Source organism: Pituophis catenifer, unplaced genomic scaffold (assembly GCF_029215685.1).
Source record: "Pituophis catenifer annectens isolate HBS135680 unplaced genomic scaffold, rPitCat1.0.hap2 SCAF_3, whole genome shotgun sequence".
In the NCBI taxonomy this organism is placed as follows: Eukaryota; Metazoa; Chordata; class Lepidosauria; order Squamata; family Colubridae; genus Pituophis; species Pituophis catenifer.
The window spans coordinates 174154796-174298974 of NW_027256883.1; positions in this window are offsets into that span (position 1 = coordinate 174154796).

The following is a 144179-nucleotide window of genomic DNA, read 5'->3' on the forward strand; positions in this document are numbered from 1 at the left end:
GCAGAGAATGTATCAGCAGAAGGCAGAAGTAAAATTAACGGAATGGAAAGGATTTGGACAAATAAAGACAGATTTTCAGTTCAACTTTTAGGGCATCCTGAAATCTTCCTGAGATGGAAGATCTGGAACAAGGACCCTGCTACTAACAGGCTTTATGACCTTCATTACCTTTACTGCTGTCAATGAACCTTGGCTACTTTCTGCAGAGTGAGGTAAGTATGCTTTGCAGAAAACAGTCTTTAAGACAGAGGTCTTCAAACTTGGCAGCTTTAAGCATAGCTGGCTGGAGAATTCTGGGAGCTGAAGTCCACAAATCTTAAAGCTGCCAAGTTTGAAGACCTCTGCTTTAAGATATGTCAGTCCTGAGTCATTTTAGGACTATATTTTTATTACACAATATCTAGAAATAAACCAGAAGTCAGTGCAGTTGCTTTAAAACTGGACATACATATATTGTCCATCCCCAGTCAAATGGCTAATTGCTATGCATTTGAAAGGCATATTGTGATTAGTTCTTATCAGTTTACAATTCATTGGATGGAATTCACAAGCGGATAATGATAGCCAGGGTATTCAAGGACTTTTTCCCCTGTTATATATTTAAATAGATAGCAGTGGTGGTTTGCTACTGGTTTGCCCCAGATCGGGTGAAATGGTAGCGGCAGCGGCAGGAGGCTCCGCCCACCCTCCCGGACATCTCTGCACATTCACAGGAGTGTCACGAGTACGCGCACACCTGCAAGTGAACCAGTAGCAAATGAAATTGAAACCCACTACTGCTAAATAGCTGACACTGATTATCTGAATTGGATGACGTCTGGTGGCATGAAATTTGAATTGAAATAATCTACTGTTTCTAATCCTAGTTTCCCTAGCAATGAAAAAACATCCTCTCTGTGGCATCATTTTATATATTTGAACACTGATATGTCTCACCTCAATCTATTTCTTTCCAGTCTGAAAGTTCCAAGTTCCTTCAGCTTGTTCTTGAACAAACTCTTGAGTCTCTTCTTTATGTTTGTCACCATCCTCTGAACCTGTTTTAACCTGTCAATATCTTTCTAGAATTGTGATGCCCAGAATCATACACATTCTTCTCATCAGTGCATGGTAGAGGAGAATAAGGAATACATCTGTTTTTGATACAATGCTTCTACAGATGCAATCCAGACTGATATTAGCCTTTCTAGCTAATATCCCCATCTGGCCTCAAGATAGATTCCCATGGGATCCCACTGGTAACTGCTTTCCAATTTGAGGTATAAGCATCAATACTGAGTGTGGTTATGTAGTCGGATATGGATTTCCCTTACTTTAGTGCTAATCAAAACATGCTTTAGCAATTGTCAGTGAGATATCTGGTGAAAGACTTTGTTGAAACAGCATTAGCCCATCTGCAAAGTAATCATCTTCTCAGAGGAGATGAGATTTGAATTAATTTTGATAAAGCCATGCTGACTCTTAGCCATTATATGCCAGTGTTGTCTTCAATGTGTTTACAAATAGTCTGTCTTATTATCTCCTCCAATATCTTTTCAGCTATGAATGTTAGACTTACTAGCCAATAATTACTGGGATCCTCTCCTCAGCCCCCCATGAAGAGTGAGGTCATATTTGCCATTCCTTGATCCTCTAGAATATTCCCAATTCTCTAGGGCTCCTCAGAGAAAATTGGTAGAGGTCCAAATAATTTGTCACACTCCAATCTCTTGACATCAAGTTTTAAATTTCCTACTAATTTTCAATAGCTTCACTGAAGACAAAGTAGAATCCTGCCACATGGTATGCATGAAGCAGAGCTGCTATATATAATTAGAACCACAGAATTATTCAGTGATCCAAGTTCTACCATGGACAATCTGGAAGGATGATATTACTTATTGTAAGGTCAAATTAATCTGCTTATTTCCAAGGATTTACAGATCCATTTAAGTCAGAATCATTTATGGATTAAAACATAAATATTTTTCTGATAAGGTTTGCACTCTGACATTTTGAAACCAAATTAGATTCCTCGATTGTGTGTGGGTTTATACACACATACATATACATACACATACGCACATTCTTTCATTCCTTTTTCATTTTTATTTCCTCTAGACATCAACATTTCATTAATTCATTAACCATGAGATTTATAGTTTTCACAATATAACTTAACACTAAAGCCTAATAATTACTATAATGTTATTTGCCACTAAAACCATGCATTAGAAACAACTTAGAACAAGTTATACAAAGATTAATATGTGAGAAATCAACAAAAATAATATAATGTAATAAGAATTTCATGTTATATCCAGCAGAGAACACTGTTTTAGGGATTTGGATATTGGATATTGTAAATGAATATTTTGCTGCTGGCAATCCAATACACAAAGGTTTAATTTGTGCTACAAAAGAGTGATGGGGAAATTATGTGAACAAAAGATTATACCATTTATAACTAAAATAGATGTCTTGTCTGATTAAGTAGTATTTAGGGACAGTAACAAAAAAAAACTTTTATAAATATCTACAGAACTACCTTGAGTGTTTGTGCCCTCAATTATCCCATTGAACATAACAAGTTTTTGCTAGCAGACAACTTCAACATAGTGATCAAAATAATGTGTCAAACCTGACAATGAAAAAGTACAACCGCTCAAAATCTTATTACTGCTTTGCAAATAATCCTTTGCTTCCTTAACAAAATTCTATGGGTTTTTTTCTTTACAATTTTTAAATTTTTAAGAAAAGAAACTAAAAATAACAGTTTGGGAATTGTTTGGTTATACTTAAAATGAAGAACGGGAGATGTTAAATATAATTTCAAGAAATCATAAAGCAAGCCCACAGGTTTTTGCCTGAAATGTAGTCATGTTGTTATTGTTGTTGTTATTTCAATTTGTAAAAAGCAAATATATGCTTGTACCTGAGTGCCAGCCTGGAGAGTAGTTAGAAGCTAGAAACTGGGTTAATTCTAGTCATGTCTTGGGCATGAAACTAAGCAGGTGAACTTGGGTCAGACATTTTCTCTTATCAATGGAAGGAGGCAATTGCAGCTACTTCTGAAAAACCTTTCTGAGGCAATTAAAGGGATTTGTCCAGGTAGTCACAAAGAATCAGACACAACTGAACAGACACAAAGAGACACATGTACCATACACATGGTGCTATGTCATTATCCTTCTAGTCCTCTGACTCCTTGGAATAATTTGATACAATATTTATTTAATTAAACTCAGTTTTACAAATATTGAAATGAGTTTGAGTTTTGTTGTGAATATAAGTTACATGGCAATGTGAAGAATATATATATATATATATATATATATATATATATATATATGTATGTATGTATGTATGTATGTATGTATGTATATGTATATGTATATGTATCCTTCTAGTCCTCTGACTCCTTGGAATAATTTGATACAATATTTATTTAATTAAACTCAGTTTTACAAATATTGAAATGAGTTTGAGTTTTGTTGTGAATATAAGTTACATGGCAATGTGAAGAATATATATATATATATATATATATATATAAATTTTCTTACTTCTTCATAGGGTCTATGTGTGTTTTTCTTCTAGCCAGGTTTTCCCTACGTAGCCAAGGTTTTTTTTTTTTTTTTGTAGCTCCAGCTCAGTACTGAGCTGGAGCTACAAAAAAACCTTGGCTACGTAGGGAAAACCTGGCTAGAAGAAAAAAAAACACACACACACACACACACACACACACACACACACACACACACACATATATATATATATATATATATATATATATATATATATATATATATATATATATATTCTTTTTTCTTTTTCGTAGGCTTTTATGTGCATATTCTTTCTAGCCAGGTTTTACCTATGTAAGCTAAGATGTTCTTCAGCCCTAGTTCTGTGAAATCTCATTCACAAGTTTCTGGGCTTTTTGTATCTTGCTGAAAAGCAACAACTCTGTGCTTCAATTTGGGAGACTCAAATAGCTATTTCTGCCTTGTAAGGCGTCATCAGTGAGCCACACCCTCTTCTCAAGTATCCTCCCTGTAAAGGTACAATGTTTCTTTTTTCTTTTTGGGAGGATACTTGAGAAATATATATATTTCCTGGCATCAATTATATGACCATCCTCAAATAACCTAGGCTAAGGAGTTTCAGGACTCAATATAGTTGTACACAGGTCTTCCCAGTCTTATCCCAATACAACACTTTCATTGTTACATCGCTGTTGAACACTTCAGATCAAGGGTATTTTAAAAGCTAGGAAAGGTTGTGCTCTTTGTATCGTGCAGTTCACAAACTATTTCTATCAACACTTAAATAGACTCTTTGGTAACTATCAATTATGTATTACAAAATTTTCCATAATTGCTTTGAATCTGTGCTTAACAAGAGCTGTTGTGCTCAGTAATTCATGAAGTTAGAAACCTAATGTACTTCTTTCAATTTAAATACACTGCTTTGTGTACACTGAGGGATTTTCACCTCTGCTTTTTATGTGTCATCTAGTGGATTCGGCCTCCATTTTCTCTTCTGTTTTTTCCATTTCCAAATTATGTGGTTACCTGTGTTTCTGTCCTTATGTTAAGGTTAACCTAATCCTCATATGCAGAGATATGATGAAAACAAATGCTTCTTTTGTTGGTGTTTGTGTAGCCCAGTTAATTTAACAGCCAGTTTAGTAATTGCATTGGCCAGGCATTTCCAAAGATCGGTAATCTAATTTATCTCTGAGAGTTAATGATTTTAATGATTTGTTGTGATCTCAAAACAAGTGTTAGAAGATAAATCTACATCATTAAATCTATTATAGTGTTTTGCTTCATTTAGCAAATTTTTGTTGCTCTTGTTCAGAAGATACCCACATCTTAAAGTAGCAAAGATATTAGTTGTTTTTCCTAGGGGAAAAGAACCAAACAAACTGAAAAAGAACACATCTCAACCCAAATGTTCTTTACAGGTTTATAAATGAAATTATTTACTTTTGAGATGACATCAAATAGAATTTCTGTAAGTACCAAAAGAAGAAGGGCCTAGTGAAAACAAATCATTCCATTGAAGATAAAGATCTTATGATTTACAAACTCCAAACTAAATGATGTTTCCAAGCCTGAGTCATTTATTTTAGAGCTGGGTAGAAATACCTGGTGTCATACCAGAATAAATAGGTTCTGAAGGATCTGCTATCCCTAAGTCCAGTAAGGCAAAATAGAGCATGTCCACATTAAAATGCAAACTGAGTTAACTTCTCCCTCATTCCCAATGATTCTGAGGCAGAATTAAACTTGGACTTCTTCAAATCAGTTAGATATTCAAAGTTATCAGCATCTGAACTCAGCACTTCCTCGGTAGATGATACCAGCTCCTGGTCTGGTTCTTTCATCCTCATCTAGGTTACATGATAGAGTGATCTTTTTTAGTAGTGCTTACAATGAAGCATTATTTTATACAATAATCTGATGTATGCATATGTTAAATCCATTTAATTTTAAGCAATACTGTTTCTCCCTTCATTGTTCAGTGATTCAAGGGTTTATGATATAACCACTATAAATCATGTTATACATTTCGTGAAGTATCTTCATGCGTATGGAAGTTCTTTGCTGTGATAAAATAGTTATCCTTTAAGGATGCTTCATTTTCCTTATTTCTGTAGACAAATACAGATATACTCCTTTTAGAAGAATAGATGTTAGTCTATTGCTGTATTTGTTCATTCCAAGAACTTTCATTTAGAGAAAGATGACTTGGAATGATAAATACCTTCAGACTCACAACAATAGTTTCTCAAGTTAGACAAATCATGTATTTTGCAGCTGCAGTGTTTTCCTCTCTCTTTTTTTTTCTCAGTGCAGCATACTAGAGCCAACCCTTCCTAATTTATTTCTATGAAATAAATAGTATGTCTGAATCTAGAAATATGTATAAATTCACTGAGTTAAATGGCCTGTTATATCCTTCATATAATTCCATGTGATCAATGGAGAGATATATTTAGAAGAACAATTAAAAAGCAAAGTTAAATAGTTTATAAGTAATTTCTAGGATTTATCTAATGTATATAGTGCTTTGGTATTGCTCTAAGTAGTTTTGATAGTATATAAAGTGCTTTTATCTGTGGCATATCTATTCATGAATAGCATTGTATATGAAAATATACATAGGTCATAATTCTGATATACTGACATAATTCAGAGATGGAGAACATATTTCGTCTCAAAGATTAGATATTGAGCTACCATCAACAAGTGATATTCTTTTCTGAATATTGTGGATCAGAATTTATTTCAGATTTTAATACCAAATTTACCTATGCTGAGTGAATGAATAAACCAGAAGAGAAATAACTTGATTTTCATACTTCTTTGAATTTCAGGGTATCCAAGAAAAAAATGTTTATTTCTAAATAAGACCAAATGCTCAGTTTAGTCCAGCATTTTTCTTCCATCAGCACTGCTATTCCCTGTTGCTTTTTCAGAGTTTATGAGATATACTGAGTTATTTTGAAGTCTCTGGATTATTTTTGCATGTGTTGAATCTCATACTATACATACGTACAAATATGCAGCTGCTATTTTGGGCACAAGTGAACTTCTGATTATAAAATATATAAAATATGCAGCTGCCATTTTTGGCACCAGTAAACTTCTGACTATATATTGTATATGTTATATAAACTATATAGAATAACAACTGCTATTATTTTATCCCTTGACATAAAATCCCATACATTTATCAATAGAATGTCTATCTTCAAAGACAGTAAACCCTGACTTACAGTACATAAATCAACAACTAGAAGATCTTCTGGTGATAGATACATTGAGAGGTGTTGAAGATAAATTCAGTCTGCATGTTGAAAATCAGTATCCTATTTTCAGTTGAAGATATGAATTGGAATACATTCTATGGACCACACACTTCTTCAAATTGCCATTGTTTGCTTAGAGGTTATATGTATTTTTGTATTTGTGTAAGTGGCTGTGAAAATGCATACAGAATTTGTATTTGTCTGCCATCTGACTTTTTACATCTCCAAACAGGCCCTGATGAACTGTCAAAGTCTTAACAGTCTGATAATTCCTAGAATGTTCAAGACTGGCTCCTAACCATGTGCTGCAATATCTGGTAACAACATAGACATTTGGACTGAAATACTTTTCAGAGTCTTGTAACTTTCTTCATTATCTGTAGACCATGTCTTGTGTCTGTAGAATTGATCCTGTTCTCCATGATATGCTCAATGATACTGGCTACTATAGCCAGTACTCATCTGTTTCAGGTTGCTTCTTTTCAAATATTTTACAATACCTTAGAAAATCTAACTTGACTAGAAAACGCAGAAGATGTGCTGTGATTTTAAAGATCATTGTAAAGAATCCTTGGTTACAGTTCTCCATCAAAAACTAAACTAAGGAAGGATGAGAAGAATAGAATGGAAATTCTAATTCCCTCTTCATATCTGTTATCCTTTGCAGACTAAAACCTAATTGACACAAAACCCTACTTCATTAGCTTCTCTTCATTTTCTTTTTTCCACTTAGCATGAGAAGCAAAATAATGGCAGCAAAATGTTTGTACCCATTTATAGTAGTTTGTCCCTGTTACAATTTGTACCTGTGATACTCATTGGCTACTCTTCCCATGACTGATTCAACAAGAGAAGAACTGGAGTAACTGAATTATAAGCAATATGGATATAGTTCCTTGGAAAACAATGGATATTTGATGAGTCAACTTTGAGTGTATCTATCAAATGTTATTTGTTTACCACATCAACTTTAGCCACTATATCTGAGCATACTGAGATCAGGCATTTGACAGTTGAAGAAAATCCATTTTGCCTTTCTGTGCTGGACATCAGTCCAACAAGAAATACAGTATGCTTGTTTTTAATGAGAGCTTAACAGTCAAATATTAGTATTCAAGAACAGCAGTACCAAACACAACCAAGCTGTGTTCAACATTTGGGTGAAGGTTCAAGGCAAGCACCAGCTTGTGCAAGCCAATTTCTCATTTTCAAAGTATTTTTCACATATCACTATACACAATTCCAGACAAAACACAGCTGGCACTATGGAGTGAGTCCACAGACTAATCAGTACAAAGGCATTAGAAGCAAACAGTGATTGCTTGAGGACTCTAAATACAGTGAATTCATGGACTGTAGAAAACTAGCTGTGTATACTTGCCCACCATCTGCAAATACATGAGTTATACTCATTTATTCTTAATTTTAGGATGGGCCAAATTGCTGCATTTCTTTGTTTTTGGCAAAAATTGATTACATTTTTTAATATTTTCTAAAGGAAATAAATAAATAAATCTCCCATAATAATTAATAAAAGACTTTCAGGCTTGAAAGTCTAGAATACTATCTGCTGAATTCAACAGTTACCAATTCTTACTTTATCCTGAGCAGAGTTAGAAAATATGTTGACTTTCTGGTGTTGTTTAATTATATATCCCAGCATTCCTCACTAATGGCGATACCAACAGGATTTGGTGGGAGGAAATATATGTCATAATTGGGCTATGCAACCATTGAGAAATACTTGTGCTTCAGAGCACGTGGAAACATAAACAAACACTGCATTTTTTCCTAGGATCAAGCAGCAGCTGCAGGTTACAATTGCTGCATGATGCTAAGAAAAGAGATGTGACTTCTTTAAAAAATTGTAAATAGGTGCTACATTTATGCCTTACAAAGTTCAAAGCATCTTCTTTAAAGAAAATCAAAGCCAAAATATTATACTGCTTTACTTTGTAAAAAAAAATGTGACAGAGAAAATCAAACTTTAGCTTCTTTAATTTCTGGACTGAAAAGGAAGATGCTTCTTCTTCTTTTTTACACTTCCACCTGCTCAGGGGATTTTAATTTTTTCTTAAAATTTAGTGTGATTTGAGTTTACATTATTACTGCAAAATAGCATAGGTGGTGGCTTTGAGATTTTTCTATACAAATTTGGTCATCACTATGCAGCCTTGCTGGTTTCTCATCTGAGAGGAGAGGAAAGAAATATAACAGAACAGAATAATAGAAATGGAAGGGACCCTTGGAGGTCTTCTAGTCCAACCCCCTGCTTAGGCAGGAAACCCTACACCACTTCGGACAAATGGTTATCCAATATCTTCTTAAAAACTTCCAGCGTTGGAGCTTCTAGAGGCAAGTTGTTCCACTGATTAATTGTTCTAACTGTCAGGAAATTTCTCCTTAGTTCTAAGTTGCTTCTCTCCTTGATTAGTTTCCACCCATTGTTTCTTGTCCTACCCTCAGGTGCTTTGGAGCAATAGCTTGACTCCCTCTTCTTTGTCGCAGCCCCTGAGATATTGGAATGCTGCTATCATGTCTCCCCTAGTCCTTCTTTTCATTAAACTAGACATACCCAGTTCCTGCAGTCATTCTTCATATGTTTTAGCCTCCAGTCCCCTAATCATCTTTGTTGCTCTTCTCTGCACTCTTTCTAGAATCTCAACGTCTTTTTTATATTGTGGCGACCAAAACTGGATGCAGTATTCCAAGTGTGGCCTTACCAAGGCATTATAAAGTGGTATTAACACTTCATGTGATCTTGATTCTATCCCTCTGTTTATGCAGCCTAGAACTGTGTTGGCTTTTTTTAGTAGGAAAAGTTCTTTCGTGATGCATTCCTCTGGATTTAATTTAAGAGTGGGAAGCCAAACAAGCTGGAGACAAAAATATAATAGTGAAAAATAAAATGTTCAAACAGACTGACTATATTCTAACCACGGTAAATGCAAGTATCCAGAATTTTTCCAACACTCTCCTTTTGAGAAAAAAATGGCTCAAGTGCTTTGTTTTCTATGAGAATGAGAGAATGAGTTTTAAAACTGCAGATGACATTTTCAGCATAGCACTAGCTGCAATACTCAGCAGGGTCACTATTTGAAACTCATTAAATGCATGCAAATTTATTCTTTAGCTTATATATTTTTATACTGCCTTCTGTGCAGTCGTCTCTCAAAATGGATCTCAACAAAAATAACTGTGTGGTTAAAATACAATCATATAAAGCAAACACTTATGAAATATATTCATTTTAAAAGGGTAGAAGGAAAACAAAAAGGGAAAACAAAATAATATCAATTAATCTATAAAGCCTGCAAGGGGGCAGGGAATGTCAAATCGGAGCTTGCAGTGTATATAGTGTTAATGTGGTGAGATGGGCTACAGGAAATGGTAATTAACTTTGATTTTATTTATTTCATCATATTATGATCCCTATTTCAGTTTGAAAATATAACTAAGGTCTTCTCCCTCACTTTAACCTCATAACAGATCTATGGTATATATTTGTGTGCAAGATAGTTATTAACCCACAATCAGTGAACACCATGTTGGAGTAGTTCAGCCTCATCCAACAGTCTACAATTTGTCTAGACTGTTTTTTTTTTTTGACAGTGTGATATCTATTGCACAATAGATAATATCTGCTGTAATTTAATTAAAATTGGAACCCCTCTGAATGCAGATTTTGCCTACCCATCTTGAGACAATGTTCCACTGTTTCACAGTCACAATTTTACTCTCAGCACCCTCATATTTTAACACTCGAAATAGGGATAAAATTAAAAAATATTTTTTTCCTGACCATTTCGTACAGTTAATTTGCCATATAAGTTTAAAAAGGGAGGTTTGAAGTACACTCAGATCTGATAGGCACTCAATCATATAACACAGTGACATATACTGCACACTCTCTGGGAAATACAAGATAGAATAATGAGTATTTTATCTAACTAATAAAGTGGGTTTAATTGTAAACTTGAATCCAAAAGATTCTACTATATAGAGTCTCAGGAAAAGGCATGTTCATCTTAGAAAGCAATGCACATATGATGGAGGCCTACTTTCTTTCTTGAAGCTTTCTATATCCTGGAACTAAGACAACAATAAGGCTGATTTTCATTATTTAGCAACTCAAAACGTTTAATTCTGGACTCTTAAATATATACAGTAGTTGATAAGTATACTTCTGCCTCAGTAGCCTTTGCTACTGCAATAAAAAGTTTGATGGAAGGGAATACACTATTTCCTCCCATTCCAGTTCACAATGATACCTCTATCCTAAAATTAGATTCCATGTCTTCCAGTAGAAAAGCTTGGGATTTTTCCTTTTAACAAACTTTTGTTTTCTGAAATGCAAAGCTTTCTTTTTCTGTACTTCTGTGTATAGGAGCTTGCAAGGAGCTTGCTTACTGCTGTGAATTCAGCTCCATTGCACACAGAACTATGTTTTGGAGCACTGCAGAGACATTATTAATCTATGGATTTTGACATTTACTGTGAGCTGCAGCTCTAGGTGTTCCTTATTTGACAATTACATATGGGCTTTCTTAAGAAGTGGGAAAACATATAATAAAGGACCATTTTCTAAAGCTGCTTTTCAAAATGACATTTGATTAATTTCAATGATGGATTTCTAGTTATGTTAAGAGTTCTAAATGTTCTCTCATTTTATAACAAAAAGAGTGGAGGAGGGAACAACCCCCACCCCATTTTTTTGGGGGGGTCCATTTTACCCTTTCTTTTCTTAACTCTGAAATCTTGCAGAATGCAAATGAAGGAACTGAAAATGGAGTCATTCCAGGTTGTAAGCGTTTTGCATAATTCTGAGCCACTGTTCAAAGCTGATGTCTAGACATGTCCATTTGGTTAGCCTTTTGACTTGATTACACGTCTCTATACAACCTTCTATGAAAGAAAAATAATTCAATCTCCACTGATTCTATTTGATATCCTAAAGGAAAAAGGCATAACCATAAAATAAAATAAATTATTCCAAATATAAACCTGCTTTAAAAATTGGTTTTAAATAAATTGAAATACATCACTATACTTTATTTATTTATTCATTTAGCAAAGCAGCAATTGGACTTGAAGTTCATGTACTTGAAAATCAAAACACACTGTGATGTACTGTAACCTGATGCTAACAGAAAAAAATGTAACACTAGAAGAGACTCAATTTATCTGCAGGAGAATGGGGATAATTCTTTTCAAAAAAAATTCCTGACCATTTTATACAGTTAATTTTCCATACAAGTTAAGAAGTAGATGGAGAAGTTAATAGCCACTGCTATAAATGATACATGTGGCTAATATTCAATTTTACCACTTGCCGACACAGGCAGACAAATTATGCATATACAGTAGCTGCAGATAATTCCAGATTTGGACCATCCCACAGAAGAATGGATCCCTACAATAATTATATATCCTCAATATTATATTGACAAATTCTTGTCCCAAACTTCATTGAGTGCAGCTGAACATAATTCATGTCAGAGGGATCAGATGGAATTGCTGCTTGTGCAGCAGCGTTTCCTGCACAGCTGCTTTCCTATCTCAACTGCTTAATTCTGTGGCTAAATTAGTAACGGAATTATCCTGGTTTATAATTCTGGAGGACTTCAGTCTGCCTTTATCAGGCACAAAGTCAACAACTACACAGGTCTACATTGCTCTCATGCCAATCCTTGATTTTTTCCAAGTTATTGACTTCTTGACATCATTTAGCAAACCAATAATTGGACTAACTGGACTAAAACCATTAGATTTGGTTTCTATCTTAGGCCACTGGCAGTCTGATCTGAAGTTGGGGATGTCATCAATCCCCTGCCTTTCAATCAGCTTGCCCATGAATCTGATAGACCTGGTCAAGTTCCAGAAGGTAAATAATCCAAGCAGTGCTAGGGCTGTTACTTGGAATGAACAATGATGGCTTTGGATCAGATCACACCTGTAAAGAATCTTTATGTCCATGGATTACAGAAAATTCCTTGGTTATCAGAGGAACTCTAAGAGATAAAATGAAGTAAGAGATGCCTAATCATTGCTGGAGAAAGAGTGAATCTGACTGAGCATAGGAAAGAGCCAATATTAAGGGTTACCTTGTGGTGATAAAGGTAGCAGATACACTTTAGACATCCTTATTTGGATAACGTTTCTGCAGTTTGTGCCTGGCAATCTCGTTTCAGCTGACTCAGTACTTCTTCAATAAGGAAGGGCCAAGGGAGCCCTTAATAGATTCTTATAAGAAGTTAAAAATGTAGAAGAATTGTATGCATCTATAAAAAAAAAAAGTACTGTCAGTTCTCTCTTGATTATGCATATTCTTCTACTTAACTCAATGAAAATATTTATTTATTTATTTAAAAATTTTTAACAATCATTACAACATTACAACAATTTTCCCAAAATTCTCTCTTAAATTTTGGGCTTGTGTGAACTTCACATTTCTAACCCATATTTTTTCCCATGTTTCCATCATTATTGGTTCTTCAATATTTTGTGCCCACTTTATCATACAGTCCGTAACTAACTCCGTTTCTGAATCTATTTCTACCAACGCATTATACAACCTTTTTATGTGCATTTGACTTTGATCTCTAATCTGTTTTACCAGATTCTCCTCATTTTGCAGAAAACCAATTTTCTGATCTTCTCTCCATCTAGCTTGCAACTGTACATATTGAAACCATGTTCGAATTGTCCTTTCTTCTCTTAGTTGATTCAAATATTTTAATTGTAGTATAACTCTTTCCTTGTTAAGAAGCTCTTTATATGTAATCACATCCTGCCTTTGCTTTACACTTATATTCTCTATTGTATGTCTGGGTATTGCCAACAATGGTAACTTCTCGTTTAGTTTATACTTATACTTTTTCCAGACACGCAATAGAGCATTCCTTAATGTATGACTTTTAAAAGTCTTGTCCACTTTCTTATCATATAATAAATAAGCATGCCACCCATAAACCAAATCATATCCCTCAATATTCAATATTCTTTCTTCTGTTAAATTCATCCAATCACTCATTGCTGATAGGACAGCTGCCTCATAATATAGTCTTAAGTTAGGCATTTTGAGACCTCCTCTTTCATGTATATTCTGCATTATTTTTTGTTTTATTCTCTTCCCTGCCCAAACAAAATTATTAATACCCTTCTGCCATATCTTCAAATTCTCATCTTTTTTAAGTATTGGTATCATTTGAAAAAGAAACAAAAACTTAGGCAAAACATTCATTTTTACTGCTGCTATTCTTCCTAACAAGGATAATTGTAATTTTTTCCAGTTTTCCATCTCTCTCTGTATTTTTTGCCACAACGGATCATAATTATACTTAAATAATTTCGCATTTGATGTCATAATATAGACCCCTAAATACTTAACTTTTTTTACAATTTCAAATCCCGTTAGTCTTTCTAATTCTTCTTTTTGATTTATAGTCATATTTTTAGTTATTATCTTCGTTTTCCCTGCATTTATTTTAAATCCAGATACTTATCCATATTGATTAATTATATCCATTAGTCCTACAACCGACTGTAATGGTTGGGTTAAAGTAACAACCAAGTCGTCTGCGAATGCTCGTAATCTATAGTCATACTGCCTAATCTTAATTCCACTTATTTTGTCTGACCCATGTATCTTACTTAACAAAAATTCCAAAGTCAAGATAAACAATAATGGAGACAAGGGGCATCTTTGTCTTGTTCCTTTTTCTATATTAAAAGTATCTGTTAAACTACCATTAATTATTATTTGCGCTGTTTGTTTCTGATATATTGCCTTAATAGATTTTGTAAAATGTTGTCCAAACTGCATCTTTTCTATTATTTTCAATAAAAATTGCCAATTTAATCAATCAAATGTTTTCTCCGCATCAAGAAATATCAGCACCGCAGGGATTTGGTTGTTCTTCCCCAAATACTCCAATAGGTTAACAACTTGCCTTACATTACTCTTCATTTGTCTACCATTTATAAAACCAGTTTGATCATTATGAATCATTTGTTGCATGACTGACATTAACCTATTTGCTAATATTTTAGCAAAAATCTTATAATCTGTATTTAAGAGTGATATGGGCCTATAATTTTTTGGCTGGGTGTGGTCTTGCTCCTCCTTTGGAATCAGAGAAACATAAACTGTCCTCCAAAATGGGGGTACATCTCCTCCAGATTGTATATTAGTAAATAATACTTTGAGTGGTCCCACCATTTCTAACTGCAAATGTTTATAATAAGCAGCTGTCAAGCCATCCGTCCCAGGAGCTATACCCACTTTCAACTGCTTAATTGCAAACATAATCTCCTCAGTGGTTATTGGTTGATTTAAACCCTCCCTTTGCTCTTTTGTAATTGTAGGAATATTCTCTTTCTGTAAATATCTATCTATATCTGTACCTTGAATTTTATCACTAGCATACAACCTCGTATAAAATTCTAAAAATGCTTTTTTAATCATATTTTGCTGGTAAACCTCTTAACCTTTATATTCTATTTTCTCTAAAGTCTGTGACTTTTGTTTTTTCCTTAACAAATATGCTAACCACCTCCCTGGTTTATTAGCATTACAAAAAATATTATGTTTAGCATATTGCAAATTAGTTGCGACCTGATCTGCCATTAACATATTAAATTGCCCTCGCAATAAATTAATTGCCTCTTTTATTTTCTTATCTGCTGGATTCAATATCAAAGCTTGTTCTTTTTTTCTAATTTCTTCTTCTAAATCCTTCCTTTTTTTTTCCTGTTTGTGTCTATATTTATTATTCAAATATATCAAAATGCCTCACATATATGCTTTACTTGCATCCCAAACCATTTCCATAGATGTACCCTTATGCATATTTATGATAAAGAATTCTTTCATAAATTTTTTACATTCTTTTACATTTTCCTCATATGTAAACAGATTTTCATTTAACCTCCAAGACCTCTTAGATCTCCTTCCATACTCTAATTCCATCCAAACTGGACTATGATCCGTTAAAACGTCTTCTTCACCCTGGAAAAGAGATCATTTGTAATTAATATAAAATCAAATCTGGAGAAAGATTGATGTCTATCAGAGAAAAAGGTAAAGTCTTTTTCTTCGGGGTTTCTCTCTCGCCAGATATCTCTCAACTCCATATCCTCCATCATTTCAAAAAACGATTTTGGCAATCTGGCATGCGTTGAAATGTTCTGCAAGAGCCCCTTCTTATCTTTTTTAGTGTCCAAAACTCCATTCCAATCACCCAATAAAATACATGATTTATAATCCCATTGTAGTAACTTGGAATGTAAAAGCTTATACAATTTTTCTTGTTGTTGGTTCAGTGCGTGGACTCCAATTAAAAGTATTTTTTCTCCTTTTATTAAAAGTTCAATTGCTATAAATCTTCCTTGATCATCTGCTTCAATCAATGAAAATATTTATATGACTAGATTGAGTCTAGGCTTGGTTGTGGCCCAGCTCAGAAGTAGATAATTATTGCTCATTTTTAAGTCTTCTATTCTTGTAAAATGTTCTTCTGTTTCCCTTGCTGTGGTGCATAACTAAAGATGAGAGAAGAGGAGATTAGATAACCAAGTCAGAGGTTAGGGAGAGAAAAAAATGGCTTCCTTATTGGGTGATGTGGTGCTCTATATTCAATGTCAGTGGAGGGCCTCCCTCAATTTTTAGCACCCATAATTCACATTTATTCAGCCAGCAGGGTATTTGAACATGAGATGATGTGTTCAATGTATCTGGTGGCCATTATCCTAGTTTTCATATACAGCAGATTAAGATGGTAGAATCATTCCAAGAATTGATAGGATCTCAGTATTCCTCTGCATAATAAAGTACTTGTAAACTGGAGGCAAATTGGAGCAGCCTAGCAGATATCACATTTTTACTGAGTAAAAACCTTTCACCTTTCACCTATAATTGCCTGGTCAACCAGGTTTCTTTTGCAGACATTGGCTTTGTACACTAAAGAACTACAGTGGAGGACTGATGATATCATTTCTTTGGAGAACTGATTTATCATAAACAAAATCAGTTATATAATACCCTGGAGTGGGTATTTTCTCACAGACCAGAACAAAGAAAAAAATAGACAAGAAAACTGACAAAAGAAACGTCAGGTATGAGGTATGCCTGTTTCTGAGGGGCAATTGAAACAAATCCCAATTCAAGACCAACAAAGAGAAACTAATTGGCATTCCAGAAGTTTGTGTAGCATCCAATTGCAAGGATAATTAAATTACTTTCTATTTTTGTCTGTTTAACAAAAGAAGGTGTGTCAGAGAAAGGTCTTTTTTTACAAACTCTTTGTGTTAAGGACATCCTGCTTTACTGCATTTTCTCTGAGAAAACTGCTTCAGTGTTTTTCTCTGATTTTCCCAATGGATTGTTTACTTATTGGAATTGAAGTGGCTTGCTTTTCAAGGAAGCCCTGGGTTTCTAATAAATATGTAAATAATACATTTCTCAGCTGTTGCCTACAGCAGCACTCTACTTGTGCATTCCCCTCTGCAACTGTTAGTCTGCTGTGAACACACACTCGTTTTAGTTGAAAGAAGTGTACATGGTCCCAGCAGAGCCGTAGGACGAAATCATCATACTTAACTGGGTTTATGGCTGCTTTTCACCAACAGCTGTATTTAAAGCAGCTTTCTTGAACTTGGTTGACTAGTTGAGAAAAAGAGGAAGAAAAAGGCACATAGAGTTTTTTCAGCACTAAGAGAATGACATATTATGGTCTAATTACTATATATTGCATGCTTATCAGCGTGTTCAAAGCAAAGAAGATACCAGAAATGCCATAAGTTTCATAGCTTCTTACCACCATGAAGAATGAAGTATTTATTTTATTTTATTTATTTATTAATTTTTTATGCCACCTATCCACAGGTGAAATGCTATGATTCGGGCCAGTTCTCCCAATCTGATAGTAAAAAATGCTACCGGTTCACCAAACCAGTAGTAAAAAATGCTTTAAAAAGTAAAAAAAAAAAAAAGTTCCGATGATTGCACGTCGCTCAGGTGATCTTTGGAAGTTTGTTTGTTTTTTTACTTTTTAAGCATTTTTTTTACTACTGGTTCTCCGGAACCAATAGCTAAAAATCCTTTAAAAAGCAAAAAAAAAAAGAAAAAAAAAAGCAGGAAATCCAAAAGCACGTGTTTGGTGTATGCTGTGCACGCACATGCATGCAGCGTGCATCTAGCATGCACTACACATGTGCGCATGCAGCGCACATCAGATGCGCACCGCACATGCGTGGGCAGCGAACTGGTGGCGACCAGCGGAGGATTTCACCACTGCACCCATCTCACTGTTGAAGTAACTCTGGCTGGACTTAGAATGTTGACCAACTAACAGTGGACAGTAACAATGGATTTGTTGCAGTGTAATCTTTGTTGCTCATTATTCTAACTGATTCAAATATCAGCTGACTGATAAAAGGAACAATAATATGATATATCATGGGTGTCAAACTTGCGGCATCATGTTGCTGTCATGTGACATATCGTGACGTTTTCCCCCTTCACGGAGCTGAGGCAGGTGTGGCCTACCGGCCTGTGGTCCACCAGTTTGATGCCCCTGTGCCAGATGAAGCATCATCTTCATACATAGCTGCCAGAAAAAAGCAGTGCCAACAAACCTAAAGCATTTATATTTCAAATATTTAAGTTTTAGTATCAGATACAAAATGAGAAGTTGAATGTTTCACATTTTTACATGTTGAATATTATAATTTAGTTCCTTTTATTCCAAAATAAATATTTTATTTTAATCTGCATTCAACCAAGCTGGAAATAGAAACACTAAAAGTTGAGTGCAAACACAAATTACAAATGATTTCTCATACTAGGAATATACAAAGCTAGAATTAAATTGTACTCTCACCCTAGCTCTCTCTCTTTTATATAATTTAATTTTAGATTTGTCTGGGGCCACGTTAAATAAAACAGGTAGTAGGCAAGCATTTTTGTTTGTTTAATCATCAGAAATAATAGCACTGTTATTTTGCCTTATAAAATGCAATGGTTTCATTGTTTCTCGGAAAATTAACCAAATCTGCTCAAACAAGCACACACACGAGTGGGAAAATATTCTGTACTTGTGGTGCTTTATCAAAAAAATAGCCTGCTAAGTTTTTTGGCCTTTGGTGATTATTTTCTCCAAGAAGCTGTCAGAAGAGGCTGATTAATTACTCTAATAATCATAATTTCTCCTAATAATAAAATCCTTTTTCTCATTTGTTATGTACATTGCAGGTAGGTGACAATGGCAATTACTCTCTGGAAATACTTCTGTATTATCTTTCCTAATCCAGTCTGGGTTGACATTTTTGAGAGAGAGAAAAGAAGAAGAAAGATTTTGTGTTTCTTTTATGAGAATGATGACATTTAAATATGCAAAGAGTGTCAAAGGATACTCTCTGGATGCTTTCCTGCACCATGATTTATGAGCTGTGGCTATTGTGCTTGCCATCAAAGAATGAGAAAGGTCATTAGACAAAGAGGCTTCCATTGCAGGGGTCCTCTTGCAGCTTTCATGTTATGATATTTTAATTTTTGTTGGAATGTGAAAACAGTGGTTTGCATGATCAAGCATATTCTGTTGCCATTTTTTCCTCCTCTCTCTGAGTGCTTAGAATTACACAGTTAATGTGGTAAGTCTGATTACATATTCATTCTAACTAAGAGTTAAATAGCCAGAAGACCTATTCACAAAGCTACATTTTAATGGGAAATGGCATATCTGAGTGTTTTCCTGAACCAGGCTGAACACGGCTATAATATAAGCAGAATAAGTATCCACAGAACAAAGAATCATGTGCCAGTGCTACAGATGTTCTTTGGACAAATATTTCAGTGTTCAATAAGCATAGATATTTTTCATGAATACACTGAAAACCAAGGGTGTATGAGTCATACGTACTGCATATAATGTGGAAGCACATCTGTTAAAAACCTTAAATGTGCTGAATTTGGATCCTGAGTCCCCTAATAGAAATGGGCTGATTTGAATAAATCGACTTCTCTGAAATAAAACAAGTGTTCTCCAATTTATTTTCACCTAAACTGGGATATTTTTGAAATATAGGAACATTTTTTTCACTGTATTTTATAACAGTGTAGCTGTGTCAGCAGAGATAGCAGCCCTCCATACTCCATAGCAAGCAAGAAATGGAATATTATGGTAAAGGCTTCTGCTTGTTGAATGAGTAGCTACTCTGAGATTCCTACCCCACAAAACTATATGGAATTCCATCAGTCCTTCTAATGTGAGGTGGGCTTTCTTGATTGATGGGATAGATAGGGGGGAATATCTTATTTTGGCAAATCCACTGCTTTCTGCAAATTGTTGTTTGTTTGTTTGTTGATTGTTTGTTTGTTTTATTAAATTTTGTTGGAAATCTAAATATTAGTTCCACCTTAAACCAAGGTATGTTGATGGGTAGGAGAAGAAAAAAAAATGGCTTGCTAAGACTTTTTTCTTTTGTTTAATGCAAAGCCTTATCAACAAGGCAAGAGCATGCATGGGAGATGAGTCAACTTGGTGCCTCACAGATATTTTCACTCAATTTCCATCCAACACATTCATAGCCAAACTAGTGATCAAGGACTAAGAGAATAATAATTCACAATATCTGAATAGCTTGTAGAAAATTGTGCATGAAAATATCATCACACCAATGCTGCAATTAATAAACTTGCAGTAGATGTCAGGATGCAGCTGTGTAAGGCCAGCATTTATATGATGTTATTAAAGAGATATCAATATTGTGTTATTATTGTAGCTAACTACGATGTTACTGGTTTTACATTCCCTACACCAGTATGGAGGTATTACTATAGAAAAATCCTCACATCATATGGTCCCAAGCATGTCTGACCTCAGTCAGTCAGTTCCTGATTTTGGCACAGTGAGCATCAAAAACTGAAAAGGCACACTCTGATTTGTTCATACATTATATTCCATCAAGTTGATTGAAGATGTAGTAGCATCACTTTACATAAGATACTAAATTTGGTTAATGTTAACTTTGGTTCAATTTCTAGTGATTTATTTGTGAAAATGTAGATCAGTTGCTTGACTTCTTGTATAAAATATGAATCCAATACATTGTTTCAAACTAGTTTAGCATGTTGTGTGAGCATAGCCATTGTGATTCTGTTTCTGGTATGAATAATCTGTGATCATAGAGGAGACAGGTTTGCTTTCCAGAATTTTTTTCCCAATTTTACCACCTATTGAGACCAGCATTTATTATGTAGCATCCTACAAGTTCAGCATGTAAAATTTGAAAAAATGCAGGGAGCAATGCAGGCAAAGCAGGCAAGGCTTTTCACATGAAAGGGTTAAAATGATCCCAGCAAAAAATGAAGCTAGGATCATTGTTTTCCTTCTGGAAAAATTTGTAAATAATTTCAGCCAAATATAACTTAAATATCTCCTAAGACCTTCATGCTTAATATGTGTAGCTCTCATGTGTACTATGCATTGCCCAATGCACGTTTAATCTTCTTATATATAAACTAAATTCCTTCCTTGATTCTTAGTTTCCAGTGATGCAGCCACATTTGCTTATAGTTGATTCTCATTAGATATATTTGTTGTGTATATTAACATACTTGATCAGGCTCCTTCTTGCAAGCGTTTAGGAAAGCTTGAAAATGTATTCTTGTTTTTGTTTGTTTGTTGTTTATAATTTCTGAAAGTTAAATGTATGGTACTTAGTGGAATTCCTTACTGAAATAATAACATCATGAACAAATGATCATCCTACAGATAAAAACAGATAAATAGAGGGCATATACTTGTATTAATGGCATTTGGTTGTCCTTATACTTCATTAGGACAGTTTTCAGAATGGCAATTTTTTAAAAAAGAGAGAGAAGTCTATAATCATGCTCAAAAAGACTTTCCTTAAGCCTTAAGACTTCTATGGATCAGCAAATACAACACGATTATACATATAAATAAAGAGAATAGAACTAGAAGAAGGAACATGATTTAAACATAATTTTAAAAGACAGTTCTTTTGTTAGAGGTTACTGATCCACTGGAAAGAAAAAAAGATTTCATTAGTCGGGAGAAAAGATGTTTCAGAGTGTTTACAACTTGGTTGATCATCTTTTATGCAATGTGATCATGTCAGCTTCTGCCAGTCCATTGTTTTAAAGCATTATGCTTTGTATTCAAATCATTTCGGCTCAGTCACATGTGCACTGAAGAGATTGTGATAATGGATCAATAGATGATTCCTCTCTGAAATTAATTGTAGATTAGAAAATGGAATGGGTGAGAGGAATACCAATTTTGTCTGAAGTTGGATAAAGAATGTATTTATCTAAACCCCAAATCAAATCAGACCATTTTAAAGAAATACTGTGACTCTTGAAGGTCAGGTACAATTCTTTCCAAATCTGTTTGACTAATTTGGCATTTTGTAGGGCTGAACAAAAAGGATCCTGTATTTGCAAATATTGCACATTTTCTATCCCTCACTCCATATTTGAACAATGCCAGAGTGAGAAGATGTTTAAAGGAGAAAAACTGATAAATCTGCCTTTTTTATAATCTATAATTCGTTGTTAGATCTTACCCTCTTTATAAGTGTCAACTACAAAGCACAACATTTGCACATTTTATTATTGAATTAATTGCCAGGCCTTGGGTTGGACATAGCTATAATTCTGAATTCTCCAGATATTTAACATCTTATTCAGAAATCTCTCTTACATATAGATTAGCTATTTTACTTCTGAAGTCACATATATGAAGTCATATATATGCCAACTGCAGAATATAGAATTTATACACAAAACCCTAGTCACATTGATTAATTCATTCCAAGATTTAAATTTTAGGCCTTTTTAGACCTTTAGCAACTTGGGCATTTTCTTCATGCCCTTCTGATTGACAGGCACCTTCTGAGGACTGGCATTATGGTTCTATCTGGCTTGAGAAAACCTGGTTCATCTCTTACCAACATCACTTCTGGCATTAATTAGTTTAATACATTTGCTGACAAATCTATAATTCTGGATCACCATGTTAATTGACTGAGATATTAGAAAATGGCAAATCTGTTCTTATCAATGCAAATACTCACCTGTAGTCCAATGTTATTTCAAGTCTCAGAACATGAAAAATTCCATGGGGTAAAATATCACCATATAATCAAGAAGTTATAGTTTGGTAATCGTACTTGTGTGAGAGTGTTCATCCATGCAGTCTAAGCTAAAAAACCAATCCCTTTCATTGTATTGGAGTGGTTGGATTGGAAAAAAAAATAAAAATCACAAAATAAATGTCTAATTTCTGCCTTCAAAACACCTAGAGCCGAGATGGCGCAGTGGTTAGGGTGCAGTACTGCAGCTACTTCAGCTGACTGCTAGTTCAGCAGATCAGCGGATCAAATCTCACCACCTCAGGGTCGACTCGGCCTTCCATCTTTCCGAGGTGGGTAAAATGAGGACCCAAATTGTTGGGGGCAATATGCTATTTAGTATACTGTCTTTGGTGTAAGCTGCCCAGAGTCCTCAGAGAGTGGGTGGCATAGAAATATGAATAATAAAATAAAATAAATAAAATAGAACACTCAAAGCAGTGCAACTCTAAATGGTCAAGTGTTTGTACTGAGTACAAGATATGCAAGTTTAATTTGTAATTTGGAATGTGTCCCCAGCCTACACCAATATATTTGCAGCCTTAGATAGCAGAAGGCAACTGATGAGCAATTAAGATTAGTGGGTCACAATCTTCTATTATACCTTACAATCAGGTTTGAGTAAGTTTGGATGCCTCTCTCTTCCAGTGCTCTTTTCATTCTGAAATCTCTGCAACTTCTTGGGAGTAAGTTTCCTTTGTGCTGACTATGCGATTCAACTTTTGCAACACCCCTGAGGGACCAACAGTGATACTTTTGCAAGAGAACTCTCTTTCCTAAGAATCTCCCAGGAGCAAAAGCTCATGAACATGAGTCTAGTAAGGAACAAACTATATGGTCTGTGAAATGCTTTCTGTACTGCAGGCTTTCTAATTATATTTTGAGCTAAATATAAGCATCTAGTGGACTGATCCAAATAAGGGCCTGATGCATGGACAGGAGTGATTTAATCCTTCTTCTCAGGTTTATTCTTCTTCCAAAGGCATGGCTTTTTTTAAAAAAAAATATTGCATTGCTGATAAGAGATCTGTTTTTAAACGTTTATATCCATTTACGTGTCTTGATGGTAGTGGGATTTTTAATTTAAAAAATATAAAAGGCTCCTTCTATGTGGTTTACAATGTATAACAATATCTCCATCATGGATAATATGGGAAGAATCCATATCATACAGATGAAGATGAAGATGAAGATGAAGATGAAGATGAAGAAGAAGAAGAAGAAGAAGAAGAAGAAGAAGAAGAAGAAGAAGAAGAAGAAGAAGAAGAAGAAGAAGAAGAAGAAGAAGAAGAAGAAGAAAAAGAAGTATAGCTCAGCATTCTGTCCAGAAGCCACAAGAATATATTTGCACAGATAATAGAGGGGGATTGTGTTTTAAAAGATTCATAATTTATTAACAAAAATCACAAAATATGAGTAACTAAAACTTTTTCTCCATAGCAATCTTTGTTCCAAATAAGAAAAAAAATGAATTATAAATAAGGTACATTCAAGCAAATTTCATTTTACAATTTATTTCTATGGAGCATCTTTTGGATTTTTGATGGAAGAATATTAAAAGAAGAGGGAGCAGCTGAAATTGTTATATATGTGCTTCACAGCAATATTGCATCACATTATTTGGATTTGCAAATTTGGCATATTACTTGATCTATCAGTGAGATATATTCTAGAATCCATCAATGTTAGTGCTTTTTTCTGTGTAAACTGCTCACAGCCCAAATTTAATTTCTGGTAAATTTCAGTGTGACTCATGAGCAGCTGCAGAAAAAATTAAGAAAATGCAAAGATGGAAAAAAATGTAAGTGAAGAATAGGATTGAGGCAGACAGTCAACAGAAATTCATCTCAAAAAATCCTTAAATTCTTTCTTTCTTTCTTTCTTTCTTTCTTTCTTTCTTTCTTTCTCTCTCTCTGTCTCTCTCTCTCTCTCTCTCTCTCTCTCCCTCCCTCCCTCCCTCCCCCTCTCTCTCTTTTCCTGTAGGTTGATCTGGTATGTCTGCAAATTGTAGAACCAAAATGAAATGGTGTTAACATAAGATTCCAGAATTTATTTGAGGAAATTGTTGTAAATATATTGTCTGTTAAGGTTTGAAATCCTTAAACCACATTTGCTCACCATTCAAGAGTGATGATTTAACAGATCAGAACACATCCTCTCCAACAGCCAAAACCCAGATAAGCATGGTTTAACATCAGACAAAAAATAAAGCAGGAAACAATATCCTAACCAAGGAACTCTCAAGGAGAAAATTGCATCTCCAACACTAGAAGGGCAAGCTACTGTATATAAAAAGGGAAGCAAACCCAAACACACTAGCACTGATCATATTATTTAGTTGACTAATAAAATGTCTGCAGACAAACAACCAAGTTCAGAAAGCTTCAAGGACTCCACAATTCAATTCAACCACAAGCTCTATATATTCCCTTTATATATTGGTTATATATCCATATAGCACAATTAACCTGTTTAATTTCTAGTAGCTGCATGAATATAATTGCTTAGTTTTAACGAGTATATTGTTTGATTTTGTTGGTGTTGCTTACGGTGGCGATGTAAAATGATGAATCTGTTTGGAATTTAATTTATTGTGTAAATTAACCAAAATTAGTTAATTTTAGTTAATTAATTAATTAATTAATTAAGAGTTAATTAGTTAAGAAACTGGGAGTAAAACAGTCACTCTATATGTCCCTAAACACAATCCTCTTGTGTCATTCAAATCTTTTGTTGGACTTTACAGAGAAAGGTAATGGAAATGGACACCATCTGAAATACATATTTTAGATAGTACCTCTCAGTAAAGATAGGCGATCAGTCCACAAGATGCACTACTGCTGGTTTGTAATGTCATGAAAGCTTTTATACCCAATGCTAACAGCCTCAAGCCCTTTGTGTTAATGCTGGACATGAAAGTTCTCCCGCATCTTTTTTTCACTATTTCTCAATTAATTTGATGAAAGAGGACTTCAGAAGAATTCTCATGAATGGGAAGTAACCTTCTGGCACATAATTAGTTTGTGGTGATCATATCATGTGTGTACATATCCTGATTTTCACTTTCCAGAGGCCTGGGTCCAGCAATCTACTCTGTTGTCCCATGCAAGATCCCATGGGAATAAATAAGCATAAGTTCCAGGAAATTTTATCCTGCCCTACTGTGTCAATGTGCTGGAAGAAAAAATTTAGGTAGCCAATAATAGACTAGAATATTCCGAGTATAGGAATAAAATTTTCCCAGTATGGGCTGCTTTTGAGTATGCAAAATGGAGTGGACAATATGTAATCAGTGAGAAGAAGGCATGAATGGTAGCTCATTTAAATGCAATTGTGTCTATCAATAGGAAAACTCTGGTGTATCAGCCAGAAATCTGTCACCAGAATATGTTAATCAGTCAGTATTTTTTGGTCTCAAAATCAGATCTCTAAATTGTCTGTCTTCTTGAGATCCATGCTGGGCAGTTGTTTCCTTCTTACAATCTCCATCAGCACAAGTAATTTCTTTGTGCCTGGTATATTTGCCACATGATGCTTCCCGCAACAGGCAAACTATTAAACTGGCACATTTGTTGGCAGCAGCCCTGGGAATAATCTTTTCGGGCATTTTCAAAACCACATGGTGCATATTGTACTGGAAGGGGTATTTCTTTTTACTCTAAAGTTCAAGAAAAATGATAGCAGAAAAGTAAATGAGCCAGCAAATTGTTATCTCAACAAGGGTGCTGCAAGGTGACATTTCACAAAAGCCCCATTTTGAATCAAATGTGACCTTTTAATGTTGCAGTGACCCAATACAAATTATTAAGGCACACTTACAACTAGCAAACATTCTACCCAGAGTCGCATCTTACTGGCCAGACCAATCTAATTTATAGATTTCTGGGAGACTTCCCATCAAGCAACGTCATCATCTGAAAATGCCTGGCTCACAAAAACCTTAAAAGAGAAAAAGGATTAGCATTGATTTTCAGCATTCAGGCATTTTCCAAAAGCCAAGTCCCATCAGCAACATTTATATTTTTAAAAGATCTTATTTATTGGAGCAAATCAGAATCAGCAATTCATCAGATAAATGATGCATAAGAATAACTAATAAATTAATAGCTGGTTCATTGGGAATACAGTCGACTGACACAACCTATTTAGCAATAGAATGCTTTAAAACAAACTGCATTTGAATTACCTCACTGGTATAGGAAGGACTTTATGGGCACATCTCATTGAGCTTAAAACAGTCAAAACACACAGTAAAAAGAAAAAAGAAAAGAAAACCAGATACTCATATGTGCTCTGCACAAGCCACTGTATGTGCATGAAAAACAGGAAATGTATACTTGATGCTTGCGTTATAATACATTACAGGAGGCAGGGAGATAGATCGTAACAGTCAAATCTTTTTTCATGCTCAAACCACATGATGTTCCCAGTAACATCTGGATGAATAAAATAAATTATCATGCATTTCTTTCATATGTCAGAATCCATTCTTGCACATTTCTCAATTTCCTCTTCTCTCTAATCTCTCCTGTAAAACAAACACCTCATTGCATAAATACTTGGTCTCAAAACATACTGCAGCCTTTTTAGAAATGACAGGATCTAGCAAGATATCTATTTCCCTCACCACACAACATAAGGATAAAGTGAAAATTATTAAAGCAACGATTTTGGACATGCTGTCAGGCCTATGGACAAAGTAACTGGGTGGTGAAATCAATCAAATGCAACATCAACCTAAATATGCTTTGTTATTTTGCAGTTTGTGTACAGCAATATCTTGTACAAGTTGTGATTTACCCAGCAGGAAAATAAAGTAGCGGATGACAAATTAGCTGCTGCTGCTTTACTGCCCATCTCTGCCAACAAATAATTTAACTATGATTCACTCAGTCTTCTACAAAATAAAGACTCAAATAATTTCTCTCTGTCATCTTTCAAGAAAACACTTCCTTATGAAGTTGATCTCCTGTCAGAATTTATCTTTAGATGGTGCAAACAAAACTGTTTAAGTTACAGCCTGAAAAAAAAAACACTTTATAAAAATATATTATCCACTTGTTCAATGGTTTCAAAAAATGACTTCAAAAATTAGTGATCTAAGTCAGAACAATACAAAGAATTTTTTTTTAGGAGGGTGGAGAGGCATTAATAAAACATTCTGAAAGTGTATAAGTTTACAAACTCACTTCTTTCCCACCCGGCCTTTTAGCATTGATAAAACTAAAGAAAGGGAACTACAAGCTAGATATGCTAGCAAATGTACTCTTGACATACACTGATAAACTTTTAAGTAGTGACTTATTAGAGGGCCAGTCAGAAACTCCGTTTAATTATATAAATGTGAATGATAGACTATTAAGATTTGTTCTCTGATCAAGCCTCTTAAAATAAAGGAGGGTTAAAAATTGTCGTAAACCTTTGGTGTTTATAATCTGGAGTCAGTTCAATAGCTTGATTTGTTTAATATGCTCAGTGTTTACATATATCTGAATTCTTTCAATATTTCATAAATAAGGAGATAATAAAAAGAATGAGATTTATTGATTCTGCAAAGTGCAAATAAAATAGATTCTTCCTTAAGGGGAAGTTTTATGTGGGAAATTTGTTATCTTTCCTTAGTAAATTTTGAGGTATCAATTTCATATTGGGAGGATTTGAATTTGGTGAATTTAAGTTACTGAGGCAGTATGTACTAGTATGAATCAGTGATATTAGTTTCAGAAGAAAAGTTATCCTTATTCTCTTTGTGGCAATATGTGCCTTTTCAATGAGCAAATAATGTATTTTCACTTTGTTTTGTATAGCTAGCTCACTATTTGGAGCTAAGCAGAGCCAAGCAACCTGCTGGAAGAGATAGCAGGTAATTTTCCAACAAGGCCAGAATTTGAGGACGTAGATTGCTAAACAAGGTTCAGAGTTCAGCTCCACAGAGAGACCACCGAATGACCTTCTTTAGGGCCCCATGCCTTTCCCAGTGCGGTTTTGTTTATGAGACTGGGTTTGTGTCATAAACAAGTGTGATTTGGACTCTCTGTTCTACAACTAGATGTCATCAGTTTTCTGCCCTTTCTTCAATTGCCCAGAGGATCAATGGTTGTCTCTTCCCTCTTTGGAAGAGCTTTATAGCTCCCGCTGCCTTAAGAAAGTTCAAAATATTCTTAAAGATTCATCTCATCCTAGGCACCCTCTTTTTGAACTTTTACCATCTGGCAGATGGTACAGGATAATAAAAAACAAGGACAAATAGGCAGAGAAACAGCTTCTATCCCAGAGCAGTAACTATATTGAATTCTACGGTATAGTGCAATACTAATGCAATATCGGGTTTTCAATTCAGTTGTATAGAATATGAAGGATGTGTGTTTGTGTTTTATTTTTATAGTTATAATGTACATTGAAGATTTAATTTTGTTGTACGAGTTGCAATGACAATAAAGTAAAGTAAACTTAACTTAACTTAACTCAGGATGCAGTGGCTCAGTTGGCTAAGATGCTGAACTTGTCAATCAAAAGGTAGGCAGTTCAGCGGTTCGAATCCCTAGTACCGCGTAACGGTGTTACTTGTCCCAGCTTCTGCCAACCTAGCAGTTTGAAAGCATGTAAAAAATGCAAGTAGACAAATAGGGACCACCTTTGGTGGGAAGGTAACAGCGCTCCGTGCGCCTTTGGCATTGAGTCATGCCGGCCACATGACCACAGAGATGTCTTCGGACAGCGCTGGCTCTTTGGGTTTGAAACGGAGATGAGCCCCACACCCTAGAGTCGGGAACGACTAGCACATATGTGCGAGAGGAACCTTTACTTTTACCTTTACCTTAACTTCAAGCACAGAGTGGCAAGGATAGGAATTTCATATTTTCAGGCTTGTAACCTTAAATATGATTATTGTTGTAAATGCAAAGAGTGCCCGATTGATTTCTTTCTTCCAATCAAAGAGTCTTTATCCTACTTTGGGAGGTAACAAGTGTCACTTTTAACAATTGAAATTTGTATTTTCAAATTCATGATTTCAATCATGATTTAAAATTCTGCCAATCTCTAAGAACATAACATGGACCAATGAGGTCTACATCTCAACCATATTGATTTCCACCTCCTTTCTTAAAAATTATAAAAAGTTATTTTTCTTACACCACTGACAAGATTCTGAATCTAGACCTCAATGCCACTGCTAAGCCATAGTAAAGAGAATCATAATAGAATGGAGAAGTGCAACTTCTGAGTAGAATTATAATATTGAATTGTGGATATTTAATACTGAGGACAAATAATAAGATGATCATCACTTACAGTTTCTCATTGTGGCATTTGAGAACATAAGGTACAGGTATTAGAAAACTTAAACCACAAGCACATTGGCCTTACTGTGATCAACAAAGCACCACATTTGTTGTCATACACAGGAAAGAATGTTTGTTTATAAACAAAATGTTTATTTTTGTCTAATACTAAAATCAATCATGCATGTTTTGATAACATATATTCTGAGTACATTTGTTCATGTATGATGCACTTTGTAGGATGTTAACATGATGAATAACTATTTTGGCTTTAACAAGCATGGTATCAAGATCAACATCACAATAATTTTAACTGGCTATATGTTTTTGCTAGCAATATCATCTGTTAGATGCTTTCATTTACAAAGCAATTGTAACAGGTATCACAAGACTTTTACACATAACTTTACGAATTAGATTTGGATAACATTCCTTGTACAATAATACATATAGAATTTCAGTAACTATAAAATATTTCTCTTGTGTTCAGCAGTAGATGAAATGTAAAGATTTATTTGGGAATTGGAGATGTAAGCACAATCAAACTTCCTTGCATAAAATTGTCATTTTCTGTCACAGCTTAGAAAACGGGTAGAAATATTCGGTGAGTTATAAAATATTTTGCCTCAGACCCATGGAAAAGAAGTTTGGGTTATGCTAATACAGTTCATTTGGTGTGGTGGGAAGTTTCTATCCATATTATTAAAGCATAATTTATTGATTTTGATATTTTGACCAAGAAAAATCATAATGTCTCGCCAGCCTTTATTAAATATACATTTGAGAATAGTGTCTGTGTATTTTTGCAATATAAAATAAGGATTTAATATATATGCAGTACAATGAGTTCTAATAATATTTCTTTGAGCAAAATCAGTGATTATAGTGTGTGTGTTTATGTGTATAACACACATAGCAGATGCTCTGCAAGTTAATGCAAATAATAAAATGTTAGGACAAAACCAGTCATAATATAAAAGTTTCATAAATAAAATAAGATCAGGATATTGAATGTTCAAGAATTTACCTGATCTTCCCAACAAGTGAAAGAGTTCTTCAAGCCAAACTGGACAAGCATAAATACAACTGCTTTATTCTATTCATGAAAGCAATTTCTACATGAGCCAGAAAGAAACAATACTACTGTTTTACAAGGTTGGTCATTGAAGCTTCCTTAAAACAGTAGCAGCTTTTGTGCAAGATTTTGCAAAGGTACCTCTGTGTGATAATGGCATGAAGTCCAAAACATTGCTTCTGAATCTCTTTTGGAAGCTGAAATAGCCCTAATATCAGTTCAGGGACTGTGAGGGAATAGAAAATTCTGTATTATAATTGGCTAATGCTTTCTTCAGGAATTCACTAATAATATTTTCTGGTTTACTTTCCACAAACAACATTAAAAACTGAAGTCTGGCTGCAGTACTTGCATTTCTATGAAGCATAAGAACTTTAAATGAGAGGAACATCAATAAAATGATGGAATTTAGAATATGATCAAGTGGCAACAAGGTTCAGTTAGAAGTTGCATAAACTCTGATGACTTACAGAAACATTAAATTAATTGTCAGTTGTTGGCTTCCTTTGCATTCTAGGAAACAAATATGGGAACATCAGACATACAAACATCAGAGAATTCAACAATCCCAACAGCAGGTAACCTAGAATCCATGTCAACAGAAGTGACTCAGGTATGTTTTGCTGAGGTGAACTTAGTGAACCAGCACATCACTCGGTTTAGCATATTTTTACATACTGTCCCTCAGAGAGAAAATATGACAACATCTGCAGTATATAACTCATTATGATGAAGGTAAAGGTAAAGATTCCCCTCGCACATATGTGCTAGTCATTCCTGACTCTAGGGGGCGGTGCTCATCTCCATTTCAAAGCCGAAGAGCCAGCACTGTCCGAAGACGTCTTCATGGTCATGTGGCCGGCATGGCTAAATGCCAAAGGCACACGGAATGCTGTTACCTTCCCACCAAACGTGGTCCCTGTTTTTCTACTTGCATTTTTTACATGCTTTCAAACTGCTAGGTTGGCAGAAGCTGGGACAAGTAACAGAGCTCACCCCATTATGCAGCACTAGAGATTCAAACTGCTGAACTGCCGACCTTTCGATTGACAAACTCAGTATCTTAGCCACTGAGCCACCGTGTCCCTCCATATGATAAAGGTACCTAAGAGCAAATAACTTCTAGGAATTCCTGCACACAAGGATTCCAATTTGTTTATATTTTAACAGGCATAGACTACTAATAAATGTTTACTTGTTTATGGGATTAAACACATTGATGGAAGGATAGACACAAACAACATAGCAAAACCATCTTAATAAACTTCGTTAGAAAGAAGCTTATATAATGAAATGTGATCCCTCTGATGTGGAAAGCTCCATGCTCTCTCTTTTGAGTTCTCTTTTGATAATTTCTGGATCTCTTCCACGTGCTCTACTTATCTCCTGCCTTGTGCCAAATCCACAGATTTCCCTTCTTCTGGCAAATGACAAGGCCCTGTTACAATCTGCTCCCAAATTCTCCATTATCCATGAATGTACTAAGGGATGGCTTTGCCATTCTCCTTGCATATACCCTTCGGTGGATGCAATACTTTGGTGATGCAATATCATTCCCATTAGGCCATTTTTCAAGAAGAATATTAACACACTGCTGTTCTTCACTGTAGCTTCACCACTTCTTAAATCAGCATTATAGCTTATTTCAATGGTACAAAGGAAGATAGTCTGCAGCTGCTCACTGCTTTGTATTTATCCTGGTAGGTCTCCCTGGAAAAATGCCAGACATTGCTGCCAATCTGTCAAGACTACAAAGGATCAGGGATGATTTTTCATTACCTGCTTAAAATTGCTGAAAACAATTTGCTGAAAACAAACTGGCTAAATGCTTTTGCCCATTGTCTACTATAATGGTAGTACTTCTGATGCCGGCATAATTTCAGGAGATGGTAGATCATAAGATTTTCTATAAACCTTACAGTTCTCCAGGTAGTGTCATTTGACTGTAGCTGCACAGTCTGAAAATTACTGAAAATATTAATAACTGAAAATATTAATAATACTATATTCAGATTTCTCACAGATTGAAACATTGCTCCAAAGATAATGTCCTTTATCAGTTCCCGAGGGATACAGCTTCTTATACTAATGTATAAAGTATTTAGTTCTACTGCTTTCTGTATATGGAAATGTACATACTTTCAAATCTAGTGACAGATATCTGGCACAAGAACCAGCCATTTGTTAAGATCACAGCACCAGGGACTGCTTTTTTATTTAGTATATTTTGTTTACTAGCCTTGTCTCACTGCTGCTTTTAGATTATTATGCCTGTTGGCAGAAATGTCTCTAAGCCCTTTGGGGGTCTTGAAGAAGACTGTCTGTTTTTTACCTCTCCATTTGTGTGGCACAATATATGCTTCCTCTTTTTCCAATTCAAAACTGAATGCCATATTTCTATTGACCACCCTTGGAATCTCATAGATGTAGCATGTTCAATCTCCTGGGAAGAAATTGATTTGAATTAACTGTCAAAGAAGCAGAAAAAGATCAAATGACTTGGGAACAAATAGGGACCTGAACAGCTTCAGGAATCTTATGACAGAAAGGAAAAATAATGACTGTGTCTGTGCAATGAGTGTAGGAAGAGATGAAGAGATAAATATAAATTTAAAAGGGGAAACAGATCCCCACTCACCCATCCCACTCTATCCCCAGCCACTTCCTTCCTCTAACTCTAGTGTTATTTTCAGGCTCATTACTGGAAACACTGTTCTGCTTTGGTGGTTTCCATAGAGGATTTTAGATGTTGATTTGTGTGAGTGATGCACAAGAAACAGAGCCTTAAAACAACTTTATGTGTCATAGCTATGCCATATTGTGGGAACCTAAGCATGAGTTCTACATTACATTGCCAACTGCAACCCAATCACTACAGACATCAGCATTATATAAGCCTTGCTACTTGCCAATATATTTACAATAAAATGCATTGTAGTCACAGGGATATCAGCAAATGAGAAATTCTCTGGCATTCAAGTATGTGACCTTAATTCAGCAATATGCCAGAAACGATCTTAGCTTAACTTAATTCAAAACGAAATGGGAACTCTCACCAAACTCCAGGGAAATCACCCTTTGAAGACAGATATTAATATTACACAACAAATGGACTTTTTAATTGACTCTGGACTGTTCTGCTTTACTGAGCTGGTGTGGCAGTAGATTTGCTTCATCAAAGTCCAAAGGTCATCTGTTGTGCTAAAAGAACACAGCCATAAAACAAAAAAGATACACCTAAATGTTACAATGACTAGGAAAGGCCAAATTCCTTATGTTTAGTTCCCAAATCAGTTTTGAAAGTGATAAAAAGAAGAATAAATCGATAGAGAGATACTCTTAGAAATTAAACAAAAAGAAGAAGGAGAGGGCTATTGAAAGGAGGTTCATATTGATATTGTTTTCAGATCCAACTGCTTGTCAAAATTTTGAGTTTGTAAAAAAAAATCAGTTGAGTTTTTGGCATTGGCTTTTAGGAACATTTTAAGCATTTCAGCATACTGAGACAGACAAAAAGCCTCTCAGGTTATGGTATTCTCATCTTGGAAAACAAAAAAGTAAAGAGAGGTGGGAAATGGCAACAGGCATCATACATTTTGTCTTCAAGTTGGGAATTACCTAGGTAGGTATATTTGCAGAACATGACCAAAAAAGTTAAGACAGCAACACAATGGTATAATCAAAGGTCTGTCTGCTTTTTGTCTGTGTTATATGGGGAAAGAAATAGCAAACTTGGGAGAATTTATGCTGGCCAATCCTGTGCTGAAAATGGCCTTGGTCTGAACAATAAGCATTTTGTCAAATGCATTTGTTGAAATACTGCAAATGACTGCAGCTCTTATCAGACTCATTATTACTGAGAGCAAAGCTTCAGCAGAAGTCAGAAAGAAGCTAAGTAGCAGTCATTGATAATGCTGAATTAAATCCAAAAGCAACTACTGAGATTTGACAATAGTGATAGGCCATTGGCCCAGATCTCTGCATGTAAGAAAGTGAAATACTTATTTTAATCTACGACTAAGGCAACCTAATGATATGCTATACAATCAAAAGTCAAAGGATGTGGCTACCTGAGAAAATTTGCTGCAGGGCTGGAATTGCAATGCAACATTTTTATCTTATCCCACCACTGAAGACTGGAGAATAAAAACCAGAAAGAAAAAAGAATTCCCTAAAGTGGAAAGCATAGTATAAGCTAGTGACGTTTGGAATAGCAACTGCAGTCTTACCATTTAAACAGACTAAAATCCTTCCAATTTCTCTGTAATTGTTCTGCAGCATGCTACTGTATTTCAAGCTGTCAGGATAAATGTAGATGGTTTTCCATCTCATCAGGGGAGGGGGGAGCTAAGTGCACACCTGGTCAAGCACAATAGGACAACAAAGTAATGTTTTCCTGTTGTTTTGTTTGGCTAACACCCTGTCCTGTTCTTTTGGTGCAAAAATAAATATGGTTCAGCAAATTTTAAGGCACACTCAGTGTGTTTTGTAACATTAATCAAACCCTATTGACTCCACAGAATCAAATGTATTTCTTAAAAACTAACAGCTTCACCCAAAGCAAACTTATTTATAAATAAGTCCCACTGGATTTAGCAGGATTTACCTCCGACCACAAAACAAGCAACTGCAATCTAATAGAAGAATATACTGTATAGCTGTAGCACATTCAGAATTATGTAAATGATTATATGTATGTGAAACTGGAACCTTTATTCAAAATATGGCAGACCTAATTTGAATCTGTATCAATTCCCTGAAGAATGGAATTGAAATTACACTTCCATTCCACTGCACCCTTTTCTGCCCTATCCATTCTCCTTCCATCAGAAGGATACCCAATGGGACATACCATAATTCCAGTTCAGCACCACAATTCCTAGTAGGTAAAAATGCCCTGCACATTATTGGCAGCCAAAAAGGAGAATCATAACTGCTGTATATGATGCACAAAGTATAATTTCTCATAGGAATTGGTCTTTGGGTAAAGTGTCATTACCTCATAATTTCATACTATGAAGAAGAAATGATTTTGATTTACAAGTTTTATGAAGAATGGCATCAAACAGTCTAATTAAATATAAATTGAATTGATGTCTTCAATGGAAATGAATTTCAATATTTATTTCCACTTCCATATCATACATGTATAGTTAAAAGAGCTGTGGGGTAAAATTGGAGAATATGTGTGCCCCAGCAAAGTGTGCAAAGTGCTAAATGATAAGGTAAGATCATGGTGCTGTTAATGAGTGACTTTAGTGAAAAAGCTGGAAAATTTGGAATTATAGAACCATTTGGATTGGGAAAATGAAATAATGAAGGAGACAGATTAATCAATGTTTACAAACAGAATTCTTCATTCGTTTTCACCACCTGCTTCAAGCAATATACTCTACACACAGACATTAACAGATGGATAATATCAGAATCAAATCCACTACACAATAGGAACTGGAAATTGGAGAAATGCAAACCATTTGCCCAGTTCATTTTCAGGTGAAAGTTGTTGAGCAGACTATGCACTACTGATATCAAATACTTGGGTTAAACATAGACCATTAAAGTAACTAGGTGTGTCAACAAGAATTGACCTGGATGATATATAGGAAGAGTATAAGTGAAAAAAGACAGATACAATGTGTGTGTTTTTAAAAATTGCCATTGATAACAAAAAAAGTAAAGTTGGTAAAAAGTTTTCTATTATTTGGCTCTAGGCTAGATAAAAATGGAAATTCTGCTAGAGAAGTGAAGAAAAGATTAATCCTATGGAGGAAGGTAACAAGAAACTTAGATTAAAAAGATGAAGATAAGGATATTTGTATTAAACCTATGTGAACCCAGTCTGTTTCACTTTGATGAAGTGGTTTGGGCCACTGGAGACAATCTAATTCACTTTACCAAAGACACTACCCAATTCATCTGAACAAAGTGATTCAGTTTACTTCAAACTGATTAAGGTTATAGAAGAATGGTTCTTTCACAGCAAGCTTCTGTCACTCTGTCATTACAGAATTACAGGATTACCTCTAGAAAAAAGAATTGGAATATCCCATTTTTAATCTAGTTATATGGAAATATAAAATAAATTTCTTATAATGTATAATTTCTTGTAATTTTCTTCAGTATATAATCAGTCCTGACATTTTCTTCTTATTCCATATGTACCAGGTTTTTGTCTTAAATTTTAATTTCATCCTTTAAAAGGAAAAAACAATAACCAGAGAGTTGCTTGAAGCATGCACCATATATGGGTATCTTGAAATATGTTTGGCATATACAAGTGATATTTATGCTAACCAGCTTTGTTCTGTCTGCTACAGGCAATTCAAAGCAGTCAAAGCAGTCATTTAAATAATTCTTTCTAGAATAAAATCAGCAAATGGGTGCAAGTGGTTGCAAACAGAATGGGAAATGTGGGGGGGGGGACTTACCAACTGGCCACCTTCTCTGTGTCTGCTGGCTAGCATTCTTACCCAGTAAACCTGGGTGATGAAGTGACTTGGCCCATCATTTCTCTACAGCACTAAATGGCCAAAAGTCTTAGTCAACAAATTGCGAGTGAGGAAAACAGCAGAAGGATACTGTGGCCAGGAATTTATGGACAGCTAGTACCACAGAGAAATGTGACCTATCTAGTCTATATTCTCCTAGATCTGCTAGCCAAGGTTCTGGGAACTGTGAAAGGGGCCTTCTGGATGGTCAATTTCAGAATACACTATGGAATACTGCCCAGCACATACTGAAGGCATCAAGCCTAGGGGATCCCTCAGCCAGGACTGCAGAAAGCTTTCTCAGGTTTTCATACTCTTTATGGGAGAAGCTAAAGGAGGCTGTAAAAGAGCAAAGACAAACAAAATATATGATTTCATTTTAATTTTGTCTCAAAGAAATTTCAATTTGATGTTTTGTCATAATGAATCATTCCTTTAAAATTTCACATGGTCTTTCGATAACAAAGGTCAGAACAGTTACAATAAGCATTTTTTCAATGCTAATATGTGCTTGAAAAAAACTGGATACTGAAAAAGAGCAAGAGTAACAAGACAAATGCTATAGAGCCAAGTCCTAAAACTACATAGACTATATGAAAAATCAGCCAATCAATCCTGGATCAAAGACCAACTGTAAGTATCAGAAAATGATCTATGATGGGCAGATAATACAAGCAGAAGAAAGATTAGAAAAGACAATTATGTTTGGCTTAATTAGACAACAAATTAATAGGGTAGATAAATTACAGGACTGTCCCTATACAAGCAAGAGATTATTCTTAGACCCAGGATTAGACGGGGAGCATTTGCCCATGTAGACATTTAAGTCAAACCCAACTTGATCACAACTAATTCACATAGGGGAAGGACAAAATTAAAAAGGGAGAAAAACAAATTTGAAGGGTAAACAGGAGGTGTCCATAACTACACTTAATCATTGTATGAACTGTAGCTGCAAAAAGGATGATATTACCCAGGGAAAGGGAAAAACAATTATTTAAGGGGAAGAAACTAAGACAGAATGTAGTCATTCTTGAATATAAAAATGTAGGACAAGTTCTCTCCCAAAATGCAAGGGAGAAGATTAGATACAGAATTAATATTTATGTTTTACTTATATTGACTGAAAAGTTACTAAATATGCATCCTGAAATGTGCTAGCATTATTTCATATCACCAGTGGGATATGTGAGAATTAGTGATGATGAATTCTTTAAGTCAAAATGCAGCCTGAGATTATTGGATCTAGGTTTCCAATTTGTCTGCCTGCATAGGAATAATCATCACTTTTTTATTTATTTTTCACCTTTCAATTCTGTTCAAGTAATACTTCTTGATTTTTTTTATTTCCTACTAGCCAAAAAAGAAAAGAAGAATCCAAATATTCTAGTAACAATACATATGTGTGTGTGTGTATATATATATATATATATATATATGTAGGTCTTTGGTTATTCGGGTCTTCTCCCACGTAAAATTGGAAGTGTCTCGGCGACGTTTCGATGAAGTCTCATTCGTCATCTTCAGGCTGGTGTTCTCGGCTTCGTGCTTCCAGGAGCAATGTGAGATCGCAGCTGTCTCTTCCTTTTAACTGCTAGTGGAAGAGGAAGAGACAGCTGCGATCTCACATTGCTCCTGGAAGCACGAAGCCGAGAACACCAGCCTGAAGATGACGAATGAGACTTCGTCGAAACGTCGCCGAGACACTTCCAATTTTACGTGGGAGAAGACCCGAATAACCAAAGACCTACATACAAACACCCGCGAAAACCTGAGAAAACAAATATATATATATATATATATATATATATATATATATATATATATATATATATATATATATAACCATTGCTGTATTATAAAACCAGGAAAACCAGGGCCTAGAACTGTTACTGGGTACTAACCATCACTAACACCAAGCCTTATGGATGACAGCCAAAGATATGGGGAGCCATATATTTTAAAACCAAACTTCTATTAAACTGTAAAAAGTCATAATAATTAATAATTTAAGACATCCAAATTTAAATATTTAAATTTAATCCATAAAGCCCATTTGATAATATTAGAACATATACCACAAGAAACCATAGATTCATTATTGTGGGATTCTCACGCTTGGACATTGTATCATTTCAAAACGATGGCAGAACCCAATGCAATATGGACTGGTTATTTCACAGATTTGAGTTTGGAGGGTTCTATCTCTGATTTTAATTCCATGCATCTCTCAAATATATTTTACAGAAGATCAATAAATTAGATAAAGGAACAATGGTGTGCACCAAATAGGGGCTCAAATAATGTTTTGGTAGGGAGGCAAAATAGAACTAACTGAAACAGAGGACTTCAATTCTATCTCTTGAATGAGTGAAAGATTATGGGGAAAAGGGAAAATAAGTAAAAATAAAAATAAAATAATGTTTGGTACACTCTAACCATTGCACTGTAATAACATCTCACTGATATTTAGTCAGTTGTTGTATGCATTATAATTTCTTCAAATGATCACATTGGTTTTATTATGGTATATGATTTGTTGCATAGTCAGGCAGATGTTCAGGCTGGATTTGGCATTTTTATCCATATATTGAGTCCTTCCCAAGGACCTGGAATAGGCAGATGTTGATCTTTGATAGCTTTAAAGGTAATAAACAACAACAACAATAATAAATTCATCATAATTCTAATTCAATGGTTCACTCACTCTTACTAAATCTTCTGTTATTCAATTTTCCTTTCCTTTCCTATTGCTTTCTCCCTTTATTTTATAACATATTCTTCTCCCTCTCTCACTCTTAAGTACTTTAATTCTATTTTGCCATTTAAACATTTTTGCAAACATTTGTATATGATTATATTTATCTACCTTATATATTCATGAAAATAATATCTACTTTCTTATATTATCCATATTAATGTGCATATGTACTACAATATAGGAAAAACATTGACAGCCTAGAGAGGAGTTAAATTGATAAAGGGCCTGGAAAAGAAAAAAAAATAGGAAAAACAGTTAGAAGTATTGAAAGAAGAAAAGAAAAGTTAAAGAAAAGAAATCTGAAAGGAGACATGAAATTGTGTCCATGAATCTGAAGAGCTGACACAGAAGATGTGGCAGAATTGTTCAAAACTGTTCCAGAAGACAGAACAAGAAACAATGGATTTAAAATTAAATATAATTCAGTGGAACTTCAAGCAAAAGCCATTCAGTAATTCAACAGACTATCTTGGAAGGTTGTGGATACTTTGTTGACTCTGCTTAAACTGAGGCTGGATGGCCAATGTTTCAGAATGCTGTAGTAGTGAATTCTTGCATTAGACTGGGAATCAGATTAGATTACCTATTTGTTGCAGTGATTGTTAAGCAAATATTACAGATTAGGCAAATATTGGGGTGGTTTTAAGCACATGCAGAGTCATTAAATGAGTACTGTGGTCGTTATGCAAATGCCATGACTGTTAAATTAATCCATTTTATCCAATGGGTGTTTTTTGACAGAAACTGAATACAAATACTGGAATCCAGCAAAAAACACTTAAAATCATTGTCATGTGACCTTGGGGTGCTGCAAATGATTCTCATTGCCAAGCATCCAAAATGTGTGACTGTCGGGGTCATTGGAACCCCCATTGGTACCAAGTAATAGATACCTTTTTAAAGTAGATACCTAATTTTGAATAGATATCTAATTTGAAGTAATACCATCATAACTTCAAATGGTCACTAAGCAGCTGTTCACAAGCAAGGACTATTTGTATTAAACAGTGATATCCATCACCCAAATCACCTGGCTCTATCTGAAATCCTGTAAGGGATTTTTTAAATATTAATGGCAGAGTTCCATCATTTTTATTGGATCTGGAATGAGTTGGGGTGACTTATTGCTAGACATCCACAAAGCACTTTGAGCCCTTATCTGCTCTGTGTGATCCAGCCTTGAAATAGGCTTGTAGAACCTGAATTGAAATGATGATGGCTTACATCATCAGTAAAGCATTTGACAAGTAGACCACAACCTACTTCTTAGTAAGGTAGAAAAATACAGTTAGACAGCATCACCACCAGATGGATTCAGAGGCGGGTTTCAGCAGGTTCTGACCAATTCTGGAGAACCTATAGCGGAAATTTTGAGTAGTTCGAAGAACCAGTAGTAAAAATTCTGACTGGACCCATCCCCATCTATTCTCTGCCTCCCAAGTTGCAGGTAATAGGGAGGAAATGGGGATTTTGCAGTAACCTTCCCCTGGAGTGGGGTGGGAATGGAGATTTTACAGTATCCTTCCCCTGCCACTCCCACCAAGCCACACCCACCAAGCCACACCCACAAAACCGGTAGTAAAAGTTTTTGAAATCCACCATTGGATGGATTCATAACTAGTTGACAAACGACACTCAATGTATAATCCTTAATGGAACTGCATCTACATGAAGTATGCAGTGGGGTACCCAAAGGATCTGTCTTAGGCCCAGTACTCTTCAATATCTTCATCAATGATTTAGACAAGGGTATATAAGGGGAACTCATCAAATTTGTCAATGATACCAAACGGAAATTGAATAGTGAGAAAAGTAATGTTCTACATTTAGGAAAGAAAAACCAAATGCTCTCAAATGTATAAAATAGGTGGGTCAGTAGTAGTAGCTGTAAGAGTATCTTGGAGTTCTAGAATAACTAAATATGATCTAGCAGTGTTCTCCAGCTGCCAAAAAAGCCAACACAGTCTTAGGCTGCATTAACAGTGGGGTAGAATCAAGATCACGTGATCAAGATAAGTTTATTATTTTATAAAGCCATGATAAAACCACACTTGGAATATTTCATCCAGTTTTGGTTGCCATGGTATAAAAAAGATTTTTATAAAAGGGTTTCATGCCATGATCATAAGTGTGAAAAATGGTCATAAGTCACTTTTTTCATTGCTGTTGTAACTTTGAATGGCTTTGAAGTGAACTGTAGTAAGTGGAGGACTACCTATACTATTCTTTTTTCCTCTCTTTGTAGGACTTCTTTGTTCGGAAAGTTATAGAAACTGTTATAATATTTAAAATTCTAGCCATGAACTTTTTGGACAGACACTCTCTGGCACTCATCATTTCAGTGAATTCAAGGGAAAAACAGTTATAGGGCAGATCCCATTATTGCTCTGAGTCCTAACTTATTTAATGTATAATGACATTTTGTGTCACTATAGAGATTAACTTTTGAGAAAGGAAGCTCTAACATTCTGGGAAGTGCATTAACTGGATTAGGAAAGCCACTTAAATGCTTTTCTAAACCATGCTACAACTGAAACAAGAAAATAAGATAAGTGAAAAAAATAATGAAAAAGTCAGAGAATTTACAGGCAAGTGAACTGAAGAGATATGGTCAATGCACCAAATAGTGTGTCAACATGTTTCAGACAAGGAGATATTTCTTCCACTGATTCTATTTATGACTATCATGATCAAATTTTTGCCAGGTGCCAAATATATATTTAAACATACACACACTCACAAACTGCTGTGACTTTGAACATAACAAATGCTTATTACTGTGGTTCAGAAGAGATGTACCCTGCATTTAGCTAATGCTTTTTGTGTCCAAGATAATCCTTGGCCTGGCAGAACTGCCAGGGCTATTTTTCTTCAGGGACATTGTTCTGAGGATCAAACTATACAAGTGACATTCTTTGAATAATGGTTTGCCCTTGAGCATGATTTTTTTTTTCTTTGACAAACAGTCACAGGTGCAGGGAAGGGGAGAATGGGAGGGAACACTAGATTAGGAAATGGATGTCTGTAGAAAAGTTGTAACTGCTTTTTTTTTTTTTTTGGGGTGGGCAAAAATTGGACAAAATCAGACTTCTGATCTCTGAAAATAAGAGATGTAGGAGCCTTGGTAGTACAGTGGTCTGAGGCACCCTGTTATTAAGCTGGTTATTAAGACCAGCTGCCTGCAATTACTGCAGGTTCGAATCTCGCCAAGGCTCAAGGTTGACTCAGCCTTCCATTCTTTCTAAGGTAGGTAAATCGAGGACCCAGTTGTGGGGGCAATAAGCTGACTTTGTACAAATATACAAAAGAATGAAGGCTATTGCTTAGCGCATTGTAAGCCACCCTGAGTCTCCGGAGAAGGGCGGCATATAAATCAAATTAAAAAAAAAAAAGATGTGAAGAGAAGAAGAGTAGCCACCAGGACCATGGCTGGAGACAGAGATTAAAGCATTTTTCTCTGTCCCTTCTCTTTATGATGGGACTGTTTTAGGCCATTCCTTTGCCCTGATTTTGGAGAAAAAAACAACATTACATCTTGTTTGTCACTGATGAAAAATTTCATAGCAGGGTTGTTATTCACAAACAGTTTTAAAACATCGAATAAAGGAATAAATAAAGAACCTGAGGAAGTTGACACGGTCCTTGGGACTGTGATCTCAGCTATCTGATCTTTAGTTCCATGGCCTTCCTAGCTTATTAAAGCAGCCCCAGGGAGGTTGGGTGAATGGAATCCATGGTCATTATTTCAGATCATCTCTGGCAAGGACAAGATGACACTTGGACATTCTTCCTCTCCCTGCAGTTTTTGATACCATCAACAATGATATCCTTCTTGATTGGCTCAGAGGATTGGCATTAGGATGGCACAGTGTTTTGCTGTTTCACTTCTTTTGTTAAGGTGTTAATTCCACAAGATGGTGATTGGGAGAAGATATTCTGCCTTGGCCCCTATTATATGGGATGCCACAGGATGTGGTGCTATATCCTTTTCAATTTAATATCTACATGAGAACACTGGGTGAGTTCAACTGTCACTGTGGGGTGAGGTATCATCAGTATGATGATGATAGTCAATTATACATCTCCACTTCTGGCAAATTAACCGGTGTCTTGGACATCTTATCCTGGAACCAGTATTGTATTGTTGGTATTGTTTTCTGCCTTATTTTTTGTCGGGTGCTGATCTCTGCTTGTCTGTATGTTGGCTGCTCTAAGGGATGCATTCTATGCTTTTTGTTTCCTTCTTCATTTTTTATTGTCCCTTTTGAATGGTGTAGAAATATGGTTTATTTCTATGTGTCAATTAATGGCTGATTTATCTGAATGCCAAGTTTCTAGGAATTCTCTGCATTTCTGGATTTGGGCCAAAGAATAAAAATACTCTAATCAAGGAACTACCAAGGAGGAAACTACACCTTCCCCAAAACTGGCAGAGCAACTTATGACATATAAAGAGACAGAAAGCCCCATACTCACTTGCACTGATGTTTCTAGTTGGTTAATTACTGTAATATCTGCAAGCATACAACCTTAACTTACGTAGTTTGCTTAATGATTGTATTGAACACTATTTTAGCTTATGGTAATGTTCACTGTGAAAATAACACCAGGATAGGTCATGAAGGAGGGACAAATCAGGGAGAAGGAGTTACAGTTGTCTGTACATCTTGTCCATTCAATTTTCAAAATTTTTATACATTCTGTTAGCAACTTGGGCCAGACTGAGGTTCTGCCAGTTTAATGCCCACCTTGATGCCAATAATCTGCCAACATGAGTTGACAGGGATAGTCTCAAATTTATTTTGAGGACTCTTAAAATATTAATTCGAAGAGACTTCAACATTTATCATGAGACTTTCTTGATTGGGATTGATCAGGATATTTATGGTTGCATTACTGATTCATATGACAGATCACATTTAGATTTGGGGGTTTTTTTTCTGAAAAAGCAAATAATATGACATTTGGGGAATTTTATTTATTCTCTCATCCTAAACAGACCATATATTTAGATGTATTTGAGGGACTTCTCAACTACGATGGGTAGCACTTTTGTCAAAGAATTGGATGCTCTGTAGAATATAGAAATGGCCAAGGCAAGTGATACAATCAATCCTGACCATCTTTTCTCATTATGCAGCTTCCTGGTTTACATCTCAGATGAGAACAGGGAAGCAAGTCAGATATTTCCAAAAATGGAAATAAAAGAAAACTTAAATTTGACCAGACAATGTGCAACCTCATTACTCTATGTATTTTGTGGCAATAGTGGAAGTAGAAAAACATTATGCCACCTGAGTGCTAACTAGCAAAAGGTTTCTAAGTGGTTTTGGGATGTGGTCCAACTACAAACTGGTCAACAAATCACAGTGAACAACTGAAACTTCTATATAATTCTAAGTTGGCCAGATCCTTTGAGGTCAAATGTGAATAAGTTTGTCATGATTTCAAATCTACAGTTCAGCAGTTCTGTCTGTAGAATTGCCAAGGGCCATGTCTAAAATATATTAAATCCAATCAATTCTTAATATTAACATATTTTTAAAAATCATAAATGTCTTTCCTAGGTCAGAGATATATCTGTTGCTTGAAATGTCAGTTAATTAAGGAGGAAATGAATATCTTTTGGAATAATAAGGCAATGCTCCCAATTTATATTTACACATATTACAAAGCCTGTGGGTTTGAAGGCTTCAACACATTTCTTTTAAATCATAAATTGAAGATCTATTAAATCACATCTATTTGAGATTTGGTATTGAAATTGAACAGAGAGAAACTGGCTAGTCTTGGAAGCTTGATTCAGAGCTTTGGAAACAGACAAATCTATAGTTTGGGAAATCTCCTGATCTGATCTGATCTAGAGTCCAAGTCTATCTGAAGTCCAGACTGAGAGTTAGATTAAAAATAATATATTTTGTTCTTATAACATGAGAAAAACATAAATCACTGTAACATTTGTGGGAAAGAACTCTTTGAAGGTTCAATGATACTAAAGAAATCGGTCCTGGGATTTTCAAAGTATGTTTTTTTCTAAAATATAGTATATCTTGAAGAAGAAATCCCCCCCCCCCATAATTTTGTTTTTTTGAGGACTAGGATATTTGTGTGAGTATAGGCCAACAGAAAAATTTGAACCAAATTAAACAGGTAAAGAACAGGATAAAAAGGATATTAATAGGAAATAATAGTGTCTTTCTTTGAATGAATGAAGTGTGGTATGAAGAATTGATTTGCCCGTCTTTACATTAAATAAATTGGTTTATTGGCCACGTTATCTCAATAATGAAACTCAGGAAAAAACTGTTACATAACAACTGAGGATGAGATGCTAAGAATTGGCAAGATCTCATGTCACAAAACAATGGCATCTGTAGTGTGCATGTGTGTCTGTGTGTCAACATTGGCAAGATGATTGGTCTGTCGCAACTCAGGCCCTACACTTTTTGAATGTGTGTGCAAAGTCAACCTGTTTTCAAAAAGGGAAGATGATTGCATCATGATGCACCATCTGCTATCTTGCAAATGTTGTCACCCTCCTACAGATGCAACTGTTTGGAACAAATTGTAATACTGAGTATCTGTTGATTCCTGCATCCACTACTGGTCTATAACTTTCCCCAAAGGCTGTACATTGGGTGACTATAACATTGGATTGGGGTGGGGCAGTGAGGAATGGGTTCAGCTTGGAGATCAGAACTGGAACTGTTTCATCAGAAAAAAAAGGAAATCATATCCTCAAGGCTGTTGTGTACTAAATCATTGCTGGGGAAGTAGTGAAAACTGAGTTACAATTCGAGGATTAACCTTTCTCTTTTTTTCCCCTTGGAAGGGTTGTTAGAGACATGATTACTTAATAATGAAAGGCTCAGAACTAGCCTTCAAAAATACAAATGTGCATTTTTATTATATATGTTGAGGCCTCTTTTTAAATGTACCATTGCTATGCATCCATGCCTCTCTCTATGAATTTATAAAATGAACTGAAAAATACAATAAAAACTGTTCAGCTTTCTTTCTTCAATTTCAAATTCCATTTTTAAAGGCTGGAGATGGGGATTAATGCTTGCTTGCCATTTTTCTATTTGTAATCTTTGTGCTGTGGTATCTGGCTAGACTATTTTTGTTTGCATGCAATCGCTGGGCCATTCTAACAGATGGAGAAGATCATCAATAAATAAGCCCACATGTATATGCATTAATTATGTTAAAGGTTTGATTCCCAGATGAACCTATTAAAGCAACCATCTGAGCTGAGTTTTACTAGTCCATAACAAAGGGGATTTATTACTAGTAGCACTATTTTGGAATAGATTAGTGTTGAACAAAAAACAAATAAAAACTTCATAGTTGGCAATAGGGGAAATCAAACAAATTAAATTAACATTAGTGCAATAAATCCTTTTGGTCTTTCTGATTTCTTGATACCATTGATTCACTTCTAATTCCTTGAAAAAAGTAATCCATAGCAACCGTATTCTTATTGGTCTTTATTCATGAGAAATCAATGAAATGAAAAGATACATTCAGTGCATCATAGATACATCTTACCTGTGGCAGCCTCAAAAATATATCCAATGTTTATATCCAACATCCAAGACTACACCTACCGAATATAGGATATGTTGTTAGGCAGAACAGAACAGTTCAGTACAAAGCAGTTAGGTTTTATTGAAACAATTTTCGCCACATGTAAGATTTGCCTCGGAAAGCTATAGTATTATTTCCTTTGTCAACATAGGACAGTACTCCCACAGGAAGATCAGGAAGAATATCTCATTTGCTTCATTTTGGAACTTTATCTCGCATTTCAACAATGTTTCCGTGCTCCCAAATGATTAAGCCTCTTCCAGCACTTACAGAGAAATATTGTATGTACGTGAAATGTAATTATAAGGCTTTGGAATGACACAAAGGAAAAGTAAAAAAGAAGTGTTGCTCTACCTTGGGAAACAGAAGACATGTTGTTTTGCAAATCAACTTTGAAGAGATTTTTCCTATAAATCTACATTAAAATGAAGCCCCTTTAAAGTGCTGCAGTCTTGCAGCAACAAATTTTTCTGCAGCTTTGTGTCTTCTGCCATGTACTTATGCAACATCTGTTTTTGATACTCAATATTCAGCAGATCATTTTTACTTACTGAGTTGCTTTTTGAGGTGCCCCCCCCAATATGAAAATGGATCATGGGTATCATGCTTCTCAACATTCTTTTTAAGCAAAAATATATATAAAAAATAAAATGAGATGAAATTGATTAGCAGAGAGATTTCAGAAACTTCTTGACAAGTGCAAATAATAGGTTTGCAATAGGTTCTTACAATAGGTTATTGTAAGAAGAAAAATGAATTTAGACTTAACAAATAGATGTCAGGTCTAATGGCTTTGTGATCACAAAACAAGGGGAAAAGACACAAAAAGGGAGATGCCAATTCAGAAGGATTTTATCTAATTTTATTTTAATTAGATCCTTCTTCGAACTGAGTTTCTAATTTTTCAATTAGCAATTAGCAGCTGCAACTCATTCAGAGCATCGTAAGGTGCCAAAGACACTAATTACACTACAGGAGTAGGAGTTGAAGAACAAGAAATAAAATTATCCATGAATGCTATTAGAGAAAAGGAATGATTGCATTCTGTAATAATATGCTGATGTGAATCTAATTAGATTGAAAGATTTGGGAACATCAGATGAGTTTTAAAATGGATTACATCCTGGAGGTCATTATTTTATCATAAATATTGCTTTTTGAAGATATGACTCCAAAATATGAAAACATTTTATAAACGATAGTTGAATGTCAAATTATTCCTTAAATGGGCAAGATAGTACTGCAATGCAATTTCATAAGTAGAAGAATGGACTTGAATTTTAGATATTTGGACAAGTTCCTAACCTATAACTTGGCTTTTTAGTGCCACACATATTTTTATAGACTTAAGAGAGAAATACTTTGTATATGCAAGTACATTAGCTATGCAGGTTAATAATGCATGAATGTAATGAGTAAATAAATCCAAATAATGCTCTGAATTTTAAAACTGAAATCCAAATAAAGTAATTTATACTAACACAATATACCCTGCTACAGCCATTTCTATCCATAGTGGAACTGGACTTTGCAGTTGTCCCAGATTGAGATGATTGAGGACTTAAATATATATGTATATGTGGTGGTTCTTGGCTTAGTGGCAAATTGTGTGTAAAGAATCTTAGAATTGTTATCAAACATGAATTTAAGACAAAAATATGTTGCTACAAAAAAAGAAAAATAATTTTAGGATATATCAATAGACAAGACTAAGAAATATGATAGCACTTTTCAGGTAATTGAAGAAGCAATATACTGAAAAGGGTCACAAACTGTTCCAGAGTACAGATTAGATAAGAACATAGATTTTGTTTTTAAATTACTGGAAAGGGATTCAGGTTGAATTACAGAAAGGGCCTCTTAACTGTAGGAGCAATTTGACAACTGACCTAGGTACAGCTCCCTTTTGCCTAATCCTTTAATTTTTATCCCTGCAAGAAATAAGGAGTTGGGATCAATGGTACATCCTTCTAATGTTAAGACACTATTGGCATTACCACAACACACAGTTAAATATTTATTTAACAAATTTTCTGTATTGCATTCGCAAAATGACTCTGGATGATGTACATTGTAAAAACATCAACATAACAATCCAACTTCAAAACAATTGAACTCTTCAAATTCCCTACACACAAACTAATATTAAAAAAATGAAAAACCCAGGATGATTGGCTCCCAAACTTGGCTATCTATGGTATCGAATTTGTTATATAATTAGTTGTCTAGAATTATGTATTGAAGATGGGTGGCCATTTAAATTGAACGAACAAATGCATTGAAGTTAAATCAGCATTTGGTTATTATGAAGTCAGAAGACTTCAGGAACTAAAGGAATATGTATAGGAAAATGGCAAATCACTGAAGAAAAATTAGTCATAGTTCTTATCAAGCTTTGCAGCACAGTGGCCAACAGAGTGGAAGAGATCAGTTTAAAATCAATACCAAAAAAGGAGATGTAACATAATGTGGAAATTATATTGTAATATTGTTTATTTCACATGTTAGCAAAATAATGCTTAAGATTATCTAGGTCCTAAAAAAATTGAGGAATGTATATTGAGGAAACTGAATTGGAAGAAGATGAGCACAGTTTTAAAATTGGATGGAGAAACATCAATAACCTGTGCTATGCTGATAACACCACTCTGACAACCAAAATTGCAAATAAACTGTACCCACAAATGATGAAAAGTCAAGGGCTATAGTGAAAAAAAAATGGGACTATAAAAAGACTGACTAAAGATAATAGGTACAGCAACCTAGCCTTAGAACTGACTATGAATATTTTGAAGTAGTAGATATTGTTTTCACCCTGTCAAAAGTAAAGGAACCAGAAGTAAATATATATGCCACACTACCATTTGGTATACTAGCCATGAAGGCCTTGGAAAAGGTGCTCAAATGCCAGCGTGTGTCTATACAAAGATTGGGATGTATGCAATGGTTTTCCCTGTGATTGTCCCTGGACAGGAAGTTGGACTTTCAAAGCAGAATAGAAAAACTATTAATGCTTTTGAAATTTGGGATTAGAGAAGACTCCTGGTTAGCCAAGGTTGGGAACCGATCAATCTGGTGAAAATTTGTGTTCTCTAAGAGTAACAATGACTTCATGGCAGATAATCAATCAATAAAAGGGCTAAGCACTTATTAGGAAACAACATGAAAAAGTGTGTATTAACATATTACTCAAAATTATATAAAATATGAATTATATTCATATATTTCAGAGATCTCAAGAGGATTAAAGCACTTCTTTCAATAACAACTTTGATTGGATTTAATTGATTCACAATCCCAACTGTTAAGTACATTTGGTGAATATCTAGAATGATCAGATTGTAAGGTAAAGGTAAAGGTTCCCCCACACATGCATGTTAGTCATTTCCTGCTCTAGGGGTGGTGCTCATCTGTGTTTCTAAGCCGAAGAGCCAGTGCTGTTCCGAAGACGTCTCCGTGGTCATGTGGCTGGTATGTCTCAACGCCAAAGGTGCACAGAATGCTGTTACCTTCCCACCAAAGTGGTCCCTATTTTTCTACTTGCATTTTTATGTGCTAGGTTGGCAGAAACTGGGACAAATTTATTTATTTAGCATATGGCTGGTCACACACAATATTAAAACACTTCATTTTTACAGGTTAAAACAGTTAAAACAATTTTTTAAAAAAGCAGTAAGAAACCTAAGAGGAAAACAGAAATAACATTTCAGAGTTTAATGTCGAGTTTGGAGATCCAGTCAGAAGCTGTCGTTGTTACACAGAGGAAGTCCCTAAAATCTCCTGAATACCTTCTGTTAGAGCATTCCCTCACTATATGTTGGATAGTCTGTCGGGAGGGCCCGCAATCACATTGTGCTGAAGGTGTCTTTCCCCATTTATACAAGGAGTCGGCACACACCCCATGAGTCGTTCTAATTTTATTGTATGTCAATACAATACAATACTGGGACAAGTAACGGGAGCTCACTCCATTATGCGGCGGTAGGGATTCAAACTGCTGAACTGCCGACCTTCTGATTGACAATTCAGCATTTTAGCCACTGAGCCACCATGTCCCTATGATCAGATTCTACTGCTGCCCTATTTGTAATATAATCCAATACTGTCCCTTTTGTGCTTAAAGAAATAAAAGGTGACTATTTTGCTTCAATGAATCTTCAATTTCTACTGATTTTTATTTCTATTTTACAATTTGTATAGCTGATTGTGTTTACACTTGCTTTAATTCTAAATTATGTTCCACTTTAAGGATCACTTTAAACTAAAGTGGCTACATATTTTGAACACCCTGAATTTGGATATATAAGTAACCTCAGGGGAGAGAGATAAAGGGACAAGTGACATTATGCACTTCAGGACATAATTGTGATTTCTACTGGACATCTATACTTAGAAACAGTTCTTCATCTGAAGTTACTTTTCCCCTTCAAATTCCACATTAGCTTTCATAGCTTCCTGTTTTCAGATTCAAGAAATTCACACCTTGATCTTATAAAGCTTTCTATCATTGCTCCAACCAAAACTGAGATTTGTTCCACTTTTGTCTAGATGAAACCTAGCTTCTAAGATTCATTATCATTGTTGTACTGAACCACCAGCAGCCGTGGTAGCTGCTGGTGGTTCACCAGCAGCCGTTGTCAGTAAATTTAGGCCAATTAAATCCAACCATGTCAGATATATACAAACCAAAGTCAATTGGGAATCCATCTAAAAGGTCAGAACTAGCAAGCACTAAACAACAACAACATTACATCCAGATGTAATGTCAACCTGCTTACAAGTCTTCTTTTATCAAAATATCCAGAGTGGAAGGGGCACAGAAACTAAAATAGGCATATCTATTCCTAACAATTTATCTTTTCAATGTTTTTTATCTCTGGCACAGCACCGAAGGGTGAACCAACATGCATAAAGCAATATAGCCCTAACTAGAAAAGTCAATGAATGATAGGATTATAATCCAGCATGTGCCAGGTATTAAGCATGTGTATGTGACAATCTCAAATGCTTGTTTAGGCCACACATTCAGAAATATATTGATAGTTTAATAGATTACACTTTTCAAAAAAAACTGGGAAATAACAATCTGCATTGCTCTGGAACAGAAACTAAATAAATACACTATCAATAACAATATAATGGAGTTGGAATAGATCTTCAAGGTCATCTAGTCTAATTCTCTACACAAGCAGGAAATCCTATACCATTCTGGACAATTTCTTCTTTAAAACTTCCAGTGATGCAGCATTGTTCTCACTGTCAATTTCACTTCTAAGTCAATCCTCCATCTGGAAAATAGGCAGTGAGCAAAGAAAGCCAGCTGCTGTACAAAAGCTCATGGAACCCAATTGTCTTTTTGTTTTCTTTTTGTTTCCCAGAAGGTGCCTTGCCAAAAATTATAAGCATTGCAAAGAATGGGGCTAGGGATAGTGTTTCAGTGAGATATCTATGAAAAGCTCAGTTCATTTTTTCCAATTTTAAAGCCTGCTGATTTTTCTTTGTGAATCAATAACCCCCTTTTTTTTTCAGCATAGCAAGCAATCTCTTTCCCAGTTCTGCATATACTATATATCTTTGATAATCACTTTGAGAGACCCCAGTTAGTAAATTACTACATCCAAATATATAGTTCTTAGTGAAACGCATGAGTTCCTATTCATCCCTTGCCCCTATTTGTCTTTATATATCTCACAGCATTTGCCAGTAATTATATCCCTCTTTATAATGTGCGCTCCCCAGTTAAGGCAGGTAATTGATAGCTCCTGGAAAAAAAATCATTAATCCCCAAGTGGGTCCCACATGTTTTCCCACACTGAGCTATTTTATTGTATGCATAGAATGTACGTATGTCTCTTTGTGTGCATAGTTAGTTTTTTCTCCTTCGTAATTTGAGTGTTCATATTATTGTACATCTTATGGTTCACAAGAGAATTACCTGCAGAATGAAGGACATAAATTTAAACGGAATCGATCAACTCCAATCTGTTGTTACTAGAGGACATACAGTTCCTACTATAGAGATGGCAGTTACTTAAAAGTGGCCCATTATAATTAAAATTTTGATTTTGATTGTCCTTGCTAAATTGTAATAATGGGTTTTTGCTATGTTAGAAAATTAAAGGGAATCATGGAATCATGTAAGTCAGATTCTGCCATTTTTTTTAAAAAAAGTTATTTTCTTATTGTCATAGACATAATAGTACAGATGCAGTTAACAACAAATAGAGCTTCTCAGCAATAGATTATCATAATGATGGAGTAACAACCAAGTGGAGAAACAGAGGACTAAATTTTTAAAAAAGGTAAGAATAGAGGCTATTAATAATATTTGGGGAAGCAAAGATCATCAGAACACTGAGTTTTGTTCCAGTGGCATAAGGTACACTTAAAACAGCTGAGCTTTGAGCTGTCACAATATTGTTAACTCAAAGTTTTGGAAAGAAATTTCAAGCTGGGGCAGTGTGTTCCAAGAATACCCTTAGAAGCCATCAAAGTTCCCCTTCCTATATTCTCCCAAACCTGAGCCTTGAATTGGTGCAGATGAAAACAGAAACTGGAGAGCTCAACAATATTTTTAAGTCAGAGGTTAACATTTAAATTCTTTTAATCAGTCTGTGATTTCTTAACTTTCGGGCCAAAATTTATATATATTTTTAAATGTTTTTTAATATTTGTACTCTATGATTTTTATCTTGGCTGTACACCGCCCTGAGTCCTCAGGGAGAAGGGCGGTATATAAATTGGAAATTAAATTAAATTAAATTAAATCTACTTTAAACATTCTTTACCAGTATCACCTGCATTTGCATTTCTATTCCTATGATATATGATTTATTTAAATAATCCCCAACCTTGCATAGAGTGGCCCTGTTGGCTAAGGGTTAGAGTTATTCCTTTGTAAGAAGGTGGACAGATATACTTTCATTGGCTCCAGCAGAAATAGCTAATCTAAAATGATTCGCACAAGGAACTTGCCTAACCTAAGCCCAAGTTAGCATAGGCCTAACTCTATTATTATTATTGATCATCACATTATCATCATTATCATCATCATCATCATTATGATTATTGCTTGTCCATCTGAATTGGGTACAAAGAGGGCAAATTATATCCTGTTGAAATGGAATGTAAGTTGAACTTTGCATTAGGATCAAATATGAAGTGGTATTTGCACAATGACGTCATCCTGATTGTTGTCATTTTGACATAATTGCTGTACATTTTTTTTCAATGCACTGTCCAATGACAAGGTCATGTTCAAAACATCCAGAACTGCTTGGAACATAGTCATTCAAAGTGGAAATAATGTCTTCCAAGTTCAGAACAAAACACTATGCACCGTGTCCATTCTAGAAATAAGCTCTCAAGATATTGCTAATTTATTTCAAGAAAAGAATGTTTGAAGCATTTGTATTCAAACCTTTGGCACTGGAGGTTAGCCTGAGAAATTTTAAAAGTTTCCTAGAAGGCAATGGAAAACCATTTCCATATTGTTGCCAAGAAAACTCCAGAGATGTCAACTATATCTATATTATGTCATCTATATCTATATTGTCTATATCTATATCACCTATAACTATATCTAAGTCTATATCTATATCATTTATATCTATATCTATATAATTCACATTAAGAAAAAGTGAAAATAAGTAAGTAACAATAAGTAAAATAATGTGCAATATGGAATGGAATTAGGAAATGTTAGGGAATTTGATTGATATAATTAGGAAAGTCCATGAATATATGCATACACTTTAACTTTTTAACATTTTTACTAGCCTTGCCAATTCCAGTGAGCTGACAATGTGGCCAATTTTATGATAGATCCTAGTTACTATCATTTTTAAATATTCAAATATGGCTTCCGAATGGTTGCCCATCCCTAATATTAATTCTATTGCTTTCCAAACTACAACATTAAATAGTAATCAATTTTATATGCTCCTCAGAGTGGTATTCTTACTCTGGAATGTTCAGAAACTTATCTGGTGCTACTGTGTTTTATTAACTGTTTATATCAAACAAAGATTAATTTATTTCCCTAAAATATATTCTGAGCTGACTATTTCTGCTAGTACCTTTCTTTAGTAGTTTGCTTTATTTTTGCTTTAATTTTGCTGATGCGCTTTTTCAGGCACTCTAAAAAGAGGTGAGAGAAGCAAGAAGTGAATCAAATAACTCTAACTTTTTGTAATGTTCTTTCAGCACAAGTGAGAAATGGCTTGCTTTTTCTTCATGGTTTCCATAGTGACAGCAGTAGACTTTTTCTTTGCTGCTGAAGCCAGAAGGATTCTGGGATAGGTCATCCTTTCAGGGCACCAAGAGGGAGAACTCAAAAATCAAATGACAAATATGTGTCTCCTTGGAAATAGCTTTTGTTACATAAATGAGCTTATGACTTTTCATTAAAAGATTTTATTCCCATGTAAATGTATAAAAAGCTGCCCCCAAATGCTTCTGTACATTGCATCTATATTTATGAAGTCAGTTAAAAAATGGGAATGGCATCAATACTGTATATCCATATGGTGGATATATCCTTACCCACAAACTATTCTAGAATATATTTTAGAAAGAAATCTCTCCATGATAAGAAACTAGATTAATCAAATTTAAGATTGGAACAATTATAATCCTGGATGCTGAAACAGACCAATTTGTCCATCTCTACTTTTATCCTGACTCATGAAGATGGGAAGATGCTTATAAAAGGAGAAATTGAAACTTGTATGTACAGTATTTGAAATTCAAATTGGGTTGGGCAGGGAATATAATACATCATACCAAGAATAATTGGCATTTCTCTCTTCCTCTTTAGGGAAAAGATTTCTAAAAAAGTATATTTTCTATAGATATTGGGGACGTTAGAGAGCAATAATTTTATACATAGAAATTCAAGAAGGCTGATGTCAGTACCAATATGAATTATTTACTTGGTACTTAACATTCAAATATCATTGATATTCAATCAAGGTTGATGAAATCTTTGGAAAAATTATTCTCACTGGGTAGAGAAAAAATACAACAAATAATGCATTTTGAAAGGCATAAATGCGGTTTGAACATTAGGAAGAACAGAACTATAAGAAGAGATGAGTAACATTAGGAAATGAGCTGAACCATAGAATTATAGCTGATCTCCGTATTTGAAAAATGTATGCAGTGTAGTCTTTTGTAACACTTTACAGTTAAGGTACAGAATCTTTTATATGAATGTCTTCCCAGCATTGAATTAATCAATACATTCCCGGTAATGCATTCAAACAAAGTTTACTATTACATATTTGCATTCTGGACCCATATCATCCCAGTAGAATTGTATGATAGTCTCTGTATATCATATTCATCTTTAAACAAAAGATAAGTAAACTAACATTATGCTGAAATTACTTCTCCATTTCAAAAAGTTTTCTTCCTGTCTGACAAAGGCTTGTATTTTGTTCATTTCAGGAATGTCTTTAGTCTTTCTTCAGCTTTTTTTTTTTTTTTTTTGGTCTATTGCAAGATGGTAAAAGTGAGCTGTTACTATTTGAAGGAAAGGATTTTTTATTTATTTTTGGTTTTAAAAAATAGTTACTTTCTCTCCAACTTCTCTTATTTCTGAACTGGGAAAATGCTCTAGGAGAAGTCACCTCTGTGTCATCCACTGGGATTTAATTAAAACATGGAGAATCAAGGCATTTGCAAACCAGTGGAAAAGTGATTGTATGATGGAAGGCAGGAGATATGAACACTATATTCCAGCTCCAAGAATTTCACTGCCATGTCCTACTTTGTAGGGGCTAATGGAAGGGGGAAAAAATCATCAAATGGAAAGCTAATGGCGGAAGGAAAACAGGGCTATTCTTACAATGAGTTTCTTCAGGGCAAATCTTTCCAAATGATTAAGCAATGTACATATTTGTTGTATGCAGGGCTTGGTGTAACTGTCCAAAACCTAAAAGTTAGTGTGAGTCATAGATAAACCTTATGAAATCTAAGATTACTTGGTCATCAAAATGGGATTCCACTTATATTACATTCAAATCTAAGTAATTAAACTTTATTTTTTGTCTTGCTCCCCCAAACATGGACAATTTTAAATGTTCCCTTAACTTGAGACAAAAATGTGCATTATTTGTTTTGAATGATCATTCTCTACATTAGGCCCTGAAAACATGTTATTGTTTTATTAATTTTTTATTTATTTTGTCAAGAATGTATAGCAGATATAATATGATTATGAATACATGAAATGGATACAAATAAATGGGGACAGTAGGACAGGGACGATAGGCATATTGGTGCGCTTATGCATGCCCCTTACAGACCTTGTAGGAATGAGGTGAGGTTATCAGTAGACAATCTAAGGTTAAAGATATGGAGGTTTGGGGATGAAACCACAGAGTCATGTAGTGCATTCCAGGCATTGACCACTCTGTTGCTGAAGTCCTATTTTCTGCAACGGTTTGGAACGGTTTACCTTAAGTTTGTATCTATTGTGTGCTCATGTATTGTTGCAGTTGAAGCTGAAGTAGTCTTTGACAGATAGGACATTGTAGCAGATAATTTTGTGTACTACACTTAGGTCAGACCGAAGGCAGCATAGTTCTAAATTGTCTAAGCCCAAAAATTCAAGCCTGGTGGCATAAGGTGTTATGTTGCGAGCAGAGGAGTGGAGAACTCTTTTTGTGAAATATCTCTGAACTCGCTCAATTGTATCAATGTCCAATATGCAGTGCTGGTTCCAGACAGATGAGCTGTATTCAAGAATTGGTCTAGCAAAAATGGTCTACTATAATTCTTATCAACTCCATTCAATATGACATAGTTTCAACACCTGATGAATCCTCATCTGGTTGATCATACTATATGATCTAAAACAGTGGTTCTCACCTGTGGGTCGGGACCCCTTTGGGGGTCGAATAACCCTTTCACAGGGGTCGCCTAAGACTATCGGAAAACACATATTTTCAATGGTTTTAGGAATAATTCTATGGTTGGGGATCACCACAACATGAGGAACTGTATTAAAGGGTCGCGGCATTAGGAAGGTTGAGACCCACTGATCTAAAATATTTTCATTCATAAAGTATTCCCTATTTGTTTTCTAGGAAAAGTATGAGATACTTCCCTTGTTGCTCATTTTAGAATAAATAACGCTTCCAGCTAGTTTAAGTATAGATTTTCCCATTTAAGTTATAGTTGCTTGGACATGAACATCACTGTTGAGCAAAACTAAAATTAAAACAACCCTGGAAGAGACAATATTTTGAAGAACAAATATTGTAACACAATTTGGATGCAAACCATGCCAGTTTGCATTATATTCCCCCCATGGTAGTAGCTAGTCCCAAAGGATAAAATGACATCTGGAAGCATAGAAGCATGAAAAAGTTTCATTCACGCAGCATTAGCTCTGAACATTTTAAAAGAAAAATAGATGTTTGGTATGAATCAAATAATGTCCTGATATTTAAGAAGTCATAGCTGCAATGCTGCAATAATGTGAAGGCGAACATATGTTTCCCCTCAATAACATTGTTTAAAAACACAATAGTTTACCTTCAAACTGTGTAACACTCTGAATTTAAATGGAATCTAATTAGTCAACAGCAGTGATGCCTCCTTGTCAAGTAAATAAGCAAACAACTTTTCTCTCCTTGCCCCATCCTTCCCTTTTCTCTTTCCCGCTCGATTTTATAAAAATGGCAGGAGCTTGGCAGTTTTCCAATTATCTCTCACTAATCTCTATCAGCAAATCCTGGGTGCATATCTGTTTTCTTTACAGCAAAAATCATGAGCCTTAAACAAATTTTTCCCCCGTCTCACTTGACACTGAACAAGGAGGAGAAATATAGCCCATCATGACAAATATCAGGATAATATTCCAATTTTCTACTCTTTGACAGCAATCAAGTAGAGACTAATGGCTTTCCTCTGTGACTAAATCTTTTAGAGACCAAGGTATTCTGTCTTCCTCTCATTAGAAAAAAAAATCCCAATAATCTCATTATCCCAGTGTGAATACCAGTAAAATGCAGCAAGACTAATGTATCTTTCAGGTTTTTCAGTTACTGATATCAGTGTTTTATGGATTCTTCTGAAGTAATGGGAACTGTCATGCTATCCAACATATGCAGACACACACACATCTGGGAACAGTGTTGTTTTCACTGTACTTTATGCTCATTATGTATGTTAAGGTCTTTCTTCTATTTTTAACCAGCTACAATAGATAGAATGTCATGGAATGTTAAACTTTATAGAATTTTTTTTGGAGAATATCACAATTTCACAGTGCATTACTCTAGTACAACTGGGTAAATGAACAATTAATTCTTAAGAAATAACCATTTCCACATTTTGTTGTCTATAGCAGTCAACACAATTGTGTTTCTATCCTGCACTTATGTAACATTCAAAACAATCTCAACGCTGCTTTATAGCACTATAGCACTTATCCAGAATGGTCTTTTTATGATTTCTAATTTACAAGTTTGCTTCATTTCTCAATTTTCCTTATGGTTATCATCAGATTGAATACAATATTTCTCCATAATAATGTCAATTCAAGCTATACTTTTTTTATATACACAGGCTAGGAATAACCTTCAGTATGACTTTTTTCTAAATGATTTTTCATGTGTGTATATGTGGGGAGGGAGATCTAACAGAAAGAAACATTCCTGCAGTGAAACCTGCACCTGATTTACTGTATAAATCAGGTGTAAAGTCTTGCCTCTCCAATCTTCCCAAGAAATCCTCCCACCCCCTCTTACTCCCACCAAAATGCCAGCATCCCTGTAGAAATATCTGGAACCTGATGTCAGGTAGCCTTTGTCCCACTCCCATCCCAATTCTTCCATTGCAAGTATATGTTTAAGAAATGCATATATAAGAGCCTTAATTTAAATTCTCATAACAGGCAGGATTAGAAATGATAGTCAAGATATGGGGATATTGTTCTGAATATTTGAAATCTTATGTGCATGATCCAACCATTTTGCCTCAGCTTTTTATCTACATCAAGAATAAAAATTTGGCTTCTAGTTCCTTAAAAAGAAAGCTCTGCCGATGATAATGAACATTTTTTTTAAGGAAGGGGTGCAAAAACTATAACTTACTCTGCCTATTAATAAATTGGTAGCTTTTATTGCAGGGGTGGGAGTGGGACAGTAGGAAATTTCAACTAACAAAATAGATATCTTGCACAAAGTTTCAGGCATTTGTTGTATTACTTAAAGTTCCCTGAAATCCTCTGGAGTGTGGCTGTCAATGACAATGACAATGGCAACTTGGGTGTGCTCCTGGATTCTCGGCTGTCCTTGGATGACCATCTGACGGCTGTAACCAGGGGGGCCTTCACACAGGTGCGTCTTGTGCGCCAGTTGCGCCCTTTTCTAGACCAGGATGCCCTCGCCACAGTCACTCATTTATTTTATTTATTTATTTTATTAATCAAATTTCTATACTGCCCTACTCCCGAAGGACTCAGGGCGGTGAACAGCCAAGATAAAATACAGATAATATAAATATTAAAAATCCCTTAAAATTATTAAATATTTTGGCCGAAACACAAATTAAAACACCCAGTTTATAAAATCACGAATTAAAAATTTAAAAGAGGAGAGTTAGGCCAGGCCAGCCTGCTGAAATAGAAAAGTTTTGAGAGCACGGCGAAACGTGCGCAGGTCCGGGATCCTCCGTATCTCTGGGGGGAGCTCGTTCCAGATGGTAGGTGCCCCCACAGAGAAGGCTCTCCCCCTGGGGACCGCCAGTCGACACTGTTTGGCCGACGGCACTCTGAGGAGCCCCCCTCTATAGGAGCGTACTGGTCGGTGAGAGGCTATTGGTAGCAGAAGGCGGTCTCGTAAATACCCCCGTCCGATGCCATGGAGCCTTGAAGCACACCCGGAAGACCACCGGGAGCCAGTGCAGCTCGCGCAGGAGGGGGGTCACATGGGAGCGCCACGTCGCTCCCATAACCACCCGCACGGCCGCATTCTGGACCAGCAGGAGCCTCTGGGTGCTCCTCAAGGGGAGCCCCATGTAGAGAGCATTGCAGTAGTCCAGACGGGAAGTAAAGAGAGCATGAGTGACCGTATTTAATGAGTCCCGGTCCAGAAAGGGACGCAACTGGCGAATCAGGCGGACCTGATAAAAAGTCCCCCTGGCCACGGCCGTCATGTGCTCTTCTAAAGACAGCCGTGAGTCCAGGAGGACACCCAAGTTGCGAACCCTCTCCATGGGGGCCAATGACTCGCCCCCAATAGTCAGTGATGGCACCAACTGACTATATCGGGATGTCGGAAACCACAGCCACTCAGTCTTGGATGGGTTGAGCCTGAGTCTGTTTCTCCCCATCCAGATCCGCACAGTCTCCAGGCACTGGGACATCACTTCAAGGGCATCATTGGGGTGGTCCGGGGTTGAGATGTACAGCTGAGTATCATCAGCGTACTGATGGTACTTCACCCCGAAACCACGGATGATCTCACCCAGTGGCTTCACATAAATGTTGAACAGAAGGGGTGAGAGGACCGACCCTTGTGGCACCCCACATACAAGGGGCCTTGGGGTCGACCTCTGTCCCCCTGTCAACATGGACTGCGACCAGTCAGAGAGAAAGGAGGAGAACCACCATAGGACGGTGCCCCCCACCCCTAACTCCTCTAGCCGGTGCAGCATGATACCATGGTCGATGGTATCAAAAGCCGCTAAGAGGTCTAATAGGACCAGGACAGAGGAACAACCCCTGTCCCGAGCCCTCCAGAGATAATCAACCAATGCGACCAATGCCGTTTCCATGCTGTACCCAGGCCTGAAGCCCATCTGGAACGGATCCAGATACAACGATTCATCCAGGTACTGGGGGAGTTGTCACACTACCACACTCTCAACAACCTTTGCAACGAAGTGAAGGTTGGCGACTGGACGATAATTTGCCAATACTGCCGGGTCCAGGGAAGGCTTCTTGAGGAGAGGCCTCACCACCACCATTCATGCCCTTGTTACCTCTAGGTTGGACTACTGTAACACCCTCTACATGGGGCTGCCCTTGGGATGCGTCTGGAGGCTCCAGCTAGTCCAGAATGCAGCTGCGCGGGTAATTACGGGGGCTTCTCGATACTCCCATGTAACATCTCTTCGGCGTGAGCTGCACTGGCTGCCGGTGGTGTGCCGGATTTGTTTCAAGCTGCTGGTGCTTACCTATAAAACCCTTCATAGCTTAGGCCCGGGGTACTTGCAGGACCATCTCCTGCCACTCTCCCATCCTGTGCACTCTCACAGAGTGGGCCTCCTCAGGGTGCCGTCAGCCAAACAATATCGGCTGACAGCCCCCAGGGGGAGAGCATTCTCTGTGGGAGCCCCGACCCTCTGGAATGGATTGCCCACCGAGCTCAGGACAGCCCCTGACCTCCTTTCCTTCCATTGCGAGCTGAAGACGTGGCTCTTCCGTCAACTCAACTGATCTGTTTGGGTGTCCACTGTTATAATTTTAAACTGTTTTAATTGGGGTGTTGATTTTTATTTTATTTTATTGTGATTTGTATTGGAAATTGTCATTTTGTAAGCTGCCTTGAGTCCTTCGGGAGAAAGGCGACATATAAATCGCAATAATAAAATAAATAAAATAAAATAAATAAATAAAGAGAAAGAACTTTCATGAACATATTTTTTAAATGTACAAGGATCTAATAGAGAAACGGTGGGGCAGAGGAAGTCTTGAAGAACAGAAAATCATTATGGTGTTTTAAAGAGAGGAAGCAATTAGATATACATGGGAAAAACCAATCATGACCTCTTGCCAGTCTCCAATCATAAAATTGGGAATCATTTCCTCTAAGGCAGCAATACACAGGTCTTCGGAACCGAGACTTAAACCTAATCTTTGAATAGTGTATTTTAGACAGGACAAAATCAGGACAAAAAAGAAAATTAGATGTCATTTTTTAATATTTTATATCTTCAATAATGACTTTAAAATCCCCCCTTCCATTACATTAGAAACAATGATTTGTAACCACTTTTGGATATTTCTAGAATTCATATTCAAGGCTTGCAGCTCCCAAATCTCTAAGTATGCATTTCAAACTATGGCAGATTTAGGCTGCCTTCTTTATATTCCATATATTCTAGTTCTAATGTTTTTGTAAAGGTAAAAGAGTCCGTGCAGATTTTACTCTGCTAGTCATTGCCAACTATACGGGAGGTGCTCATCTCTGTTTCAAAGCTATTGAGCAAGTGCTATCCGAAGACATTTCTATGGTCATGTGGCCAACATGACATCAGAGTGCTGTTACCTTCCCACTGAAGTGATACCTACTTATCTACTCACATTTACATATTATTGAACTGCTAGGTTGCAAAAACTGGGACAAGAAAAATGAGTTCACTCCATCACACTTGGATCTCAAACCTGAGCTGCTGGCTTTCCAGCTGAGAAGCCAGTGGTGAAATCCTACCGGTTCGCACTGGTTCGGGGGAACAGGTAGTGATAAAAGCTACCGGTTCAGGTGAACTAGTAGTTAAAAAAAAGCTATCGGTTCGTCCGAACTGGTACTTCCAATTATCAGCTGTGCCGTGCGATTTATATTCACTAGAAATCAGGAAATACTGCTTTCTAGTGAATCTAGATCGTGCGGCACAGCTGTTCCCCCTTCACTGTTCTACTTACCTTGTTAAGCGTCCTTTTACTAAGCAAAGCACACGTTTGGCATGCATCACACATGCACATACAGCGTGTGTTTGGCACACACTGCGCATGCGCGGGCAATGAACCAGTGGCAAACCACACAGGATTTCACCACTGTGACAAGCCCAGGTTTTTTACCACTGAGCCACTTCACTGGTCCTCAATATTCTTGTGTTCTGCTTTTATTTAAACAGTGCTAATTGCTGAATGCTATTACAAAGCATTGCATTGCTTTCAGCTCTCAGAGACAAGAGAGGTAAGACATCTTCATAGCATTAGAAAGGGAAGACCTGACAGCAGAAGGTCCATTATAGTTATATGCATTTTAGCTGGGATTTATAAATGTTGAATAAAACTGTCCTATTCATACATTTTAAAAAAAAATAATAAGCCCAATACATGCCCACCCTTGAGAGATTTGGAGAAGATTTATGTGGATTAAAAAATAAGAAAACTCCAAATTCAAATAACAGAATGAAATGGTATTTAAACATCTGCATGTGTCTATTTCTGTGTGATTACACCAACTGCATTTTTCTTAAAATTCATCTGGAGAATATCAAATTGGAGAAGAATATGTGAAACTAAGAAAAGAGTTAGGGAAAATTATAAGTGGGAATGTATGATTCGTGTAAATGTGAATGTTTTTGGGGCATAATATAGAAAAGGCTAATTTTCAATGTTTCCTAGACTATTGTGAAAATAAATTATATGCATAGCTATCTATTAGGTGTAGTGACACTTATATTTGGAATAATAAGTTTTATTTTATACTGTAGTCGTGAACTAAAGAAGTTTGTGGCTAAAATCAATCAACATACAAAGGTTGACTTTCAGTTCTCCAAGCCAGACATACCTGCATTGCAGAATTATACCTATAGGGACAAACCAAATATTGCATTACATCAAACAAGGTTCAGGCAATTAAAGTTCTAAAATCTCAGTCAATTTTATTTTTTTAAAAAAACCCTTAGGAAATGAAAGCTAATTGCTCTGTGCATCTCAAAATGAATTAATTTGCATCTTGCCAACTGTATAACTTTAATCCCTAACATAAAAGCAGCAACTTCCTTATATGAATGTGGTACATTGTTTTATGTAATTGAACAGATGCATAAAATCAATATTCTCCTTTTTACAAACCACAGTGCCACCCCTGGGAAAAGTTATATAAGGTGACTGAACATTACCATTATCTAGAAATCATGAAAACTATAATGGCTCCATCTGAAATTTACATTTAATTATGCCCATGTATATTTAAGGAGATGGAATTTAAAGATTATTGTCACTTTGTACCATTTCATTGCAATCAGGACTCTTACGGACATCTGTATAATTAATAATGCATTGCTACAAACATCGAGATTATAGCTGACCTTTTCAGCAAAAATATAACACTCATATCATTGCCAACTAAATCAATGTGCACAGAATTATATAAACACTTCAGAATTCAGACAAGAATATCATTAATGTTTTCCTATTTGGACAAATTCAATAATGTACCTAATCAGTTTCTGAATGTTCAACTAAAGCAAACTTTATATCCATTTCCTTGCTACAAAGTATTGTGTACTTTTGTTTTTCACTGTTAAATGGGTGGAAATTAGCTATATTTTTATATAAATAATAAGAAAACTCTTTATTATGAATTAATAATATTTGTGCCATATTTTAAGACTGACCTAAAGTGAAATAGTTGAAATTATTATTATATATTACAATAATTATAATTTATTTTCTCTGCTGAAAGGCAAATGATTGATTTCTTTTAATAATTGTTTTGATTCTATTTCAAATTATTTTAATAAAACATGCTGATCAATATTATCAATACACTAACATTATCTGCTGTGTCTATATGTGTGTACATTCATTCATTTTCTGGAGTAATCTCCTGCAGAAAAATAAAACTCCTCCAATGGTGTTTGGATTTAAGCTGATAAACAAGACATATACTCACAAATAAACATGGGTACTCTGAACAAGCAAATATCCCAGAGAACTGAGGAAGGAGTAGCAAAATTAGGGAGGGGTGGCAAATTGTGGCCCTTTTACAACCTGTGGACTTCAACTCCCAGAATTTCTGAGACAGCCAAGCTGTCTCAGGAATTCTGGGAGTTGAAGTCCACAGGTTGCAAAAGGGCCACAATTAACCACTCCTGCATTAATAAGTAACATTTTGATACGGTACAATTTCTTTCCATTATACAACTACTGTATGTCCTTAAAATGATATATGCATACAATTCTTGGGTTCATTGGTCCTCTATTTTTTTACTTAAAATGTTTTTTTTTTCCCCTGCCCTAAACTACTTACGATTCTGTCATTTTAGTCTGCTGAAATTCACTGGCTTTTACTTAATTCCAGTGATAAGATCATTTGTAGTTATGAATAAGACTTATCCTGATTACAAGTGAGGTCTGAGTCTTTTGTGTGTCCTATAACTAACAGTCACTAGATCTTTCTTTTTAAAGCTTATAATAACTGAAACACTTGAATAATCATCAGCCAACAATGGAACTAATCTTCAAATAATTCTGTTTTGTGTTATAGTATCTCTTCTGGGGAAAGTATTTCCCTTATAACATGACTTTCTTAGCGGTTTGTTTCCAGCCTGAAGTCATTTCCACTTCCACATCTTAGAAGTGAAGACTTAATGAGGAGAGAAATTAAAGAGTGAAATTGGTTGACAGATTCTTCCCCAGCTGAGCATAGTTATAGGATAATTTGGGCTTTCACAAGTAAATGTTAAGTACAATTCATTTTTTTTCATCTCCAAATGTTCCATAATAAAGCCACTGCTTATGACCTGTTCTATTTTGCCTCTTTATAGTTATAATTTTTAAATTATTATACATTCCTCAAAAGAAATGAACAAGCCACAGTTCTGATGCATATTCAAATGGATAAAACCAACGTTGATTAATTCTGCCATAATTACACACCAGATTTGCATGGTAGAGAATGTGTTTATTTGTGTATGATTTCTTCTATGACCATTCCACTTTAGTTCCCCATATTGTCCCTTAATCACATACACTTTATGACACTGTTCTATACTATACAGTTATAACTAATCCCCAAACCTTTTGGAGTTTGTGAGATTTAGGGATTGATGCATGCATAGTGGATATGCAAAAGTTGCTGTTGGTTAAAAGGAGTGGAAATAGAATAAGTTCAACCCACTCTTGTCTTGTATTGCTTTTAATGTGTAGTACATAATATACAAAGCTGCAAAAAAATACTTCAAAGACCAAAACACCTTCTTACCAGCAATCAAAATCCAGATAAGCAAAATAAGATCAAAGTTAACACTAACCAGCAATCAAGCAATAAACAATACCTCAGACAAGGTACTATCAACTCAGACAAACAATCAGACCATAAACACCAGCCCAATCAAGGAACCACCAATTCCACTCCCACCAACACTGACAGGGCAAATATATAACAAGAGAGCAAATCCCACTCCCTCCTACCAATGATGTTACCTACTTGCATAATGAAATATCTGCAAGAAAACAACCAAGCTCAGATAGCATCAAGGAATCCAAAATACTTCATTTCAACAAAATTATATGCAGTGCAACCCTTTGAAACTTCTTTATGAAAGAATATAAACACACACACCCAAATTTGATCATTTGATTGCAAGGTTCTGCAGCAGCTATAATTTCAGGGATCTAGTATAAGTACCATTTATTCAGCACCACCTTAAATTCCAACAGTTGCTGAACAAATGACATAGTACAGAAGTAATACATAATTAAACAGGGTGTTGGAGATGTGCACATACAATTTGGAGAAGGATAAGGACAGCCCCAGGAAGAAATCCTGGCTTGGTCAGCAGTTGCCTTGCATAAGGTTAGGCTAGGTCCACCTCATTAGCAGCAGGAGAAACATGAAGGTTTGCTGGGTTAGCAGAGCTTGCACAGCCAGGATGGTGGAGGAAACTGTAATACTGGGGTGACTGCAGTGGTGGGTTGCCCCTGGTTCCCACCGGTTCTATAGAACTGGTAGTAAAACCAGCAGGAGGCTCCACCCACCGACCCCAACGTCATCAAAATGCTTCTGCGCAAAAGAGCATGTGTACAAGCAAAGTAAGCAAGTGCGCGTGGCCCCATTACAAAGCGGTAGTAAAGGTAAGTAGAACCCATACCTGGATGGCTGGCCATGGCATGGTGTGAAGCAGCACTCCACAGAGGCCTCAAATGGAGTTTCATGGCACAGAGGCTGAAATAAAGGGTCAGTGTCATCTGAACCTCTACTTTAACCCCAATCCTGTCACCACAACCACCACTGAGAAATGCCAAGAGTGCAGGATGGTCAAATGGGCAAAGATGGGTGGGAGATAGGTGGATGCAGGAAGTTCCAGAGGAGCCAGTCTTTTACCTTACTGAGGCACAAGGCTGGGAAGCATCAAGCCAGGAATGTCTTGGATTCATCTAACAATTGGTGGCAATAGGAACAGGGACTGCTGTTATCACTAAATGATGCAGTCAAGTAATGTCATGCTTTACAACTGTATCACTTAGTAATAGAAATTCTGGCCCAGTTATCTTCATAAAGCTATCTGTAAGCTTTGTAAAACTGTAAATGTCTGATGTAGAAAATTAAGAGTTAAGACTATCTCATAGTCATAGTTGCAAATTTCAGTTTTGAAAAATCCAATAAGGGAGAGTCCATCACTCTTCTAAATTATTTAGATTAAAATTTTGGGGGTTTGGGAAAGAAACCACAGAGTCAGGTAGTGCATTCCAGGCATTGACAACTCTGTTACTGAAGTCATATTTTCTGCAGTCTAGTTTGGATCAGTTTACCATGAGTTTGTATCTATTGTGTGCTCTTGTATTGTTTTGGTTGAGGCTGAAGTATTCATTGGCTGGTAGGGCATTGTAACAGATGATTTTATGTACTATGCTTAGGTCAGACCGAAGACGGTGAAGATAATAATAATAATAATAATAATAATAATAATAATAATAATAATAATAATAAGTTAATCTTTAGTGAGATTCACAGCCTTTGTGGCTGGTTAATAGCTCAGCAGCTCGAGTCCTAACCAAGGACCTAGGAACTGTTAAGGTATCGTCGGAGGATGTAAGCTGTTCCGAGTAAGGTGGTTTTTTGTAGAGTCAAAATGTTCAAGTCCGGCAAATTTAGAATTTCTAAATAGCAGGGTAGCCCTTTGGGTATTGTTCCAAGGGCTCCAATTACAATTGGGACAACACACGATTTCTTTTTCCACAGTTGCTCAACTTCAATTTGCAAATCCCGGTACTCTGTGATTTTTTCTTGCTGCTTATCTTCAATCCGTGTATCATCAGGTATTGCAATGTCAATGAACCATACTTTTTTCTTTTCAACTATTGTTATGTCAGGTGTGTTGTGGACCAAGTGCCTGTCAGTCTGAATCCTAAAGTCCCACAAGATCTTGAGTTTCTCATTCTCTAAAACTTTCTCAACCTGATGTTCCCAGTGGTTTTTGATGTACTCAAATCCAAACTTCTGGCACAATTTCCAGTGAATGATCTTAGCAACACGGTCATGGTGTTGTAGGTATAATAATAATAATTATTATTATTATTATTATTACTACTACTACTATTATTATAGAATAGAATAGAATAGAATAGAATAGAATAGAATAGAATAGAATAGAATAGAATAGAATAGAATAGAATAGAATAGAATAGAATAGAATAGAATTTTTTTATTGGCCAAGTGTGATTGGACACACAAGGAATTTGTCTTGGTGCATATGCTCGCAGGGTAGATAAAAGAAAAGAACATAAAAGATATGTTCATCAAGATATGTTCATTATTAAGTTATTGTTGCTAAATTACTTTCACCATTAATATAAATCTCTAATTTCAACTGCAATTTATCCACCTGTAATTGGAACAAAGAATATATGAAGATCGCGGCTATGATTAAGCAAATAAAGTATAGAAACATATATGTATAGAATATATACTATTCTAATATAGATACAAAGATGCATAGAGTACTATGCATTTCAGGAATACTTTCTACCACTCTGCTGGTTCTGCATTAATTAACAATATAAGGACTTGCCTGCCTGTAAGTCAAGTGGATAAGAAACACATCCATGAATGAAAAAAGAAAGAGACTTCTTTTGAAGTCTCTACCAGTTTTGGATTTGTTGAATACTTAAGTATTCTGAATTTGGCACTGTTTACAAATGCCAAAATAATACATTTAAAAATTTTACTACGTGATTTTCAATTAAGAAAACACACACCACAAACGTGCGTGCGCGCACAGATATGCATTCATTAGAGAAAATGAAAAAAAAAAAGAGAAATTGAAAAAAAAAAAAAGGTTTGCAAAAATTCCATAATGTACAATCCTTAAACTTTTTTCCTTTCAGAAAACTTTGGAACAACCTATAAAAAATATCCATAGTTAAGCTAACAATATGACTCATTTTGAGATGTTTATAGTAGAGAAGTCATAATATCCATCCCCATCCAAATCTTTTATTCTTAAAAGAAAATTTATTTTTCCATCATGCTATAAAAAAGATGACAAGCATGACTTAACATGTTAGAAAAGGTGCTAAACCTGTTCATTAGTAAAATTGAGGTCTGAGCAGAGAGGTTGGAAAATATAGATTGTTTTAAGTAAATATAAGAACATTAATATCACCTGAACACATAGAAGGATCATCAAGCCTGCTCAGATGGTTGACATTGATTCTTGCTGTGATGTGATGACTTCATTGCCTTCAAGTAGCAATAGCTTTCATTATTACATAACATTTAAAATATAATAATACTCCATACAGAGCAATGTATTATGTATTCCATTTTCCAAATGAAGTTAAAAAAATATGTAGTGCAACCTTAAAATTCAAGACCATTGAATTCAGCACAGATTCATAGCAAACTTGGGTTGAGTCTATACTTTGTAAATCAAAGTCTGATTCTATATCCATTAGAGTTTATTTTCCAAAATATCACATCAGAAGAAAAATGAACTGCAACTTCAATGTTTTCAACATGTATTAAAATTCATAAACCATAGGGCATCTGATTAGAAACAGAGCTCCTTTTTTATATAGAAATGATCCTGCACTCTCTCTCTCCCTCTCCTTCTCTGTCTCCCTCCCTCCCTCCCTCCCTCCCTCCCTCCCTCCCTCTCTCTCTCTCTCTCTCTCTCTCTCTCTCTCTGTGTGTGTGTGTGTGTGTGTATGTTTATGCTTTTTAGCAAAAGATATGGTTACTGTATGACAAATTAAAACCATATGCTAGTACAATGCTGTTATAGCCAGGAAAAAACATTAATAAGCCGAAATTCCATTATTTTCTCCATTTCCTGTTATGTACTATTATTATTTATAACATTTCCAGTACTTCTAAATTCAGCGTTATGCAAAAGGATAATCAAATTGCCACATTTTTCAGATAAGTGCCTAAGGTCAAATCATTACTTTGTGCTCAACTCAAGAAATTCGTTTCTTTTGCATTTTAGGGGAAAAACTGAAATGAGAATAAAATTACAGTTTATTGTCTCCTCAAACCACAGTGGACAAATAATCCTGCTATGTCACACTGACTAGAATAGTTAGTTAAAAGTGGAAACATAGCTGTGATTTACTGTGTAGCTCTGGCATTTCATATTTGTCACTGGTATTAAATTATGCATTGCAAAAAAAATTTTTTTTTTCATTTTTGACTCATTTTATGCTGGGAATCATTTAGTTGCAGAATATAATTGCTAATACTTTTCCATCACATGCAAAATATAAATCAAAATTAAAGAAAAAAATACTGGATTTTTCTAATTCAGACTGAGTCATTAATTATATAGTGTTTTTCCCTCTATTACATCTGTACTGGGACAGTTCATTTACAATAGTTTGTAGATAACAGAGTTTTGGCACACTCTTTTGCAAAACATTATTATTCTTTTAGCCATACCAAAAAATAAAAAACAACTGTATTTAAAGTTTTAAAATATTTAAAAATCAAGAGATAAACTGGTGACAGTTGTCAATGGTTTTTCATTTACAGTTATTAGAAAGACTTAATATGGACAAAATAATTACTATTTTGAACATTGTAAGATTGAGTTTGAAACAGAATTGTTTTAGGAATTCCCTAGCAACTTTGGATTTAGCTGGAACAAGGATGTTCACAGCTTCCCAATTTGTCCATGGTTGACTTTGGTTGAGTTTGTCTATGTGTTGTGAGATTAAATTTTCATTGTGTCTTCTGATTCCTAGTTGGTGTTCAAGGATGCAATCATATGACTGTAGATCATTGAAATGTTGTAATTGCAAAGTGATCGTGATCACATGACCCTGGGAGTATTGAAATGGCTGCAACTTTGAGGAGCAAACATAAATCCCCTCATTCAGTGCCATCATAATTTTTAATGGTCACTGAACAAGTGCTTGTAATTTGAGGACTATGTGTATATTACTTTGATTCTAGGTTGCAGAAGTTGACACTGTTATAATTATACGCTAACTTCAAAAACTATCTGGAAAAATGGCAGTCTTGATAACTTGCCTTTTTTATTCAGGCGCAGAAGCAAACTATTGATTAGGGGCAGAAAGGGAGGTTCACCAAAGTCTTTGCAAAAATCCCTGAACAATCTTCTGTATATACACAATGATCACTTAATCCAAAGGATACTCCTGCTCCTTTGTCCAATAAAATAAAATATTTGCAAAAATCCTATTCGATCATGAATTTATGGATAATAACCCAATTGAAAATTAAATTTCTCCCTTGAGAAATTCTTCAAAACAGCATTCAGCTTTTAAAGATACAACAAAATAAAATTCATCAGGGATATCACATTCAACATTTAAAAAGTGGGTGAAGGGATATTGTAGCTTCACAGATCTGGCTGTTTATATTTGGATGAGATATTATTCACACATATTTATGAGATCTAATTATTTTATTTGTTCATTTGGATAAATGAATGCTGACTTATGTATATGACCTACAAATGATTTTTAAATATCTGATCTCTTAAAACAACTATATCCATATAAAGCAAATTTCAAGATGAATTGGAATATGCATTTTGCTATTCCTTAGAAGAAAATAATACACATTCATGATGTATAATATTATTGTATAATATCTTCCATTTCTGTCTTCCATTTTTATAAATTTATGCAGAGTAAAAAGAAGAAAAGCACAATAAGTACTACATATCTGTGATCTCTCTAAATTAGGCCATTATGTTCATTAATCTCAAATGACTCCATTAAACTAAAATTTCAGCTGATTAATATCCATCCTTAAGCAATAACTCCAGCAGATTGAGAACTGATGCCAATATGCATTTCATACAAAAATTACACGCCTAAGGTAAATATCTTACTATTATAAGAAAAGCTGGAGCAGTTTGGAATTGAGAGTGCTATATAAAAAGATTATATAAAAGAAATGCAATTGCTGTAGGATCATCTCCCACCGCTTTTAAGAAGCTACAATTATGAATTATGTGTTTGGAGTTGGTTTATTTTATAATGTAAAATACATTTTTCTTTTGAGGAAACAATCCAGTTATTTTTAAGTAGAAGTGCACAAATTTCAATAGGCTCTATAGTTGAGTCTATTCTTGGGTGTCTTCATAAAGTCAGTCTTGTTTTATGCTATTTATATTGTTGTCAAGAATATTACTTCCAAGTATCCTTAAATACATCAGAGAGAGCTTTCTGTTTCAAAGTTTGTTTCCAATGGAAAACATGGATCAAATTTCAGGTGACTAAAACTTCTAGAATTCCCATTTCCACCCTTTTGTATTTCCCCTCTAATTTCCTATTTCCCATAATTATTCCTCTTCCCCCATTTCCTTCCTTCCAATAGCACAGCATGTATGAGTACAACACTGAGAAGAAGAAGAAAAAAATGTTTCTATTTCTCTGTCACTAGACTAAAAATACATCAAATTATATAGAAGTGGGGAAACAATATTTTCAAAAGTCAGAGAAGACCTATAGTTCCTGAATCCCACATATTGAAGATGCAATCAGTGGTTGCTATCAGATGCTATGCATCACAATGGTTTGTTGAAATGCAGTATATTAAAATAAAAATGGCTCTCCAAAGCTTTGGAGCTTTTTGCTATTCAGGAAGTAATTGGCTGAGGTTATTGTCCTAAGCAGCGAAGACAGCCCAAACAGAGAAACAAGTTCCAGCCTGTAGAAGAACAATTCTCTCATAATAAGCTTTTGTTGAGAAGGAAAGGCAATGATGGTTCATATTCAATGTATTCAATGCAATAATATAAAGAACTTCCAGATACATGGAGTTCATAGAGTACACTTAGAGCTTTGAATCAGCTACTATCTTTGAACCCAACCTTTATTTTAAAAAAGGGTTATTATAGAAATAAAATAGGCTATGCCATTTGAAAAAGCAGGATAACATTTAAAAATTTTATTTATTTATTTGTATCCTGATTTTATTATTTTTACAAATAACTCAAGGCAGTGAACATATCCAACACACATTCTTTCTCCTATTTTCTCTACAATAACCCTGTGAGATGGATTGGGCTGAGAGAGAGTGATTGGCTCAAAGAACCCAACTGGCTTCCATAGTTAAAATGGGATTTGAACTCATGGTCTCCCACTTTCTAACCTGATGCCTTAACCACTAGAGTAAAATGGCTACAATTAAATTTAAAAATAGTACTTAGAATACTCGTGGAATTCATACATTTTTTTATCAATTGGTCCCTAGTACACATAGAGTTAATGAGTGTTCAGATTTCCACAATTAATATTTGACATTCTCTTTAATATGTACAAAAACATACCAGGTTTACATAAACTAGTCAACTGAAGAGTTCATTTAATATTACTGAAGCTGAAAAAAAAATCCTGCCTGAATCATGGGTGTGGTGGAGGTGGGGGGAATCAAATATTGGTATTTTCCCTCTATTCATTCCATTAAGGGATGGAAGCTAGCCAGAATAAATTCCATTTATTAATCCACTCTTTTTCAGAAAATAATTTAAAATCCATTGTGAATGTACTTGTTATCTAAGCTTTATAAAATGACCAAACAATTTCATTATATTTTTAACATAAAATTTATAAACCCGAGTACCCTTAGACATGCCAAACTCTCTATAGGTAAGGAACAGACTGGAGAAATAGGAATTCTTATGTGACTTTACACTCCCTGAGAATGACATGGCAGTCCGAGTAGTGGAAGATTAAAAGCATGCTTTCTTCAAATAAATAAAATTGAGAAGGCAATTTATAGAGTCATAGAGTAAAATATTCCCTGTTCATCTAACACTGAGATCAACCTGGGAAATTTCTGTTTTAATTTTTAGAAGAAAGGAACAGAAATTTTCCAGACTGGTACTTTTCCCCCTAAAAGCTGATTATGAAATGGAGTGAGCTTACTCTAGTCTGCTAAAAATTAATTAGAGGAATGATGATAATTTAATATCCATTTGAAACTCTTTCAAAATGTGCTGAAACTCCTTAAAAATGGGTTACTTGGTATCTGGTGTGCTAAAATCTAATTGCTTGGGACAAATATTTTAGACATCTGGCTTTAGACAAATATAGAGGTATATTGATGTGTCCCTGCTAACACATTTCTTAATGCCCTTAAGCATGATTTTCCCTCAAATAGTTATATCACTGGATGAGTTTTTATCAAATTAAAACTAAATACACTGTAGTCTGGTCAATAGTTAAAAATAATAGTGTGAGCCTGAACATCCATAGCAAATTTGTAAAATTACATTTGACCCCTTGGAGTCCTTCATTTCATTTCTTTCTTTCTTAGTTCTTCATTTGATTTTACAGTGCCAGTAAATTGCTTGGAAGTATTACATAATCTGTGAAAAAACTCACTACTGAAAATAAGATCATTAACCAACCTGCCAATATTACAAAAATAAAATAATAATAACACATGCTTGCTGGCTATGCATCATAATAATGACTTACATTTGAAGTATTTGTCCATTTCAAATAAATCCCTAGAATTATGTCCTTCTACTGAACCATAAACACTTGTCAGCTGTCAAGCAATGGTTATCAGAGTTTCTGGATGAATGGTCTGATTCTGGCAAGCAAATCCCATATTATTATTTTCTAGATCCTCAACCATTTGACACATGCATCCCTGAATGTTTGATAACCTTGCTGTGAATTATTGGTTTAAAATATATTATGTTTATATATTTTATAATTATTTTTCCAACATCAGTTTTTAAACATTTGTCAAGAATCTATTGAAATTTCTTCCCTTGAATCAGGTAATATAAGGGCTAATCATGTTCCAGTTTTATATTTGGGCATTTAAAATGAGAGAAGGGAAAGTCAAATAATAAAATATGTAGATAAATACAGTACAAGGCAGTTTTTCAGCACCACAGCCATTTGTTATGCCTTTTCTTATTATACACAGCTAGAATGTCTTAAATGACATTTAAGTATAAGTATATATTTATCACAATTTCTGAAGATAAAATATGCTTTTGTGTGGGCTTTAAGGCACTTAAAAAATGAAAATGTATGATTCCACTACCCAGGAGTTTAATAGAGATAACTATTATTTCAGATATTTCAGAATTGAAAAAAAAGTTTAAAATGTTTTGAAAAATTGTTCCTGTTGATGCTTTCAGGTATCACATCTTAGAATGTTTTACAATCATAGACATTTATGAAGGAATTTTACAGGATGAAAAAGTAAAACATTGACTAAAATGTTTTCAATGTAGGGAACATGTTTATCAGATTTATAACTTAGAATGAATTGTTTGGGTTTTTTTTTTAACCACAATACTTATTCTCTAGTAAAAGAAACAGTTTAAAATGCAAACAGATAAGCCAGTATAATGAAAAGTCATAATTTTATTAACATGTGTTCTTTCCTCTGTTGCCAGTGACATTTCTTCCAATGACAAAAGGTCATGGAACCAATTAATGGCAAATCAGAGCCATGAAAAATGGATATTAATGAAGTGTAACTGTGAGTAATAAAGCTATAAGTAACCTCTGATAACAAACATGTTTTCCTAATAACATCTTCAATTAACTTCATTAATGCCTCTTGGTGGTGAGATGCAAGTTGGTCTTTCAGCACCATGGAGAGCACACATTTGTTGGTTTTCCTTTAAAACAGTTGCAAAGTGCCTATTGATAGAAATTTAAATGATGATAATGCACACTTATGACCTTTAAAGGTAGCATATGCTGTGTGAATATCTTGGAAAAATTTGAAATCCAAATACTGGTTCCAATACGCATGAAATTTATGGGCTTTATAAAAATAAGTGAAGTGCTTGCACCCCTCAACTGTTTGCAGCTCTGCTTTTATAATCATGATATTCCTAGGTATGCTGACAACAGCTTCAGTTCATCACCACTGTTCTTGTCCCTGTCATATGCCAGAGTTCAGTTAAGCTCCAGTTGCTTTGGTTCATACATATACATATTATTTTTCTCTCTTTACCAAATATACACAGACAAAAAAAAAAACGATTATAAAAATTGAAATAGATATCAAGATGACAGCCAGCTGAAAGTAGAATTCTTTATATGCCATGGGTATGAACTATTATACCATCATCTTCTCAAATCTCTGTTCATTGTGAACTATGAATCATGTTCAGAATAAATCATCTCTTAGGGATAACTCATGAAATCTTTGCCTAAATACTATTGCCCACAGAAAAAAAAGATATTTTTCAGGTTTATTCTGAAGAAAATGCTGATGGTTTGTTACTTTTGTTAGCAGAAAAATACTCAAAAACCTAAAGCTTTTAAATTAAAGTAGTGATCCAATCTACAGATTAGACTAAAACACAAGTTATTTGAACTATCTAAACTTCTCAGGAATTTTAAATCTTTTTTCTCCTTTTCATTAGATTATTGTGAAACATACAATATATATTATTTGATACAATGATATTTGTACAGTATGAGCTAAAGTTTACATAATGCTTAGATAATGTAGACCATTGAACATAAAAAAGAAAATTATTATATCAGTATTAATTAATATTTAAAATGTCAGTGTTAATGAGCATATATTTATTTAGTTCTTTCATTCAGAACTAAATACAATATTAAAACTGCTACAGATTGCATCAAAGTATTTGTTGTACAATAAATATTAAGCTGATTACTTAGGATTAAGGGCTCCACTGTATTGTTACTTAATATTATTTGTCCATGTTCAAAAAAAAATAAACAAAGCAGATGTCACAATGATTAAATCCAAAGAAAAAAAGGGGAAAGAAAAAAAAAGCACCAATTTTTTTTTTCTGGGATTATATCTATTAATAATAATAATAAAAAAGACTTAAGAATATTGGTTCAAGGAAGAATCCATGCTTTGTTGCTAGTTTCCTGAAAGAATAAGCAAGTTCACATAATAGAGAGTTTTCCAAGAAACAAAATTCAAATTAACCAATTTATATATTGTGTGAACTAATTAGCTGCTATTTAGTTGATGTTGCAGTGTTTCTTGAACATAAAATGAATCAACTGAAAGGCAGGTGGTGCAGAGCCCCTTAGGGAAGAAATATGACAATTAACAAACATGATTTCAACTGGGCGGGGATTAAAGTATTAAAAAGGAAGCTAATTTTGCTTTGCTGTAACTTTTTTTTTTAAATTTGATTTATATGCCGCCCTTCTCCGGAGACTCAGGGTGGCTTACAATGTGTTAAGCAATAGCCTTCATACTTTTATATATTTATACAAAGTCAGCTTATTGCCCCCATAATCTGGGTCCTCATTTTACCTACCTTAGAAAGGATGGAAGGCTGAGTCAACCTTGAGCCTGGTGAGATTTGAACTTGCAGTAATTGCAGGCAGCAGATGTAAGTGGATGTTAATTAGTCTGCTGAGCCACCAGAGCAACTTTCTTTGATATAAGAAGATGGGAAGGAAAACAGGCTTTTATGATTCTATTTACTAGAGTCTATATCAATAAAGCAAAGTTTCTGTATTTCTTGTCTTGAAGTGACAGATAAGGAGAACTTGAAACCTTCACATAAATACATATATTCATAAAAGCCACCTCACTTAGTAGTTAGCAGGGATAAGGCCAAAAGATTAATATGTATGCCTTTGTGTTTTTACACATTTATATGATGAATCTATTCTTTTTGTCTGTTCAGTTTTTTTAATGCCATTGTCTTACCAACTGTCATCTATGCCAATGAGACCTGGAAATATAAGATCAATGTCTTCCAACAACATTGTCTCAAATAAATTTGGACTGAATGATTGAAAGTTCTACAATAAAGAAATGGTAGAGAACAGGTAAAAACAAGAACTGTTGGTCCATTTATTCCACATCATTGTGTTTTGTTTTTTTAAAACAACTTTTTACACTATAAACGTTTTATAGATTTTATTTGATGCATATTTCAAATGGCATATTATTGTCTAAATTACAACTTCTTTTCCCAGTACAATTTTTTATGGTATTTGAAAAAGAAACTAATCAATAGCAAGAACAGAAAGCCACAATAATTGCAGAAATAATGCTATTGACACTTTTATTGGTGTATGTTGCTGCAGTCCAAGAACATTTGGAAAATATAATTCTTTAGGTGTGTGTGTGTGTGTGTGTGTGTGTGTGTGTGTGTGTGTGTGTGTATGATGCAGGTGTTAGCTGTCTAAAGGATCCCAGTATTTACTATATGCCAAGAAAAATATAATGCAATATTTATTTATAGTGATATATCCATTGTTGCAAATATACCACCCTAATACACAGGTTTTAGGCTCCAAAACTTGCAAAATCATAATACTTTTCTCAACCTAAAAAAAATTACTAATATACTATTAACTTAGGTTATAATACCAAGCAATTTTAAAAGATATATCTTGCTGGTTTATTTTTGTAGACAAACTACTATCACATTGGTTTAGCCATTTGGCTCCAGGATGTAATAAGATCTCTTGAACCTATTGCAAGCAACATCCACTAGACAAAAATATAGAGAGAGTTCTGGTTGTAAGAGACCAAGAAAGAATGTCAACAGAGATTATACATCCCATTGATTCTTCATGTAAGGTAATGGTTTTCATATATCAGGAACTCATGGTGAACCAATACCTGTGAATAATCACTATATAGAAAAGTTCTACCATCATATATCTCAAAGCAGATGCATTTCAAAAAACCAATCATGGCTTACATACTTCCATAGAAGAATGAGCATGACCACTGGTCTGAATAATACAAAGGCATAAATCTTATGATATTACTTTCAGGAACATAAATTGAGTGAAATGATTGTTTTTTTTTTAATTCAGTGCAGATACCTTTTCTTCATAGTAACAGAAAAAAAAATTCCAATGGAATAATTAAAGTCATAATAAACTGATTTGCTTCAGGAGAATATTCAGTAGAATATTTGTATATCTGACTGCAAAAGAAAGATTCAAAAGAATACCTCTAAATTACAAAAAGCAACAATATTCTTTTGCCTATGATTTTATATAGCCCCTCTACTTATGTTTTCCAAATGGTATCATTATTTCATTTAACTTAATGTGAAAAGCCAAAATAATTTAAAAAATTTTGCGATTATGTACAATTGTGAACCAAAGCAATTGTTACACCATTTGTTACACTTTTTAGTATAAAATACTCTCACATATACTAAAATATTATAGGATTGCCCCAAGAATTTTGAGGTTGGGTGTTTGTAATAAAAAGGAGGGGCCAAAAACTTCAGGTCTGGAAAAACAAAATAATAGATTAAAGGCTAGAAATAATGTTTTGTTTGTTATTTGTTTTTATTTAACACATGTTAAGAACTGAATGTATGTTTGCACACTGTCCCAAATAGACTACAAAGAAACTGTATTCTCTCTTACTATGACAGGCTACTAATCATCTGGATATACTTTCCACACCACCACATTTTATATTACATTCTTCTATTGACAGATTCACATATAATTCACATTTTTCATAAGAAACTGATTTTGGGAGGGCCTCGGGGGATATAATGTCCCACAATTTCTGCATCAGAATATACAGCTTATTTTAGTATTACCATTCTAAAAAAAAAAAACAGGGCCACCATATCTAGGCAGTCAAAATCTGTAGGGCGGTTTGATTCTGGCTCACAAATATAATAAATTATAATTCTTTGTAATTTAGACTGATTATCTGTATTCAAATATATTCTTGGCTAAAACATTCCAGAAAGTGCTATTTGTGCTGATGCTGACTAGATCTCATTTGTACTGATGCCTGATTTTTTTCCTCTCAGCTATTTTCATAGGTGTGAGCATATCTGATATCAATTCAACAAACAAAGACATAAATGCCTAATTATTATTGCAAGCCTGGAAATCTTTTTTTTTTCATTTCTGCACAATCCTTTCTCCCTCCCTCCCTCCCTCCCTCCCTCCCTCCCTCCCTCCCTCCCTCCTTCCTTCCTTCCTTCCTTCCTTTATTCCAATATGTTGTCATTTCAGGCATTGAAGGAATTTTTCTTTCCAGATTTAATAAGTAGCCTGGAATGAAGCATTGAGATTAGCTACTTCCTTGGTACCCACTGAAAATATAAAGTCAGCCCTAATTCCAGTTCTTCCTCCTCCTGTAACATGAGGAAGAGAAACATGCAAAGTTTCTAAAATCCACTGGGGCCTTTCATTTAGTATGGAGGAAAATCGTATATGCTAGAAAGTGTTTTGCTTTCCAAAACACATTTTTATTAGAGATTTAAAACTACTGCATATAATATTAGCCTTGCTCTGTTTTGCCCCTGACTCTTGTGAGAGATTGACAAAATAACTTTATCCACCAGTTCATTAACAACTTGCCCTTACTTGTATCTCACCTTTATAATGACATATAACAGATATGATGGATTACATTTCACTTTCTATTTCCATTCAGAATGAATTATTGTTACATTTTCAAGTCAGCCTGGAGATCTGATGATAGCCAAGTCCCACCAGTTTTGCTGGTTTATATCATTGTAAAGTCCTCTCACAATGGAAATGATTGGAGATAGGAAATAGCTGAACTATTTTAGCTAGTGGCCTAAGGAGCAATAATTGAACATAGGAATTAATCTTCTGACCTTCAATAATTTCCTGAAGTTCATCACATTGTTGATCACACTGGCTTTGTAATATACAATATTTTTATTTTAACTGTATAAATAAATATACAGAATCTTAGTTTTATTGTTGATGTTAGACAGATTTTAAAGCTGCAGAATCAGCAATAGTGGCCATTTACCAAGTGGAGAAGAAAATCATCTCATAAATATATTAGCCATTAAAAAACTCATTTTAAAAAATGTTCCTGAAGGTAATAGATATTCACAAACTAACATGTTGTAACTATGATTTAGAAATTTTTCTAAACAATTAGCTATCCGTTTTCAAAGTCTTTTTAATCACATTTGAATACATTTAGAATACTTTTGTTTTATTCTTGGAATATATATTGAAATTCATAGAGATATCAACATACTGTAACTCTTCCTATATTTTTATGAATTTAGAGGTTGTGAAAACCTCAAATAATCAGAATATTCCTAGATGACCACCAGCTGTGCATAGTTTAAGCTCATCAATAGGTACCATTCAAGGATATCACATTATGCATTCACAATAATATATTTGCATTTCAGAATATTTTCTGAGAGGCTGATATCTGAGGGATGGTGTTCGGAGAAAAGTGATTTTTAAAAATACAAATGAATGCCCTTAGTGCAGCAATTTTGATGGCCGTTCCAGTTGTGGGGAGAAGGAATGAAGGAAATTAGTTTTAAACAATGCATTCCCATGCAAAATGAAATTTAATTAGAAACTGAATGAACAAATTATTACATCTCTATAGAGAACAAGAATGAAGAGAAAATTTATAGTAAACAGTTTTTTTTTTTCCACACGTGGAAATGTACCAGGAATGGAGCTAGAAAACAGAAATATTCTCTCCAATTTTTTTTAAAAAAATCTATCTACAATGCTAAATGTCTATGGAGATTGTCAGTCATCCAGGTCATGGCTGTCTCAAAGTTGCGTTTGTCAAAAGGCAACTGGACTTTCTTGTTTTTCTTTGAAGACATTTCACTTCTCATCCAAGGAGCTTCTTCAGCACTGACTGAATGGTGGAGAATGAAAGGATTTATATTCCTTGCTGATAGCTGGTCATTTGCATTCTTTTAGACAGTCCTGAAAGTCACTTAGAAGCTTATTTGTGTCCTCAGGGTCACTTGAATAGAGCAAATGGGTGTGGAGCCTTCTTGGAACTGCTGAAAGGACTATGTTGTAGACTGGAGATAGAAGATACCATACTCTCCCTCACTGTTGAGAGAGGGCTGTTCAATGTTAATATAGATGGTCCCTTTGACTCCTCTTTCAAACCAGTGCTTCTCACTGTCCAAAATGTGGACTTTGCTGTCTTTTGTCTTTTAAATGCAGATGGACTGCTGAATCTTGTCCTGATGAGTTTGTTATATGTTGTGCCATGTGTTTATGAACATTTAAAGGGGAAAACAAAAGTTTTTTTATTTTATTTTTGAAAATGACAGGAGAGTAATCAGAAACATTAAGAAAAAAAATCTTTATCATAAGAACTGCCACTGCATTGTTTACTTCTCAGTGCTCTGAAAGGACTAGTTCTAATGCCCATAATCTACAGAAAGATCGCCATCAATTTTCTGGACAAACATTGAATCATGAAAATAGATTTTTTTTTCTTTTTCACACCTGGATTTTCTCTGTCATTCTGCATTCCTGTTACACTACTTGATTTCTCATGGGGAATTTTTCAGACAAGAAATGAAGATCACACTCTCCTTTCAATTGCTTTTCTCCCCAACTTCTTGCTTTTCCCCTTGAATATCTTTCAAAATCAACATTAGCTAAGATAATGCTTTCTTTGGATATTCATTGAGTTATAGTGGGACTACATCACCTCTGGCTTAGTTGTGTAAATTAGTTGCATCAGTGAGTTTGTGTCAAGCACTATAGGGCAAAAAAACTCAGGAAACAAGAATCATTACTTTATTGCTAGAAGGGTATTGCAACAAAATCTTGAAAGCCTGCCAAAAAGATTCTTCAGTTCCATTTATTCCTAAATGAAGCAGAATTGCTATGAATTTCTTTCTCATATTTCCCTGCTCCTACAAACTCAGTTATCTTTTCCATAATATCTCTGCTTCTTCTTTAATATCCCCGTGGTTTTTTAGATATTCCATTACAATTAGTGGAAAGTCATTACAATATAATCCACAATAGCAAAAATATCCATCAATATTCTGATGCAGATCCATCAACGTTGCAGTTCTTTATTAATCTGATTTCTAGATTTCACCAATGAAATTTATGGAATTTACTGAAAGTAAAATTAGCACATTGATATACATTGGTTAATTCTTTTTCGGTGGCTGTAGGAAATTACTGAAATTACTGGAAGTCAAAATTAAAACACTTTCTAAAAATAAACATAAATATATAGCAATAACAATAGCATGCAGACTTATATACCATTCAAGGGGATCAGGTAGATTACATTGGAAGTATCTCCCACCTCAAAGCAATCTTTGAAAACTTAGAACTCAAGATATAAAGAGTAGTAGATGATTTTTTTTTATTTCAACTATCAAGTCTTGTTGCAGTCTTCTTTTCATGGAAATATTAAAACCTATTTTCCGTTCCATTGTATTTTCCATCACTAACAGTAAGGTCAAGGTGGAATTTCATACCTCATCTAAAATGGATTTTTTATGACAACCATATTTTAATGGGTCATTAGGCTCAAAAACTATCCCCAGTTTATTTTAGTATCAGTTTTGAAATGCAAGAAAGAAGCCCTTGGAAAGTATTTCATCAACTATTTAATACACATCAAAGACAGACAGCTTCTATTTTAAAAAAGTATCAAACATTAATACATATTTAGATAGCAGAATGAATAAAATTTCCAAATAGTAGAATATTACATATAAAAGGGGCAGCTCTAGCTACTTGATTTCATAAGTGCAGTATCTTTGCAGAAGAAAGCAAAAGAAGAATAGAGTCTGTAATGATATATTGTATGACAAAGTTTATTAAAAGTGGGAGTCATTTAAAGCAAAGATAAGTCTGGCAATCTCTCACATCCTCATCAAATACTTTTTTATTCTAAAGATAACCATAATAAGAAAAATTTAATCAGATATGCCAATATAATATAGTTGAATTCAGGAAACCAATGAGCGACACAACAAGAATTGCTCCATGAAGGAAAAAAAAACCTATCACAGTTAATGTATTTGCAAACAAGTAGAAAGATAAAAAGGAGAGACACTGAGAAAGATAATAGAATTTGAAGTACTTATTTAAAACACGATCATTTATTAGGTCATATCTATAAATTGTTTCTGAAGTACAATACAGAGACAAAACAAATTAAAAATTGCATGATAAAATGGATGACAAATTTTAAGGAAATAATCAAAGTGGATCAATGACGTTATGAAAGAAATGTATAAAATTTACTCCAATCTAGAATTTAAGGGAAATTTGTATAAAATGTGTTATAGATGGTACAGAAGACATATCAATCAATGCACAAATCTTATAACAATAAATGCTGAAAATGTCATAACAAAGAAGAAACATTCTACCATGAAAAGGGGCGTTGGTCCTACCTGATACGCCCCTTCTCGTTGAGTGGAAACAACAGCCAGACGTGGGTTGTGCTCATTGGTCAGAGGTTGGACTGAGCCTGTAAAATCTTCTTAAATCCTCCCCTGTTGCTAGGGCACCCAGCTTTTGTCGAAGGAGGAAAACAGACTCGGTGTGTGGAAAGAAAACAGGAAAACAACAATGAGATAAAACCAATAACAGTAATGACCAGACTGAAAACCAGGGTGGGGCTGGCTGCTGTCTCCACTCAACGAGAAGGGGCGTATCAGGTAGGACCAACGCCCCTTCTCCATTGAGGGTGGAGACAGCAGCCAGACGTGGGACATACCAAAGATCACTGTCCCAATTCACGGGTGGGAACAGTCTGGGCAGAAAACCCCTCCCGAACAGCAACACCCTGTAACACACGCCTCCCAAAGTCAGCCTCCGCAGAGGCGAACTTATCCAGTTTATAGTGTCTAATAAAGGGTGAAGGAGACGTCCAAGTTGCTGCCCTGCAAATCTCGTCCAAGGAAGCCCTTGAAGCCCAAGCTGCCGTGGTCGCAGCACTTCTGGTCGAGTGGGCTGTGACTGAAGAAGGAGGGGGCAATGACCGAAGTTCATAAGCTGTTGTAATCGTTGCATGGATCCAACGACCCACCGTGGAAGAGGTCACTCTCTGTCCTAAAGAAGATGGTAGAAAAGAAACAAATAGCGATTCTGTCCGCCGAATATCAGCAGTCCTCTGGAGGTAGAGACTAAGTGTTCGACGGACATCCAACATATACAACCGACACTCCGCCAGACCGGAAGGAGAAGGATAAAAATCTGGTAGAACCAGTTCCTGTAAGCGATGAAACGGAGAGTTAATCTTAGTCACAAAGGTAGGATCCAGTCTGAGGACCACCGTATCCTCATGGAAGACACACAAATCCTCTCTAATGGACAATGCTGCAAGCTCTGAAATTCGATGCGCCGATGTAATTGCAAACAAAAAGGCTACCTTGCCAGACAACAAGCGCAAGCAGACTGACTCGAGAGGTTCGTAAGGTGGCCCCATAAGAGAGTCCAGCACCAAGGAAAGATCCCAAGAGGGATACCGATGCAGAACAGGCGGGCAGAGATTAGTCGCACCTCGTAGAAAATGGCTAATCAGAGGCTGTTGAGATAGCGAATGAACAGAATTATACATCAGGATGGAAGAAATTGCAGCCACCTGTCACCAGAGTGTGTTTGAAGACAGCCCTTTGACGAGACCAGACTGTAAAAACCGGAAGACCTGCAAGATTGACGCTCAAAGGGGGGGAAACCCCTGGGTTTCACACCAAGAAGAAAAGGACCGCCAGGTAGCGGAATAAATCCGTTCCGTAGATGACCGTCGGGATGCCTGGATGGTATGGATCACGTCAGAAGGGATGTGGTCCCGCTGCAGAGCTTCCCACTCAACCGCCAAGCGGTCAGCTGGAGCCACTGAGGCTCTGGATGGACAATCGTCCCTTGGCTGAGGCAATCTGGAGCACATGGAATCCTCCAAGGAGGGGACACTGACAGATGAATGAGGTCTGCGAACCATGACCTCCTTGGCCAATGTGGGGCCACAAGAATAACCTCCGCTCGTTCCAGTAACAGTTTCCGAATCACCCTCGGGATGAGGGGAAATGGGGAAAAGGCGTACAGCAGGCCTTGAGGCCAAGGGGAGCGCAGAGCATCCACAGCCTACACCTAAAGGGAAGGGAAGCGGGAGAAGAATCGAGGCAACCTGCTGTTCTGAGGGGAAGCAAAGAGGTCTACTTCTGGCGTTCCGAAAAGGGCCGTTATCTGTCGAAAGAGGAGAGGATGGAGGCTCCATTCTCCGTGGTCCAATTGCTGGTGACTCAGCCAGTCTGCCATCACATTTGAGACACCCGATATGTGGTCCGCTTTCAAGGAGGCCAGATGCCTCTCCGCCCAAAGGCCTAGTTTCTTTGCTTCCCGCATTAGCGATGGAGATCGGGTGCCGCCTTGGCGATTGACGTGCGCCTTGGCCGAGGTGTTGTCGGTTAATACCAACACGTGCTCGCCGGACACCAGCCGTAGAAAAGCCCAAAGTGCCAGGAAAATCGCCCGCAGCTCCAGCCAATTGATGCTGCAGGCCGCCTCCATAGTGGACCAGGTCCCCTGCGCAAATTGGGCACCGCAGTGAGCCCCCCAGCCGGACTTGCTGGCGTCGGTAGTCACAGTTATCCACTGGGGTTCCAGAAACAGGCAACCCCTGGAGAGCGCAGGAGACAGCCACCAGCGAAGGGATGAAAGCACCGCCCGTGGAACGGCCACCTTGGTCGAGGAGGATCCCTTGCCCGTTTTCTGGAAAGGCAAGAGAAACCATTGAAGGTCTCTAAGGTGTAACCTGGCCCATGGAACAATAGAGATGGCCGAGACCATCTTCCCTAGCAGTTTGGAAAGGAGAAGGGGGGAAGCCCTCTTATCTCTAAGGACCTTAGCTACCATAGATCTCAACCCAGCCTGGCGATCCGGAGAGAGAAAAACTCTACCTTGTACTGAATCAATAGTAGCCCCCAAGTGAAGAATTCTAGTAGAGGGTTCCAGGTGGCTTTTCTCTAAGTTAACGGAGAAGCCGTGTGATGCCAGTGTCTGAATAGTAAGCCGGAGATCAGACATGTTGATGGGAAGATGACATAATAAGAATGTCATCCAGGTAGCACTGGAGACGAATGGCCTTAAGCCTGAGGTGGGCCACCAAGGCCGCCAGAATCTTGGTGAAACTACAGGGAGCAGAGGAAAGACCGAAGGGCAAGGCCCTATACTGGTAGTGAACCCCAGCATAGCAAAAGCGAAGGAATTGCCTATGAGAAGAGTGAATGGGGATATGGAGATAAGCCTCCGTGAGATCTATTGAACAGAGGAGATCGCCCCTCCGTACGCCGTCCAGGATAGAAGACAAAGATTGCATTTTGAACCTTCTATAGACTACAAACTGGTTCAAACGTTTAAGGTCCAGAATAGGTCTCCACCCACCCGATGACTTAGGGACTAAAAAGACCCTAGAATAGAACCCCTGTCCCACCTGGTCAAGAGGCACTCGTTGAATAGCCTCAATGGCTAGCAGATGGTTGATAGCCGACTCCATGCGGGATCGACGTTCGGCTATGTGGGACAGGGGACATCGGATAAAAGACAAAGGAGGGGTGGAAATGAATTCAATGGCCAGTCCAGATGAAATAGAGGCCCAGACCCAGCAATCTGAAGAAGTACCCTCCCAAGCATTGGCGAAAAGGCCCAATCGTCCGCCAATGGGAGGATCCCTGGTACTACTAACGACGGCGACGGATGAAACGACCCCCTGCCCCTCGAAAGGGCCGTCGGGAACCAAAATTCCTCCCCCTAGCTGGTCTCTCCTGAGCCGCCCTCTGCCTAGAATTCAGGGGCCCCGTGTAGAAATTACCCGTGTTTCTGTGGGGACCTATTCCCCCCTCCGGACGGAAATGAGAACGAGGAGGATAAGGGAAGACCCGAGGTTCCCCCCTACGGAAGACAGCCGGCAGGATTTTTCTTTTATCTTTGGTCTCTATGAGGAACTTGTCCAAGTGTTCGCCAAACAACTTAGTTCCTGAGAAAGGCACCGAAGCCAGACGCCATTTATGCCTTGCGTCGGCCTGCCAATGGCGAAGCCACACTAAGCGGTGGGCTGCGATAGAGGAGGCCAGGGACTTAGCTGCAAACTGTGTAGCATGCAATGTGGCATCTGCGGAAAACTGAACCGCTGCTATAATTTTATTCAAGTCCTGCCTCAATCTAGAGTCCTCAGAAGACATCTTTTCCTGCAATTGTTTAAGCCACAAAATCGTTGTCCGATTAAAGAAAGATGCGGTGGTCGCAGATTTAATAGCCCATGCCGCACCCAGGTGAGCCCTCTGAAGAACCTGTTCAGATCTGCGCTCCTCAGGATGCAGGCCTTCCTCCGGATCTCCAGGGATGGAGGAAGAGGAGAGCAACACCGCCACAGGGGAATTGACCAAGGGAACCTGGAGCAAGGACTCCAGGTCAGACGAAACAATGAAGTTCCTTTTGTCTGTGGAAGAAGGCACTGGAACAGAAGAGGGGGCAGACCACTGCTTCTGGATAACTTCCATAAAGAGTGGCGGTGTGGGAATGGCCGTCACAGCCTTAGGTTGCTCAGCAAACAACGGATTCAAGGGGTTCGCAGCTGGTGGATCAGGCAGAGGAGAAGGACCCAGTTGAGCTGCATTTACCACCTTAAAGAGCAGCGACTTAAAGAGAGACTGGGGAAAAAGGCCCGTGAAGGCTGGCTGGTCAGGGGGCAATCCCTCATCCTCTGAAAGATCTGGTTTTTGGGGTTCCATGCACACCTCCTTGGAGTGATCACTGACCCCTGAAATGGATGGAGAATCCGAACCTGCCAGAGAAATGGCATCCTCCATATCGAACCTGGTCAGAGCTTCTGGAGGTTCTGAAAGGACCAAGCGAGTAAGAGTCGGCCCTGGAGCAGGATTGAAATGGTTAGACAAAGAATGATGAACCGCCACAGCAATCATTCGTTGAATGTCTTCCGTCTGCCAATTGACCGGAGGTTGACCTGGAGCCGGACCGGCTTCCATAGAGGCACGGACTGGAACAGAAGAGATAGGAGGATGAACCATCGGAAGACTGGGAGCGCTAGACTCCACCGTAGAATGAATGCCCCCCAAGGGAGCTGACCCCCAAACTTCTGTTGAGGGAACTGACATTGGAAAAACTTGTAAAGACCTTTGATCAGGAGTCAAAGATATGTCTCGCAGCTGATTCCCAGAAGGAAGCCTGGCCGAACTACAATTTGGAGCTCTATTGTCAACCTGCTTCTTAGAAGCCTCATCGGGCAGCTTACCCTTACCCTTAGATGCCTTTGAGGGAAGCGAAGGATGCTTGGTGGCAGGAGTAGGGGCCCTCACCCCTTCATTTGGCGCCTGAGTCTGGCTCTCTCGGAGGGAGGCCTCAGACTGTTCGCGCACTGTGGCCTTATGGCCATGTCTAGACTTGGCCTGTGCCTTAGGCATTATTGAGAACAACTACCACCCAGGTAAGTCAAGGTAAGAATACAAGGTTTTCTAGCTCCAGTAAACTAATATAGAAATTAGAAAAGCCCCAACTCAATGTTTTAAACCTTCAAGGAATAAAGCTCTTTCCTTATGGCCTGCAGACAGCAACCTCACTTAGAGGTATGATTCAAAATGGCGCCCAAGCAACTTACAGGAAGGGTGCAAAAATGTTTGTAAGGCTAAACTTTCTCGGCGCCAAGAGCACAGAGCAACAAAATGGCGCCCGAGCAAGCTGCAGGGAGAGCGCAAAGCTCTACTGGGCCAAGGAACGCTCGGCGCTAAATAGATGAGGGCGAAACCTCAAATAGCAAGGGAGGCAGCTCAATACGCCCCCACTGCTAACATTGCAGGCTAGGGATACGAGGATCCCTTCAGGGGAGCCGACAAGCGGCTACAGCCGGGAGCACGCTGCTCCGCTCCTTGCGCTGAACAGCTGAGGCGCAGATAAGCAGCAGCCGAAAGCTCCGTTTAGAGCACTGAGCTCTGAATCGGCGAGAGGGAGGCCTGAAAAACAGCGCTACGCAGTTGAGGCAGTTAGCGCTAACGAGGAGAGGCAAACGGGCTTCAAACACCCTCAAAGGAGAAGATGAGCTACAGCCGACAAGCGGCTAGTGCGGGGAAGTGCAAGACTTCACAAATAAAATGGTAAATATATATGGGCAACCAGGAGAAGCATGTGGGGGGGGGCGCAAGGCTCCACAACAGTCTAAAGGCTTGGTAAATGCCCTTTAAATGGGAATATAGGGCAATTCAATACCCTCCTCCCCAAAAGGGAGCGAATAGCTCCACCAAAGGAGTGAAAGATTAACCAATTCAACCGAGAGTGGAAGGAACTGAGGGAGAGGGAGCTCAGTAGCTCACAAGGAGCTGTTAAAGATATAATTTACCAAAACCAATCCAGCAGGCTAGAGAGTAGTCACAGGAAATCCAAAGTCAAAAGAGCCGAATGAATCCAATAGCAAAGGTTAACAGCAATGCAAAAAGCAGACACAGCAAACTTTCCACACAACTGTCCAGTCTGACGACTGAGCAAAAAGCTGGGTGCCCTAGCAACAGGGGAGGATTTAAGAAGATTTTACAGGCTCAGTCCAACCTCTGACCAATGAGCACAACCCACATCTGGCTGCTGTCTCCACCCTCAATGGAGAATGAGAATATCACAATTTATTGAGATACATGCTGACAGTGGCAAGAATTAACTTGGCATAACATTAAAAAAGAGAAACCTTGCTGGCAATACAAGATTGGGAGATCAAAATTGGAGAATATGCAGCAGTGGAGAAATTGACTATATATATTCATTACATAATGAAGTGCAGCTAAATTCAAGCAGGAATGGTTCCCTTTCACACAATGTATCACATAGAAAGGCAAGCTAAAACATTTGGAATATGAGTTATTTTGGGGTGGGTAGAAATCAGTTAAACAGCAACTGAAAGATTACTCAAAAAGATATAAGCAAAAACCAATAAAGTTTAAAACAAAATATAAACTCTTAAGCAGTAGTTAGTGTTTGTTAAAAAAGAAAAAATGAAAGGAAGGAAAAATATTCTACTGATGACTTCTTTTTATAATATATATTTTATAGACTACTATATCTTACTTCTTGCATCTCTATTTTTGATCTTTTAAATAACATTATCTGTCCTTCCCACCCCTATGGGAAGAAAAATCCATCTGGTTCAGTTCCAAGCCAGGAGAAAGACACTGGAAACATGGAGGCTGATTGGAAAGATGGTTTATTGATGAAGCAGAAGCACATGGGTTTGTGGTTCTGGGCAGCTGACAAAATAGAATTGAGAGTGGGGTTTTTTTTATATACCTTCTTTGGGCTTTGAATTTGAGCTTTGTATTTGAGCTTCCTGTTCCTGTGCAAGAACATGTCCTTTAATATTCTATTGGCTTTTGTCAGATTCCCCATCTGCAGTGACCTTGGAGCCCAGGAAAATAAAATCTGTCACTACCTCCATTTCTTCCCCATCTATTTGCCAGTAATTGAGAGGGCCAGATGCCATGATCTTAGTTTTCTTAATATTGAGTTTCAAGCCAATTTTTGCACTCTTCTTCTTCACCAGCATCAAGAGGCTCTTTAGTTCCTCTTCGCTTTCTGCCATTAGAGTGGTATCATCTGCATATCTGAGGTTGTTAATATTTCTCCTGGCAATCTTAATTCCAACTTTTGATTCATCTAGCTCCACCTTTCTCATTATGTGTTCTGCATATAAGTTAAATAGGCAGGGTGACAGTATACAGCCTTGCTGGACTCCTTTCCCAATTTTGAACCAATCAGTGGTTCCATGTCCAGTTTTCACTGTTGCTTCTTGACCCGCATATAGGTTTCTCAAGAGACAAATAAGATGGTACTCCCATCTCTTTAATATATATATATATATATATATATATATATATATATATATATATATATATATGTGTGTGTGTGTGTGTGTGTGTGTGTGTGTGTGTGTGTGTGTGTGTGTGTTTCCTCTAGCCAGGTTTCTCCTACGTAACCAAGGTTTTTCTGCAGCCCTAGCTCAGTAGAATCACATCCACTCGATTCTGGGCTTTTTTTCTTTTTTGGCAGCCAGCAAGTTCCAGCTGCCAGATGAGAGACTCCTACTGGTTATGTAGGGGAAACCTGGCTAGAGGAAAAACCACACATAAATCCTACGAAGAAGTAAGAAAATATATATAAATATATTATAAATATAAATATAAATATAAATATAAATATAAATATATATATATATATATATATATATATATATATATATATATATAAATATATATATATATGTGTGTGTGTGTGTGTGTGTGTGTGTGTGTACACAGTATATGCATATACAAAATCCGTGTGCTTCCTCAACATATATTGGACAGACCAACAGAAGAATGAGTGTGCGCATCAAGGAACATAAAAACTCAGTACAAAAGAAAGAACACACATCATCATTAGTAGAACACATAAATGCCACAGGACATAATATTAATTTTAATAGCACAAAAACAGTTGCAAAAATAGAACATCTCAATTGCAGAATAATCAGAGAGGCCATTGAAATAGAGAAAAGACCATATTGTATGAATAAACGTGATGACACTTCCCGTCTGCCTACTATTTGGAAACCTGCTCTCATAGACAGACGAATCTTAACACAAAATATAAACCATAGATCAAAGGTTCATCAAAATGCCTGTGTTGCCACCAGTTCCAGCATAACTTATCCATTGACCCACAACCAAGCAACACCGCTTCCACCCAATCACAATACAGCTACGTCATCAGCCAATCAGAATACAACAACACTGTCGACCAGTCAGAATACACTTTTGCCTCTTTTCATAGAAAAACGTCAGTTACGATCACACAGTTTGCCCATAAGCACCAAACCGAGAACATCAGCCAGATGATGACGAATGCGATTTCGTCGAAACGTCGCTACTACCCTTTTAAGGATATGTTTACAATTACACGGGAAAAAACCCAAGATATTAACTGTACACACATATATACCCGTGAAAACTTACATAGACATATATATATATGTCTTACATATATATATTCTGTTGCTGGATCTCAATTGAGTTTTAATGTCACCTTTGTTCTGTAATAAGAGCTTTAGTTTACAAGGATTATAATTTATAATCTCAGATTCTACATTCTATTGGTTAATAATCTTGTAAGGTTATCTTCAGAAAGATTCAGGCTTAAATGAAATGTTGGGCATACTTCTCTAATGCTTTTTCTTCTTTATTTTCTTTAACAGGAAAAGAATGCATTTGAATAGAAGAGAATGGAAAAGAGATTGCTTTACCCTTTTCTTTCTGTTTCAATTAACAAGTTGCTTCCTGTATTCATTGTACATTTTTCTATACAGCTGAAAGAGCAGTTTAGAAAAGTTGATTTTGAGCTGTAAAGACGTTGGGATGGAGAGAGAGCAGACTCTCTCCATAGCATTGCTTTCCTTCCTGAATAGTCCTCCACCATAGGCTGCTTTGCATTTAAAAAGAAGGAAAAGAATTGTGGATAACACAGCAATGCCCATAATAGTGTTGTGTGCGTCAAAGTTCACAGAAGAAACAGAAAGAATAGAACAAAAAGATAGATAATGATAACTAGTATTAGTTTTTCCTAATTCTTGACATACAAAGGGAAGGGTTTTCAATCTTGTCTGTCTTATTTCATGCAGTGATAGAGTAAGTATCCGAAGTTTTGAAAGGAAAGCCGATAGCCTCTGACAGATGGAGGCTAATATGCCTTTTAGTGCAAGGGAATAGTTGATTCTGTGGCATGAAATCAAATTAGGGCATCTGTAGCTGGCAGGGTGTCATTCAGATTCACAATTTGCACATCAAAGGCATAGCATTATTGGGCACTATTCTTTTCTTTTATCTTTACCCGTATGTTAGCTCTACTTTTATTTACTTATTTTAACCGCAGCACTGCTCTGTTCAATCTGCTAGGAGAGGTTTATGAACTGGATCTGGCAGGTATTAAAATGTGTAGATACAGTCTTGCTGATTTCTCCAGAGACATCAGCAAATAGTGTTGTTGGACCCATTTACTGTGAAGGAAAGCACAAACTGAGCTATTTAGGGAGAAGAATTAAAATGCCAACTCAAGTCTCAGCCAATGCAGCACAAAACTGAAATGCACATTATAAGCTAATACACTTGAATAACAATTCACTCAAGTACTGGCCCTGATGAAATATTTCATGAATTATATAATCAAAACAGTGTAAGGGTACCCAACAGTTTAATTAAACTTCTCCTTTCACATTTGTTTCTACAGTCTCCAGCACTTTTATAGCTGAATTGTATACACATCTAGTCAGAAGCCAGTCACATTGAATTCAATGGAAATTATTCCCAGGAAATGATATGTATACAGTTGTAGCCAAAATGTTTCATTATTTGTGTAACCAATCTTAATTTACCCGTGTTTGACTATTTGGGGCAGCAGCTGAACTGAAGCAATACCTATTACTTAAATTAATAGTTAACATTTAGCATAACCCCCCAAACTGATATAATTATACTATTACCTTCATGTCAGAAGCACCTACCAAGTCACTTCTGGGTTGAAAGGATTAGTTGATGACATCACTGTTGCTCAGGGGATGCCCGAGGTGGCTCCCTTCATGTCACCGGTATTTTCCCTCTGAAATGGTATCTATTTATGCACTCACATTTGCATGCTTTGAACTGCTAGGTTGGCCGGAGTTAAGACAAATTGATGGAGCTATAATGTCATGCAGCTCATGCACTCAGGTTTAGAACTGCTGAACTGTCAACCTTTCAATGGCCTTCTGACTTAGCGCCCTAACCATATGGACCACTGTGGCCCCAGTATAACTAGTGGACATAGTGGACTAGTGTGTGTATGCAGGTCTTAGTCCACCCTTAGTTTGCACTCATTTTCCCATAATTAATTGAAAATTAAACTTAATTTAGTTTAATGTTAAACTGTTAGTTAAAATGGAGTAGGATTAGGATTCAGATGACCAACAGTGAGAGAAATTTAAGAAAAGTTGGGATTTTTTAAATGTTGGCACTGTGTCCATATTTGGGTGTTGAAGCAAAATATAAGTGAGCTATGCTTACATGGAGAGAACTAAAAACCTGGCATTGTTTATTAGGTATTAAAAAAATTTAGATTCAGGACGGTGAATAGTAAATACTTCATTATATTTAGTAAGATTGTTTTACACACATACACACACACACACACACACACACACACACACACACACACACACTGTGTGAGAAGGGGAAGGGGAAGAGGATGGAAAAGGACAAGGAGAAGTAAGTAAGAAAGAGAGTGAGTGAAAGAAACTCACATATGAAACAAACTAGTGTAATATATAAAATGATGTATTTGAATTAAATTATTAGTATTCTGCCATCCATATTACTATTTAATCCTCCATACATTATGGGTCTCCTAGTAGTAAAACATTTGTTCAAATAGAAAGAGATAAATTCTTCAGATTGCTGAAGAATTACCAGAATGTGAGTGCTCCTCCAGTCTTGCGATATCAATTTTAATTTGAAACTGTACCAGATCCATTTTGATTATCCAAAGCAGTAGAAATAGCTTTAAAAAACATAAGAATTCTCAAAAGTTGCTGACCTCCAGAACAAAATTAACATATAAAATTAGTTGCATTCACAAGGGAGCCATTAGGATGTCTAATAAAACTTGAAAAGCTCTGAATGCAGGAAATTTAAAGTAAATGCACTGTCAAGAGATCCTCCTGATGTATGCTCCTATGGCAGTAATTCAAATAGGTTTCTGTAAATCAGTTGCACATGTTGGGATTTAGACAACTGCACACTTGCATTTTTTAAAAAAATATTACAAATTTATGAGAAACATTTTAAGGATTCAGTCATGACAGCCGAATGGAATTATTCAGGCAACATAAAATATCAAACATTAAAGATAAACAACATATTGCACTCTAAATACCTTATTTTGTGATAGAATGTTCTTATATTCAGGTTGCCTGGAACTCAATTAAAGCAAAGATTATTAGATTTATTTATTATAAAATGACTTGTATAACAAAATCTGGATTTATAACATCCATTTCCAAACTGTTTGTTGAAAGTATAGCAGGCCGATTGATTTACATTTAACACAATTCTCTTGACATGGAAACTTCAGGGCGATCACTATGCACAGCTGCTTCTTTCAGACCTTACACATTAATTGTCATAGATCCATGGACTATTTGAAATCAAGTTCACTTGGAGCCGATGTTCAATCAGTAATTATTAAAAAAGAGCTGCAGATACTAGGAAGCCACTGTACTTGAAAGTGTTGGGCATTTGCCATATCCAGAAAAATAATACACCTTGGATCACAAGCAACCCCCCATTTTTCTTCATTCAAGCACACTACAATTTGCATCCAGTGATGGAAGCCACTGCACAAAATGTGCTCTTTTATAGAGAGTTTATACGACCAGCATTAATTCCTTCACATTCAAAGAGTTGAGTCAATTGTTAATGATGCTTTTGTGTTTTTTAGAAGAAATCATGTCCTTAGAAATTTATTGAAGTTCTGTTATGTGTCCTACTGATATCTGATGTGCATTTAGTGAAAGCAAGAGAAAGAGCAGCTTGTGTTTTTAGGAAACAAATGCAATGGCTTTAAGGAGTTTCAGGGAAGTGCTATGATTGAGTGTGCACTTTGAAGCACCTTCTGGGAATCAAACCAGCAAAACACAACTTCAGTAAGTTGCTTCTCTTTAAAGAGGTAAAGCAATAAAGATCTTTCTCTGTGGCTTAATTATACTGTATAATGATTATTTCATTAGTCTCTTTTTACTAAGTCTTTTTACTAAGTCTCTCTCTCTCTCTCTCTCTCTCTCTCTCTCTCTCTCTCTCCTCTCTCCCTCTCTCCCTCTCTCCTTCCTTCCCTCTCTTTTCTATCTCTCTTGTTTGCTATTCATCTCACCTAGATATATTTCTTACAAATATATTTCTAAATAATGCTGAATAACCTTAGAAATAAATTGGTCTTTGTGAAATAAAAGAAAAACATGAATCTTGCTTGCCCCAAAAGACATCGTTTAAAAAATAGTTAATAATAGTAGTAACAATATTCAAGACTGGGGTCTTGATAAGGCTTAATTCTCTATTCATTTTCCAGACTAAATAAGTAAAGTATTTTCTTAAGATTTCATATTTTCCATTCTATTATAGAAACTGGGGGGGGGGGACATCATTATATTATAGCTATAATACATTGCTTTTGTTGTTATCCTGCTTTGTTGTTGATGACAATGTTAATGGTTGAAATATAGGCAGAACTGGCAGAAAAACCGTGACATCTTTCTTTTTTCCTAATGGATATATCAAAGCAAAGCAACAGTTAAAAATATTGACTGCTTTGCAAGTAGGATATTTTATAAGACTCAGGTGAGTTATTTCCTACTTGTTTTGAAAATAATTCAGTTCATGTCTGAGTGCATCCAAATGAGTGGTGGAAAGCAAGAAAATCAATTTGCTGCTTAAGTGTACTAAAGCAAAATAAAAATATGTGATGTTACCTGTTTGTCTGACAAAGCCTAATTAGTGATAATTTTAATTTTTAATTACTGCCTTCTGAGGCTATTTTCTGAAAAAGGCTGTGATGGTAATTGTGCAAAAATGGGCTGTAATGGGGGTGGGAGGGATTATGCATCTGAATTATTCTTTCTAATCCTCAACTTTCCATTCAATAGTCAGACAAAGGTAGCCCACTGATTGCAATAGAAGGGATATTCATATGCCTGCATATAAACATGAGAGACAGTAATGAATGATCCAGTATCAGTTCTTCTATACTATTTGATGGCTCCTTAGATCATTCCTATATCACAAATTAATGACAATCTACATTAAAATGTCCTAAACATCATTTAGGTAGGTACCAGGGATAAGAAAGTTTCTGGTTTAATCAGAGGAACCAATCAGACCACTACTTTCAGATTCATATCAGAGACTATAATACAATGTCTAGAAACTATAGTACTTCCACACACATATAACCCAAAGTATGAATCCTGTATGTAAATGACACCTTCATTAAGCAACAAATATATAATTACCTGAGGGAACATCTTTTTTCCAAAAGTCTCTACCTATCCAATTTGATCCAGCAGATTGGACATGCCGCAGATCCTGTCAGCTGAAGAGTGCCAACTGATGGGAACTATAAGATGGACCTTCTCTGCTATGGGCCCTGTTTTATGGAATATTCTCCTCTTGGAGATAAACCCTGTTAGCCTTTTGCAAGCTTTTAAAATGTGGCTATGTACCCAGGACTGAGACTTGGAATATGTTTAACATCCTGTTTCTTGAATATAGTTGGTTGTTAGTTGGTTAATTACCTTGGTTGCTGTATTTATTTTCTGGATGTTTTTACCATATTATTGTTTTTAATTGTTTAATAGTTTTAGTTTTGTAAGCCACCCAGAGCCACTTGGTTAAGTTGTGCAACTATAGAAATTGAATGAGTGAGTGAGTGAGTGAGTGAATGAAGAAAAGCAAGGCAAGACATGAAACAATATTTTCAAAGAAATAAAATTCATAATAGAGGAAGAAAACAATACCACACTACTCTTCCTGGATATCCTCATCAGTAGAAGAAACGACAACAAATTAGAAACACAAATCTATCAAAAAGCAACCAACACTAACCAAACTAACTGTTATCAAAATAACAATCCAACATCCCACAACAGGAACTGTGTAAGAATATTATTTAAATGAATAATTTTACACAAACATAAACCAAAACACCAGAAAAAAGAAATTGACTGCCCTGGTAGAACAACTTAGTTTACGTAGGTAAAACCTGGCTAGAAAGAATATGCACATAAAAGCCTACGAAAAAGGAAAAAAGACACACACACACACACACACACACACACACACACACACACACACACACATATATATATATATATATATGTAGGTCTTTGGTTATTCGGGTCTTCTCCCACGTAAAATTGGAAGTGTCTTGGCGACGTTTCGACGAAGTCTCATTCATCATCTTCAGGCTGGTGTTCTCGGCTTCGGGCTTCCAGGAGCAATGTGAGATCACAGCTGTCTCTTCCTTTTAACTGCTAGTGGGGGTGTGAGCTGATTTAACCACTAGCAGTTAAAAGGAAGAGACAGTTGCGATCTCACATTGCTCCTGGAAGCACAAAGCCGAGAACACCAGCCTGAAGATGATGAATGAGACTTCGTCGAAATGTCGCCAAGACACTTCCAATTTTACATGGGAGAAGACCCGAATAACCAAAGACCTACATACAAACACCCGCGAAAACCTGAGAAAACATATATATATATATATGTATATGTGTGTGTGTATATGTGTGTGTGTGTGTGTGTGTGTGTGTGTATTTGCTCCTAGAAGCACGAAGCCGAAAACACCAGCCTTGCCAAGACACCTCCAATTTTACGCGGGAGAAAACCCGAATAACCAAAGACATATATATATATATATATATATATATATATATATATATATATATATATATATATATATATATATATATATGCATTAAGAAAATGGTGGTAAATGTTGACTATGATGACACAAAAATTTTGTACTCAGATGACACACTGATGGCTTGTTTAAAAATAAAAATAAAAAACTTTTTAAAAAAAGTGCCTGGCCATCAACCCACTACAGCACAACCAACTCAAGCTACAAAAGAATAACACTGTCATACATCAAAAACATCCCAGAAACAACCATCAGATTATTACAACCATATGGCATTACTGTAGCATATCAACCAATTAATGCCCTCCAAAACATTTTAAGTAAATCAAGACATCCAAGGTCTGCAACATAAAGTGTAAGTAAGGACTGTAACAACTACTGTGTAAGCCAAATAGCAGAAGACTAGCAGAGCATATCAGAAAACACAATGAAAATTCCATAATCTCATGCAAATTTAACCATACTTTCAACTTGAGCATCCTAGACTAAACTAAAACCAAAAATGCTTAGGAATTTCTGGAAGCTTGAAATTAGCCATCAATATGCACATAGAGATGAACTATATTTACACACTATTCAAAAGAGATACTAAAAAGCTAAGAAGGAAAAAAAAGATCACAGCAATCTTCTCTAGTAGCCTATAGCCAGACAAGCATGGATTGACACATGTAAACAATCAAATAGAATACAATACCCTAAATCAAGGAACTACAGTATCAAGGAGAAAACTACATTCCCACCAAAACTGGCAGTGCAAGATACTGTATATAAGCAGGGAGCAAATCCCACACTTACTTGTAGCAATAATGTTACCTAGTTGGCTAATGAAACATCTGCAAGCAAATAACCAAATTCAAAGAAGACCAAATACCCTGCAGGATAAGACTGCCATGTCCAAAAATCAATCCCTTACATCAGGGTACCCCAATCTCTGGTTTGTGGACCGGCATTGGTCATTGGCATGCCAGAAACCAGGCCTTGCAAACAAGCAAATTCCCATCCACAGGATGCGAGCAGCACACAAAACCATGCCTCTCCGGTCCACTGAAAAACTTCTCTTCACAGAATTGGTCCCTGGTGCCCAAGGTTGGGGGGCACTGCCCTGCATATATCCAAAAATTCAAATTGTCAAATAAGTGTAAGAGACCTTATGCAGACAGGCTGTCCACAATGTTCAGTGTACATTCAAGCCCAAGATTTACATGATCTTCTACCAAGATCAACTATATTTCCATTAACCTAAGTGTGTGATTACTGTTTCATTGTAATTTGTTCTATTGTTAACAAGTATCTGCATTTACAGTTGTTTTCTCCTACAAGGATGCTTGCTTGTTTGTTTGTTTAGCTGATGATTTAATGGGAGCATGGATGTTCTTAATTTTGCAGAGGTTTGTGTTTTTAGTGCAGTTCATGCTAGGACAGAGAGTACCAGAGCGATCTGAGAAAACTACTGTAATACAGCTATTTGTACAAAAGCGAACTTGGAATGAACTTTTGTGAATTTGCACATTTTTAATATTGGTCAATGGATACTTATGGAATTTAATTATGCAATTTTATTTGAAATGTATATAACTAGGTGAAGGGAGCTATATATTCAAACTACTCTCAAACTCTTTCAAATGAGCCAGAGTATTGTTCAATGCATCTTGTTTATTGCTGCTATTGTTGTTGTTTCTTCTGAAAATAATTGTGATAAGGAAGTTTTGAAGAATCACATCAGATAGTGGTTCTATTTCACAAAAGTAATAAATATAAACTGAAAATCAAAGATGCCAGAGCAGAATATTGGTGGAGTGAATTGTTTCTTGATTTTCTGAGTGCCAGTGCCAAGCTAACAAGTATGTTTGAAAAATGAACCCAGGGATGGGACAAGAGCTATTTCCTTGTAATATGATGAGACAGCAAAACAAAATGAAGGTTTCATAAGTCTTGATCATTTGATTCTTGTTTTTGACACCTCATTTGTCAGGCTCAGTAGCAACGACTTAATAACTTACCATGCAAAGATTTTTGTCAAGTAAGTGGGAAATAAAAATTAGAGTTACTGTTTAAATTACTTCTACAGAATTTCCACTGAAAAGAACTGATCCCTATTATTGCCGGTAAAAAAGTACAAGACACAATAATTCATACTATCCAAATTAAAGTTTAATTTATTGTGCTTTCATTTTATGTACACAAATGTGTCTGCAAAGAAGAGCTGGACTGCCCCTGGAACTTTGTAGGACAGAAGGGTAGGAAGCTAACTACCAGATTGCAAGGACACAGAGCAATCACACGAGGAGACCCAAACTCATTGGTAGCCTCACATTGCAATGAACAATGAACAAGGACATACAGTAAATTCAATTTTTCATCTACTAAGATTGTTGGATAAGCAGGTACAAAAACAGCCAGGAAAGTGATTGAAGCCTGGGAAATGGGTCCCTCATCAGTCAACAGGAGTGCTGATTTACCACCAATTTATCAAGTACTTTGAAAGTGAGGGCTTGGCAGCACAAGGAAACAACAGCTAGTGACTTAATAACTGGCCATAAAAACTCCAATCAACAACTAAAAAGCACACCCTCTGCTAGAGAGAATTTTCCTGAGGATGAGCTCCAGCACGAATCTGAAAGCTCGGAAGACTAAACCTCTGATCCCAGTGACTGACCCAGATTGGGTCAGTCAGTTGCCTTCTGGCATAAGATACAGAACAATTAAAACTCAGACCACACATTTTCTGAATAGTTTTTATCCCAGAGCTATAATTGCACTCAACAATGAACTAAAAGGACACCATCAGTGAGCTGTTGGACAGTATTACTTGGTCTGTTGTGTGGATGTTTGGGTGGTTTAGGGGTGTGGAATTGTGGTGGGTGGGAGTGTGTTTGGAGATTGTTATGTGTGTTGGACCTGGTCTGGGTGTTAAGTGAATTTCATTGTATGGGTATACTGTGTATACACGTACAATGATAATAAAGTTGTTGTTGTTGTTGTTGTTGTTGTTGTTGTTGTTGTTGTTGTTGTTATTATTATTATTATTATTATTATTATTATTATTATTATTATTATTATTATTATTGGATTCAGCAATATTATCCTGGGATACATATATTTGCCTTCATTTGTAAATGCTCTCTATGTGTATGTGTGTTTGCAAAGCTTCAATGAAATAACTGGAGAGCTTTTAGTTCAGTGGTTACGCTTCTTGTTGTTAGAATTTATGCATATAGTGGGATTATTTCATTGTGTAAACTCCCTTTCTTTTGTCTGTCTTGATGAAAAAAGTGGACCAGTTAAAGTTAATTTGTGCAATGATTATAAAAGACAGTGTAGTTACATTTACAAAAAATTACAATTTAAAGAAAAAGAAACAACAACTTGAGGAATCTTACATAAGATACAGATTGCATAAAATTGCACAACTCTGTCACGGTGATGATCACCAAGATATCAATGAATTTTTCCAGATGATAGCAGTGGGACAGCAAAATTAAACACAAAGTAAATGAACCAAATCTTGTGACAGCCTTGTCATAAAGGTATTAACTACATTGGGAACAGCGATACTGCTTTTGTTTATGTGGTTGAATTAAATTACATCATATTTAGATTTTATTTTGTCCCTGCTCAAAGTTTGGAGTGTGCTCCTATCATGTCACTCCCACAGTACAGATTATGTATTGTAATATAAAATGTAACATTCTTACAAGATTTCCAGAGGCCAAATTTCAAACAATTTGGTAATTTGGAACAATTATAGAAAAATATTGGTTCCACACTATAATGATATAATAGGACCTTTATGTGCTATCAATGAACTCTGGATCACACAATTGGAATTACTAATTTACCAATTTTTATAGGAATTTGGCATATATAAAGGAAAACTCCATTCTCCAGTGGAATCAATACTTGAATATAAACAAAAACACAGAATGCCAGACAGTTGACAGTCAAGAAAACTGTAAATCCGGGACATCCAACCCTTTTCAGTATGAGAGGTAACTAGCCTTCTGGAGTCACAAAATTTGGACAAGGACAGTGAACATTTTTAATTCAATTAATATGTAGAAAAAATTAACATTGCCCACAGAGTTCATACATTTTAATGGAACAATAAACTGATAGGAGTTCAAGTGCCTCACTTAAGGCTTTCAGAACTATGGGTAGACTGCATATACAAAGGACATCCATGCTTTAGATAAAAGAAATCTGTCTAGGAAGAGGAAATCCTTTTTATGTCCTTGCTGCCACAGATTTAGGGAATAATAAATGTGATTATCCACATAATCTTCGATTCAGAACCAATGTCATGGAGCGGACTGGATACTAGGGAAATTGATTGCTTACATAATTGTTATAGATCTGATTTTTCTCTGTGTTTCATCAAAGTTATTGTTAGTAAAAAGAAATGCTTTACCAATTTAAAGGAAGCTTATCATATGCTAGAGGATTCATTTTTGTATTCTTGTGACTGACTGTATATACAAGCTCAAGGCCAACTCAATCAATCAGAGAAAAATAAAAATTTGTCAACCAATAAAAACATCAGTTGGAAGATTTCCTTACTACACCAGCAATGACAGATGGTGTTCCCATCTGCAGCTTCTGATGCAAGTATTTTAATATACACTGCCCTTGTGATCCACATCCGCTCTTAGATCTCAGAAGAGCTACTTAAAATACCTCCTTCTTCCTCCTGATTAAAATAATCAGGATTTAATTTAAAAAGCAAAGGCTTTTGAAAGATAAGAAAACAATGCAATCCTATTGATTATCTCACTAAACATCTGCCTGTAATGGCATTAAATTTTAATCTCTTCATTTGGAACAGTTTATATGGCCTTTCAGAATTTGCTACAGGCAAATACATGATATAACATAAAATAGGATAACTTATGTATTATTATAGCTCCATTGTTTTCCCAGTTTGATCTAGGACATGTCTGTCACCATGGAATTATATTTTCATTTTATTTTTGTCCACCATTTCATTTCACAATTATAACTTTTGAAACAGTATTAAACTGGGAACAGCATAAACTTCTAACCTATTATTTTTAAAGGTTAGAAAACAGATCTATAAAAATCAAAGTACTCTTGTAATATATATTCTGCAATCCATGAAACTCAAATACATATTGAGACCTCAGGCAATAATGTCAGGAAAAAAATGAAGTGTGATATTTTTATAATCAAGATTTTTTTTCTAAACATATTTATTTGAAAGCATATTGGTGGGAATAACTCTTACTGCTATCTATTACTGGTAAATGTGTGAGCACAGGTGATCTCAAATCATTCTAGAAAAGTATTCCCATAATTTGCAGAATCATAACTTGGCATTATAAATCTTTCCTATTGGAAACAATATGAAAGTGATAGATAATCATCATCATCATTACCCTTACTTTCTTTCCTGGTAGAACTGAAATGACAAGGTTTTGAAGCAGTTTCGGCAGATGAAACTGGAGGGGCTCATTTTCCGTCTTCCAAACGATTACTCCAATGTCTCTTCCAAAGAAAGCTCAGAATAAAAGAGAAAAAAACATGTTTTTATTTATTATTTATTTTGAAGATTTATGTAAATAATTGTGACTCTCAGTAGTATAAATTAATCCCAAAATAAAATTGCAAATAAAAACATACAATATTCTAGAAGTAAGATGAAAACCATACACCAACATATGAACAATACAGAGGAGGCTTCACCAATCATAATACACTATGTCTGTCAGAAGACAGGCTCATCAATCATCCTGGTCCCAAGTCCTGAGGAAAAGTTTAAAAGTGTTCTTGCTATGTTGGGAAATCTCTAACCTTTAGCTTTTTAGGATAGTTTCTTTTATGGGATATTTTTATTTCTACTAATAGAAAAGACTAGACTGGAAGTCAAGAAGAGGGAAGAAGAGCAGGGGAGGAAACAATGATAAACCACTTCCATATTTTGGGAAGTCAACTGCATGTAGATATCCATTAGTCAGGTAATAAAGCCAAGATCTATAAATGTGAAATAAAAAAGATTCCATTATTTGCATACTCAGCAGTCAACTCCTGTCTTAGGTATCATAAACTGCAACAAATAAAGTCGAGCTCTATTAATGCCATTATGGGACATACGTATTCCTCCAGGCAAAGAAAGGCAACAAAAGACAGGAATGGAATGTCACAGCTAATCAGTTCTCTACTAGCTTTTACAAGGGCCATGGTGGTTCACATGGTTGGCACATCATTGGAACACCAGAAGACCATTGAGAGGTTGGCAGCTTAGCAGTTCAAAACCCAAAAGTGTAAGCTGCGTGACAGAATGCACTCCTGTCAATTTGTTCTAACTCCTGCCAACCTAGCAGTTCAAAAACATGCAAATGCAAGTATATAAATAGGTACCACTTTGGTGGGAAAATACCAGGGATATGAAAGAAGCCCTCTTGAGCATCCCTTACTTTTAGGATATTGTGGACAACAGTGATGTCACCAGCTTATATTTTCAACTCAGAAACACCCTGGTAGGTGCTTCCGACAGAATGTAGTTGTAGTACTAGTTTTACCAATCATATTAAATTATTATTTTCTGAAATTCCACTTAATGGAAGATTATAAGATTATACGCAAAATACTGAAACATAAAACATAATTATTTTCATAATATATTGGTATTTGTTTAACTGGGTAAGAACTCTAACTTGTGGCAAATACAATATACCCAAGGTGGTTAAAGAAAATTTTAAATAAAATACCCATCTTGTTTGGAACCGCTTGTATTCCTAGACACTACCTTAATAAGATAGTTAAGTCAATTAATGAGCCAGTTTGCTGTAATGGTTAAGGTGCTGCCTGAAAGCCAGGAGATTGAAAGTTCTAGTCCCCACCTTAGACCTGAAAACTAGCTGAATAACTTTGGGCCAGTCACTATTAGCCCTACCCATCTCACAGGGTTTTTGTTATGGGAAAAATAGGAGGAGAAAGCTATGATATGCAGCAAATACATTTAATAAATAAATATTTTTGCTGCCTTGAATTATTTGTAAAAATAATAAAGGCAGGATACAAATAAATAAAATAAACCAGATAAATACTGTAAAATCCAGAACCTAAATTTCTTAGTAATCCAGTCACTGTTTCTAGATAATATAATTTAAAAGGAAGAGATATATCCCTATGGAATCTTCAAGAATAGGAAAGTCGAATCTCTGAGGGATTTATTAGCATCCAGAATCTCCTATTTATCAAAAGGCAAAACAGTTTGAACTTCCCAAAATTCATAATTTACAAGCTTGGCAGAAAATTACAATTGTTATATCAGTTTTCTGGAAAAAAACAAAAAAGACCCCTTTTTTAATCTGTGATTTTGTTGATACAAGCAGGAATTTATGAAATGAAGTGTTCCACCAGTGCATAACTCCTTTATATTGGGATACAAATTATGAGTTACCTGTTTGAAATGAGCATAAAAATGTTTAGTTTATAAAAATATATTAGTCATTAGAGTTACACTGACTGTCAAAATAACACTTTCATTGCTGTATCTATCTAGTTGAAAGAAATAGCTCTTGCTTTCTTATAATAAAAATAAGCACACAAGTTGCCAGCTTCTTATTCTGAAAGCTTTTGACACTTGCATATATTTACATCTTGCACATGCTTTATTATCAGTCAAGGATAAAAGCTTTTCTCTCTTTTTTTTTCCTAAAGGAAATTTAGAGTTCGTTTTAGTACTCATGAAAATGAAGAATGTATAACGCTGATGTTATTCATGCAAAGTTAAGGATAAGGCTGCTAAACAATGTTGCAGTTGAACCATTTTTACTGCTGGTTACATGACCAAAATGTAAGTTAGTACATATCTAAAGACTGAAAGTAGGATTTAAAGACTCCCCTGATATTTTTTGTCTACATCTCTCTTATTTAAGAGACATACATGATCGGAAGTACCATCATTAAGTGGGAGAATGTGTTAAATGTTAAATGAATGTTTCCATTCATAATTGCAATTGCAATAGCACTTAGACTTATATACTGCCCCATAGTGCTTTACAGCACTCTCTGGGTGGTTTACAATGTAGCATATAGGGGTGGGTTCTAATTTTTTTTACTACTGGTTCTGTGGGCATGGCTTATTTTGTGGGCGTGGCTTGATGGTCATGTGACAATTATTTAGGATTTAGCAGAGGTACTGGTCTACCAGGCTTTTAACTGCTTGCAGAGCTGTACCGATCTACCCATTTATTTTTGCAGGCACTGGTCTACCCATTTATTTTTGTAGGCACTGATTTACTCATGTATTTTTGCAGGCACTGGTCTACCCATTTATTTTTGCAGGCACTGATCTACTCATTTGTTTTCTTTTAATACTGATCAGCTATAGGGGGCCCTTTGAAGCCCCGTGGCAAGAGTTTAAACAGTTTTTTCCCCTCTAGCCATCAGCTGGGACTCAGGAGGCAGCAATAGATTGGGGGTGGGGCCAAATAAAAGGTAAGAATAACACGGGGAGTGAGGGGGCGGGGGAGCAGAACCAGTTTGGTGACATCATATCGTCACCGCTACCGGATTGATGGAACCGGGCCGAACCGGGAGGAACCCACTACTGATATAGTCCCCAATAATCTGGGTCCTCATTTTACCAACCTCAGAAGGTTAGAAGTCTGAGAACTGCGAGCACCATCAGAATTGAACTCCAGGCTGTAGTTCTTTGCCTGCAGTATTGCATTCTAATCACTGTGCCACCAGGACTCCATAAACTTATTCATTTCCTTCCCTCACTTATCCTAGTTTTTAACACCCATTATACATACTCTGCAGTTATATTTCATACAACCTTTATTATTTGAATCTCTTTTCAGCAATAAGTCGAAGTTGTCAGAGAGTCAAGGGTGTGCAGAATTTGTGTGTGAAACAAAGTTCATCAGCAGTAAATGAGAGGTAATGTGGTGTATCATTTTCTACAATTTGGAAAGGATCTGAAATATATATTTTGTCAGGCCTGGAAGCCATCTTTTGCATTAGGCCTTCAGACCTGCCATGTTTACTACTGTGGGAAACTGGGAGGGGAGATTGTATGGAACATTATGGTTATTATATAGCCATAATAACATTTCTTTCTCAGAAAGTCAAGGACAACTTGCCCTGCATCTGGAAGGCTGGAACTGGGAGGCAGCTCCAGTTGGGACGATGTTTGATTGGACAATGTGATGGACTTCTGGGTGTTGGGTAGGGACTTGAACTTTTCTTTGGATAGGGAAAACCTGGAAACTTTCAGATTCAGGTTTTCCCAGATGTGCCAATATGACATCTCTAATAAAATGTAACTTTGAGGAAACTCAAGCCTCAGAGTTTTCTTTCGTTGGGGTGTTACTTGGAATCCTGATATTAACCTGAATCTAACATATTTTTCCTTCCTATAGAAATTAAAAATAAAAAATTTCCATAAAGCATAACATCAATTAATTTAATAATGTTCCAAGGGAATATATACTTTTGATCTATCCTGTTATGATCTGAGGAACCAGACTATACAATTACATCACCTCATAGATTGAAATATTTATAGTGCTGCAAAATGAAAAAGCCACATTACTTGAATGAAAACAATATACTTGCAATAGCTCTACTGTATAAAACATGAAATATTGGTTTCCAGACTCAAATCAATCATGGCTTTAGTTTTTCAAGAGTGAAAAGATCTTAGCCCCTTTCTACATGCATGGGCTATGGTAATCTGAAGACTAGGTCATCAGGGTTCCAAAGGGCATCTGGAATGATATCCCTCCAGATATTCCTACTGCTCCCACCTTAATGACTTTCTGTAAACTGTTAAAAATTGAATTGTTCTCTTAATTCTTGGGATAGGATCAGTGGTGGGATTCAGCCAGTTCGCAACACTCCAGGAGAACTGGTTGTTAACTTTCTGAGCAGTTTGGCAAACTGGTTGTTGGAAGAAATCATTAGGGCAGAGAACCGGTTGTTAAATTACTTGAATCCCACCACTGAATAGGATGATAATCAAGTCCCTACAGTTTTGATATGGAGTTAATCTTCTGATAGACTGTGTCCTTTTCTTGATTATGTATCATTTTTTTTTCCATTTATAAGTTGCCCAGGGTAGGCACACAATTGAATTAAATAACATGATATGAGGCTTGTATAGGTTTTTTGGAAGCCAAGTCATGTTTCAGAAGAAATATTGTTCCTAAGTTTTGTTGAACTAAAACACTAGATCTTAATGGAATCACTAGCTTTCCTTAGAATTCTTCAGATGTTTTGCCTAAGCAAAATTCTCTAAAATATCTTTTATTTTTCACTTCAGGTGAGGTTACTAAATGGATAATCAACTCTAATTGTGGTGGTGAAGAATCTAAAACTGAAACTCTGAACTCTAGCTGCTGGCTTTCTTCCCATAAGCTTCCCAGCTTCCTTCAGTTTACAGCTTCATATTCTTTGTTGTTTGGATAATAGAAAGTTCCTCAGAACAGATGTTTCTGACTCAAGCCTAGCCTAAATTGTTTTTAGAGCAAGTTTTAACTTTTGGAGTTCCTCATTTTATTTATTTATTATTTATAACATGTATTTGCTGCCCATCTTGTGCCCAATGACTTTGGGTGGCTAACAATATAAATTCATGAACTCATTCCTCATGAAGACATAATGCCTGTCAGCTTTCTTACATTTCTCACAATTTAGTTCTAAGCAAATATGGTTGCCTATTCTGTTCTCCAGTGTTCTGTTCAGGTATCATTTGATAATTTATTCAGCTGTATCTCTAGTCATTTGAGAAGTTGTGATTATCTATAGATCAGACAAATTGTTGGTTAGCTTTCTTATACTGGTTCTGCTCCCAGCCCAGTGCTCTCTTGTTATTTGTGTTTAACAACAATCCTTCTACTCTATTAGACAGAAAGAAAAAAAGTAGGACATGCATCTCATTGGCATCTCCAAAATGATATTTGTAGGCCACAGAGTCTTTTCAGCTGTATTGTCACTTTCCATTTCCCTACCATTTTAAGGCAAAAAGACACAAAAATTGTAGCATGTGCCAAATAGGATTAAAAGTATGGATTTTTTTTTTAAAGCAAAGAAAATCTCCCCACACAACTATCCACTCCCAAATCTAGAAACAATCCCAGAAAATCTTGACATTACCATGAAATATAAAGATCCATCTCCCTTAATTCACAGCACAATCCATGCTTTCACCTCCCCCCTCCAAAAAAAGAAAAGAAAAGAAAAACTACATTAAATGTAGTTATTGCTTGCCCATGTCATAAGGAAATTGATTTTTCTGTGTTACTTTTTGCTAAGTAATACTACAAGTCTTACAAACCTGCTTTTCACAACATTGAATCTCTACTTCCAGTCAGGACTACATTATTGATGGGATCATCTCCTAAAGCTCTTTCTAGGTAAGTCACATAATCAGAAACTTTTTCTTGGCTCTAGCAAGAAAACTTTTTCTTGGCTCTACCAATTTGTCAGGTACTGCAAGCGAATCAATTGTCACAACATTATATATACACAAAACCAAACTGCCTGGTGCTTATTCAAATTGTACTGTAATCAGTGGTGGGTTGCTCCCGGTTCTGTCCGTTCCTTTAGAACCAGTAGTAAAAGCGGCGGGAGGCTCCGCCCACCTGCCCAGATGTCATAATTGACAATCTGCACATGTGCAGAAGCTTCTGCGCATGCTCAGAAGTGTGTGTGCTCCCGTTGAGAACTGGTAGTAAAGGTAAGTAGAACCCACCCCTGACTGTAATCCTTTTCTTGAGATTTTGCCACAACCAGTCTGCAATGGTGACAGTTTTGCTTAGAAATGAACTTCCTCATATAGGCAAAGCAGGATGTCATTATCAAGATGTTAAATGAATTTCTCATGTCAGACTTTTTCCAAACCTGGGAATGAACAGAATGATAACTAGCTTTTTCTGAGCTTGTTTCTTTGCCAAATATCTGCTTAAATTTTTTGAGATAGAAATAGTTCATACTGCATATTGTAACAGAATTTATAAGTCAGATTGCTAAACTGTGTCACAAGGCCCTAGTCTTACTGGTGAAGTAGTATGGAAAATTCCATAATTCCGTTTATTTTATGATCTGTGGCAGTGGTGGGTTTCAAAATTTTTTACTACCAGTTCTGTGGGTGTGGCTTGGTGGGTGTGGCATGGCTTGATGGGCGGGGCTTGGTGGGCGTGTCAGGGAAAGGATACTGTAAAATCTCCAATCTCTGGTTGTCTTTATTGGGTTCTGTATTGTTTCTCATCATAACTATCATATCTTCACCACTGAGGTGAGTGTATTGATGTAGCAATGATGTAGCAATGGCTCATTTTTACTGGCACTTTAAAGAGAAATTCTCAGGACCCACAATAATGAAAGTACCTACAAGCACCAAACTTTTCCAAGTTGGATTCTGGAGTCTTTCTTCCTTTGAAGGCTTACCTGCCCCAACAGGCCACTGTATAATTATGGAAGAAACAGGAGCCCATCCCAGTTTGTCTTTTTATTCCTGAGGGAAACAATACAGCCCCAAATGCCCATTGGATTGGATGTGCCGTCCATCCTTACTCCCTCCCTCCCTCTCTCTCTCCCCCTCCCTCCTCTTCTAAAATGGTGTGTAACAGTTTATTAGCTGCTTTATTTTGCTAAGCAGAAATACTATTTCACTGATGGTTAATCTATGATGCATATATTTATATAAGCCATTAATCAAACCATTCAATACAGGCTATGATGAGAGATCTATATAGAGTGCTAGTAATCATATCTTCATTGATAATTCTGTACTGTATCTGACACTGCCTAGATAACATTTGAGTTTGCTTACCCTCCTATTTTTCTACATACTTGACTAGTGACGTTTGGATCTACTATAGTAAAATCCATGGAACTTCTGCAGTCAAGCAATGTGTACAGAACTTTGTGCAAAAGAAAATAGATTTTCCCCCCATCAGATATGTAATCCAAGTTTAAAATGTGAGATCTTTAACTTTAAGTTTGTTTAAGACCAAGTTTTAAGTTTGTTATAAAAGCCATTTACAGAATGGCTCTAAGACATGAATCACATACTGACACACAGACCTGCACTCTTGACAATAGCAAAAACAGTTTCTTTTCTCAGCTGCTAACTGCTAACCTATCTAACAGCACCCTCTAGTGTGTGCTCCAGTATTTTTATTTTTTATAAGCCATCTGGACCTTTTGTGCTAATGGTCACCTTATAGTTAAACTGTCAAGATGAATATATTTATCCCACTTCCAACTGTTCTGATTATTTCCCTTCAGTGCTTTGTTTACAATCATTGCTAGTGAAGAAGGATAGAAGCAACATAGGTGCTGCAGAAGATTAGTACTCAGGTTTCATTTGTCATTGCTCTCTGAATCTTTGATTCATGTGCACAGAAACATACTGAAAATGAATCCTTCAAGAAAATTGGCAAATGTCTTCAGTGTATGCTGAAATCTGATCAGCAAAAACTGGGGAAAATAACAGTGTTCCCAATCTTAATATTTAAACGCAGCCAGCTGTAATTAACTTTCAAGTGGACCAAATTTCACTGAACAAACCCATAATTCTGATAAACAAAGCACAGTGTGTTGGCTTAATAATTCTGTACTTTTTCATAATTTCCATTATTTATTTATTTTTATTACATGTATTTCTTAAGATATAAACCTAAGAATTAGATTACACACCTGCATACCCATTAATTTTCGGATTTATACATTTTGTTGCATTATACAATCTATTTAACTTTTTCCATAAATCTTTCAACCAACAACATGGCACTATCTTGCATTCAAAATGAGGTAGGCATTACACCTTTAACTAAATTGCCTCTCTCTTCATATTTCATATTTATCCATGAATACATTAAAAATTGAAGGGGACATAAAACCTCCTTGTGCTACTCCCTGTTCAATGTTAAGCTCTCCATTAGGCATTCCATTTATTCTTATGCTAACTTTACTTCCATCACATTCCACTTATATTACATTCAGGTAGATTAAACTGGGTGGTTATGACTGATCCAATTTAGAATGCAATTCATATCAAAAATGGAAAAACATTGAGATAGATTAAATATTTTAGAACAGGATGCTCAATATCACCAGAACATCTGCTAAGTATAATAGTTCCATCAGCTCGAGTAGCAGGCATCAAGTGAGATTTCTGTAAAATCAAATGATAAAATGGGAAGGCAACAGTTTTGCTTCACTTAAAATAGATTTAGGACAATCAGAAAAATATGGAATGTGTAACTTCTTTGATCACACCTAGTAATACCACTTATTACAATAGTAATAGCACTTAGACTTATATACCGCTTCACAGTGCTTTACAGGCCTCTCTAAGCAGTTTACAAAGTCAGCATATTGTCCCCCAACAATCTGGGTCCTCATTTTACAACCTTGGAAGGATGGAAGGCTGAGTCAACCTTGAACTGGTGAGAATTGAACTGCATTCTAACCACTGTGCCACTATGGTTCATTATCTCATTATGTTGGAAGAGTCCAACATATCTGCTATTTGCCTCTTTATTGTTTCTGACTAATGTTATATCTGTTTTATATACCGTATTCACTACCCAGCTTTATCTATCCTGTTACCATTTAAACAGTCAGAGTGCATTCATTCTTATTTCTGATAATTTAACTTGAAGTAGGACTTCTATATTTGGATTGCAATAATCCAGAAGACAATTAAATATGATAAGATCAATGAGGACTTTCTTTTCTCAGGATCTCTTCCCACTTTTAAAAATTAAGGAGGGCCCCAAATATTTTGTTGGTATGGGTTATATTTATCAATATTTACCATATTAAAAATTAAAATGGATGCATTCACTGCCAACGTTGTTTTTCATGGTTGTTTGATGGAATTTTAATATTGGCTGGCAAATCATTTTGATTTTGTGAAATCCTGAGAGTGTCTTGGGGGAATCCTAAGGTTCCTACGACTATTCTTTCAGAAATACTGCATTAGATGATCTTATGGTTATTTGGATGTTGCAGTTTCAATAGGACAATTCTACTGGTACGATTCTACTGGTTACCAATGAAAGCAGACCAGAATGTTCAAAAAAATGGCTGCCTTGGTGAGAGTTTACACATTCATAAAATCTGAGGATGATTCCTATCATTTCTCTTTTTCCCCCAGAATGTGTGAACACTTCCAAACAAGGTTCTATGATGAAGTATTTTAATTTTCTATGAAAGTCTGGCATTAAGATAGGTGTTCATTCAGAACTACCAGAACTGTGCTGTGGAAAAAAAGTGTGACTCTTTTTCTGCTATGTAGTGCTCATTCATATTTGTTCTGATAGCATCCCCATCTTTCTTCAGGCTCATTGAAAGTGTCAGATATGATGTGCTGCTTTAATAAATAGCAAAGAGATGATGTACTCATGATCACACAAGGTCTGGAGCATTTCTTCCAAATCATTTTTGTAATATGTGTAGCCCAACCATTTACTCATGCATGCATAAAACTGTTAAATGGGATAAGTGATTTAAAGGTGTCTCATGAAACAGAAAAGGCATGATACAACCATACTGACTAAAATGTCTGGTACAAATTAAGTTTTAAAATTGAAGCCAAGTTTATAAGAAAACTGAAACTTGAACATTTCGTTTAGATATTGCTTTTTTTAAGGAAAGAAAGTGTATATTTGACATCTGTTTTAATAAAAGAAAGAAAAAAGCATGTAGGTTAACATAAAAGCATGTAGGTTAACATATATATCTGAACACATGTGTGCATATTTTGGAAAATACATGGCTGACTATCGTTAAGTTTATTTGAATGGAAGGTACAGACTTGAAAAAATGCATACTGATTCATGCACATGAATTTGAACAAAGAATTATTTTAGATGCTGAAAGTTATGATATGATTAGATCATGAAGTATTCTAAGGAAATGGAGCAGAAAAAATAAAATGAAAACCAAAATGCGGTATTTCTCATTTTTATTTTAATGAAAAATACATTGAATCAATACCATTAATAAACTCCTGTGCCTTCCCTTCCTTGTTTTATAGATTTTATGTGGCACATACAGAGATAAAAGAATCCACTTCCCTGTTCTAGGTCACTGTTCATTTGTTCCCTGCTATGAAGGCTATAATAGCGATAATTTAAAATCCAGCCTTATCGACACTTCTACATATGCTTAATTTAGATTCATATAAGTGGCTAAGTTGAGGTCAATGAAACTGCTCATGTGCTGAAAGACAAACATATGTGTTGCTATTACATGGAAAATAAAGTTTAGATATCGTAAGTTATTAATGCTGATCATAAGATTTTATTCCAACTTCCATGTTCTATTTCTCCTGGTTTCCTTGATAATTAGATATATCTTTTTTTTCCACATTTAACATTTGTTTCTTGTTTCTTTCATAAAAACAAATGAGCACAAAGCACAAACATTTCCCTATTCTAAGAAAAGGAAAAAATAACTGTACTGCAACTATTTAATGGATACTAATATGATATTAACTAGAAGAACAGGACATTTTCCCCATGGACTCTATGGTATGGAGAACATTCCCTTATTTTTATTATAGATCACTGTATGAGAATGAATTTGCTGATATAACTGTCATAGGGAATCATGAAAATGGTCTTGATATGATCCCCATTTGATGTATATTGATCAGTATTTATTCTAGGTTAATTCTTTCCTATTGTGTTTGTTTGAAACCATTTTAGTATCTCTTCCTATTATCATGTTATAAACTGACCCCCCCACCCCAATCTGAGCTTCAGCATTTGACATTTCAATGGAATGACCTACATATGGGTGAACTATAAAGCTGGATCTCCCCCCCCGCCGCCCCCCCCAAAAAATCCCCAGTCTGCGTCAGAAGTCACTTTTTAATAGAGCCTCTTATATGCACAGGTTAGATTTGATTGCTTCAGTGATTATTTCTTTTCCTTTTCTTCACCTGTTTGGGATATAGGTTCTCATAAAATGTTCATGTATATGAATTGCCCATAATAGGAATGTGATTGGATTTAACTAATTTCTAAACCCTGAAGTGAATTGGATTTCTTTGTAAAAAGATAGGATCAGCCAAATGATGTTAATTGATGCATATTAAATTGAACTTGAATGTTCCTGGAGCATTTTTCATAATTTTAAGATTAAAAATATAGAACACCTTCAAAAATGGTTATTTTTTTTGCCAAACTCTCTATATTCAGGAAAGTGAATGTAATTTTGTGGCTGAGAAATCTACCTTTAATCATAATATAATGGTTTTACTAAGATAATTCTATTTCAGTCCTTTGGAAACAGTTTGTTGAAATAAATATACTATGATATTGTTTATAATGTTCGGTGATCTTTGGCAATTTTCTCTCTTTAGGACAGAAATGCAGAATCTAGGAAGCCTTCTCCTTAGAGCAGAAGCATAGAATTCAGGAGAAATAATGACTTTTTGCTTGAAAAATGCCAAATGTCTCTGTTTTTCTGGCAATATTAACTTTATCCTGCAACAATTCAGTGGTGGGTTGCTACAAATTCGCCCCGGATCAGGCGAACCGGTAGCGGTGGTGGCGGGAGCCTCTGCCCACCCACCCAGACGCTTCTGTGAATTTGTAGCAAACTAAATTGAAACCCACTACTGCAACAATTGATACAATTTATTCATAAAAATAATCTAACAGAATCTGTGAATTGAATAAAAGAATTTACAGGATTATTAACAAGATTTAACCCCATGGACCACAAGTCATTTGGGGGCACTGACCTAACATTTAACATGATACTTTTATACTCCCTTCATCTGAGAGAGGAAAATAGAAAAGGAAACTTTCCCAGTTTAGCTAAATAGAATAAATACCCCAAAATATGTGCCCAATACCTGTAGTCTGTTGGATTTGGCTACCATTAAACAGAGAGAGACTTTTTCCAGTCAGTACAATTTCCTGGTAACCTCAGAGACATACCGTGTTTCCCCGAAAATAAGATCCTGTCTTGTATTTTTTTGAACCCTGAAATAAGCGCTTGGCCTTATTGCCATGCGCTCAAAAGCTCAATTGGGCTTATTATCAGGGGATGTCTTATTTTGGGGGAAACAGGTTGGTGATACAACTTTTGTTGGCAGAAGAGATCAGCGACTGCTTTTTTCTAGCATGATCTAATTTTCAGTGTAACCCACAGCCTTATTATTGCCTGGCAATGATCCATAAAAGTACTAACCATAGTCACTTGAATGAGATGGGTAGGGCACAATGAGATGAATGAATGAATGAATGAATGAACGAACAAATGGACAAACAAACAAACAAACAAATCTACCCTGCTTAGTTTCTGAGTTTCATTGGATTCTGCCACCGTCTGAAACTAAACTATCATTACAGATTATGCCAATCAAATTTAGCATGGGATATCATTACTGTGTTTTAACATAATCTGAATTACTAGAGGATTTTTCCTCCAATGCCCTCCTTCATCCTCCATCCTCCTTCCTCCTCAAGATTCATCTTCATTATGCAATCTTGGTGATCCAAGTCAAATATCACTTCCTAAATATATTGGAGCTTGTTCAGGTTTTTTAAAAATAGGCACTCTTTTGCATCAAAACGTTTTGTTCATGAGTTTATCCTCATGAATTTATCCTTTTGTGCTTCTTTTGTATGGAATGGGAATAAGTTTATATGCATTAAATCTAGTGTTAGAAAATAGCACTAAATACATTGCTGCTAATTTACTTGAGCACTGAAAAGGAAAGGGCCTTCTGCTGAAGTCAGTGTTGTTATTATTTGTTTTTTGCTAGCCTAGTTAATGATTTCATCTCTAAAACAGGTAGCCTGAGGTAGATTTGTTCTGCCTTTAATCCAATTTAAAGCAACAAATAAATGAGTCTTGGATCTGCAGACTACTGGTAATCCTAGCTTCTTGTGAAGTATATATTTTAGATCAGTAACACCTGGCATGGATGGAAGTGGTCACAAAAGGCAAGATGGCCCAAGTAGCACCTGCATATATGGTACAAGTACAAAAGGGGCAGGGCTTATATCCTGAAATTGCTTCCTCCATCTTGCCTTTCTTGAACTGTTCCCCAATCACTGCAGATGCTATTGCTTCAGTTGCCTCTTCATTCTTTTCACAGCTTGTAAACAGTGAATACAACACCTTTTCTATTACACTTCTGTAAATGTCATTCAATATGTCTTTTCTGATAGTTGAGTTCCACTATTAACAGTGGAATGGGTTTTAAATATAAACTCTCTGTTTCCTTTATTCCTAATTCTGTCAGCATTTTACTTCCATATTTCTAGTTTCCAGTTTGGCAAGAAACTTCTGTTTTCTTCCTTTTAAGTCTGAATGCCTAAATAACGTGCCCCATTTTCCAGGTCCTTTAGTTTAATTACAGTTTGGCAGTAATCCCCATTTTCTCATAACAAAATAAGGAAAGAAATGGGAGGAACAAACAAATATCACTTTTGTCTCTGTATCATCCTTATGCCAATAAAAACAAAGCAAAAAGCCATATCATAAATATGCATCTTTTGATATGTTGCAATTTTCTTATAATAATGTGATATTTATCTTCTCTGTGAAGCAGCCACATAAGGAACCATAAAAAAGTGAGCAATATCAAAAGCTACCTTTCCATGAGCCTATAATAGACCAATTCCAGAGAGATAAGTTTCCAGTTACCCAATCATACCAATTGATTCCAAAGCTGAGGTCAATTAATTATTAGGTGCTGGGCAAGATAACGAGACTGTTCTGCCAAATTCTGCTAGAAAAAATTCAAGCTGTCATTGCCAAGTTAACTTCCACAAGCAAGATGGATTTACCTTTTAAATCAGACCTGTATTCACAAGGAAGCAATTCATTAATACATGGGCATTTACGTAGGTTTGTACATTGTGTGTGTGTGCGCGTGCGTGCGCGCGTGCAAACCTTATGGAATAGTAATTTATTACAACTCTTCTAACAATCCATTAGTCAAATATAACCTTGGAGGTTTTGAATTGTAGGTGAAATTTTCCTTTTGCAGTAATGTGTTTTGAATGGATGCCCACAGTAACACAGTGCAAACTGAAAAATATTGCTAATTCTATTATTATTGCTGTATTAATATTATATGTAAGGAACAATATGTAATAAAGCAAAATGCCAAAAATACATCTTTATATCATCTCTAGCTATAAATCACAGAAGGAGTCAGACAGATCAGACATACAGATAGTGGAAAGTATAGTAAATAACTTAGTTCAATTTTTCAATGGTGATTTAATGTTTAAACCTTACTTACTAGGGAAGGACAGGCAGGAAAAGGTGCTGGTCATTATGACTTATTATATAACATTTTGACTCTTCATGGACGGATTCTATTATGATGCCTGGAGCAACATCTTCCAATAAAAACTATTCATGTCAGTGTGAAAAGAGGGGTCAGTCTAGTAGACTAACGTTTTTAGGTTCCTTAGTTTGATCTTCTCTCTGCTATTGCTTAAGAACCATATAAAAAGTCAAACCACGTAATAGGGCTGTATAACCTGTTATCCTTCTCTTCTTTTCATCTCCTCTATTACCTTTTCCTTAGCTTCTTACAACTATAACTTTATTATTTCTTTCTCATGATTTCTGTTGATTGCCTTTATTTAGTATCCTATTGTGATTTGTGTTGTTTGCTTGTTTAGTATCCTCAGTATCCTATGACTATCACTGAGTTTGTATCATATGATTTATGATGATTGTATTTTATTATGATGATCATGATTTATCACTTGTTGCTTAGAGCTTATGCACCAGAGACAAATTCCTCATGTGTCCAATCACACTTAGCCAATAAAGAATTCTATTCTATTTTATAAATGCTTTGAGAGAGATCATCCATCAGTTTGGGGGTGAGATAATATTAGGACAATGATGGTACACGTTTTTACATTTCCCCTCAGGCAAATCTAGAAATGCCACTGAATCAGTGGTGAAATCCAAATATTTTTACTACCGGTTCTGTGGCTGTGACTTGGTGGGCGTGGTGTGGCTTGGTGGGCATGGTATGGTCGTGTGGCAGGGGAAGGAAACTGCAAAATTTCCATTCCCATCCCACTCCAGGGGAAGGATACTGCAAAATCTCCATTCCCACCTACTCTGGGGCCAGCCAGAGGGGGTATTTGCCAGTTCTCCGAACTACTCAAAATTTCCACTACCGGTTCTCCAGAACCTGTCAGAACCTGATGGATTTCACCCCTGCACTGAATTCTTGACTTAACATTTGAAGGCTGTTAAAGAATGGATGTACGAAAACCACTGAAGCTAAAGTGAAGCAAATCAGAAATCCTGTTTGTGTAAAGGGCTCTTGATTAGCTCAGGTAATAATTCTCCATAAGATGATGTTCCCCCTTGAAAAAGCAGGATACTTACAAGTCCTTCTGGACTCACAGCTACAGCTACATAGGCTAGTGAAAATAATGCCCAACTTCAGATGATTTGTGAGGTGAAGGGTCAGAGGCCTTCAAGTAATGTTATTGAGTTGTATTCTCTATTCCAGGAGTCTCCAACCTTGGCAACTTTAAGACTTTTGAACTTCAACTCCCAGAATTCCTCAGCCAGCTTTGGCTTAAAGTTGCCAATGTTGAAGACCCCTGCTTTATTCTGTGAAATAGTCTTTCTGTAAAGGTCAGATTAATACTTCCAGAAATTGGAAGGCCAATATTTTTTTTTTTTCGGGGGGAAGGCAGTTGGAGCCTGAGGGTTGTTGCCATTGTGCTTACTGCACTTATTCGATGCTGTTTACCGTTTCTGTTGCAATTTTTATTTTATTTCATTTATTTTAGTTATGGTTTCAAGTGGTAGAATCCCCAATTTTTAAAGAAAAGCTGGTTTACATTTTGTTTTGACTTTATATTGGAATAAGTGATCAATGAATTTATTTATTTTTTACCCCAGAAAGTATCACAAAAGTATTTCCAGGACACTTAAGCTCCTAACAAAAGACTAGATTAGTTATCTTCATTGAAGGTCTGTGCTACTCTGTTCACTTATTTTACAGTCAAAGGAAGGTCTCAAAAACTTCCATGCATTCTGTCTTTGTTATGAGAGCCATGTCTGTTGGGAACAAGGCTAATATCAATTCTGGCAAGAGCCATGGATCTATAATTGGCAGAATACATCATCAGCAACAGTTTCCTGTGTGACCATCTCTAGCAGACAAATGGAGCAAGAAAAATAAATTTGTTAAGTAGAACAACTATGAGATTTGTTTGTTTGCTTGCTTACCTTTTCATCAAGTCACATCTTCTCTTGTTGTTCTAAGAACCATTAGAGCATATAATAAGAGTTTCAACCAATTGGAACCTTCTGTTTGCAAAGAGCTGGCAAATCATTTCCCTTCTCCTGCTCTATTATAGAGACTAGCCTTGAGTTCAGAGGGATGTTTGGAAATAGAATCTGGGAAGAATTGCCTCACAAGGAAAAGTCTGAGATTCTGGTCATTTTCTTAACTGCAAGGCAGATATTGGTTATAAAAATTGGAGAGATTAACAAATTACTAATAGAAAAGAAAGAGCTGATGATTTTGTATGATGCAGTGAAACTTTGGAGAGCAAATGAAAACTGTCTGTACTGTGGCCATTAGGTGCCTATAGTACCTACTACTTGAAGCAAACTCAGAAAGGTAAGAAAAGTTGACAGTGAAAACTACAGGAAGCCATATATATTGAGTTCCAAATAACAGGGATGTAGGAGAATTATCCTTTAATTTTAGATATTAAACAGCCAGTCACTGCTGTCTCATTTTAAAGTGCAGTCCTTCACCAAAGGTGAAGAAGATGAAAGGAAAGGAATATCCAATTCAAAAGATTTAATTTATGGCTGAACTGTTGGGTTCTTGGTGTTCTCTGAACTTGGTTGTTTGCTTATGGACATTTTATTATGCAGCTAGGTAAGCGTAAGGGAGAGTGGGGATATGATTCCTAGATTAAGATATTGTAGAAGGGAGTTGTTAAAGAATATGTGTACATGCATACAATTTCACAAGTATAATAAAGTTAGTATTTAATATGCAGAAACTTGATTACATGTTCTGTGATATTCTAGAGCAGAATAAAATAATGTGAAATATTACAACCAGTAACTATCTAACTAGATTGTCAAAGTGCAACAAGAATGCAATAGCATTTATGATATATAAAAGGAGAAGATGGCAGATGAATATATATCCTGCTCAGATTTCCTCTCGCTTTTTGCTACAAGTTAATATCTGGCAGGATTATTTCTTACAGCCATTCCTCCTATGCCAGAATAGAATAGAATAGAATAGAATAGAATAGAATAGAATAGAATAGAATAGAATAGAATAGAATAGAATAGAACAGAACAGAACAGAACAGAACAGAACAGAACAGAACAGAACAGAATAGAATAGAATAACAGAATTGGAAGGGACCTTGGAGGTCTTCTAGTCCTACCCCCTGCCCAAGCAGGAAACCCTACACCACTTCAGACAAATGGTTATCCAATATCTGCTTAAAAATTTCCAGCGTTGGGGCATTCACAACTTCTGCAGGCAAGTTGTTCCACTTATGAATTGTTCTAACTGTCAGGAAATTTCTCCTTAGTTCTAAATTGCTTCTCTCCTTGATTAGTTCCCACCTATTGCTTCTTGTTCTACCCTCAGGTGCTTTGGAAAATAGCTTGACTCCTTCTTCTTTGTGGCAGCCCCTGAGATATTGAAACACTGCTATCACTGCTATTTAATTATTTATTTATTTTGTCGCATTTCTATGCCGCCCAACTCCAAAGAGCCTCTCAAATCTCTGTGTCTATAGAAGAGCTTCCCCAAGGCTAATCCTTCTATTTCTCAAGGAGAGAGAAAAGTGATTTAGGATTATTTCTCTGCCATATTCACTTGCAGCACTTTCATCCAGTTGAAAGAGACAGTTTCGATGCCAATGATCCAATAGTTCAAAGAAAAAGAAGTTGAATGAAAGATCTTGCATATATGGTTGCTGATCTTCAGGTACAATTTTCAATGAATCAATAAAGGTTTCTGAAACCCATTTCTCCCAAAGGCTACAGCAATTATATCTAGGTGTTTTTTTTGTTGTTGTTGTTTAACCAAGTGATATATATGGTTTTTTATATCATGGAAGGATAGGATAAGAAGAAGTTGGTTGAAATAGGAAGGACCAGGTCAGAAACTAAACTTGTTTTAAGTTAAAATTAAATTGAGTTTTTGAGTTAATTTGAGTACTTAGTATGGCCAGGCTAGAATAATGAGACAGCATTGGTTGCCCTTATGAATGACCTTTTGAGGGCTTGGGATGGTGGATGGTGTATTCATCCTGACTCTTCTGGAGTTCTCAGTGGATTTTGATACTATTGCTTGGTCAATAAATTCTTCCTGATAGAAGGAGTTGCTGCCTTCAGTCCATAATAAGGAAAAAAATGATACGATCAGACAAAGTTAGAATAGAATAGAATAGATTTTTTTATTGGCCAAGTGTGATTGGACACACAAGGAATTTGTCTTGTTGCATATGCTCTCAGTGTACATAAAAGAAAAGATAGATAGATCTTTTGTTTTTTATATAGCATATGGAAATCTGTTTTGCATATTTGGAGTAAATAAAATCAGGTAATGGAGAGAAACTATTAGCTTTTCCTGCTTTTAGTTCAGAAGGGAAAAAAAACTTTCAACAATAATTTAATCATTTGGATTAAAATTGAATATAATTATATTCTCATTCATCTTGTTGAATTTAAGGGAGCAATGGGTTAAGAGGACAAAACCCTGGAAGGACACAGAATCTAGCATATTGCTTTTTCCAATTATATTAAAATAGATTTAGTCCTAGAAAGTTGGACCTAAAGTTTTTTTTTTCCTCCAGATGATGAAACTGAGAAAGGCAGTTGCTAAAGATTTCCATGGGGAATCTGAAATTCAGTAACAATTCAATAGGAAATGACAAACATTATTGCCTTCCTAAAAGAAAAGAGAAAAGAAAAAGAAATAAAAGAGAACTACTCGGAGCTATTTTAGCCTAACCCTACTGAATATGCATATATTTTGTCTATTTGGTATCCTTATGTATCACATCTTTCCTCCTTATTCCATTAAATAGGTTATTCCTGTATGGTAAAGAAGTAAAATAAATCCATTATAAATTTCTATTAAAATAGATATGTAAGATCTATCCAGACTGTTTCTGTGTGCAATAGATGGAGTTTCAAAAAGTGTGCTATGAGTCTGACCTTTTCTATGTATCTTTTTTTTTAAAGAAATATGGCATCAGCCTTATTTTTTTTAAAAAAAAGCAAAACAAGATTGCATGGGGAATTCACACTAACTATATATCCATTCAAATTAATATCAGGGGAAAATATTTAGAAACACGCTAGATGCTGTGGGAACTGTACATAGAAATAAATATGAATATTTAAAAGTTTGTTCATGATTCTAAGAACCCAATAAATACCTTTCTAATATATAACCAACCACCACCACCATCATTATCCATGATTTAATATATATAGCTCTGTATTTCTAAGGACTACCATACCAATGCCCAAAGTTGGTTTAAGGCAGGTGTGATCAAAATTGAATAAGCAAGCTAATTCACAAGTTCTTGTTGTTGTCATCAGCCATGATTCAATCATATCCAACCCTTGGCCACTCTATGGATCAGTACTCTCCATGCCCTTCTGTCTTGCACACCACCTTCAGATGCACCATAGTCATCCTAGTGTCATCCTTTATAGTGCCCAGGTACTAGGGCAGTCCCTTCTCCTTTTTCTGCTGATCAGCATGATTGACTTTTCTAGTGAATCAGCTCACTCAAAAGACCATCATTCAAAATTCCACAGCACTGCTTCTTTAATGTTCTCCTTTTCTTAGAGATAAAGAAAATATTTTTTGTGCAGGCAAGTAATCTCTTGTTTCCCTCTTCATTTATTCTCATAGTTTTCCATCCCATAAGTAAGGAAATTGACAGTTTCTTTCTGAACATTTATCTTGAAGGAATTCACAACTAGGCTCTCAATATTTAATGAATTACTTTGACCTTTCAATGCCAGCAAAACGTTTCCAGATGTTCTTAATGTTCATTACCATTACTGCTTTCTTAGGATGTAACTAAGGGAAATCAGCAATATGTGACACATTAAATATATAATCTGCTGTGACATGAATTCTAGATCAGCTCATTTGAAAGGAAGAAGCACTGTACACTTTATTTTTATGCAATCATTCCAAATTGTGCCTTTTTGTTTTTGCCTTTTTGCATTTAAGTAAAGAACTACTACATATGTATCACTTGGACAAGAGCTGCCATCCATGTCTAATGAAAACTCAGGGTCATTTTTAAAACAAAACTTTAGACCTTGAGTTGGCATCCTTTCCTCTTCTCTTCTGCTATTTCTTCTGCTGGGTTATAAAGTGCAGTGGTAGGGTTTCTGACTTCCTGGCTCCCGTTTGCTACTCTGCATTATACCCAATCGGTGCATAGAAATTATAGGAGTAATCCTATGGACAATGTGCACATAGAGACACATGCACAGGAGTATATAAAATTTAAGAATAGTATTCTGGTGGAGATGGGTGGCATGCTAAGTAGTGTCTGTCTGCAAATCTATCATGTCATGGGAAGTAGATTTTGCTATCAAGGCAGCAGATTTGGAATTTTCTGAAATGACACTTTTCTAATGAATTTCAATTGTATAATGAGATAAGGGAATGACCTTGGGAGGCAAATGGAAGACCTGCAATCAGACAAGTGGAAGTTGAGTCCACAGAAGCAGGTCTCTGATCTTCCCTAGTTTCTTATACTATAAAGACAAGGTGGGAGAGATGTACTTGAGATTTTCAAGATTGATATCAGCCTTGCAAGGTTGTCCAGACATCCAGAAGTATTAGCTCAAACTTTTTTTAAAAGAATATATAAACAGAATCTTGAAAGGCTGAAATTACATGTCTGCTCTCTCACCTTTACAGTTGTTTACAATTATACCACACCATTATAAGCTGTTACCTTATTGCCATAAGTTTGCTCTCACATAGGTAGTGAGAGCAGTTGGTGCTAATTTTTTTTTGCCTCCACCAGCAAAGTAATATATTCCAATGCTATGTATCTCAAGGATGGTGCATGAAAGATATTCATGAAAATTTCAATATCTTAGACTAGCTTTGTTTGTCCTAAATAACAAAAACAAATAATAATGGTGACTACAATTTTCAGTGTCTCATTCTTTGAACCTATTCATAAAGGATCTCCAGCTTCTAGGGCTGACAATCTGGTAAATTTTGTCAGTAAAATATGCCACTCCTTCCTCCCTCCTTCAGAAGAAACCAATTATTTCTCTCCATGTGGATCCTCTTTGGCAGAACCAGGGACTGCTAAACAAACTGTGCTTGATTATAGCATTGCTTTTTTTAATGTCATTTAAGACTGCTTCATCTCTTATCAAGCAGACAGGAGGATTTTGAATTGTGACACTTTTTTCTTGCACTAATAATAAAATTTGACATAAAAGCTATGCATACTATTTCACTCTTATTTAATTTTAAACACATGTTTCAGTAGTCACCTGTACTTTTACTGTTTTTCTACTTTTCTCTGTATATTTTGTACAGAATGTATCTCTTTCATACATACACTAATAATTATGCCATAGACTTTTCCCTACAACAGCAAGAGAGAAGGAGAGAGGGAGAGCAAGAGCAACAGCAAGAGAGAAGGACAGCAAGAGAGGCGGGGGGAGATGGGAAAGGAGAATGAATGGTTGCATATTTATTTATTTATTGCATATAATATGAATGGTTGCATATTTTAAATCCATGGAAAAATAGAACAAATTGTTGATGGATCTAGAATAACGGCCATATAAAGGCCATTATTTATCTAAGATGTATTTCATTGGATTCTTATATTGAGTAGGAAGGTGGATTTGATGGCAACATCTCTTCCATTTAATTTTATAATGATATTATTTGACTAATCTCCTAAAACCTTACCCAGGAAGAAGGAGGAGGAGTTGTTGCTGGGGAGTTAGGGATGGGGGGAATGGACTGGGTGTCAAAAATGTCAAGAAGACAACCACAGCCTCCTGATCCAATCCCTGCTCCTTCTTACTGCAGGGAAGAATGTTCCTTTAGTATGCCTGTACTTTGTCTCAGTGAGTGAAAGTATTGTAATTTTACTTTACGAGATGAAGGTACAATGAGATTTCCCATTGCATCAACTGGAAGTCTTTAGTAGCAGTTCCAAAAGCAAGTGATTTAGTTCCAATAGCAAGCAATCTAATTTAGATTTAGAAGTTCTTGGAAGCTTGAGTTAGCAAAGAAAATAAAATGACCACATCCCTTAACTTTTAGAAGTGCACAGTTGGTCCGCAAAGAGCCTCCCAAATTTTCTCAAAATAACAAAAGACTGAACCAGTCCTTCAAAGTTTTGCACTGAAGAGGTTTCTGGTCGAATCTGGAAAATGCTCAGGCTTCAATTTACAAATGAGTGGAAGAAGGTAAGAATAACATGGACTGAATCAGTATTTTGAGATATAAAGAGGAAGAAACATTTGAGAAAATAAGAAAAATATTACTTACAGTAGAAAATGATGGAGGAAGACCTGAGAAAAGAAAACCTAACTGATCTTTAAAGCAGAGACCAGAATTTCCTTTCTGGAATGTTGAAACATTCCTATTGGAAAGTGCATTTTTTTTAAACAATACATTGAAAAAAGGAGATTTCCGCCTCTTACAGGATCAAAGGATTACTTGATCCTAAGCTTAGTTTTCAAATAGCCAAAAGAAGGCTTGTTCCAAAACTTTCCTCTTTATTTATCTGTTTTAAAGGGAAGCAAACTACAGTGTCCCAAATTTCTCCCCAAAGTAAAAACAGTATTAAAAAAGAGAAAAAGAAGTGTGAGGAGAGCTGTGTTCTCGTGAGAACAAGGACAACACAGGAGAAAAGGAGGTTCATTGAGTTGAAATCTTGCCTGAGAGAAATTGATTAACAGGGTGGGGTATAGTACTTGCCTGTATTTGCCTAATACAAAGATATGGGGGGAAAGTAAGAACCTATTCAATAATAACATAGAAGAAAGAGACTGTTTTCACAAGTATTCTCTTGGGCAGGAAAGTGATAGTACTTTGATTGTCAAAAGAAGCAGAACTACTGGAACAAAAAGTTGAAACATTAAAATATAAAGAAAAATAAGATTTTCTCTGATGCCTCAAAGGAAATAATTGAGGCTGCTAAAAGGTCAATAGACTAATCTGAATGAGAACCTTGCTTCATCCTGTCTTAAAGAAAAAATAATTTTAGATGCTTAGATACTATACAATTGTTTCTCTGAAATGATCTGAAACATGATGTACTGTAAATATCCTCAGAATGGCAACTTTGCTGCCACAAGTCCTAGACAAAATCAGGACCAAATGTGTAAATACACTGAAAATCATGAGTCTATCCTTTTGTTTGAGATATCAGAGAACAAAACATAGCTAATTATTCTTTGTGTGTAGAAAGGTCCTTAGGACTCTAGTCTAGGGCCCCCAACATACAATGGAATAATTGAGTAGATGAGATCAATGACCATCAGAAGAAATGAAGTAAACCCTGAAGGATCAGCTATAGGTTAAGGTTCTCTTAAAAGCAGAAATGACAACAGACAGAAAGCAAACTACTAATCTAATAAAGATTATGGAATAAATAAATGACAATCAAAACAAGGGGAGAGTTTTCTTTGGGAAGAAAAAGTTAATGCAGAAATTGAATGCACTAAATTAATTGTCATGTAGACTAAGCTACATATTCCTGAGGCTTTGCACATGAACTCTTGTACTTGATTGGTTTTAAAGTCTCCTAGTATCTTCATGGGCACTTTCACTCAGGTTTCTTGATAGCAATGCAGAAATGATTTTTTATTGACCTCTTCATGTTTTTATTCTTCCCAACCCAATAGAAGATGTATAAAGGAGGAGGAGGGGAGGAGGGGCAAACATCCCTTTATTGCTTTTTTTTGTATGTTACAAAGACTCTTCAGAGACTAAGCAATTTACAGTATTAATGCAATAAGGTTAAAAACAAAAATCAATTAATATAATTATAATCAGTCAATCTGATGTACCAGCATTTTAGAGTAGCATGATCTTATTCATCCCCAAATACATCAGCAAGATTACTTTCTGAAAGTATAACAAAATGGGAATGAATGAAGTGTGGCAGGAGAAGGCAACAACTGAAATTTCAAGTTCAAAATCGACCTGATTTAGCTAAGGCTGTAGAGCAGAGGTATCAAACTCATGTCGTCATGTTGGCATCATGTGACATATCAGGACTTTTTTCCCCCTTTACTAAACTAGGCGTGGGTGTGGCCAGCATGTGACGCATCCGGCCCATGGGCCGGGAATTTGACAGCCTTATCATAGAGGCATGCTATGACTCTCCCAATGTATACATATAGTACAAGAGAAGCAGTTGGGCAATGGCTCAAAATGCTGCTGACTCTTGCATTCTAAATCTGCTCTTCTCTTTTTCATATCATGTGATTTAGAACAGTGCTATTTTAAGGAGTTGGAAGGAATTCCAGATACACACTCTCACTGCTTTGCATCACTACTTCAAAATTCCAGTTTTTACCTTTATTTTCATTTGTAACATATATGATACCAAAAAACCAATGACCAAAATCATATATAACTTACCAAAAAACAAAAATCAAAATCAATAATCCCAGTCTAGCATACAGCTCTTATATTTCCTATAGATATAATGTTATAAAGTATATTATAAAGTATATTATAAATAAATAATAAAATAATATAAAGTTATAATGTACACTGAAGACGGCATTTGTTGTACCATGTGCAATGACAGTAAAGTAAAGTAAACTAAACTAAACGAGATCCCCCATTAAACCTCCTAAATAGAGGAGTCCAGACGTCCGGACTTTTTGTCGGGCCCTTAAAACCTACTTTTTTCAGTTAGCTGGGCTGTCCTGATTTTATGGTTGGTTTTAAAATTTGATATTGATTTTAATTGAAATGTTTTAAATTATGGGCCAAATTTTATTTAATTATTTTAAATCTATTTTAACTTTTGTGTACGAATGTTTTATATTTGGCTGTTCACCGCCCTGAGTCCGGAAGGAGAAGGGCGGTATAGAAATTTGAAAAAACAAACAAACAAACAAACAAACAAATAAATAAATAAATAAATAAACCTAATCAAATTTAACACTATTTAGTTTCTTAATCCAGACAAGGGAAAAAATAACTCAGGTGCTGCCACCCACTGAGACTGAAAGATTTCAGCTATCTGTTACTGCCTCCACATGTACTTTATTTTGACTAGATCAAGCTTTGCATTAAATAATAATTTGAAAGGAACATTATTCTTTCTTCATTCTATAAATCCATATGCATCTCTAAGGACTCTTGGAAAAGTTTGAAATCAAGGCTAAGCAGAAAAAGAAATTCCTACAGTGTATTAGACAGTGGTTTTTTATCATTTTTCTTTTTTTGTATATTGATTTCAATACACCAAAACACCAGTACACCTCTCACACTGAAGCCCTGTTATGTTATGTTGCAGACAATTCTGATATATGGTTAAGTTGTAAGGTCATTTCACAGGGGGGAATGGTACTTTTATAAATTACAGGCCATTTGTAAATTCCTTGGCACAGTACACAAATGTGATATGGCTGCAAGCAACATCATGGTAACATATGTCATCCCCTAAGTATTATGCTATAAAATTATGCACATATTCATTCTCTCTCTCTCTCTCTCTCTCTCTCTCTCTCTCTCTCTCTCTCTCTCTCTCTCTCTCTCTCTCTCTCTGTAAATATCTATCTTTCTATCTAATCAGAAATTTACCAAATGTTTATTATATTCATATAAGTTATCAAATGTTAGAACATGTGCAGAGCTCCTGCTATAGCATAGAAACTAGTCTGGGATATAAAAAAAAATGGTTCCCAATAACAGCTCCCAGTTTCTTCAGAATTATTTCAAACAAACCTCTTGTCAAACCTTATACTGATAGTGGGTACCATAATGATTTCTCTCCCTTTTGGGGAATCCAATAAGAAATGTCCAATTTCTAAATATTAAAAGATTTGAACATTACTGTTTGCATATTATAATTATTATTATTATTATTATTATTATTATTATTATTATTATTATTATTATTATTATTATTATTATTATTACCACCTTACTCGGAACAGCTTACATCCTCCGACGATACCTTAACAGTTCCTAGGTCCTTGGTTAGGACTCGAGCTGCTGAGCTATTAACCAGCCTCAAAGGCTGTGAATCTCACTAAAGATTAACCAATAAATAATAATAATAATAATAATAATAATAATAATAATAATAATAATAATAATAATAATAATAATTTTATTTCTATACCGCCCTTCTCCCGAAGGACTCAGGGCGGTGTACAGCCAATTTAAAAACACAGGACACAACAATAATTAAAAATTAAAATAATTAAATAGATTTGGCCGATTTAAAACCCCAAAAATTTAAAATACCCCAATTTAAAATTATTATTATGTTGATAGCCCTGCCTGGCGGAACAACAGGGTCTTCAGTGCGCAGCGAAACACCCGGAGGTCGGAGATCTTACGTATTTGAGAAACAACTGCCTATAGATATTCAGGCAATGTCACCCAGGAACAAGAATGATCTTACTACAGAGCTATTGAACAAAATGGAATCAATCTCCCTGTGTGTTGAGGGAAGCTTGTTCAGATGTAGCAGATTATCCTCTCTCAAAATAGATGAGTAGTACAGTTCAGAAGCAGCTGTAGGTGTTAACAATGCCTTTCTCTCTTAGCAAACTGCTCACTGCAACAGCTGTTCCTATCAAGACTGGTCTTAGTGATTTCCTTACTGATTGATCTTCCTTTAGTTTAAGGCTCCAGACCACTTCTAATCAGATAAGTTAGACTATAATTCTAGTCACACCTACCAGGAAAAGCAGGCCTACATCTGAATAAACATACATACATTTCATCATTTATTTTAATACATTTATTTTAATAATAATTATTAGCATTTTTAGATATGGACACAGACATGAAACCTCCTTGGGGGGCAATATATTTCATGATATTATTCTTATTTTGAGAAATGAATTATTGATTATTTTTGAAGTATTTCATAAGTACATATAACAACATCATTATTTCATATTTAGCTATAGATAATAGGAGCAATAAAAACTGCTAAAGAAACAGATGCGTAATTACAGTCCATGAATACAGGAAATCTGTAAGGAATGCGTTGAGATTTAATTGACATTTAACAAGATAACTACAGCAAGTTAATTAGAAATTATCAGCTAAAATAAGAATTAACTCTAAATAATCTTCTCTCTTGCTCCAATATTTCTGCAACATCTTGTTATATGCCAGTGCAATGCCTAGATGATTTTTATATCATTTTTAAAGAATTCATTTCCCTCCAACTAATTCCTACATTATCAGCTCCTTATTTTGTTATACAGACACTGAGCTGATCTGCTTAGTAACAGATTATGTCTTGTCCATCTTTCTTAAAAAAAGACTTCTTTGCTTGGCTTTTCACTTGCAAAGAATAAGAACCCCAAAAGAACATATGGTACATTAGCACAGAGTGTTCACAACCTCCTTTCACCAGCTGAAGCTTATGTGCAATCTTTTCACAGGGATTACCAGTTGACACAGATAATTTCATACCTCTACTGAATGTTCTTTAAGGCCATTTTTATTGCATGAATATTTCCAGTATATATTAATATTCATACCACAAGGTATCCTCTGCATTTCTAACAAAGAGAAGGGATGAGGTGGTCCTTTATATGGAAGGATATTTCCACTGACATATTATTTCTAATATTTTATTAATACTAATACTAGGTTTTGACAATGAATATATGCTCCTAACTTTTAGGATTATCAATTAAAAATAAAGCAACCAGCAGTCAAGAAATACACCACAAATTAGCATTTGTAGAGCAGCTATGAAGACCATGGAAAATATATTCAGATGCTGGGATGTGTCTATAGCTACAAAGATTTAAAAAAAAAAACCCATACAAGCAGTACCCTTTCCTGTGAGCCTTCAGGGAAGTAAAAGTTGGATGAAGTCAAATGACAAGAATATTAATACTTTTGACTTTAGTGTTGGAAAAGACTTTTGAGAATACCATATATATCCAAGATAACAAATAAATGGATCAATGAGTAAATCAACCCAGAGTTCCCATTCAAGGCACAAGTTAATAATACTACTTTGGACACATTATGTGGAGACTTAGCTCTGTAGAAAAGACTGTAATGCTAGGAGGGGGAGCAGGAGGACACAGCAAAATGGATGGACTCATCAGAGTGGTGATAAGAGCTTATAAACTTAGTTTTGCTCATTCAGGCAACTTTTTCAACCTTATTTGTCACTATCAGAAACTGATTAAACTCAAACACAATGATAGGATTGAGCAACCTGTAATCTGAGAGCTGCATGTTGTTCCTGACTTCCTGTTTTGCAGTCTCCAGAACATCATTTTGAAAATTACTGCTTCAAATTGGTGGCAGAGTTTCTGTAAGACAGTGTGAGGTGGCTTTTCATTTGCTTGCCCAACTTATTCTAGATTAAACTGGTTATTGAAAATGTATTGCCTGAGGGCTGCAAAAAAATACTACGAAGGTCTGTCATGCAATTTTGCTCTTGTAGCCATTCTGTTGGATATATCCAACACTCAGCATGCTTTATGTCGGCATGTATGTCGACCCAGCTCCCCTGGGTAAGTCTCACAAATGAAATGTTGTAAAAGACAGTCCCCCATTGCTTCCGAGTTCAATCCCATGGCTTCAATTGAAGCTTTGGGTTGCTTTGATCATATTTCCTGTGAAAACCTTTTAAAGAAAATCAAGTAGGCATTTATTCAGGTTTCCATTTTTGCTTTTCACTTTTTCTTGGTCAGTGGATTAGTCAAGATTGATTTTTCTACACGACTGAGGGAGGCAGAAGGTTAAAAGATAAAAGGATGGATTCCTTTTAAAATGTAATTTAGCATTTTCTGGTATTAGTCCAAATATCAACACAAAATCACTTCAATTTTCCCAAAGCACCTGGGACCCACTTTGCAACTGCTGGGAGGTAGAAAGCACATTCTTCTATAAAAACAAATTGACGTGTGCTTTGTGTATATGTATGTGCAGGACTTAATGCTTTCATTGCATAATGTATATCTGTTCAGATAGCTAAAGTTAAAAAAAAGTTTATCCTTTATTTGGTATAAGTGCTAACATGGCATCAGAACCAACCCCCTCCCCCATAATATAGAGAAGCAATATATATATAAATTAATACTGCCACAATCTGATTTATAATTTCTAAAACTTTTCCTTCTTCTGTGAAAGAGGTTTTGGCTTTTCTTTGATATTCTGTGGTACTTGATAATTTCTTTCAAATTTACCTTGGTGACATTATGAGCTTATTTTATTCTGCAAATAGTAGAAGGTGGTACAACTATTGCTGCTGCTACTTCTACTACTACTACTACTAGTAGTAGTAGTACTATTACTAAGCATCTTTCCATCATATTACAGACTTCTTGGCTACCCATTCATCCGATTCAAAAAAAAAAAAATCTATATGAAGAATTCTTTCCTGAAATGTAAGAAGGTAGAAAAAATAGATATTGACTTTGTACACACAGTAAAAATATAAGCTATTCCTATATCTTCTTGGCCACCTGGTAATTAGATGAGTGCAACACCATGCTGTAAGAATTTCATTAAAATATTATTTTCTTTGCAATTAATTTTAAAGGAAATTCTCTTTCGGAAGACTTAATAAGAACAGTACACGTCTTTGATTTTATAAGCAATGTATGGTCAACTTTCTGTTCAAAGATGTGTATTCATGGGTGTCTTAAGAGGATTAATTAGGATCTCATCTGAAGAGAAGTTCTAAGTCTATGTGCCATTACAAGTGGCACATTCCTTTGGGCTCATCTCAGACACTACCTAGAGAGGTTGCCAACAGGAACACCAATAGAGAAAAAAGAGTACTAACCACAGTCCCATCCCAGACTGTCCCTGTGACCTTTAAACCTTTTAAAAATAATTTCAATTATTCTGAATCTGTCTTGGTGAAATCATTCTAAAACTGTCATGCAGTCTTTTAAATCTGGAAAAAGAAAAATGTGATTTGTCACATGAGAAAAGTAGGGTGAAAGGTTTCCCTGCAATTATGCAGCTTACCTATTTACTTGCAGAATTATAAACTTATTTTCTGGACTTATTAATACAAATCAAATACCAGAAGTCTATCTTACCTCTCAATATAAAGATGGACCATAAATCTAATCTTAATGGCATTCATTGTGAACAAGGACTATTGTAATGTATGGAATTTATAGCCAAGCAAAACAAGATGCAGACCACTCTTGGACTTCGTTTGTTACAGCAAAGCATTTCTTCCAGTCATTCCTGATTTATGTTCTGTTTCTGCTCTATCTGGGTTCAGAGTTTCCTTCCAGCTAGCAAACTAGAGGCATTCAGTAGAGGTGAAGCTTTTATGATGAAATATTTACAACTAACCACAGTAAATCATAGCCATTTGAAAATATGCATAATATTTAATGATCTGAGCAAGTGGTGATGCAAATAGATGGGACATCCATATTTTGATCTTCCTTGAGGCAGATTTAAGCATGACATATGCAAGCAAAGTCAGTACATGGCTCCAAAAAATTCTAAAGTTCTAGAGCAATCATTAACATTCAGTGTACTTTAATGTTACAGTAGCATTTTGATTTGAAAGACACTTAATTGGACCTTTTAGTTGAGTGAGAGAGGAGGAGGGTCCCTAAAAGTTTTGAAGTTCATTTAGGGATAGGCAGTGAATGGTTGTAGTACAGTCTTGGGTTCAACTACTGTTGTCCCCATTCTTTTTCCCCCAAAGTGCCTTTTGTCTTCAAAAGAGACAGCCAGTGCAGAAAAAGAATAACTTCTGTGATAATATGTTCAAATGAAGCCAGCACAGGCAAGCTTGTTTACATCCTAACCCCCACCTCCACTCCCACCTCAAAAAGAATAAAGGCATATTAGAACTAAATGGAAGATGAGTGTTCTTGTGCCATTTTGGAAGAATAATAGAGAAGACACAATGGGGACTTTGCTACTATTATTTCATCTTCCTAATGCAGAGGCTTTTTCTCCTTTTTTGGCAGCTGTACAAAAAAAAAATCAACCTTGTTAAACTCAGTCATTTTTTTTTATTTAAAGATTAATGGTCTTGCCCAAATGCTGATACATTCAAAGAAAGAGACACAGAAGGAAAACTCTCAGATTTTTGTTATGCTATGATCTTGGCATTATTATCACTCATAGCGCACAGTGCCAACATTTTAGCAATAATACACACTTCTACCTGCAAACCTATCACACAGTTGATAGGAATAAGTAGTAATTTTGGGATAACAAATATATCTAATATGATATAATTGTATGAAGGGTACAATGAAACAATAGCATTAGGCTCCTAATTGATACCAGCTTTGATAGAAAAGGAGACCCTCTTTTCCCCAGTTTAATTGTGTAATGCCATTTCGGTGTAATAGACTTGTGACATTATAAATGACACTTATGTCAGGATTGCCACGCTGTGACAACTCTGCTGACAGCTCTGGCAAGAAATTAATCACTTCTGAGGTTTGAAAGTTGCTCATTTATTGCTGCCAAATAAGATATTGCTTGGAAAATGAAAATGGTCCAGCACCCATTGTTCTCTTCTCCCTAAAGAAAATGAGCAACTCTTATTTATTTATTTGTTTGTTTGTTTATTGCAGAAAGAAGCCACTGGGGACACTTCTTTAGAATGGATGGCAGACTTTGGTATGGTCAAAAAGCTAAAGGTAGTCTCCTTTGAACACCCTACACTCGTGATTGGATTCAAATGCCTTCTAGGACAGAACATGGATATGTTCTGATATGTATTGAGGATGTCTGTTAGAACGAGAGATAAACATAGGATGGATATTTAAATATCAGAAGAAGAATGCATGACAAAAATATTGACCATTTCCTCAAACTAAGAATAAATTCATTCTAAAAATAGATGGAATAAATGGGAGTATTAAATTATGGTCACATTGTTTATTTAAGGCTCTATCAGTGATGGCTAACCTTTTTCTCTTCATGTGCCAAAAGCACCCGTGTGTGCCAGCACCCATAATGCAATATGTGCTCCCGTGCATGTGCACATGACCCCCTGCACTCCCCATGCGACTCCCACCATGTGACTCCCACCCCCACCCCTCCACATGCCCGCTAAGGTTGGGATTCAAAACCTGCACTACAACGGGGCAGAGGGATCGTTTTCGCCCTTCCTAGGCTCCGGAGGTTTTCCTTGAGCCTCTGAGTGGGCAAAAATGCCCTCCCCTGGGCTCCGGAGGCTATTTCTGCAGATCTGGAATGCGTGCACCACACCTTCCACACTTTCCCCTGTCCCCTGTGCATATGCACGCAAACCCCCTCATGCATGCATGTGCGTCTCCCGCCCCCTGCATATCCCAAAAATCAGCTGGCTGGTGGGAGGTGTGTGCGCATGCACCGTGGAGCTGAACTGAGCAACGGTTTGCATACCCACAGAGAGGGTTCTGCGTGCCAGCTGTGGCACATGTGCCATTGGTTCGCCATCACGGGGCTATATCCTCTAATATGGGAAAGTCTTTCCATCGTTATGTTCCTTTCTACTGTATGCATCCTGTTCTCCAGGATTTCTAATAGAATTTATTTCAACCTCACTGACCAGGAATCTTTTATATGTTCTTCTTTTGGCCAATGAAGAGCTCTAACAGAAATGTATCCTAAGAATATTCAGGGACAGCTTTTCTAGCCTAGGGAAATAATTGTGCAATTCACTACCCAGTTTTTTTTTTTTTTTCCTTTACATGCTATTAAACATTTTTGTGTCTTTTTAGTTTCAGGCCTGGACTCTTGATCAATTCTATTTCAACATCATCCATGCCCCAATAATTACTGGATGTACCAATTATTATAATGCAACTGAAAAACAAAATAATTCTTTCTTTCATGCATAGACAAATGTAGTTAAGATTGTTTTAATTTAAATATGCCCAAAATATTTATTAACATCGTTTTTAAAATGAAAGAAATGGTTCTACTAAAGAACTATGCCTTTATTTGTTTTCTTGCTTTGGTATCATTCATGCACTACTTTTTATTAGAAAATGATGTTTTGAACCTATTGTTTTTGTTCAATAAATTGTAATTTGTACTTTCTACTGAAATTGGTACATCGCTTCCTTAGTAATTCAATTGTCTGTAGCCACCACAGTTGAGTGGGAAGTCATGTAAATTTAGATATAAACAATCTTTCACAGCTTTCTAGCTACTATCAGAAAGTTATGAGATCCTTTTACTGACCATTTCTTATAAACACATTCTAGTAGAGCATAGATAATCATGCTTTTATCTAATTTCCAGGTGTTGTGAAGTAATTTAAATTGCTTGATTTTCCTTTCACTCTTTTATTCAGTCTTCTGATTTCTAGAAGCTTTTGGTAAATAAATGCTACTGTGTTGGATCTTGCTGGCAATCTTCAACAAGAATGCTGATAATACTAATATTATGTTCACTATATTATATTGGTTTCTTACACTTCTTTCTTACATTAGATTATGGTCCCCATTTGGAATTAATATGGAATTAAGTCTACAATTACTTCCCTTCTGGTTACTTCCATCTTTAAGATGTATTAGGTCTAGAACAGGGGAGTAAAACTTGCTGCCTTTGGGCTGGATGCATCTCACGCTGGCCACATACGTTCTCATTTTAGTGAAGGGGGGGAAATTGTGATATGTCATGTGACGACAACACGTCATCGCGAGTTTGACACCCCTGGTCTAGAACATGGTTTCTTTATCATACCTGAGCATGAATAAATCCAGACTTATCTGGAGGTGGGGACAGAATCCAAAGGAGACAAATGACATACTTATGTGTGATGATTGCACAAATGACATGAGTCCTGAAAGAAGTACTGCACATAATTGTATTACTATGATTGCAACTTTGGTAATCATACTTAGTATGGTTATTATCACTTTAGCAGCTTTGAAGACCACTGTATATAACATTTATTCCAACAATTCCTCTTTTGTATGCCTCCCTGATTTCTTTCACTAACTCAAATCAGTACTTTGATCAGATGTGTAATATATCTCTGTATTTAAGTTCAGTTTCTGGCAAGACATCATCACCTCATATATTTATTTGCCCTGTGGTTCATACACATTCTCCTTGCCATAATATCTATTTCTTTTCACTGTTCCTCAAAGTTCTGCCATACAGCATTTGGGAATTTTTAGTACAGAAATAGTTCCATTTAAAGTTAATACTTATGTTGCTGAAAGGTTCAGTATAGGCAATTAAGAAGTGTCAATTTAAGAGTTTATAATGGCAGGCATTTAGATTCTAATATATTCCTTATTTGATATTATTCCTGACCTCTATGCCTGCTTCTGTTAAAAGTTAAACACAGCTGCTATGTGTAGATGATTAAAAGATATTAATATTTAGTTAGATAGTTAGTTAATTGAAATTATACAGCCCCCCATCTCACTTGCATATGAGTAAAATTTTAGCTAACTTAAATTTAGCTAATTTAAATAAACCTCTGGTCCTGACATGGGATCTCTGGAAATGAGGTAGTGACATGTGATGAAAAAAAACAACAACATCAGAGCATGAGGATCATGTAGAAAAACTATCCCTTTCATCCCTTACGAGGGATGAAAACGTTTATACTTCTTGATAGAATGTGAGTTTGAGAAAAGAATGTCTTACTATAAATTGCCTGAAGATCAATGTGTTAAGGGGACTCTAAAGTGTTCAATACTGATGGCAACTAAATGGCAATATTGTATATGATAACTGCAGTGAGACTACTGATAGGTCAGTACTGGAAAAATGAAGACATGCCCACTATTGAGGAATGGACATTGAAGATGGCCAGCTTTGCAGAGATGGCAAAGATTTCAGCATATTTAAAAGATCGCTCACAAGAGACTTATGAATGGGAGTGGAAAAAGTGGATAGACTATGTGCAGAACAAATATCAAACCAGGAAGTATCAGATAGCTTTTAACTGAAAGTATTATATAAAGATAGAAATATTTGAATTTTGTGAAGATGAAAAAATATATTGGGGGAGGAGGGGTTCAAGTTTTATAAAAAAGGGGATTTTGATTTGGATTATATTCTGTGGAAGTCCAGGGGGGAGGGGTGGGTTAGGGAGGGTTAGGGGGGGTTAGGGAGGTTAGGGAGGTTTGGGAGGGTGGGGGGGGAATGGGGAGAAAATGTAATTGTAAAACTTTTTCAATAAAAAAAAATGGCAATATGTTTAAAGCAGTTCTAAAATATTGGCATTTTTAAGCAATGATTTCCTGGTTTCCACAAATTAATTTTATTGAGGAAAACATACAAAGGAATACTATTCTTCTTTTTTCTAATATTCTTTTTCTAGTATTTTCTAGTATTGGTAATTATATTCCACCAGCCAAAAAAAAAAATAACACCAAGATCACAGTCCAACTGATACATGGTTCACAAATTTGTCTGTATAAAATTTTTGTTCCTCTGGAAATCATGCATTATAAAATTTTAAAGGCATCTGCACAATGTCTTGCTGTGTATTGAATATGATACTGTGTTTAGAGACAACATGTTTTCAGTCAAGGCCGTCACACTGATCTGCCACTTCAATTATTGATTTTTTTCCACTTCAATTTTGCAATATATATTTTAAACTCTAGGATGCAACTCCTTCTACAGTTGTGGTTTCTCAGCAATTTTTAATTTCTTCAGGGAAAGAAATTAAAGGGAGATTAAACAGTATTTCGTGGACCTGGAATAACAAAGTTTTGTATTTCATATCTGTCTTTAGAAATTTATTAAGTTAAAAAATGAGGTGTCTTTCAGTATACCCATTTAGCCTGCTTGCAGAATGCTAGAGCAGCTTTTAGTTGAATTCAATATAATGCCTTTGTTAGCTTTTTTGGGGAGAAAATATATTAAAAAAAAACATATACTTATCACAAAATGGCAATTACAGCTCATTGGTAATATGGATAATTGCACACAATGTGCTATTTCTTGCATAGAAAAACTCATACACATATATAATTCCATGTTAAGATAAAAGTATATGGAAGCCAGAGAACAGCAGTATCTATTTATTTTTTACTTTTCAGTAAAAGTATTTCTTTTCAGTCAAGGGAAATTGTTTTATCTTACTGTCTTCTGGGACTTCTGTTTTCAACTTCTGGGTCTAATACCAGCATCTGAGTTTCCAAATGGTCTTAGCCAAGTGCTAACCAAGAACAGCACTGATTAGCTTCCAAACTCAACCAATATCAGCCAGATATATTACCAAAAAAAGATAGATTCTTTACCACCTGAATGACTGGTTGTTATGTATATGTTCAACCTGTCTAAAGGTAAAAAAATATTTGTACTAATTAAGAGTCATTGGGGCAGCCCTAGTTGATAATGTTATCATTTGATGATGTTATTATTTCAAATTGTATGCTATGAGTACGTGCACATTTTACGTGTGTGTGATTTGACTA